Genomic DNA, 144,179 nt, shown 5'->3' with positions numbered 1-144,179 from the left:
AACCTTTCTAAACCCACCTACCTATCAAATAAAAACTAGATATGCTCGCGTTGAATTTCATTGCATTACCCTACATAATGGCGAGAAAGAAAATGTGGGAGTATGAACGATGCCTCCAGCGGCGATGAAGAAAATAGTGGAATATCTGCAGGTAAATAATTTATCTAAGAATATTAGCCATATTGGGGTTTAACTCGAATAGGTAGTTTATAAAAAAAATGTAATGTTTTTTAAAGTAATGGAAATATATTTTTAACCTCTTTAAATTTTTATCTTCAGCATATTATTGCATTGTATCTACTAACCGTCCTTTCCAGACACAACATGCAACGGAGGCGAAATCAAACAGTTACAGAAAGATGAGGAACAGGTGGACCGGATGTCTACCAACCGCAAATTGCAAAACCCGGTGTGGGCGGCCATTATTGCCGAGGCTGGGCAGATAGCTAGGTTGGTGGACTTCCAGCGTTTACAAGAGCTGGCACAGCAGCCGGAACAATCGGCGGCAAGTGAACATTTTAACGATGCGGTGAACTCAGAGTCGAATGTGCTTGAAGCACAGGCTAATCGTCAATTGGCAGGAAGTGATGATCAACATTTTAATGAACCTACCAACTCGGATCCCACTAGCTGTTCGTCCGAACCAACGCCAGCGGTGAAGGTTAAAAAACGGACGTGCAGCGGGCGTGGTTACGAAAAAATTATCTGAAGCTGAAAGAGAAGAAAAAGGCCAAGTGGCAATTGACTAACGAGCAGCAATGCCAGTTAACCATGCCGCTTGAACCAATTTTGGACCTGGGGACTTCGGCGGTGATGGACCTACTGGCCAATGAGCCAGTAAAAGCCAGCACCGAGGAAAATAAAACGTGTGAAGCGGTGGACACGGAGCCGAATGTACTTAAAGCACAGGCTAATCGCCAATATTTATTTACACGTGTTAAGTATACATTTTTGTAGAGACGAGAAGAAATCAAATTAATGAGATGGCTCGTTAAAGGCAAAATAGAAACATGGGACATAAGTGATTCTCTCGAAAACACCCCCGTTATACGCAATAGACTAGAGGTAGAGAGATTATTGGAATTAAACAAGAAGCCGGTAAGAAAATATTTGTCTTATTGTGTTACCTGTTATTTCCAAATTCTCACAAATTAAAAATTTCCAAATAGTATAAAAAACCTTATCAGCATCCATGTACAAAAAGACTTGAAAGACAGAATTTTAAGAATCTTACGCCGGAAGTTGAACGATGGGGTATAATATTCAGGGAAGTGAAATTCGGAGAAAGTTTTAATGTCGATCATTACCACCATGGTAGACTTTTAAAACGAAAAATAAAAGAACATAAGATAGAAACTGGACTATACTTGCGACGATCAAACTTCCAACTCAAATTAAAAGACGAAAACGCAGACGCAATGAAAAAGATTCCAGTAAGCTCCTTGTTGAATTAATAATAACTTTAATATATAATTTGTATAAAAATATGATCGAACGTGAACATAATACGTTTCATTAAGATAAACCTGAATTTTAACTTTTAAATTCTTATGTATATTGATAGACCCTAGATGATATTTTAAAATGTCTAGATTCTTTTTTTTTTCTAGTACTTATGGATACTTTTAGACTTGGATGTAAAATATGTTATTATAACTTATTTAAGTAAGAATATCCGATATTACTACATTCGCTTGATACGTCGTAAACCTTTCTAAACCCACCTACCTATCAAATAAAAACTAGATATGCTCGCGTTGAATTTCATTGCATTACCCTACATAATGGCGAGAAAGAAAATGTGGGAGTATGAACGATGCCTCCAGCGGCGATGAAGAAAATAGTGGAATATCTGCAGGTAAATAATTTATCTAAGAATATTAGCCATATTGGGGTTTAACTCGAATAGGTAGTTTATAAAAAAAATGTAATGTTTTTTAAAGTAATGGAAATATATTTTTAACCTCTTTAAATTTTTATCTTCAGCATATTATTGCATTGTATCTACTAACCGTCCTTTCCAGACACAACATGCAACGGAGGCGAAATCAAACAGTTACAGAAAGATGAGGAACAGGTGGACCGGATGTCTACCAACCGCAAATTGCAAAACCCGGTGTGGGCGGCCATTATTGCCGAGGCTGGGCAGATAGCTAGGTTGGTGGACTTCCAGCGTTTACAAGAGCTGGCACAGCAGCCGGAACAATCGGCGGCAAGTGAACATTTTAACGATGCGGTGAACTCAGAGTCGAATGTGCTTGAAGCACAGGCTAATCGTCAATTGGCAGGAAGTGATGATCAACATTTTAATGAACCTACCAACTCGGATCCCACTAGCTGTTCGTCCGAACCAACGCCAGCGGTGAAGGTTAAAAAACGGACGTGCAGCGGGCGTGGTTACGAAAAAATTATCTGAAGCTGAAAGAGAAGAAAAAGGCCAAGTGGCAATTGACTAACGAGCAGCAATGCCAGTTAACCATGCCGCTTGAACCAATTTTGGACCTGGGGACTTCGGCGGTGATGGACCTACTGGCCAATGAGCCAGTAAAAGCCAGCACCGAGGAAAATAAAACGTGTGAAGCGGTGGACACGGAGCCGAATGTACTTAAAGCACAGGCTAATCGCCAATATTTATTTACACGTGTTAAGTATACATTTTTGTAGAGACGAGAAGAAATCAAATTAATGAGATGGCTCGTTAAAGGCAAAATAGAAACATGGGACATAAGTGATTCTCTCGAAAACACCCCCGTTATACGCAATAGACTAGAGGTAGAGAGATTATTGGAATTAAACAAGAAGCCGGTAAGAAAATATTTGTCTTATTGTGTTACCTGTTATTTCCAAATTCTCACAAATTAAAAATTTCCAAATAGTATAAAAAACCTTATCAGCATCCATGTACAAAAAGACTTGAAAGACAGAATTTTAAGAATCTTACGCCGGAAGTTGAACGATGGGGTATAATATTCAGGGAAGTGAAATTCGGAGAAAGTTTTAATGTCGATCATTACCACCATGGTAGACTTTTAAAACGAAAAATAAAAGAACATAAGATAGAAACTGGACTATACTTGCGACGATCAAACTTCCAACTCAAATTAAAAGACGAAAACGCAGACGCAATGAAAAAGATTCCAGTAAGCTCCTTGTTGAATTAATAATAACTTTAATATATAATTTGTATAAAAATATGATCGAACGTGAACATAATACGTTTCATTAAGATAAACCTGAATTTTAACTTTTAAATTCTTATGTATATTGATAGACCCTAGATGATATTTTAAAATGTCTAGATTCTTTTTTTTTTCTAGTACTTATGGATACTTTTAGACTTGGATGTAAAATATGTTATTATAACTTATTTAAGTAAGAATATCCGATATTACTACATTCGCTTGATACGTCGTAAACCTTTCTAAACCCACCTACCTATCAAATAAAAACTAGATATGCTCGCGTTGAATTTCATTGCATTACCCTACATAATGGCGAGAAAGAAAATGTGGGAGTATGAACGATGCCTCCAGCGGCGATGAAGAAAATAGTGGAATATCTGCAGGTAAATAATTTATCTAAGAATATTAGCCATATTGGGGTTTAACTCGAATAGGTAGTTTATAAAAAAAATGTAATGTTTTTTAAAGTAATGGAAATATATTTTTAACCTCTTTAAATTTTTATCTTCAGCATATTATTGCATTGTATCTACTAACCGTCCTTTCCAGACACAACATGCAACGGAGGCGAAATCAAACAGTTACAGAAAGATGAGGAACAGGTGGACCGGATGTCTACCAACCGCAAATTGCAAAACCCGGTGTGGGCGGCCATTATTGCCGAGGCTGGGCAGATAGCTAGGTTGGTGGACTTCCAGCGTTTACAAGAGCTGGCACAGCAGCCGGAACAATCGGCGGCAAGTGAACATTTTAACGATGCGGTGAACTCAGAGTCGAATGTGCTTGAAGCACAGGCTAATCGTCAATTGGCAGGAAGTGATGATCAACATTTTAATGAACCTACCAACTCGGATCCCACTAGCTGTTCGTCCGAACCAACGCCAGCGGTGAAGGTTAAAAAACGGACGTGCAGCGGGCGTGGTTACGAAAAAATTATCTGAAGCTGAAAGAGAAGAAAAAGGCCAAGTGGCAATTGACTAACGAGCAGCAATGCCAGTTAACCATGCCGCTTGAACCAATTTTGGACCTGGGGACTTCGGCGGTGATGGACCTACTGGCCAATGAGCCAGTAAAAGCCAGCACCGAGGAAAATAAAACGTGTGAAGCGGTGGACACGGAGCCGAATGTACTTAAAGCACAGGCTAATCGCCAATATTTATTTACACGTGTTAAGTATACATTTTTGTAGAGACGAGAAGAAATCAAATTAATGAGATGGCTCGTTAAAGGCAAAATAGAAACATGGGACATAAGTGATTCTCTCGAAAACACCCCCGTTATACGCAATAGACTAGAGGTAGAGAGATTATTGGAATTAAACAAGAAGCCGGTAAGAAAATATTTGTCTTATTGTGTTACCTGTTATTTCCAAATTCTCACAAAATAAAAATTTCCAAATAGTATAAAAAACCTTATCAGCATCCATGTACAAAAAGACTTGAAAGACAGAATTTTAAGAATCTTACGCCGGAAGTTGAACGATGGGGTATAATATTCAGGGAAGTGAAATTCGGAGAAAGTTTTAATGTCGATCATTACCACCATGGTAGACTTTTAAAACGAAAAATAAAAGAACATAAGATAGAAACTGGACTATACTTGCGACGATCAAACTTCCAACTCAAATTAAAAGACGAAAACGCAGACGCAATGAAAAAGATTCCAGTAAGCTCCTTGTTGAATTAATAATAACTTTAATATATAATTTGTATAAAAATATGATCGAACGTGAACATAATACGTTTCATTAAGATAAATCTGAATTTTAACTTTTAAATTCTTATGTATATTGATAGACCCTAGATGATATTTTAAAATGTCTAGATTCTTTTTTTTTTCTAGTACTTATGGATACTTTTAGACTTGGATGTAAAATATGTTATTATAACTTATTTAAGTAATATCTATAATATTTATAATAATATCTACGTACATTAATTTTATGAATTATATGTTCAATGGTTCATATATTATGGTTTTGCTAATGATATCAGAAATAATTTGGCAGTATCTCCAAATAAAAATTTATACTTACTTACTACTTTTTGTCCTCCAGTTCATATAAACCAATATTCGATGAATCAAACCCATAAAAATCAGTCCACTATATGTAAGTACTCGTAATTGCAGTTAAGGATTGCAAAAATGCCGATATACCCGTTGGAAGTCTATCCATCCACTAATGGGTGAGAAGGAGGGCGGAGAGGGGTGATAAACTTTACTGACGTAGCGATGCCATTTATCCATTCATATTCCCATGCAAATTTTATGTTTGCATATCTACATACCTATACTGTAGTTACAGAGACAAACAAATAAAATACCTAGGAGAAGTGGGGGAAGGTTTAGGGCCCTGTTTCTATCATACGTCTGTTCTCTGTTCCTAAGCTTCTAATTTCTTCTAATATAGTTTCCTGATAGTTTCCTTCCATTTTCTTTACGGCCTTCCCCTTGGACTCTTTCTTTGTCATTATGTCTTTCAGTGGTGTCAGTACTACTTTCAACATATTCCCATCTCCCATCAGCCTACAATATATATAGCCCATATTCTTGTCTCTCTAATAATTTAATGTATCAAACCACATTTAATAATAATAAAAATAAATATATAATATATAAAATTATAAACATATAGTATATTATTATATGTATAAAATATGTTATTATGTTATTTTAAAAAAATTAGATCAATCTATCTAATAAAGTAATAACCAATATAAAATTAAATAACAAATACCTAATAACATGATGAAATATTTAAAAAATCCTTAGAAATAGAGCTGATTCACTGACCGCACTATGGTTTTTATATGCAATAATTTACCATTAAATTCAATTTAACATTATCATATTATTTATTTGTCATATGAATGACATAACCATATTTATTTTTGAAGTTAAAAATGTCTGTTTACTAAATATGAATATATCAATATTATTCCCCTCCCCTTACCAAATGAGTAGCCTTTTTTTTATTAATTTCACTTAATATGTAATAATTAGTTAGAAAAAAAATCAATAAGATTGACTATTGAATGAAAATTTACCATGTTGCACGAGTCAGAGAGTAAATAAATTGTGCTAAAATTTAATATATGGGAAAATATATAGTCATAAATGAGTCACGAGTCAATAAGCCATGACCTACTCATACATAAATTCTGGGATAAATTAAATTTTAAATGTATAATCTTATAAAATTTCACTTAAGTGTTTGAAATAAATTATTATCCCAAAACAAATTGTATGAAAGGTGTTTTCACAATATTAACAACAATATTTGTATATAATAATAAAATAAATATTTTTTTTAATAAATCACTTAAAATACTACAAACTCAACAATCAAATCAAATGAATCACATAATTAATTATTAAAATCCATCTGTAATAAGTATCACATACAAATAATTTATTACAATAAAATAAATTAATATTTCAATTTTTTTTTTTATAATTTGGACATTTCAATACGGGATAAAACATATTATTATAAAATAGTTTTTATCAAAGATTGTACACACGACTAATACCAAAACCCATTTATTAGTATAATAACTAAAATAGCTTAAAAATATTATTCTTGTTGTATAGATTGCATCCAGTACAACGCATTTTTTATTTCATGTAATTTTGCTCTATGCAAAAATGTAGTGATTAATTGATATTCTGTACATGTGCGTTGTTTAGTGTTTAAAGTTGACATCATTGTTCCTCCTTCACATAACACTTTTGTTGTTAAACACAACATCCATTGCAACACCTAATAAATAATTCAGATTTTTTACGGATATTTTAGACCATTATAGTTTTTTTTTTTTTTTTTTTCTAAAAACAAAATGTATTTTAATTTTAAAAAGAAGTACCTACTTTATATTATTTATGTTAGTTGGTAACCATTAAGATTAAAACTTATAAGCATTAGATAATTGTTATAACTTTAAAAGTAATTCTTTATGTGTTATTAATGTACATACTATATATTCCATTTAAGTTTAGAAGCGACCCAGGGAAACGACTTATACATATGAATGTGATATAGTTCTGTTTATATTACTGGTGGTTAATTAAGTAGGGGAAACAGTTGTGTGTGACCTGAGTCTACCGACAAAAACTGGTTGCCACGCCACCTGGGTTGCTTCTAACCGTGAATGGAGTATAACATATTTAAGTTTAACCTATAAATACAAGACCTAAGGAGACCAATTCAGGCCTGTCTTATTAACGTTTAGTTATCATATTATTAAATGAATCAGAGAAGAAATCAAAGTCAGGGTTATTATTGCAAAGGGATATAGTTCTAGATAGGAAAGAATTTTTTAATTATAATTATAAGATGAGGTGTAGAAAAGTGAGAGAGATATGTGACAGACATTTTCAAACAGAATTCTAAAGTATCGTTTTTTAAATGAGCCAATTAATTAGGAATTTTAAGAAACATAATAACTAATATTTTTTTTTTCAAACAGTTCAACCTAACTAATATATTTAAATGTTATATACCTCGTTACTAGTTGGCATCACATATTTTGTAATCCACGACGATGGCGCCCAAAGATATATCTGACAAACTGTAGCAGCAAATGAAGCATCTAATCTCTAGAAAATATAATTTATACATCAATTAAAACTTATAAGTTAAAACAATATTTGAATAAATCATAGAATGCTTATTAGGTAAAATACATTTGAAAGATCATTCAGTATTACCTTAGACGTTGATCTTTGCAGTAATGAGCGAATTAATGTTTGTATAACTAATGGTATGTCACTATTAAGTGCAGGAAGATCTTCTTCCTTGTATGTAGAATTGCGCAATAATGGAGGTTTACCTCTTTCATAACTATAAAATGGATTACTACCAGTAAATATTTCATATGCCATTGCACCAACTGCCCATACATCTGCTTTTGAATAATCGATATGTCCAAATGTTCCTGGTCGAGCAGTGACAACCTAAAAATGAAATAAGTATAAACAAGGTAAATTATTATTAGTACTGATTGTACTAATTTTATACTTCTGGTGCCATCAATGCTATATTTCCTCCACGATCAGTGTCAGAAGTTTTATATGGTAGATTAAGTCCATTATCTTTATCAGCAAGACAACAGCCAAAATCTGTAATGACTAATGCTGGACATACATCATTACCTTCAGAGACATCTAATAAGATATTATCAGTTTTCAAATCCCTAAAATTTCATTTATATGAAATATAAATATGTATATACATAGAGAATATTTTAAATATATTTATACCTATGTGCCACATTTTGATTTGACAAATGAGAAACAGCTTCCAATAATTGAGCAAGCAGAAGTATTTTATCTCTAATTTTCAGTGATGGCGATTTAGATAAATATTGCTTCAAACTCATGTCATATCTAATCCATAATAAAAGTGAGTTCAAAACTTAATAAATAATTAAATATAAATATTTTACTTTTTCATCACCAGAAATAGATTCATGTTTCGACCATAACCTTCTGGATTTATTCTAGTTGGTAGAGCTTGAGGATATAATGTATGTGAATCAATCAACTCTGGTATATAGTCCGCAAAGCACAAATGCATCATAACAATATTTGGATGTGGTGATAATTTAATCAAATTATGATCATAACTATAACAGGAAAATTAAAAAATTTTTATTATACGCAAAGTAAATAAGTATGGAATTGATTATTCTCATAACAAAATTGTACTTTTTCTTTTGCAATTATTGACTTTTTTTAACCAATAAATATATAAAATCTAAAAATAGACTTAACCCAATAAGCCATTGCTGATCTGTTTTAGAAAAATTATGTTGAACAGAACGAGATGGAACTGTTTCTCTGCTCATGGCACGTAATATTGACATGGCATTACTTTCAGCATCATAATTAAACATCATTTTCACAGCCAAAGGATACTTTTTATATGATGACTCTTGTTTCAGAAATACATTACTAGGATCTGTAAGTAAAATCAATATTTTAGAAAAATAATTCATTTACAAATTTGTTATAAACTAAAACTAGAATAGTATTTGTAATTTGAATTATTATTGTTTAAATATTCTAAGCAAAGAATATAGTCAAAATAAAAAATGTTTCAAATGTTTTATGTCAATTAAATAGTATTAATAAAATTAAATGTTAGAACTAGATACATGTATCCTCTTCAATTTTTCTTGCTTCGTATACAACAGCATTATTCCCCTTAGCAATAACAGATCCTAATTCAAACTGTTTCAAGCCCAAAGATGAATTTAAATTCAAGCGTTCAGCAACTGTTAGGTTCTTTTGCATGCGACCAACTGCTTCCTATTAAAAAGTAAAAAAACATAACGACTAACAAGTATATATTTTAAACAGTTCATACTCTATAAAAAAAGCACTTACTCGGATTTCCCAGCAAACGCCTTCCAACTGATTTTCATTTGTTATCAGACCATTACCAGAAGCTAAACTTATTCCAACAAGTGCGAAAAAAGGTCTTGAGTTACCATACATGAGGTGCCTGGCTGTACGCCTTCGTAAGTCGGCTGATAATGAGTTAGTTACCCGGCTCAGCAGGTTATCGACGAACGCTCTCCTGGCGAGGTTCCATCGATTCTGCCAACCAGAACTCGGTGAACTATTGTGATTGACGATTGGATTCAGCGCTTTGGTGTGAACTAACATTTCTTATTTAAATATATATTTAATATAAAGCTTAATACAACAGATGTCAGACTCCGTTTAAGTTGTTTTTAGCTGAAAAATAAACTTATAATTATACGATTAGTAAAATTTGCATATTAAGACGAATATTCCCATCCATGTGCCGCTCAATACAATAAGTATTAAAGATATAAAAACAATTTGTTTTATATAATTAAATAAATAAACAAATAAAATGGAACAACTCAAGACAACAAGAATATTTAAATATTCTCGGGAGTAATTTAGTAATAATTATATATGTTATATTCTTATATTGTTATTATATTAAACTCAATTTTATATATTTTTTTATTACCTATTATTTAGAACATTTATACCGTTATATAATGTAATATTTTTTTTCAGGAATTTACTAATTAATTTATGTTATAATTTCTTATACAGAGTGATTATTTTAACAAACAACACACATTATTTCAAAAAGTATTAAGTGTTTTCAATTTTTTTTTTCAAAATTTTTATTTTTTTCACTCTTATATTTAATAGTGAAAACACTATCGACTTTTGATTTTCAAATGGCAACCTATATTTAAAATTACATGAAATAGTAGGGATATTTTTTATGAATTCTAACGTTCAAATTATTATTTTTCGTTAATTCTTGAACGAGAAATAACTTTTCAAAGTTGGGCGGTTTTAGGTTTTTATATTACTTCTTATTTCTGAAGACCAGTAGTCACATGGGTAATAAATAATAATAATAGGTACATATATTTTCACATGTAATAAACTTGTTATCGACTATCATTCAACACAGTGATGATAATGAACTTTGTACCTGTAGGTTGAGTTGGAGGGCAATCGTCCAAAGGTCTACCACTCTTATCATTTTTCGGACAAGTGCTTATCACTCTAATGGGTACTTTTTGTTTGTAAAGACTGCGGTATAGGCACGGCTATAGACACTATAGCCGTGGGTATAGGTAAAAACCGTGGACTAAGATATACCTTATACCTTTATATGGTCCGTAGAAAAGCAGAGTATCTTATGGCATATAGAGAGATGACGAATATCAAAGACGGTAGAGAATAGAGATTGTGCACAGTTTTTTGAACAATATAATCCTTACATATTATGTCACAACTCGATCAATTACACAGCAGCATTCTATTTATATAATAAAATATTTAAATAGTTCAATCTACATCCATCGGCGTAATTAGGGGGGCTTAGCCCCCCTTTTATTTGTATTTAGCCCCCCTATAAGGTTTTACTTTTTAGCCTCAATTAGCCTCCAATTATTTTTAACTTTGGTTTCTTAAGACTCTAGCCCCTGTGACTATTAAAGTATTAAATCCTAGTTACGCCCATGTCTACAACCGTAGTCTAGGCCAGTGGTCTTCAACCTGTGGGTTGCGTAAGCTTTAAAATTGGGTCGCGATAAGTCTTCTTAAATACCTAATAAAATGTAATTTTTATTTAGTCAGTTTTAAATGTTTTTATAGTACTATTGCAAAGCATTAAGCAATTTTAGTTTTTTTATAAAGCTTACCTGGTCGCGAAAAATATAGGCCTAAAAAGTTGGTCATGAGTCCAAAACGGTTGAAGACCACTAGTCTAAAAATAAGTAATTAGACATGGGATTAGATTCAGCTAGCAGATGGTGCATAAATAATATTTATTAAATATCTACTAAATTCGCGCTTGCAGACCTTACTATGTAAGTGAGTATGTACTCTTTGTGTTATATTTTGTTTAGCAAAATTGTAAACTCTAATTTTTTTTTTTTTTTAATGGATATATTAGTAGCATAATAGCGTATAAGATACTCGTATACTTGTACTTGAAAAATATATTTTATTGATTTTTTCATGATTTAATACCACTTTTTCTTTAATAATTATTAATCTTGATTTTCTAAATAATTACAATCAGGATAATACTAAGTTCAATACAATATTGTAATATCATATCAATACTAAATTATTATTTTTATTTCCGTATAGTTATAATTATATCCTTTGTAAAATTATTTATTTTGTGGTAAACTTAAGTGTCAAACTATTTCGGCTTAGTTAGTTAACTAAGTCAAATAATATTATATAATTAATAATTAGGTATGTATCTAATTATTTGTTTAATATATGTAAAAAAAAAACATCAGTCTGTCATTTATAATATGTATAATATTTTAATTTACAAAACAACAATAATTTATAATAATAAACGATACTTTTAATTATTTATTAAATGCATCTAATAAGTAGTTAGTAGCGATGTATCAATACATCAATATTTTAAACAGAAAAAAAATTGTCATCGTTTTTTTTACAACCATAAATTCACAAATTCATAAAAGTAAACATTTTCACAACCAAAAAAATTTTAATATTATAACAAATAATACAATTATATCCATCGAATGATGCAATGAATTTTTTTCTATAATTCACATTGAAATCCAGAGTAACATAAATCAACCTAACCTCGTCTTTCGTAAATAATAAAAATAAATTAAATGAATTACGTAATTAATATATCGATATTTTATAATTTATACAGAAAAAAATGATCATCATTTTTTCATATTCATAAATTGATAACTGTATAAAAGGAAACATTTTCACGACCAAAAAATTTTAATATTATAGCAAATAATGCAATTATAACCATCGAATGATGCAATGCATTTTTGTCTATAATTCACATTGAAATCCAGAGTAACATAAATCAACCTAACCTCGTCTTTCGTAAATAATAAAAATAAATTCAATGAATTTGGGTTAGGTTACACTGGACTCAATAACGGTGACGCACTTTCATTTTGGACCACTGTGCGCCGCATACGAAACTCCTTATTGTGTATGGCGCGTGGCGCAGCCGCAAGTACATACCGCTCGGAAAATATCCGACAAGCGTTTTTTTGTTCTTCTCCAGAACCCGCGTGGTTTTTTCAAACCGTCGCCACACGTCTCGTGTAGATTTTCCAAATCGTCGTCACAAGTCTCGGGTGGTTTTTCCAAATCGTCGCCACACGTCTCGGGTGGTTTTTCCAAATCGTCGCCACACGTCTCGCGTTCTTCCCGACATCCTTGCAGGGCCATCGGCGTCTTCGAGGATTGGAGTGGTTTCCACAAAGAGCGATGCGCCCATGAAACGATGATCGGTGACGGTAGCCCGAACGCATTTATGATGTGGTTGACTTCCAAATCGAGGCTGTCGATAACTGATCGACACCATTTCTCGTGAGAGTTCATTGCTGAGCTGGACATTAGGACACAAGCTATAAAGACACTAGATATACGTAATAGGAACTGCTCGTATTGCAGGACGTTAATAAACTGTTAATGATTTGAGACGATAAATAAATTCTAAAACTATTGATTTTATTTTCTAGTTTATATTGGCCAGTATAGTTAAAATTAAATATTAACACATGCACTAATAACAACAATTTTTATTATAATAATAGTAATAATATAATATTATTATTTTATTTATTATTATTTTTTTTTATTTTTTATTATTATTTTTATTATTAATAAAAACTTACGAATGTTTTTCAAATTATTATACGATAAATTATCGAAATACTATTTTAAACCATTCTTAAGAATTTATGGTATATATAATAAGTGTTATTGCCTTCGAATAAAATAAAATCAAGGTAATAATTAAAAAACATATAATTACTGAACGAGAAAAAAATTGAATAATGCGATTATGCACCCTCACAAAATATTTAACTGGTCTACAGGATCAAACCTTACCCTTGTGATTGTGCATATGATCATATTTTTTACAAATGTTTAATAAAAAAGTTACAGACATTTTAATATAATTTATAAGCATTTAATATGTTTAGAGTAAAGTTATTGTTTTACTATCTAAATAAATATTTTTAAAATATAATTAATATAATAAAAATTTTTAAATAAAATGTTTGAATTCATTTTTATAACTCTATGTTTAATATTATTGTGTTCCCAGTACTATGTTGGCCATGATGGTCTAGTACCTATAGTTACGACACTGCAATACAAAACATAATATAAACGAAATTAATCAGATTTTATGTTCAGGATTTCTTAACTTGGAAAGATCAAAAATTGATCTAAATAAGTTTATCGTCAACTATATTAGTTATTAGTATAGAGAGTTATCGAATTATTCTTTTATATATGTTATTACTAATTTTTTTTTATTAAAAATTATTACATAATTACTAATTAGTCGTATTTGAAATTAATTGAAGAGCATAACGATGTAATAAATAATATTTTTGGCTCTATGTAAAAATATAACATAATATACATTATAAATGTACTTACACACAGTTAAAATTTATTATATTCATATAGGTAAATTTTTCCTAGTGAATCATAATATGATATTTTACTAAAATTGATATTTTTTAGTATTATTTACTATGCTCGTTTTACGTTTAGTTTGCGTGAAACTTCCAAAATCATGCAGATTTTTATACAAATATGGAAAGAAAGAAAATTGACAAGAGTGATCTGGATACCGATTTTTATATAACCTATACAATATAGTATATAGTATATACATATATTTTAATTTAACATTTTATGAATAAGACAATATTTTCAAAGATATATTATATATGTTCTTATGATATATGTTGAGATATTGTTCTACATAATTTATTTATGTTTTATACACATATTATGTAAAGAATAAAAATAATAATTTATATAAACCTTGATGCTGCTCTACATTTTTTATTATAATCAAGACCGAACAAGGCCGTAACTGGAATTTAGTTAATAAACACATTTATGCTTTAAGCAATAACACCTTATTTTAAGTCATAAGGGCCAGATTTTTATATAATGTATATTTTGTGCACTTAAATAATTCTGATAAAATATAATATGATTAACATTTTTTAATACATAGATTCTATTTGTATAGCTAATATAATCTTATTGCACTTTTTAGTAAAATGTTCGATAGACCAATAATTGCATTTAAAACATTTTACAATACCTAAGGGAAAATTATAAGTTAGTTATAATTATATAAATATAATATAATAACACTAACTGATTTTGTTGTGAGTATTAGGTAATATATTTATATATATACAACATATAATATAAATAAATAATAAATAAATAATTTTTTTTGTGTTTTAGAAGTTTGATCGTTAATTATTCAAAATTAAATAAAAACGTTTCATAAAATTCCCGATACATATATTTATAAAATATATTATACCTAGTTACTTTAACCAGTAATCAATTGTCAATAAATAAGTTTTAATTTTTAAGCATTTTAGTATGTGTTATACAAGCGCAATTATTGGTATAACTGACCCTAAACAAAAATTGTGTGTTAGGCACAATTGATCCATGCCCTCAGAATATAAGTAAGAGTTGGAAATATTATGTAAACTATTTATTTATTTATTTTTTGGCGGTGTGGTGTGAAGGAGGTTTTTAAATAATTACGTGGAGGCGCGGGCTCTAATTTTAAATTTCCGACAGTTCCAGATTCGCCACTGATTATCTATGAGTACCTATATATATATAAATTATTACACCATTCCTTGTGTATACCTACTTTATTTAGCGGATTTATTTAAGTGGTGAAAGCGGTTCTTCCTCGAGGTTTTTTACCTGATATTGTTTTATTTGGGCGAATGTAAGTTCCCACACCAAATATGGCAGGTAAAAATTACCCCTGGGTATACATACGTAAATTCCTATTACACGAAAAAAAATTATACCGAACACAAAGTTCCTTCCCACTTTATTCAGACTTAGGAGTTAGGACTGACAACTTAAACGTAGTTGGTGTGGTTAATGTTTGTTTTGTTTCCGTATAATATATAATAAAAATTGATAATATAATGTGTAGGTATGTTTTTTTATTATGTATCACGAAGTATGAAAAATTTTAATAGTGTGTCGCCATAATACAAAGGTGGAGAAATACTGCACTAGAAAACGCAATATTTACGTTTTTTTTAAATATATATTAACATATTAGTATATTACAGATAAACATTATTATTGATATACACTATAATACTATATTATAATTAATTTAAATATTATAATCATATTATATGTGCATCGCATTATTATTATTTGGTAAAATATAAATATTATTACAAAAGTAAAATTAAAACCACGATGGCGATAACCAGGAATGGACTGCAACCAATATTTTCATGGAATTAACCAGCGCCAAAATGTATTTTAGAAAAATTTACATGTGCTTGTATAAAAAAATGTGGACCAGCATACAAAACACCAGACTATAACCATTTATGTCTAAATTGTGAACAGCAAATATTTGAAGACGAGTCCGATGATAATTCAAATGATGACGATAATGAAATAATATATGGTCCATCGTTCAAACGTAAAAATTGAATTAGAATAATAATATTAATAATAAAAAAAAATGTAAATAAAGCAATTTACATTAAAAATATTGTGTTAATAACTTAATTCTGTAAAATATTCAATATAACCTATATGTGATATGTCCTATATAATAATATTATAAAATAATATTTATATTTTACTAAATAATATGCGATGCACATATAATATGATTATAATTTATAATATAGATTACTGTATATCAATAATAATGTTTATCTGTAACATACTAACATGCTAATATAATATATAAAAAAACGTAAATATTGAGTTTTGAGTGCGGCGCGTCGCGTCGCCAACTTACATCATCCTATATATAGTATTATAGCTCGTCGCGTCTAATATTATAAAACATGGATTAGAATTTTGTCAGCCACATTTTTGTATAGAGGTATTTTTTAGATAAAATTAGGATTTTCAAAGATAATTTAAAAAACTGAAAAATCGCACATACAATCCAAGATGGCGGACACTTTCAGACCTTAGAGGGATGGCGACTTTTTTTCGGTTAATCAGGAACCTATAACCAAACTTTTTGCAAAGTTTCATAACTTTCCTATTAAATTTCTCAAAACACCAGTTTTGGAGCTTAAATAATTGAACTAATACTATTTCATATTATCATAGCCAATAGGTAATTAAGATAATTCCATCTATTCTATTAAATTTTATCGCCATGTGGGAAAATACATATTGGTATATTTTTATTCGTCTAGCTTCAAATAAATTATTAAATGACAGATAATTTACCTTCGATTTTTTCCTTCATTAAACATAAAAATAATAACACAGCTATATTGTGACTATATATTGTGAAGTGTTTGATCAAATAAAATTTGATTTTTTCTATTATTATTATTTATTTTATACCTATACAAATAATGTGTGGACTATACCAATTAATATTATTATATGGACAAGATTCAATTAAAAGGAAGTTTGTGTTCGGTATAATTTTTTTGCGTGTGGGAACTTATGTAAGAGTGTCATTTTTTTCGTGTGGGAACTTACGTATGGGTGTATTTTTTTCGTGAGGGAACTTATATATGTATCCATTTACCTGCTGTGCTTCGTGTGGGAACTTACTAAACCCCTTTTTTTTAGGGATTGTATTTCTATTGTCGTACTCGTGCTATTTCGTAATTATTCCTGACGACTAAAAGCATGTCCCGAATTTTAATTCTTTCTAAGGTCTTAAGAATAATTTGTTTAATATAGGTATACACGCTTTTTTTTTAAGAAAAGTTTTACTAAATTTTGTATATATACTTAGCATTACAATAATTCAATTATTATTAAAGTCAATTCCAATGTCTACTAATAACAATTATTATTTAGGTATATATTATAATATTTATTTAATAAATCGAAATCTTCTATTTTTGATTTTGGTAAATTCATACACAATCTTTGTACGATATTGTAATAACTCCGAACTATATTTCCTTACGATTGATATCAACGATAAAGTATGAAAACGCTTAATTGTCAATTGTTATAGATGTCTGTAAAAGTGTAAATATGTTTTGATTCTTCTCGTTGTTGAAAAACTTCTTTCTGTAGATTTTTATCATATAATACTAATATGATTGTTGAGTATTCGCAGATGCGTTTTTTTCCTATAAGCACACGAGGATTGCCGATTAATTTTACGATTATTAATTTTATTTATAGATAGATATTTGTTCATGGTGCAAAATATAATCAATACACTGTGACATGGGTGCCTACTACTATAGGTTAGGTAGTAATATTAAGTATTATAAGTATTATTATTTATTTATAATAAATACTATTAGTTATTACTGTTATTAGGTACCAATGCAGTATATTAATATATAGGTACATTTTAAACTCAATGTTCGTGGTATTAAATATTAAAACATAAAAAATAATGTATTGTAATATATATTATAATTTATAATGATACTACTAAAAATGTTTTACAAATTAACTAAATATTTCGCAATAAAAATGTTTAATGGTGTTTCAATATCAATTGTGTTGTAATGTTTGAACTTCCCAATTTTATTAATTGACTCTGAAACATTGAAATATAACATAATAAAATAAAAAATATATTTGGTTATTTTATATGTATATTGAATTTTAATGTTATCTTACGAAATATTAAGGAATAATAAAGAACAATAAGTAGGTGACTAATAAGTGACTAAAATTCATAATAGATACTTTTTTCTTTTTTTGCCCTTTAAAACTAAATTATTTTTATGTCATAGTTAGGTAGCGGATTTTATTGATAAAATCCAAAATATGTAAATATTGGAAAAATAGTTATTCACTACCTACTCGTACATCAGAAGGAGTGTATATTCAATTTCCAGAGATCCTCGGTGAATTTTTCCTATTAAAATATCTCTATCAAAAATTACATATCTTGTTGTTTTAGACGAAGCAAATAATGTTAAAGGTTGTCGAAAATCAATAAAAAATCAAAAATTACTAAAATATGTACTTATTTATAAAACCAATAAAACTATTTATTTACAATAAAATTCGTTTTTTAGTCATAATGAAGTAAAAGAAATCTCGTCATTGTTCTAACTAGAGATTAAAATTCCGGAAAAAATCAGGAAAACAGTTTTTTCCCAGACCTTCGGAAAATATGGAAAAATTGAAGAATATTAAGATAATATATTTCTGAAATAAACCGAAGCTTTTGAAAAATTAAAAATGAAAACAGAATTTTTGGAAAATTAAAAAAATTGTATTTAGGCTTAAAATAATGGAAGTACAAAAAATAATCCAATTAAATTAATACGGATATTTCATTATTTTTTCTAAGAAGTAAAAATAATGTTACCCATCAAAGATTTAAGTTGTTATATTTTTATAATTAATACTTGTAAGTTGTAGATAAAATATATAGATAGTCTGATAGTACACGATTTACAATATATTTGTAAAATCTGAAAATACATAACAAAAAATATCATATGTGAGAGACGAGTCTAAAAAGACGATAATATTAATTAATAATAATTATTTTAGTTATTACAATCAATAGAAAACTGATTAGTAGATACTTTGGTACTTGATAAGAAATTTTTAATTATTATTTAATATTTATCATAATATTTATTAAGTATGCAAACGGTAGACGTATATGAATCGTATATAATATGTGTCATGTAGTATGTCGTATGTCGTATGTCATCGCGATATTCGTGTATCTTGATAATGGAATGTAAATGATTGCAATCATTTACAATTAATCATAGTAATATTTTTATTTAGGCACTATATATATAGACATTGTCGCATTGGGCATCACACCTTCTTAGTTCCTCTTGCGTACAATACGTACTTACTAAATTATTTTTTAAAAAGTTAAAATATTATAATTTATAACTTTATAAATTACCATAATACAGCTAATAGATATTCATATCCGGATTATTATTACAAATTATAAATATTTATAATTTATAAATAAAATATAGAGCCCGCAAGAGTCATTCACTATGCAGACTTTAAATAATAGTAATGATAATGTATACTTTATATACTTTATAGTATATTAATAATTTATGTATTATGATTATCATCTATCATTATTTATTGGTATAAATGGACATTTTAAATGAAACCAATGTTTCATAATTTTTCTGAAATCCATTTTTTTTTCGGAAATTTTGATCCTTAGTTCTGACTGTACCCGGCACTCGCTGTATTGTTGTGAGCTAGTCGTGACAGTTTTTCTACCTGTGAGCATATTTTAATTAATTTTGAAATCATTACCTGCAGCAGAATATAATTAAATTATTTATAAGTACAACTTACTGCATTGAATAAATTTAATAACTTTCCAAAAAATTATAAATGTGACCCATACAAAAAAAAAGCCATAATAATATGTACGTTGTATTATAAAGTTACTTTAACGTACCACTTGTTACCGCAGCTGTACGTCTGTAGTCTGTACCTGTTATTGATTGAAAACAAATTATGTGGGATGAAAAACGAGAGTTCGTGGCCTCCTAATCGATAAAGATAGAAACCACCCCACTTAGGGTGGTGGGTGAGTGTGCAGCTGCCCTCAATTTTGCCCGGGTGAAATGGAAAGTACGTATCTACGTAGTTATAATAAATAAGGGATTCCTGGTCTAAACGAGGCCAAGGACGCGCGAGTTGAATTTTAACGCAGCGCGTAGCGTTTATCCTTTGTAAATAATAATCTAAAAATAATTATCCAGGGTTCGTCCAGGGTTGAAAACACTAAAAACAGGCTGTGAGTTGGCCACGATGGTAGTTTTATAAGCTCGGTTCTAAAATCAATGTTTAGCATTATTTTCTATTTGCTTATCTTTATGTACGTAATATTATTATTTTACTAATATAATATTCAACAATCATTAAACAACAATATGTGTTACCGTGGTCCGTGGTCCTACATTAATTATTAATGCATTGTTTTATCCTGTTTCATAATTAAATTTTTATACAATTTAATATTTTTAATAATTTAAGTTAAAATATATAATTCTATGTGTTTATTTTCTTATTTATTTTTTATTTATAATTATATTACCCGAGTACCACCTATACTTGTTTACTATATAAAAGTTAATTACAAAATAAATAAACTCATTTATAAGGTACTTTAAGGTACTATCTATTTATAGATACTTATATTACATACAGAGTTCAACATTAATCACAATAACTAGGAATGTTGTAGCCTGTAGGTATATGGATATTATAGAATTTACTCGAGTAATTTTGATACAACCCATAACATTATATGCAAATTTTTTAACGTCAGTAAGTAATTTACAACACTGTCGTGTAGCTTATATGTTTTCAAAGAAGCAACATTTCAATTTTTTATTTTTTCATTTATTTTCAGTTTTATATAGTATATACCAAAATAATATTCAATATTAAAAAATTGTTTTCATCAATTGTAAATAAAAAAATTTAATATGAAGAAGTGTCCTCAAATAAATATCCTGTAAAATGTGTCACACGAGCATGAGTTCATGCCAAACTCCTCCTTAAAATCTTTTTAATTAAGCTTAAAGAGAAAAAATAAAGTCTTAAATAATATTATTTTTATCAACTATATATAGTATATCGATCGCTAATTATTCTAACTTATATAATATTAGTTATTACTATGGTAATACAATTTTTTTTCGGAAAGTAAATATACCTAATTAGGTATAGACAATTTTAAACTTAACTTATTAATAATATGATTTCATGTATTTTTTTTCTTCACAATTATATTTTATAGGTTTTTGGTATTTTTTTTTTATTATTATTTATTTAATAAGATTATTTATCTTATTATTTATTAATATTTTTCAATCTAAACAATACTTGTTCTACAGTCTTTAAAAGTATATAGTACCTATACACTATACAGGCAGTAGATACGCACCTAGTTCAAGATTTCTATATTTAATCAAATTTTAAATTCAATAGTTTTATAATAGAAAATTTGAATTTTTTTACCAAACAGTAGGTATTATACAACCCAAGTCCACGAAATTGACATACCTAACATAATAATATCGTATTATACCTATTAACCTATTATTATGCCGTAAAAAAACTGCAATTAGCCGGTTTTAATTTGAAATTATATATTATTTAATTCTCCATCGTATTACACCGCATATATTAAATTCTCACGTAGTTAAAGAGTCCTCTCCCCCTTCCCCTCTAACCCGTCACCGACACATGCAAACCCATCCGCAGTACAGCAACAATTTCACTCTCGTCGCCGACCACGCCGATTCCCAGGGTCTAAGGAGAGTGTTTCAGGTGGTGTCCGGTGGGTGACGACCCGTGAGTAGGCGGTGCGCACGCAGTCGAGGTCGCTGATCGGCGCCCGGGTATGAAATCTATACAGCCATCGCTCGTCATTCGATGAACGACCGTCAGACGGCTTGACGCGTACCGTTTCACGTATACTTACGACGACTTTGACACCCACCCACTCAACTCTTCGTCATCGATTGTGTCCGGCTGCCGCCAAACCGTGCAATATGCTCCGTTTTATCAAGAAGCCACTGATTTCCCTTTTTAAAATCATAAAAAGATGGTACGTATACTATTATACTTATACATATTTTATTCTAGTAATTAGTATTATGTACAATTATAATAAATTATAGTATTATTGGGTAGGTATAGGATATGACATAGGTGATTTATAATATAACAATATAAATAATATAATGTGTGTATTATATAGTTAATTTTTTTCATTAGTTATTATATATTAGGTACTTATTCATATTTTGTCGGTGGAAGTATAATATGTTAAGCATAGTTATTAAGAGAAGTTTGGTACTTGTACGTAGCGATTGTCTGTTATTGTACATTTGTTTATACCGTGATAAAATGTTTAAACTCAAAAGTAAATAATAATAATATATTTTTTGCAATTAATTTTTTAACGCCGACTGACGGATATATGGTACAGTTTATAATTATTTTATGTTTCATAATTGAGTAGGTAGGTATGTGAAGTAATTAAGTAAAATTTTGGTAGTAAACCTTACATTCAATACGCACCTATTATTACCATCGAGTTTATTAAATTGTATATGTGCATAGTTGTACAACGGATATAATCCCTTCCTCTCTTCCCAACACCCGCCGACACCGCTATCATAAGTCATGAACCGTTGTTATCACTTATCTTCCTAATACAATACGTACATTATATTAGATTAGGTCAGCGATTCCCAACCCATGGGCCGCAAGCCATAGGTATAATATTAAATATTATATATATTTAAAATAATATTATTATATATTTTTTGTTATATTTCTGATCATAATAATACTTTATTTCATAAACCATTCAGGTTAAATATTCGGAAAGACTATCCAACAACCGCTAAAATTGCACTAAGAAACTTGATAAGCTTGCTTTTCGACAACTTAACTATGTGAACGTGCTTTTTCTACTTTAATTTATTTAAAAAATAAATATAGAAATAAACTAAATGTTGAGAGTGATTTAAGACTAAAACTAACAAGTTTTAATCCAGTTATTAACTTTCTCGTGAAGAACAAGCAATGTCAAAAATCACATTAAATTGTTTTTCTTGTGATAAAGTTGAATTAAATTGTTTTTTTTTTAATTTTTTTATTCCTAATAACTATATATACATGTATATAATGACTATATATACATGTATATAATATATATATATATGTATATAATGTATATTATAAATAATAATTTTATGAAAACGTATATAGGTATGCTATGGGTGGGCCTCAAATATTTTTTACGAAATTAGTGGTCCGCTAAACTAAAAAGGTTGAGAACTGCTGGATTAGGTAATCAATTCAGTGGGCAGTGGCTGTGATTTTTATTCAATACTGACTACTCAGCGTACAAAATCAGACTATTGTCTTTTGTGATGTCGTTGTTGCGGTTCGTAATTAAATCTATTCCTTATTCAAAGTTAATCATTCCCACCTTTTTGTTGGACGAGTTGACTGTATGATAGCGGCGTACTTGAAATATAATAATTATGTTTAATGTATTATAATACTATTAATTACAAAAATCGTTAAGCAACCTATTATACGGTTTGGGAGTATAGAAATGGAAGCCATTATTACAAATCAACAAGTCAACTGTTGCAAAATATTAGAACAATGCAATGTTGACAAAAATAAAAAATAGTTAATAAATAGATATTTGCTACTTTAGTAGATTTAACTTTCCTAGTTAAGTACTTCATTAAAATAATCAGCAACTGTGAGTCTTATATTTTCTCACATTGCTGTTTTTCTTAATAGTATGACGAACTGACTGTATTTAACTATTTTTTTTTACTTTTCCTTAGGATTACTAGACAGTCTGCTAGTAATGACGATTTTTCCATCTCGTTTACCATCGGTTTTCTAGATAATGGTTTGTCCATCGATTCGCTCATGAAATTGCAAGATATTACACTTGATGAAATATTTCCAAACCCGATGGTTAAGAAATTGAAGATAGAATATGTTGAAATGCTGAACCATATCATTAACATAAAAGTAAATGTCATCTCGTTTTTCATTTCATTTTTATTTTTTGTTCAATGTCACTGTTTTTTGTTCTAAGGTGAGTGACCTTATAAATCGCATGAACAACAAGGTTGAACTTATCCCTTTGAATACGATTATAAAAAGTGCAAAACTGTTATTTCCACGCATACAGATGAAAGGTAAATAACTGATATTTATGACATTACAATAACTGTAAAATTGTATGCAATGATAATAATTTTTTTCTAGGGAGCAGTTTGATAATGTGGTTTGTAAACACAATGGACTTTAATCCGGGTAAGTTCATTTTGGCCATGGAAACATTTTTAGATGACTTATAGAAGAAAACATAATATAATGTTTTAATTTTAGATGAAGCACAGTACATGGCAAGTTTATTATCATCACACATCGTCGTGTTCACAATTGTTAATCATTATCTGACTTTGTTGAACGTTGGTTGCTTTTATCGTAAAAGAGTAAGTATTAAAAGACATCTAAACAAGTATCTCTACCTATTACGTCGAATTATACTACAGTTATAAATTATAATAAACAAACGAAACTCACTAATTATTTCTCAATAATAAATTAAATAGATAAATATGATAAATATATAATAAGATTTATAATACGATATATGTATTTGATGTTTATTTTTTAATCATTTTTTTAATACAATATAGAATATGAAATAGGTACCTATGTAATTCTATTTAACGAATTCCTCTATGTTACGAATATTTTTTGTTGTATGGAAGTTTCACTGTACCTACTACAATTATAATATTATTATAAGTCTTAATATTTTTAACATGTTGATAAGAGACTTTTTTATTTTAACGTATCTATAAACTCTTTTTTTTTATTATTCAATGTTCAAAGGAATACATTTGTATTTCATAATAAAATATATTTAAAAATATAATTAATGTAAAAATATACGGATGCCCTTAATTCTATTAAATTATTTAGAAACAATATGTCTAAATACATATAATATTGTAATACTATACACGATACAATATTATATCTTATATAAAATAAAAAACAAAATAAACAAATGAAAAATACTATATCTAGTCCATTTTTTTTCTCGTTACAAAAATGTATATTTACTATTGATTGCTATTTGATAGTAATAATCTTAGAAATGTTTAAAATAGTTAATAATAATAAAAAAAAACCATCTAATATTTTAAGCATTAGAATATAATATATATATATATATATATACATATTTGAATTTGACCCTCCAACTACTATCAGACAAACTAATATAATATAAAATAGTATCAACAATATTATTATTTTAGATTCTGAGCGGAATAATAAAATATGTATTAGTTTTACGATGATGTATGTTTTATTTTTTTCCCTGTCATTACCTCTTAGAGCAGCAAAAAAACTTTGATTTTCAACTTTTGGGCTCGTTTGAAGAAAAAATTGGATTTAATTGAATCATAAAAAAAAAACAAAAAAAAATTGAGAAAAACGGGAATTTCAGGTTAAACCAGTTAGTTTGTTTAAGTTAGAAAACACTGGTCTTTTCTGGTATAAAAAGAGTCCTAATTTTGATTCAAATGAATGAAAGACTTTTATTTTATATAAGGTGTCATATTTATTGACATATTTATTTATTTATAACACTGGTCTTTTTTGGTATAAAAAGAATCCTAATTTTGATTCAAATGAATGAAAGACTTTTATTTTATAAAAGGTGTCATATTTTTTTCATACATTTGTTCTTCATATAAACAGTACCACCTATTAGGTTGCCAAGTTTAAATTGGACGATAAGTATAACTTAGAAAAATCATGTCTACAGTACTACAGTAGTGTGATTCAACCTTTGGAATACTACTAATGTGACTTTTACGATATTTAAATCCTCTCGGGATGTGCAATTAGAAGGCTTATGGTATTTTATTTTGTCATCACCAATAAATAAATCATTTGACCCAATGCTTTCCATACAGGTTTAAACTACTCTATGGGTTATAGAAAATATTGTACAAAAGAATATTAAACATACTCTCGTTTTAATTCCTTCTGCATTAACTAATAAATACCTTCTTGAAACTTTTTTCAAATTTGTTAGTGTTGATTTTTCTGAGCATTACTTCACCATTCTCTATAAGACCTGACAAGTACATTTTTTGTTTGGTATAATCTGCAAGCTGCCAATATTCTTGGCAACAAATTTCACAAATATGATATTAGAAGTGGACATCATATTATATAAATTCAACAGTGTATACAATTATAAATTACATATTAGATAAAAAAATACATAATAACAAATAGTTATATTTTTACCTAAATTTGACTCATAGAAACTGATTTTGGTTCTTTTTTTCATAATGTCTGCCTGCCTTTTTAATTAATATATTCTTGTCCAGAAAATCTATTTTGTTTAGTTTCATTCCTCTTCCACAGATTAGGATTTGCTGTCCTTGTTCTTCTTTTCTCCCCTTGAACTGAAGGTTAGGTCATTAAATGACTTAAATAAATGACTAAATAAATGTATTAAATAAGTGTAAATATTTTTTTATGATTAAAATGAATAAATAATGAAGATAACTTCGTGTAATCTAAATTGTAATCATCACAGTATATCAATTAAAAAAAAAATTAATTTAATAAAATTAAGATTTATGATAAGTTTAATTTTGATTCTAACACTGAAAATAGTTGAACAAGTTATAGTAAAATTATAACTTACCAGTTAATGATTTTGAATTATTAGTGTCGGAAATTAGTAGTACTTGAACTGTCATTAAATAATCCAGGTGGTGCATAAGAATCTTCAGGATCTATATAATCTGTTAATAATGAATCCAACATTACATCTATAGAATTATAATAGTATTTTATTAATTTAATGTATTTGTTAAGTATTTTAAGTTCTTTCAATATGAAAACTTACAATTGTCTTATATAACAATATTAATAATATAATAAATGCAATGTTTTCTAAAATAATTAAATCAATGAACCATAATACAAAAATTAAAATGATTAATAGATATATTAAAAAACATATTATTATAAAATATAATTGGTACAATATAGGCTGATAAAACTGTATTGTCATTACATCAATATTTTTTTTTCTTATTTCTTAAATAAGTCAGAAAGGCACTATAAATCACAACAACTACAGTGAGTTCCACTTAATGTGAACACTGGTTTATAGAATCAACTGTTTATTGGAATCAAAAATGAAAATCCTAAATCAGTTCTTATGTTACTAATGTTAAATTACCCTTTTATTAGAATCATCAAGTACCGGATAATCGAATTATTTTTAGAGTTATAAGAACATTCTTATCGTTTTAATGGTATTTCAAACTTTCACTAAAAAGAAACAAGAATTGTTTTGAAAAAGTTAAAAGGAGCTACTCAAAAATATCTTGAAAACTATACTTTTCAGTTGTTCCAAAAGTTATAGGTTCAATATGTACATACATTATTATTTATTTATTTTTAAATAATTAAAAATCATGTATATATTACATTAACTAAATAGGGATTTTAATTTAAAGCTATATATTATAATTAAATTAGTAGATTCTCAAGTACAATAAAAAATAGATAGTTTCTTTACTTTATTTTAAATTTATTTTATTTTAATCCAATTTTAAACATACACATATATATATATAAACTCATTAATAAAAAAAAAATGTTTTATGGAATCAACTGGTGAATAGAATCAAAATAATCTGAACCAATGTGATCACATTAAGCCGAATTCAGTGCATACTTAACTTAATCTATAAAATGGGTTAAATAAATAACAAATTATAATGTTATATAATAAGGAATATGTTGTAACCCAATTTATTAAGTTTGTTATTTAATCATTAAAATGTCTATATTTATATTTTTTGTTACAGTCTTCAAGCTCACAAATAACTTATAAAACTCATTTGAATGATCATGATTATGGTGAGTATAAAATATAAATATGCCAGAATCTTATGTGTTCAGAATTAGATTTTTATAAGTCACTATCATTAATATTTAAAATTCTTTTTTGATTTCAATTCTGTATAATAGTATTATGTATTTATTAGTATGCTTTTATTTTATTTATTTTTTGTAGAAAATGTGTTTATATATACATTATTTTTAGCTATATACTTGTGTAAAAGAGAAATTGAAGACAATTTAAATGGAGATTTGCTTAACTTTAAAGTGAAAAAGTTCGCAAAAGCCAAAGTGGATTTTAAGAATTGGGAATTTGAGTTTCAACTAGCAGATGATCAGCCAAAAACATACAATAATAATGTAATGTTATAAAATTTGTTTTTTATTAGATTACTTTATAGTTATTCTTAATATGACTGAAATAAAATAAATATATATATTGTAATGTATTTGTATTTTTCAGCCAAATGACAAAACACAAAAAAGAGAATTACAAGAATTTCAACTACAATGAATTACTCCAGAATCAGGCTTTAAAAATACTCAAATAAAATACTTGCTATACAAATCTTACTTAAAACTACTATTTATGCTCTAAAATAAAATTACTCTTATTATGATTATTCTTGATTTCAGTAATTTAAAGGTGTTAATTTTTTCATTTATATTATTAGAATCGCTTTCTGCTTAAATTTAAACAGCATAAGAGTATATTTGATTTGCATACTCCATTTATTTTATAATTAAACCACCCGGCTGCCCAAAACTCACCAAGTAGTCATATCCCTACTTCTTGATAGCCACCAGTGCTATTTATGATTCTCCATATAAGTATGGGGTCTAGCACTGACACTAATGATCAACGACTGTTGCCAATGATTGTCATCCAATAAAAGTGTTAGCTTGAGTTGATCAGACGATGATCCACGTTATAGTCTTTGTGTACAAAAGTGGTTTAATATTAACCTGAATGGAGTATGCATATACAAAATTTCTAAAAATTAAACTAGATTATAAAAAAAAAAATGTATATTTACATTGAATAAAGTCAAAATAATAATCAATTTATCTATAGTATAATATTAGTTTATTAGTTTAGATTAGTCGATAATACATAAATTATATTAATTAGTATAGAATTTATAAATGTTTTCTTGTATTACTACCAACTATGAGCGCCCATAAATATTTCATTAGAAATTACAAACCCAACTTTAATGTAAGGTTTATTTAAAAGAAAAAATGTAAATTCCTAATTTCCTAATTAGGATACACAAACACATAGGCTTCAAAATTTATCTTATAGCTGATGTTAACTGTTTTATTAATTAGATTTATGTTTGCCACATTATGTTATGCTTTATGAGGTAGGTAAGGTTGGGAGTGTTGACAAATATTTAACAACTTCCAATCCTATGTACCTTGTATAGCTTAACAACAAGGTATACTAATTCAAAATTACACTGCATCATATGCTAAATTGTTTGAAATAATTTTTATTTTATACTACTCATATACTCACATGTATGTTAATTAATTATTATGTATTAATGTATTAATTTTATTTTCTACTTTTTGTGAAATCTTTAATTATTTTCTTGAACATAAATTTGCGTTTATCATAATGATTAATTAATTAAAAATGATCAATAAAATCTTGTAACATGATTGTAATAATTTATAATTTATAATTTACAATTGTTTCTTTTTATAAATAATTTTACTGAAGTATGGGTTTGGAATTTTTCATAGTTATTTCACTGTTTGATATTTATATTAGTGTAGTATTTTAAAATACATAGTATTAGAATATTAGAAATGTACAAGTTATTAGAATACAAAAATAACCATTTAACATTATATTGTTTATATAAATTTAAATCATTGCTGTTTTAAATTTTAAAATATATAACAATAGTAAGCCAAAAATCATTAAATGTTATTATTACTTTTTATTTTTTTAAATCTTCTATGAAACTACTGGGCCTCACTAAGACAAACTCGTGTCGAGGCCCAAGCTTATCTACATGTATTAATAATATTTACGTTATAAAGCTAATTGTATGCAATACAAATAAAAATACAATATGAATAGGTAGTATATAGGTAGGCACAAATTATTTGATGATGTTAGTAACATTAACTAATTAAATAAATCAAAAACAACAAATAATAAAAATACATGAAAATAACAATAATAAGATTCTAAATGACAATATATAGTAATAACAATATGGTAAAATTGTATTCACATAATGTTTGCAACGTCATATTCATGCATTCATGTTTCTTAAATAATGGCAATGGCATGTTAGCTATAAGTATGCCCATCATTGTTTTGTGGAAATTATGTTTTTGGAGCAATCTTTGATTTTTCTGATTGCTTTTACAAAAATAAAATATTTTGACTCCTGCGGATTAGAAAAATACACAGTGTATATAGTTTTACATGATAAAATTTACAAATTTTGCATTCATCGGTTAGATCATAAAAACAGTGAATACTAGTGAAATTTTACAAAGATTCAGGTTTATATGTAAGTTGCATTGCTCAACCATAACAATTAATTTGGTTTTTTTTTTCTGGGAAAATATATGTTTCATGACAAGACTATAGATGGAAAATGTAAATTTTTTATGGAAAATGTTATGATCAGATGCGTTATACAAAATACATTTTTATAAAACAATTTAAATGAAGTAACTGGAGCTCGGGGTACATTTTACACCAACTTTAATAACTTGAGAAAAAGTTGAAAATAAACGCCAAAATTAAAAACACAAACGGGTACAATTAATAGTAAAAACTATTTACAATTATTCATTTTTTAGTTACATCAAAAAACAATGTATTGCTTCAAAAACTGTTTTTAAATAAAAATTCCCACTTTTTCCTTAAATTCTAATATTCTTCTAAATTCTGTTGAAAAATGCTGATAGTTTTCAATATTGACCTCTAAAAAGTACCAACAGATTAAATCAAACAATCCTTAAAGATAAAAATCTAAAAGTAAGTATGAGTAATTACCAATTTTTAACTAAGTTATATTACTTTTAACTTAACTAACAATTTTGTATATTTAATTAACTTATAACGATTAAAAAAAATAATTAACATGCTTAACTCTTATAAAATATGTGCATCACTACCAATTATTAATAAATATAATATTTTTTACATTTAGTTGGTAATACGGTAAGTTTATTTAAATCGCTTATAGTAATGTAGTGACTAGTGAGCCGAATCAGGGCGACCATTGAGTAGTGATAAAAGTCGCGGTGAAAATAAAAAGATAATGAAAATATTTCAGTGTTTTTCAATTGAAATTATTTCTAAGTGTTTTACAATTTAAAATATTACTATAAGTCCATATGACAAAATCCTGAAAGACTGGCTTCAAGGTGCTCGTTTGCTCTAACTCTGGTAAATCACGTCTGTCAGAGTCCTATCCGAGGCTCTCTTGTATAGTCGGTTTTCCCCGCCCTACTTCTCATGTCAGAATAGGAATAATTATGTATATCTGTAGGACTATATAACTATATCAAAAATATCTGTAGTACAAAATAAAGGCCCAAGATCACCACGTCGCACCCTCTATAAATCCACCACTGGGTCTACTCATGATTGCAAGTAGTGTTATAAACCAAGCTTTTCCTTGTCATATTCTAGAATGTATTACCCATGATTAACTAACATGTTAGTTAATCATGGTATTACCTAGATCGTAGTTAAGCACGTAGCAGTAATAAATGTATCTTTTTAGTCAGCCACAATCATTGCTTAATCTTGATCAGAAGTAAAACGGACTTGGAAGTCAAATTACCCATTTTTGAAGGGATAATTTAAGTATATATAATATATATATATAGTATTACCATTGATTATAAATACTAATTTATAATCAATGGTATTACTTGTACTGATATAATTGTATCCTTAAATATACTTAAATTGCTTTATAACTTATCAGACCTTTGATAAACTTATTAAGTCAAATTAAAATTTTGATAAAATCATAAAGTATTTCAAGACAATCATTATTAAACATTATTCAAATAATTGTTTATTTTCATAAATTAAATTCTTCTCTTTCTTAGAGATAATTGTAATTTAAATAAGAGTATATTTTTATTATACAAATAAAACATTAGATAACAAAAAAAAAAAATCTTATCTAAGATGTGTAACTGTTTCTTTCATTGACTGTTAAAATGCATGAATATGTTCAATATAGATCATTTTCTTCGTCACTTGAGCTAGAATCCTAAAAATAAATAAAAATAATTTAAATAACATATAAAACCAATGGTAATTAGTTATACAACTATCAAAATGGAAAAATATACAAATGTTTTTCATACACAAGTATCATGTAACTAATACAAATAAATAATGTATTAGATAACTTTTAATGAAATGTGCTAATCATAGTTATCCAATTTATTTTTTTGAAATATTAACATCTGCTAAGTTTTTAAAACAATGACTAATAATAATAGTAATAATACAAAACCAATTATATTTTATTGAATAAAACATAGATACAGAAGATTAATATTAAATATAATAATCGAATAATTGAGCTGACATAAATTAATTTTAGAACATCTTTTAAGGAAGAATAACTTAAGTTTAGTTTTGAAGTGCATACTGCATGGATACCTAAATCAACTTATATTAACAGTAACTAAATATTATCAATTTTGTTTTTCATTAAATTTTCCATTTTGTGTCAGATATTGATTCTTTGTATGATTTTTTTTTTTTAAGCTGTCTAATCGAAATTAAAATTGGCCAGTTAGTGGTAAAATATTATGCTATTATAAACAATATAATACAATTTCAACCAGTACGTGAATAGGTTTCCCCACCTATAAAGTTATAACTACATCCCAACACACATTAAAACACACATTTACTATGCATACACTTCAACAACCAGCATAGAAGATATAATATTATATTAATGAAATTATTTTATAATATTACTTGTTGTGTTTGTGCAAGAATTGATGATTTGATACAGTTAGACAATATAATATCATCCTTTGAAGTATTTATATCTATTAATTTAAGATCTTGTTTGGTGAATGGTAAATTTGCATTTTCAATAATCTTAAATAAAAAATACAAGATAATAACAACTTATTTAGTGTTGATATATAGTGATGAATCAATACTCTATACTCTATTCGGAATGAGATTGTACCTCGGCGGCCAGTTTGTGCGCATGTGTGTGGCTTTACTACAAAGCAGGCCTGCAGATAGTTGACTCGGTAGGTGGACAAAGGTGTGTTGTCTAACTGCCGCTCGATGAAAACTGGTTGCCGCCGAGGTATGATCTCATTCCGAATAGAGTATATAATAGTTATACTATGTAAAAATGATGATATTTTGGTTTTGAATTACCATTTTTGAGCCATCTTTTAATTGAGCTGCTATGTGTCTGCCAGGTACAATCTGTAAACTAGTATATGTACTTATATGCTTGCAAATATTAGACATCCACTGAATAACACGGGCTTTGGAACATTTGAATGCAATATCTCTCATTTCATGGTACTAAATAATAAATCATAAACTTTAAAATAAAAAAAAATTATGTTATTTTATTATACAGTATATTTTAGTGTACCTCTTCATTGAGCAGTTCATTTAAATGAGTTATGAAATTGGATTTAATACTACTTAAAATTGCAAACAAAAACTGAATTAAAGAGGAAGAGGAAACTACTAAATTGACTAAAAATAGGACTATGAATACATTCATTACACAGTTACACACAATCACTTCATGACAAAATGATCCACCCATATGCAAAACGTGCGGATTGGACTACACAGAAAAACATATAATCACCGTATGCCAAAAATAAAAAAATGAGAAAAAAACGCCATATATTAAAACAGATAGGAGAAGTACTAGGACCAGACCCACAATCAATCACCAACATCATACAATTTATAAAAGAAATACAATTATATAACTTAATTTAAGCCAATTGACAGGAGGGGCATCTAAGCCTCCCTGGATGAATTTCAAAAAGACTGCTATTGATATGACAAAATGTATATTTGGTTAAAGTGTTTAAGTCAAAAGGTGCTTTTTTTTATCTAAATTAATCTTAATGGCAACAATTTCAACAATTAGGTATTTATTTCTTGTACAGAAGAAGTAAAATACATTTTAAAATAAATTACGGTAGATTAATAAACATTCATACCTCTTAATGAAATAATTGGAGAAATAACATACTGATATGACATCTTATATACAATTTTTATATTATTAAAATATTTTTAAGAAACTTATATCAGTAGGAAATTTGAAAGGTCTAATGAAGTCCTAATATTTAGTGATGGTAACAAATGGTAAATAGATAATATCATATATTAACTTAAAACTTAAACATGGTTTATAATTAGAAAGGAAATATGTTTTCTTTTAATATTTTAAAATATACTGTTTCTGTAGAAATTATTTGTAAAGTGAACTGCAAGTTTAAACTACATTTAATTGTAAATAGTTTAAAACTATGTTTACAAATTATTAATTAAAGTAAGATAAATCAAAAACATACACACTTATTAATATTATGTTATTAAAGTAAACATAATTTATTATTCAACCTACTTAAATAAAAATTGTATCATGACAATTAAAATGGGTACTTAATATAACATTACCATACAGCCGAGACCATGTCCAAACATATCAGATTCTAATATGTCTTGAACTGACATTCCTGGTCTTATATTTTGTGGATCCAAGTGTAAATTCATTTTTTTTTTGATTTCCAACAATAATTGATTAATACTTCCTATTTTGAATATAGGCTTATAATGTTTAGCATCATCTATAAAATTTATTAAATATTTGAGTATTATAATATAAGAGTAGGTATAGGTTATACTGAGTGATTCATTTATCAAACACTACTTATTATTTCAAAATGTATTTGTTTTTGAAAATATTAAATAGTAGAAATAAAACAACAACTGTTTTTTAAATAATATTTCTATCACTTAATGTTTTATTTTTTTTTATTCTTTTATCATTTAATTTCATATTCTGAAGCAGAATATTTTTTAGAGTATTTGGTACATATAAATATTTTATGAGATATAAGTATTTAAAAATTAGGTAAGCGGTATCTCTCTGTAACTCACAAATCTGCTCAAATCTGACTTTAAAATTAAATATTTATAAAATGTATCTTTTCTAGTAAAAAAAAAAACACTGAAATGTGTTAATGCTAAATAAATAAAATATTACATTATAATTAATTTACCTTTTGGAAAAACCGTAGAGTAAAGTCTTTCCAAACTACTTTTAGCTTTCATTATATCCATGCCGATTTCTGTCTCTGCAGTGAATAAATATGGTAAGTCCAATGTGCCTTCTTGAAAATCAGTAGGGTCGATTTGTCCATCCTAAAATAATGTAGTTAATAGTTAACAAATAACTATACAATTATTGCATTTACCTTTAAAAATGTTAAAAATTCCAATAATATATTTTGATAATCATCCGGATGGTCATGCCAACAACAAATTTGATGAAATAGATCAGAATATTCTCTCATACCTCCAGCAAAACCTCTTGGGTAAATTTTAGCTGTAAAAATAATTTGAGTTACTTTAAAAAAAAATTTATTTTATTTTCAAAAAAATTTACTATTTATTGGTTTATATAACTTATAGTATAAGAAGTTTAAATATTAAATACTTGCATTATCGTTTTCACTAACAAAATAGAAAAATTCCAAATTCCAAAAGGAAGGTAAGTAACCACTATGTATCAGATGAAAATATACATACAATTATCGCAAATAACTATAAAGTAGGATTCACTAAATTTTGTTTAAAAAATATTTACTACACATTTTTAAATTCTGAGCTACTGTGTTCAAAATACTTACCACTCCATAGCTATTGATAAAATGCTTAGATTTTTAACTTTGGTGTGGTTTTACTTCAATTCTAGTTAATTATTGAATGTAATTCAGTAAATAAATCAAGTATCATTAAAAAAAAATTTGCTATAAAAAAATCCGAGAATTTTTCACAAAAATGTTAGCCATAAAAATGATTTTAGCTATAATACTTATATAATACAATAAAAAAAAAATAATATAAAAAATATTTGATTTAGATAAATATAATACCATTGAAAAACTTAGTGAAATATTTAATTTTAACATTATACTATAATAGGGGACTTACAATACTACTATGATATTTTAAATACTTACAAATACCAATAATTTTATGATATGTACGAGAAACACCATTTATTAAATTAAATTCTACTGCTGCTATTTCAGCAGGAAAATAATATTGTTCTCCGTTATGGGTATGACAATTAATATGCAATAAAATAAATTTCTTTTCAAATAATTCTGAAAAATAAAATTCTTTAATATTATAATATTTAAACTTATTCCAACATAATTAGAGGCATGGTTTAGTAGCCTATGATTAGTATATTAAATGTTTATGAACCGTTAAATTAAACAGTTTTTTGCACAACACGGAAAAAATACATAAAATATTTAAAAAATAAGTTTTTCTTTTCATATCAAATGTATATTGAATAATTATTTTATTATTTTATTTTATTAACTTCATTCAATTTAATAAATTGTATACAAATCTTTCTAGATTCATAGTAAAAATAATTGAGAATATACTAGTACTATTAGTAAATAAAAATAATTGTATTAGTTATTTTTTTTTAACAATTAATGACATAAATATTAACCAAGAAAATAAACAAAATAATTGAAAACTGGATACTTGTGATTCACATAATATACATTTAAGAAATATGAATTGCATTCATATTATAATATTATATTGCATTTATAGTTATATATATTATATTATATCAAAACTATAATTTTAGTTTTATTGATCACATATTATTATAAAATACGGTGAAAAGCATATTTGCCTAAAAAATTGTGAAATATTATATCATTGATAAGTAAAAACAATTAAATCACTTAAAATTAAATTTTGTTTTTCTATTTAATAATTTTTCCCATGTTTTAAAATGAACATTGAATTTGTTGTATTAAAAGATGGAAAAAGTAGCATATTTTTCATCAACTCCTGTTAAAAGATTCATGTATCAACAAAAGATAATATAATATAATAATTAAATATCACTTAAGTGGATGCTTCTCTCGCATGAAATGTTTTCGTTTTACAAGCATCAACATAGCATATTTGTTTTTAGTAGGACCAAATTTATGTAGTTAAGTAATATACTAATATCAGAGTGAATTGACTTATTATTAAACATAAAAGTAAAAACATTATTTGTTATCTTTCATCGATTTTTTAAACGATATTTTAATTTTTAATCAAATAATGAGTATTTATAATACTATAATATAAAAATGCTCATAATTTTCTTAAAAACTAAAATATCCTAAAAAAATTGGCAAAAGATAACAAATTATGTTCTTATTTTTAAGTTTGATAATAGGTCAATTCATTGTAATATTAAAATTAACAAAATAAAATCAGTTCCACTGAAAGCAAACTTACTATGTTGTACATTTGTACGACGAAGACAATATATACGGATGTAAAAACCTTTTAATAACAATTTTCAAATGGTTGAAAGATATTCAAATTATTTAGAAACATTTTTAAGAACAATTGGGTCTACTTTATAATTTTAATATATTATACTTAGGTAATCTTGTCTTATATAACTTATATAATTTTCTCTTTAACTAATAATAATACTTTTATAAAATTAATTGATTATAATATTTGGTACTTGTTTGTTATCGCCCCGCCAGTACGCCGTATAAAATTTATCGCCCCGCCACTCTTGTTTGTTATCGCCCCTCCAGTACATCGCATACAATTTATCACTATTGCTAATCGTTTGTGAGCTATTTTAGAAAATGAGAAAACTACATTTTATCATTTTTATGATATAGGATATTCGTTCGTTGCTGGCATTCGTTTACCATTTCATTTACTTATTACCTACTACTGAGAAATTCGAAAAATTAAATTTAATACGTTAAAATGAATTTTACTGAATTACTTACAATTGTTTCAAACAGTGATACTGGAATTAGCTTTTTACAACAACATAGTATAATTAAAGTTAGTGAAATGTGTGAAAATGGCCATATAATGTTTATCAAGGGATCGCGATGGCGATGTCAGAAAAGAAGTTGCCGAAAGGAAAAAGGATTAAGAATTAATAATTGGCTAACTGGTTCTAGACTACCAATACACACAATTGTCCATTTCATATACTACTGGGCCCGAGAAATGTCTTCGGTAACATTTTGTAAACGTGAACTAAATATGGGACAAAATGCTATGGTTGATTGGAGTAATTATCTACGTGAGGTATGTGTATGGAAGCTTGAAAATAATCAAAATAAAGAAATTGGTGGTCCCGGTGTTTTTGTGGAAATAGATGAAAGTTTATTTGTGCGTAGAAAAAATAATGCTGGGCGTATTCTGCCACAACAATGGATTTTTGGTGGAATATGTCGGGAAACTAAAGCGTGTTTTATAATCAGTGTACCAGATCGATCGGAAAAAACATTATTACCTATAATACAAAGATATATAAGACCAGGCTCAATAATTTTGTCAGATTGTTGGAAAGCTTACAATAATTTGCAGCAAGTGGGATTCAAACATAATACGGTAAACCACACGTATAATTTTGTCGATCCGGACACAGGGGCTCACACCCAACATATTGAGAGGTTGTGGGGTTCTGCTAAATGGGGCAATAAAAAGCGTCGTGGAACTAACAGAAATTTTCTAGAATCATATTTGGCAGAGTTTATGTGGAGAACACGTCTCGGAGAACAAGACGCATTTGAAACTATCCTTAAAGATATTTCCGAATTCTGGCCTCCATTATAACTATAGATTCATAATATATTTTCTACATTTTTATACATATTTTATATTTTATACATTTTTGAATTTAAATTTTATACTATACATTTATATATTTAAAACTATTAAAATAAAATAATATTATACATTGAAATATTTTTTTTTATTTATAGAGGGGCGATAACAAACAAGAGTGGCGGGGCGATAAATTTTATACGGCGTACTGGCGGGGCGATAACAAACAAGTACCTAATATTTATTAATTTTACATGTTAATAAACTTAGCGTATCAAAACAAATCAGATTCATTTCTATTGAGAAACTGAGTGATCTCTATATCAATGAATATATTGTACATATATTTTAACTATAATTTATAGAACTTAATAGAACAGTTTTATATAATAATTCTTACCCTTATCATTTAGAATAAATTCAAACATCTTGGTCAAATACTTCTGCATATTCAAAAAATCATTGCTATTATTACGTAGATCACTCATTTTTGTAAGCGGCTTTTCATTATCTTGGTTTGAATTATTTTTACGAGCAAGAACTTTATATTTATTTTTTTCTTCATCAGTCATAGACTATAATATAATATAATAATTATTATAAAAATTGACTATAAAATCCTTTACCATATTAGGAGTGGCCAAACTATCATTAAATATTTAATCATACAATATTTATTTACAAAAGTTATAGTTATAGTTATTTGTTATTAGTGTTATTGAATTGATACAAACATTTAAAAAAAGATGATTATATTTTCAATAGTATATATTTATAAGTAAAAACTAGACCACTCCTAAACTACACAGTAGATACCATTTAGAGATTACTTACATTCCATATCGGTGCTAATTTATTACTTAATTGTTGAAAACTAGAAGGTTTATTTCCTTTATTAATTTCTTCATTTCTATAATCAGCCAAGAAAATAGAAAATGCATTTTTCTTGGTAGCCATATTTATCTATAGAAAAACAATAAGCATAATGCTGCATTAATTAGTAATACATTTAATTAGACAAACTTAAAACTAGTGTATAATCTACTAACTTACATTTCTTACCAATGAAATTAAATAAAATTATGTTTAAAATAACTAGTGTTTTCTATACATCCATTAAGATAGAGTATCTACACTTTTTAAAAGTAAACATTTGTAGTTTAAGATTGTATATATTTATGATAAAAATTAACACTATAAAGTTAAGATAACATGACATAAAAACATATTGATAGTTAGAAAGTTATTTTATTAGTTATATAAAATATGTTTCTAAATTTCTTAGTTGTCAAGTTTTACATTAATTTTTTGTCGGTGTAAAACTGAAAATTTGCTTATCAACAAATACTAATCATTTCTAAAGATAAATTAATGGAAAACTAAGATTACTGTACGAGTATGAATATATAATCAAAATGGAACCATTATTAAGCACTAAATCAGTATTGATAGATAAATCGGTTACAATATAAATCGAAAATTTACTGTCTTAATAGCATATTTTATTAATTTTTCTAGTAGTTGTTTTAATACCAAGTTTTGAGCATAAATACTTGTGCTTTAAGTAGGTTACCCATGGAGATAATATTAATTTTATAAGAATGTTCGTAGCACCCTGACGGATGTCGATATTTACGTTTTATATAATAAGATTCCCAATAAACGAAACATATGTATAATACTTATACAGCTACAATATATTTAAAATGTTGTAAGTGTACGTCAGTTTTTACATATCACGTATTGAAATGTTTAAAATCATTCTTATTTTGAATCATTCAACAGTAATATTTTAATGTTCATACTTTACCTTCACTTAATTCCAATAGTAGTAAAATAAAACAGTAAGCACGAAAGTACTATACAGTATACAATAGTAATAAGAGAAAAAATCAATAAATTGGAAAGCAGAAGTCGTGGGCATCAAACATAAAAATTACAAATTATTAATTAGGAACAATCTAAGAACGATCGACTTAAGATAATATATTGGCATTTGGCACGGTGGCGCTTATCAGTGAGTGTAGTACCACAGAATATAATATTATGTGTTAGCGTCACGCAACGGTTATCTACAATCAGGCCTACGACACGCCAATGTAATTCTGTGTGCCGGACATGGTGTAATATTAGTTGATATTAAATTTAATCTATTCTGTGGTAATATACTGTATAGTGCCGGTCGATTATTGTATCCACAGAAATCTAAACATATTATGTTTATATATCTGTGGTTGTAAACTTAAAGCAAGCGATGCAGTAACGCGAGTAAACAAATGAATATCGTATTATTGTCATAATATTTTGGTGCGTGGACTCGTAATCGACAAATGGTCTGATAACGAATATGTGATAAGAATTACGAAAGGTTCCAAACAAACCGTGATGGTTCACCCCGTTTAAAATAGGTGTACAGGGAAGACGTAATTTGAACTAGAATACTAGAATAGATATTCATTTTTAATAAATTTCTGTTCAATTTTTAGCCTAATGACCATTCATTATTTATAATACACGTGTTTTTACAAATTTTAATTCAAAAACCTTGAAGATTGGTGTATTTATCCGTGTGAAAATCGAATTTTCTAAAAGTAAATATTGATAAAGAACAATATTGCATATAAACTACCAGCTACTACTCCAATAAATAAAAGTTAAGTGTACCCATGTCCCATAATTATTTTAATAAATAGAGAAGACTGTAAGTTTTTTAGGTTCCTTGCAAATGAGGTATCTAGGTACAACGCAATAATTGGGTTAAAACAGTAAGGTACTTTGTTAACTTTATTTAAACTATTGTACTTTATCAAAAAAATATATTATGTTCTATTTATATTGGTAATATTTCTTATTATTACTATATGTAGAAGATCAGATGCTGTACCTACAAAAAACACAAAAATTTGCAGTTGCCATTTTAAGAAAGGATTGAGAATCAATGGTGCTACTATTTTTTCGTAGAAAAAAAATTAACATTTTAATTTTGTTTTTCCAGAAAAGTGCACAAAGTATACAATACTATAAAAATTAAATAATTTTTTCTTATATTATTGTAATAGACAATAGTATATAATTTCAAAAATGTCTAATAAAACATCGAAATATGCACTAAAAAAGTTTCATATTTTAAATTGTTATATCATGACGAATTTTGTGCTCACTTAGTTTATCATACGATAAACTAAAATAAATATGCAAATGCATACAAATCCGCCCTGTATTTATAATTTATTACGACCAAGTAGTATCCTCGGTGACTGCAAATAGCTGGAGAGTGGAAAAAAATGTCCCGGAAATAAGGGCAAAAATTTTGGTAAGGACGAGTTATAGTACTTGCAAACTAGTCGAAGACGTCTGAACTACTCCTGTGTCACTGGGCGTTAGCCCAGCGCACAATGGAGCAATGGTATTTATAAGAGATTCAGTTATAGACCTTTTAGGTATTATATTTTATCATTGATATACACTGTCGAAACAGGTCTGCCTTACGGCTGGGCTGACGTCGACTGCTGCGGGCGTCCTCACATTGCTTAGACATCGATTCGGTTGTATATATATGTAGCAGATTAGTCTTAGTAATAACAAGGTAGAGTACTGGCTGTTTTTCAGTTCGATAACCGCGCTCTGGCGTTTGTTCATAGTCGCCAATAGCTAACACTTGTCACAGAACACTCTCCGCATAGAGTGCACTGCTATTATCGAATACTCTGCGGCGGTTCACGACTATTATGTACCAACCAGGCGCCAAGGTTTGTTAAACCAATATTGTTGAAGTTTGAAATAGTAGTTTAAATTATTTTCTTTATGGATGGCCATGGTTTGATTTTTTTCTTGAGATTTACCAATATTTTTCAAAGCTTATATTAATTTCCATGCGAGAACAAGAAGTACTTAGAAATAAGGATCCATATATATAGCTAGAAAATATACAATTATAAATATTTAAATTAATCTATTATTTATTAATAATATAAATAGTTACTTAACATGTATTTTTTAATAAAAATTTATTTCAATGTTATTTAATAAAACTTAGACTATTTTATCTTTTACTAATTTTTAAAATAATTTACTAATAGGTAGTTATATTAATTATGAGCTTTATCTTTAAATCAATAACTACACAAATAATAATCGAATGACCTATTTAAATTCATAAGTAAAACAAAAATGTATTGCTACAAAAAAAAATGTATATATTTAAATCTTATAAGTCTTCTAGTAACATAATATGCCGTGTGTGGCCAAACTGTAAACTGTTGTCAATGTTGATCACAATTACTGTCCATTCTTTGATGTACCTTATTTGTACCTTTTACCAATAACCGATGGGAAACGGCCAGAACGGCCAGTGACTAATATTTCTATCAGTTCGACTCCCCACTCATCCCCATCGGATAGGTCGCGCGGGACCAGCGTGCACTCGATACCAGTCCAGTGACTACTATTACTATTGTCAATAGCCCCACTTAGACCGGCAATGGGCGGGGGTGGTTCACATGCGAATCGCACTGGTTTGGTGGTAAATCGTCACGCAGAGAGCGGTTGTCTTGTTCTGTCTTATTAACCGAACGCTTCTCGTACGCCAAAACTACTAACCCGCTGCCAACGTAAATACTAGTTTTCACTGTACCAGGCCTCCGTTTCAGCAAGTATGCTACTGAGTTCTGCCTTTGTTGTAATAAAATAAAATAAAATGATTTTTGTTCCAGGCGTGTTTAGTGTCTAGTGTCAGGAAATATGATGGCTAACTATTCATTTAACATGGGTAAGTTTAAATTTGTTTATTATTTATGAACAGTTACTAGGTAGGACAATAAAAAAAATGTAGGTAAACCACATGATATGTAATATATTATAACATTAACATATATATATATATATATATGTCAGGTGTTAGGGGACGAGAGAGAAGTATAGTTATGATCGCGCGGATTACAACAACAATAAATAACAATAGGACAACTGACTTACCCATTAACCTATTTAATGTACAATTTTTTGATTAACGCCAGAACATATAATAATATATAATATATACATCATATGTAGGTAATTATATAATAGATATGTGTGTGTGTGTGTGTGTGTGTGTGTGTGTGTGTGTGTGTGTGTGTGTGTGTGTTATATATATACCTACATATGATGTATATTATATTATTATAGGTATGTTTATATGTTCTGGCGTAGATGAATAAAATGTACATTAAATAGGTTATGGGTAAGTTAGTTGTCCTATTGTTATTCATTGTTGTCCGATTCATTGTCTTGATCCGCGCAAGATACATGCAGCTGTCTCATCCCCTATCACTTGACGTCATTGCCATCCGATCCGAATCGGTGAAATCGGAATCCGACGACTGTAACGAATGCTCGAAAACCACCGGCTTACTCATAGGCAATACAACGCACGACGGGGTGACGTGCACGAGGTGTATAAACAAAAAAAAACACATGTACGCTAATAAAAATTTGAATGGCGTACAGCAGTGATACACACGAACGGCGATGTCTCTCTTTGCACTTACACGATCGATATATTTCGTCGGTATGTAGAGACCGATATATTAGAATAGTTGCTGGCCAATAACGCCATCCTCGTTTGAATCAACTCGACAAAGAAAAAAAATTGAATTTCGAACACGGCGAGTGCTACATTATAAAAAACGTTGCGATTTACAACGAGAATGTTCCGAGCCCCGAGGGCATGGATCAATTGCGCCCGACATAAAATTTTTGTGTAGGGTCATTTATACCAATAATTTCGCTTGTATAACACTTACTAAAATGCTTGAAAATTAAAACTTATTTATTGACAATTGATTACTGATTAAAGTGACTAGGTATAATATATTTTATAACAGTATCGGAAATTTTATGAAACGTTTTTATTTTATTATGAATAATTAACAATCAAAAAATAACTTCTAAAACGCAAAAAAAATTATTTATTTATTTATTTATTTATATTATATGTTGCATAATATATATTAATACTCCCAACAAAATCAGTTAGTGTTTTCATTCATTATATTGTATAGGTAGTTAAAACTAACTTAACATTTTTCTTAGGTATTGTAAAATGTTTTAATTGTAATTATTGATCTATTGATCCTAAAATGTTTAGAGCGCAATTGATATATATATATACCCATACATAAAAGTAATTTTAGTCGTAATTGGTAAACTGCAGCCTGTTCCGGGCGTAAACGAGGGGAGTCCCGATGACATTTTATAACTTTCCTGTCGCGGACCGGTGACATATTAGGGGAATGATGTATTTTCAGAGTATTTATAATTTCGATAAATAAAAATAAAAATTATTTAGACGGCAATTTGGCAAGAGGTTAGAGGAGTGGAAAATCACAACATTTTGGTTTTCTACTCCGCTCACCTAAACTTTAAATATTTATGAGTGCATGTGAACTAATTGAATTTCGAATTTTATGTATCGAAATACTCTAAAAAATATTCAGCTTTAGAATATGAATTCAAAAATGTATGTTTTGGTCATTAAAAAAAGTAAAAACTTATAACGTCATTAACTCATGATGAAAAAATATTAGATATAATTTTTTTTTTAATTGTTTTATTTTGATTACAAATTATACAAAAAAAAATTTTGAAACGTTATAGATTTTTATATAATGAGAGCAGCGATAAATAATCATTAAAGATAGGATTTTAACGACTTGCATTATTTTTCTTTGATCCTTTAAAATGTTATCTTAGCTAAAATTCGTTCCATTGATTCAGAATATATTCATTTTATTTTGCATTTATTATGGAAATTTTTGGATAAGAATACATTTTGTACCATTTTTAACGTATTTTTTTAATTTTTATGACATTTTTTGATATTATAGGTCGTTTTCAGTAGATTTTGAACAATGTTGAACATTTTTCTCGAATTTTAGATTTTAAAGTAAATTTATTTTTACTCAGCAATGATTTAAATTATTATTTTACTGATTTTCAGTAAATTTATATTCAAAAAAAACAATGAAAACTGATATTTTTTTAATTTATACTTAACTTTTTAATTTAATTTTTTTTAACAGTAAATTAAACTAAAAATTTAAATGTTTACGAAGGTTTTTTTAAGTTATCAACATCCTATCTCTAATATTCTCCTTGAATATTATTTTCAAATTAACCATTTTTTACAAATAATTTTGATCTATAAACTTGTATTCTAAACCCAAAATTGGTAAATTTAGAATAAGGTATAATTTAAAAAATAAAATATAATTTTTATTTTTCTTAGTACGTATTTTTTAGTTCTAAACATCATATTACATTATACATTTATTGTTAAATCAATAAATTATTAACTATTGAGAAATGTTTAATATAATATTTGTAAATTAAATTATTTAAAAAATATAGAAATTTAGAATTTTATTTTTCTGAAAATAAATGTTTTTATAATAAATCATACAATTTGATAATGTGTAATAGTAATATTAAAATAAAATAATAATTCATAAATAATAATAAATGTATAATGTATTAGATGACATTTAGACACACAAAAAAAAATATAAAACTATAAAAAAAAGTCAAATTTAATAATTATTTTTTAAAATTATACCTAGATTAAATTTACTTGAAAAGAAAATTAATTTGAAAATTACATTAAAAACTCGATAATTTATTAATTATTAAAAAATTAATAACCTTATTGTACTTCAACGTTAACTGAATAAAATTAAAATATCTAATAGGTTTATTTGGATTTAATCTGTTATTACTTAGTTTTATCTAACGTTTTATCGTTTACGATAGTAACTTTATATATAAATACATATCGGTACGTACCTATAGGCTAATATAGCCAGATTACTGGGTGTATCGGATTATTGAACGGCCGGATTTCCGAGATTCTGTACTGTATATTCAAAATATAATAGGTAGCTAGGCTACTATGAAAAAAAATAATTAAATAGTGCTGTACATTTGAATAAAAATACACGAGTTAAAAAATTTTAAGTCATAGGAATTTATGATCCATTATACTCATTCATTAGTCTAGTTTAATGTCTTTCTACAGAATTGAAAATATTTATAGTATAATATATCAGTGGTCTTCAACCTTTTTGGAACCGCCACCCACTTTTTTAGGCCTACAATTTTCGCAACCCACGTAAGCTATGTAAAAAAACTAAAATTTCTGAATTCTTTGCAGTATAGTACTATTAAAACTGAATAAATAAAAATTACATTTTAGTAGATATTTTCATTTATTAATTTTCTATGTTTAATAATTTAAAAATTATTTTTTGCCTTTAATTTTATAAATTTAATTTTTATTTTAAAAAGAAGACTTATCGTGACCCAAAATTGGGTCGCGACCCACTGGTTAAAGACCGCTGGCCGTCCACTGGTATATATTAATATATTATATATTACGGATGGTAGAGGAAAATTGGTAAATTACGTCATTACCCGGTCTACAGTGCTCGAACTGGGAAAAAATAAGTAGCCTCTACTTAGCGCCTCGCTCAATCCAACGATTTAAAAACTACTTTCCAGGTGTATAATTACTTAACACAGACCCAGGTTAACACAGGTTTGTAAAATGTTGTAAAAAAACACGTTTTAAACTCAAATGTACATTATTCACCGGCCATTGACATCAATTACTAGAAAAGTTAAAATTTTCGCGCAAATACCTACCTATAACATAATAATAACAATACACATACATCTTAAATAAATTACTTTTTAAACGTTTTAAATAATATTATCGTTGTTTATGTGTTATTTCCAATGAAGTTTCTTCGAAGGAAACCACTGAAATCAAGACCACCGATGAATCATTTCTTCTGAACATACCATTACCTGCAGAATCATGTGCAGACGATGGCACTGACGGTAAGTCGGGTGCGGGTTGAATGAACTAATATATCATCTGAATTTTGAATTTTATATTTATCAAAATACTCTAAAATATATCCAGCTTTAGAATTTGAATTTAAAGATTCATGTTGTCATTCTAAAAAAGTAAATACTTATAACGTTATAACGAAAAAATATTAAGTTTAGAATTTTTTTTTAAAAATTTTATTTTATTTTGAATAGAAGTAATGTAAAAAAATATTTTCTAAAACGTTAATAGATTTTGAAATAATGAGAGTTCAATGATAAATAATTACTAAAGACAGGATGTTGATGACTTTTACAATTTTTTCCTTTAGTAAGTATGTACTACAAAATATTATAAATTTACTAAAAATATTTAATTATATAATATATACATATATTCATACATCATACATCTTATGTTGTTTTTACTTTTTACGCCAATCTTGTATAAATAAATTATCATTGTCTTGGTATAGATATTATTCCAGGTTTTAACGTTATTTATCTTAATGACTCAAGTCGCAGGTATTTTTTAGTTACATAATAAAATAAAAACATACAAGTAACATGTACTTATTCTAATAAAAACACAACAGATATGTCATATTTTCCGGTATAGATAGCAAACTACACTAGTGAATACCAAAAACATAATTATATTATCGTTATGTATATGTGTTATTACTTATTTCCAATGAAGGCTCTCGGATGGAAACCACTGAAATCAAGACTAGCGATGAATTATTTCTTCTGAACATACCATTACCTGCAGAATCATGTGCAGACGATAGCAATAACGGTAAGTCGGGTGCGGGTTGAATAAACAAATATCATCTGAATTTTGAATTTTATGTATATCAAAATTCAAAATAATCTAAAAAATATTTAGCTTTAGAATTTGAATTTTGTGATGCGTGTCGTCATTGTAAAAAGTAAATACTATTAGAACGTTTATAACGAAAAAATTTTTAAATTTATAATTTTATTTTATTTTAATTTCAGTAGAAGTTACGTAAAAAAAAATATTTTCAAAAACGTTAATTGATTTTAAAATACCGAGAGTTCAATGATAAAATAAATAATCACTAGAGATAGGATGTTGATGACTTTTACAATTTTTTCCTTTCGGCTTTGGTAGGGAGTAGGGACCTATATTGATTCCGCCACCTACCAATTTATACCTAACACCTAATATGTATTATAATTTAATTAATAATAAATAAAATTTTTTTTTACTTTTTTCTTAAATTACATCTTTAAAATAATACAAAAAAAAGGTGGGCAAGTGGATGGAAAGTAGGTCACTATAACAGTTGGAGGACACTTTGTACAGCCACCCAGAAAAAATAAAAACCGCGGACAGTTTGTACTATTTACTATTTGTACTATTTCAAGTAAAAAAAAATATTAAGACATGAAATGTTAGACATAATTTGTTAGTGCAAACCATAGGTAGTTAACAATGTTAACATACATAAAACATAAATAATAATAATCAGGGCTAGGATTTGTATGCAATAAAAAATTGTAAAATATGCATTTTATTTACCAAAATATACAAGAATATGTATTTAAATTGTTATAAGATAAACACAAAATTATAGTTACAAAAAAAATATTTATTTATTGAAAAACATTAGTGATTGGCTGTTTATCTTCATATAATATAATTGAGAACTAAAATAAAATAATTTAGAAATAAAATTTATAATTCACATTCATAAGTGGAAATATTTTTAATTTTATGTTTGAAAATAGTTGGAAAATTTATGTTTGACAAAAAAAACCAAGTTTTATACTTTAATCAGCTGCAGGCCTAGAATTAAATACGAAATATTAATATTAAATTATAAATATTAATTACAAAATATACTATAAAACATGCATTTTTCGCAATAATATTCATTTTATTCAATATATGCAATAATATGCATTTTATCCAAAATATGCAAAAACATGCAAAATTAAGATACCACCATTTACATACCGTACAAAACGTCCACGATCGAATTTTACCAATTCATTATCACCGTACAAACTACAACTAGTGTCCGCGATATGCAACTCAAACAATAAATAGTACAAACTGTCCGTTTATACCCACTATAACGGATGTGTTAAATTTGAATGCAATGACTGCAGGTATCATTGTATACGAAAAACGATTCTGAACGGAGATGATTTGTCAGTCAATGATAATTAGTAGGATATATTATATTATTATAATAGGTATATATATTATACATATAATATATAGGTATAACTTTATTTAAATTGTAATATATTATCATTATTTTACGCGATTCCGTAAAAAACTAAATTTCAAACGCTCATAAAATTTTTTCTATATTGGATTTTTTTTTACAGTTACTTCAAGGAAAAGTTATGGATAACTTTGTATTGAGTTTTTAACATTAGGTATAAATCACATAAAATTTATGAATTTTTAACTTAAAAATTCCTTGCAAATTTTCACGATTTTGATATATTTCGTAAACATTTGAACTTTAAATGCTTAGTATAAACAAAAATTGTGACTAACGATTTTTGATTTTTTTTTTAACTACGATAATTACAACTTATAATAAACCTTGTATTCAATTTTAAAGATTTTTTGGAATGCCAAATTATTTTTATCGGCATTTCAAGAAAAAATTTTTAGAAAAATCGAAAATTTCAATGGTTTATAAATAGTTTAAAAAAATTCTAAATATTTTGAAAATTTAATAGTAAATAGATAACGTTAATATTAACATTTTGTGAACATTTCAAGTAATTACAATGATTCGTTTTTTAGTTGCAGCAAAATAAAAAAATTGATTTTGTCAAAAAGTGGTTATGCGTAAAAATTCCCATATTTCCGTTATTTTTTCAGGGTTTTTCCTGACGCTTTTGAAAACTACTAAAAATTTTTTACTTTAGACCCCCTAAAATATCAACTAGATGAATTTTCCTTTTCTGAAGTCAAAAATCAAAGCATTATTATTTATTATTATTACTCCAAAACGTGATAACAGACACAAAAAAACACACATAATTGTAAAATCAATACATTCGCATTACTCCGTTCCGAGTCTAATACAATACAATATCTATATATATATAAAAAATAAAATAAATACAAAATAAATTTGATAACAATTTTTATCATGTAGGTATATTGTATTATTTTTATATAGGTACTTGGTTAAAAGTTGTAAAGTACCTAATAGGTATTTCTTATAATGTAATGATATCAAAATCAAACTAACATAACTTTTGCATTACAATTTGTATTAATACATTTCCACTTATAGGCACATAAATCATCACAAAGTTTGTTTTAAAAAACTTTTCATTTTGATAAATAACTAAGTTATTTTTCGTTAACCAGCTACAATTCCGAAATTCATTATTGTGAAGTATAATGATACGAGGAAAAATCAAGACTATAACCAGATTAGTATAGGACAATTACGCTTCTACACGTTAGATTATCATCAATTAGCGAGCAAGTTAAGTTATAATAATACTTTTATAACCATAAATTATAATCTATAAAACGATAATTTTTATTCGGGAAGATTATTGTATTCCCTGGCGGAATCGATATACCTTATCCCCTATAGTGGTCTAGTATAAAAAAAGTCTGGCGGAATCGATGAAACCCTTGGTAGGTATACTATAGAATGCTATAAATTTACTAAAAATTAGTTTCATGCTCCCTTGATTCATAATAATATACTTATTAAATATTTAATTACATAATATATATATATTCATACGACTTATGTTGTTTTTACGCCATTCCTGAATAAATAAGGTATCATCGTCTTGGTAGATATTATTGCAATTTTAACGTTATTTAACTTAACGACACAAGTCGTAGGTATAGGTACTTTCTAGTAACATAATAAAATAAAAATATACAAGTAACATGTATTCTAATAAAAACACGACAGGTGTGCCATATTTTCCGGTATAGGTAATAAACTACATACTAGCGTCACTAGCATAATTATACCAAAAACATAATAATATTATCGTATCCGTGTTATTTCCAATGAAGGCTCTCGGATGGAAACCACTGAAATCAAGACCAGCGAACCTCTTCAGACCACACCGTACAGTCCGTACCGTCCGTACCGTTCATACCGATCGTACATGTACCGTCCATACCGCCCGTACACTCTGTACCGTCCGTGCCCAGAATCGCGTGCAAACTATCACAACATTCGTAACAATGGTAAGCCCGGTACACGTAGAACTACACCAGTGAATACAAAAATCATAATAATATTATCGTTGTATCTGTGTTATTTCCAATGAAGGCTCTCGGATGGAAACCACTGAAATCAAGACCAGCAAACCTCTTCATACCACACCGTACCGACGGAACCGTCCATACCGTCCATACACTCTGTACCGTCATTACCCAAAATCGCGTGCAAACTATCGCAACATTCGCAAAAATGGTAAGCCCGCGGGTGCGGGTTTAATAAAGCGCCGCGGAAACCGCAAGTCGCAACTTGCACGCGTGAAACGTCGTGAGGCTAGAGCTGCGGCTAGAGCTGCGGCTAGAGCTGCGGCTAGAGCTGCGGCTAAACCTACTAGTGTTGCGGCTGTGGCTGAAACTGCGACCGGGTTTTCACCAAGCACCGTATCGACTACAGGCAAACTGGATAAAATTTGGAAGTACTGCAGGTACATCGCAACCAAACACCCCGGAAAATGATTCTGAAAAATGTAATAATTTTTTTGTTTTGTTTTTTTTTTGATTGGATCTTCAAATTATATCTGTTACGAGTTTGTCAAAAATAAAATCAACACGATACCATCAATCAATATATGTTTTGTTCTTGTTCACGACTTATGAATAACACTACTTATTAATAGGGCTCGGATTTTAAAGCATAATAAATAACAAAAAAAGCATAAAATTGTTTAAAAAAAAGCAAAAATGAAGCATATTTATTTTTAAAAAAATCAAAAAAAAAGCACGACTAAAAATTAACACGAATTAGGTTATAATTTTATAAAACTGAATAAAAACTAAAATCTACAAACTATATGCAATAGTCGATAAGCTATCGACCCATAAGCTATCTGTAGATCGATAATCTATACATTTCAATCATTACATTTAATGACGTTTCGCACTAATGGTACGGTCACGGTCATTATTGCGAGTTTTCACATTTCTTATTAAGTAAATAAACACTTTTATATAATAATTTATTACGGGTTTTGACATTTCTTATAAATTATATGAACATTTTTTTAATTACTATAGCGTAACAAACAAATAAAAATTACACAGCTAGAATAACTGAAGAAAGCAATAAAAAAGCAAAAAAAGCATTTATATTAAAAAAAGCAAAAATAAATTCGTTTATTTCGAATCAGATTAACGTGAAACGAATTATGTATAAAAATTAGATTTTTATCTTAAATATATAAAAAGAAGCATTTGCTTTAAAATCCGAGCCCTACTTATTAATATAACAATAAATTACATTATTTAACATATAAATATATCTTAATTCAGAGCATTACAAGATGGGTCAATCAAAAAGGGCCAGATAACGATTTTTGCCACATTTATTTATAAAATAAAGCTGTGTAAAATCGTCTATGCAGAAGTAAACCACTAAAATAACATAGGTATTTTAATTTCGGAGACAAGCTCATATCAGGTCATACATAAAAATAGTGTATAATAAAAAAGTTACATTGGAAACTTATTTTTTTTTATATATAAATAAAGCACTACTCTGTTTTACGTTAGGTGTTAATTGGGCCACAGTGAATGGATGTATATGTATTAAATTTGAATTTAATATCATTGTATAGGACTGCGGTGGCATCTTGGGGGGGGGTCATAAGGGTGTAGTTGCACGCACGACAATTTTTCTAGGAGGGCAAAAGTATCATTTTACACCCACAGACAAGAGTCAAAATATTATACTAATTTAAACATAGAATACAGTTTTACATTAAAATTTTTTTTATGACTTTTGTAATAGCAGCAGTTAAATATTAGGTGATGTTGGGAAACACCCCCACAGGTTTATAAATCACCATAAACGTTTGCACCCACATGAGTTTCTACCAAGTGCCACTTATGGTATAGAAAAAAATGATTATGAGCTAATTCGGTCTATTAACATAGGTATATTTCACAATTTGTATATGTTTTCTTATATCATAAATATAATTTATACCATATTTTATTATTGTTATTACCTTAAGTCAATACCACCTTGCCGTAAAATAATGTGAATAGGTTCAAATGGTTCAATGAATTAACTATAAACCTATAATATCTTAAAACTGATCAAAATAATATTTTGAAAATGTGATTTCGTAGGGTAAAATTCATAATATATTCTTGAAACTTTAAAATCTCTTCTAATAATACTTTTGTATTATAATATCATTATTCATCATTAAAATATTTATATTAAAGGAGAATATTGCATTCAATTATTAAACCTTAGTTATTACAATTGAGAATTTTATAAATTGTCGGGATTGTGACTAATTTTGTAACATTTAAACTTAAAATGCGTAAAAAAAAAATTTATTTATTAATGTATTATTTATCCTTTTATAGAAATATAACAACAACAATAATTTTTGCTCTACAATATACTTTTTAGACAATTGTAAATAAAATAATTAAAAAACAATGATTTATTTCATTTGTAAAAAAAATATTGGTAATATTTCTGTTTTTTTACACCCGTCACCCACCATAAAGCAATATATTTATTAAAACCTTTAAGTAGATATGAATGCATAGAGAAAAATTGTACACAAACATTTGCAAGTTTAAATAGTTTCTGAAAACATCTTATAAGAAAACATGAAGTTTTAAGTAGGTACAAGACAATATACTAATGGTAGTTTAAATAACTATGAAATAGATGGGTAATATACGATTGCGAATGGAACGATTGCGAACGTTTTTACCCGACTTTAATTTTGCGATGTTGTCAGATTTGGTGTTAATAACAAATTTTTAAATAATAATTTAAAAAAAAAATCAAATAGTAATAATATAAGGGTTTTTTGCTATTACACCACGCCGGGGCGATGCCGATAAGATAGATAGGTACAATGGTTAAAATGATTTTTCAGCTTACCGTTTTTAGTCAGTGACGAAATTTAAGATGCATTTTTAGCATTAATAGCCGAATGCCCCAACCTAGAAAAAGCTCATGTATTTACAGACTATAATTTAGTATCGACATATATTGCACCTGATTCATTATTTCCACCATATATTTGGGCACAAGAACCCTCAGTAAATCCAAGGTATGGTTTTAAAATTTTTTAAATTAAATTCTTGTTCCTTCCTATGTTAATTTTATTAGTAAATTCAAAATCTCTAAGTTTTTATAGTTATTTTTTAGAACTACTAATGGTCCAGAGAGCTTTCATAGGACGTACAATGGTCAGTTTTATAGCCTCCATCCTCCAACACACGTAGTTATATCAGTTTTAAAAGAAATACAAGCTCAAACTTTGACAATAATTAATTCAATTAAAAACAATGTACATAATCCTATGGCCAAATAAGATTAATCTAAAATTGAATTAACTCTACAAAATTATAATGATTATAAAAAAAACAAGGATTTAATTTTATATTTAAGAAAAACTGGAAATTGCTACCAAGGAAAAAATTTAAAAAAAAGTAAAAATGTAGAAAAATTTTTTAAAAACTATTATTTTGAATGTATTTTTATGTATTATTTTATTTTTTATTCAGAACTCAGATCTATGTATGTATGTATTATTTTATTTATTCTTCAGTTTCTAACGTAACACTAGCTAACATGTGTATTTTTACAACTAGTATTTTGAATGTATTATATTATTTTTTTATACAGTTTCTATAACGTAAAATTAACAAGTACATTTTGTAACAGTATTATTAATATTTATACAACGAAAATTGTTTTAATTAATCAACATTTTAAACGCTACATACCTATTTGTATAATTTTATTTTAGTTTGTAACGAAGAGTTGTTGTTTTAATTGTATGTATTATTAATACCAATAGTTTATATTTAAAAAAAAAATGTTTATAAAAAATGTTAAAAATAAATAAATGTTTAAAATATTCAGAAATTATAAACTTGGCAACGTTGTCTAAAAAAACGTTCGCAATCGTTCGATTTTCAGCTAAAAAAACAAATTCTCTAATAAGAGTTATTCGTTAGCAATCGTGTTATAAAAAAGGTAGAACGTTCGCAATCGTGTTGTACCCAAATAGATAATATTAGTTAGGTTCAATCACAAATAAATTAAACATCCATCATTTCACCTAACAATATTTCATTACCTTACCAAAGTTATTTTGATTTAAATGATTCTATTAACTCTTTTCACACTTCAGTTGTGAAAATCACAATATTACTAGGAAATAATAATTTTTATAGCAAAAACACTTATATTATTCAAAATTAGACATTTTTTTGATAAAACCAATAGGTAGTTAATTTACTGAATGACGAATGTATTCACATAAAATACAACTAAAGAACCCACATTATTATCGCTATTTTATAAAATTATATCAAATATATCTAATTCATTTGATTACAACTAATTAATAACACAATTTTATAATACAACATGTATTATGTTGAATATAATGTATTGATAAATAAAAAATCATCGCCACTCTGTTTAAATTGTTTTAAATTTTCTGTATGACTATACTACAATATTGTATTGTTATATTATATTAATCATTTTAATCAATAATCAAATTTTCCCTGAGGACTGAGACACGGACATTTTCGTCACGACTCACGATAATACTAGAGTCTATAATATAGACTCTATATCAAAGGCATAGCTGTGAGGGAGTGGGACTCGGGTGGGCTTTAGCCCCCTCCCCAGAATTTTTGGTTTAATGTATGTGTATATAAACATATTTGTATTAACTTTATTTTTGCCTTATAATATAAAATAACTTATTTTAAACAAAATGGTTTTGTTATTATTTTGATTATAATAATTATTAAATTAATACATAACATAAATATTAATTTAATCAAATTCTATACAACTTGAAGAATTAAATCAAAGAATTTCTTTCTTTAAACAACAAAATACATTGATAACATAACATGATAAATGCATTGAATCAGAAATTATATTTATTCAGATTAATATTTAATAACATGACTTATTTAACAAAACTAATTTTACTATTTTGATAATAAGCGTTATTAATGAAACTAAATACAAATATCCTACAACACAATTAGATAACTAAATTGAAGAATTTCTTTGTTAAAACTACAATATCATTCATTATTTGTGATATTAACAAAATACAAACTCTAAATTCAACAAAACATTTATAGACCATCATAGATTAATAATGATTTTGTTAAATCTACCAATATTTTTCGTTCAGTGGCAAATAAATAATAATGATATACGTATAGGTAACTATAAGTAACTTGTATAAGTATTCAGCAGGTAGTGTACCTATTATAGGCCTTTGCCTTTCATAATTCACAAATCATACAGAATAATTTATAATAGTGACCTACGTGCAGTGCACATATTATATGCATATATATATTGCATCTTAATAAACCATTACGTAAAAAAATACGTTATGATAGTAATCCAATGGGGTAGATAAGTATTTTTTCGTGTTTGAAAACGCTCTTATATGATTTCAGTTTAACCAGTTTAGTACCGACTACCTAAATGCTGTATTGCTGTATATATTGAAATTTGAAGTATTATTTTGGACAAACACTTAGGAATTTCTTTTGTTATATATACAATAATCATATTGTGTCCATAATATACTGCAGCCCTCCACCATACACACATCTGCGCGCGTTGTACGAGTTTTGTGAAACTGTTGGGCGATAATTCAAGGTCGGTAGAGTCGTATCCTGTACAAGTGTTCGATCGTACAATTCACTCATATTTTGAAATGAATATGAATCCTTATTTTTTAATACTACAAGACTACAACACTTTAGAATAACTATATAACACATTTAAATAAATGTCAAAGTATATTTCATGGTATAATTTATTTTTATACTGCTATAAAAGTATTTTATTTTACTGGTACCTAGGCGGAAAAAATATTGATTTACTAATATACTTTATCATATTATAATACATATGTATAACCATCGTTACATCAATTTTTATAACCTTTATATTTTGATGTTATAGTCTCCATTAAAAAAAAATAATTACAAATTATAAACTTAATTTCCTATACCTACACTTATATAGTTATACAATATAACGTTCAAAAAATTGCATATTCACTACTCATTACTCAAATGTATAATAAATGTAAATAGTTAACTACATATTTGTAATATAAATATCTACAATTTGAAATTTCATCAATTGTATAAACATGCATTTTATTTTTTATTTTATTATTTAAGTAGTTTAGTAAATAACTTTACTAATATTGAAAATATGTTTTTATTAAGACTATTTATTATTAGGTACCGATAATATATTTTGAGTTCAATGATTAACATCGCCAAACATCAGTTATTCACACATCAAGATCTTTCTTTATAATTTTTAATTAATTATTCGAATTTGATAGTAAAATTTTCATACAATTATGTAAGTATTTTATACAAAAATGTTAATAAATAATCATTAGTAGGTACATATTTATAAATGTTTTTTTTTTTAATATTGAAAATATTTTTTTGTTTATTTAACATTTCTATTTGCCAATTTTAGTCTATTTTGTATATTTTGTTGATATTTTACTTTCGTACACTAATATGACGCAACTATAGTCCTTTAAAAATCCTCAAATTATGCATTTATTACTCTAAGCCCTAAGGTAGGTATCACTAAATATTAATATAATTTGCCAATACAAGTTTAAGTTTTGGTAAAATTAATTTTACCGGATTTAAATTTATAATAATATAATATTAAGTTACGTTATGTCTGAACGACAGTAATACAATATTTATGGAGAAGCATTATGAGATTTATAAATATATTATTTTATTTTATTTTCTAAATTCTACAATCTGTAATGTTTTTTACAATTAATATAAGTAATAGTGAAGGTATTTAATAATATTTTATAATAATAAAAAAAAATATATATATTTAGCAATATCAATACAATAGTATCTATGCAGCATAAACTATGCTTGTGTGAAAGATGAGCCAACCAGTGTTGAGACTTAAGATAATGAATATGTTATATTTATATTTTAATTTTGTGCTTACCTATTTAAAATGTTTTCTTTTATTCGCTGCACGTTTTTATATGTGGCGCAAATTACATACGCCCGGACTCGAGTCTTGGTCCGCCTCATAATCCTATACATATATTTTCATTGAATTTATAGTACATATAGGTATGTGGTTTTTTTTCCTTTTCAAGTATCTTGCTGATCGCTCAATAAATATTCTGATAAAACAGCTTTGAATTTTCTATGTATTATTATAATATAATATATTTCTTTGTCTGCACACCCCCTTTTTTCATACATACCTTAATGGCGTATATATATTATGTACACACATGCACATGCACACACACACACACATTATATATAGTGTACTGCACTGTTCATATATACCATTATTTTTAACGACTGGTGATGGTAGATGCAGGAGAAAAAATAATATAATATATTATAAGTAAAGTATATAGGTCTCATCAGTGGTGTATCCCGGAGAGGGCCAAGGGTTGTAACTTCACTCCCCCCAAAAATTGTTGAATAACAAAAGTATTGATAAATATTCAAGTACATTATCATTAATATAAAATAGTTTTAAAAATTAAAATTAATAACATATTAATAATAATATCCATGTCTGATATTATCTTAAGTTATAAGTAATAAGTATAATAACTATAATAATTATATTCGATAAATAATGTCAATGGATTGGTGATAATTTTATCGGTATATTATAATGTATACTATTAGAATCCTTATAAATGATTGGATTTATTTTTAATAATCATAATATTAAGTATAATACATAGTATATATTTTTTTTGATTTACACAAACATAAAAACTTTTTGGAGATTGAGTATAGAAGCTATATCTATAAAATTTCTCTCTGAGTAAGTATAAATGGCTTTATTAAACTTATTTTATTAAAATATCTTTGCAAAAATATCCCTAAACCAAAATTATTAGAACCTCATTAGTTTTACATATTATTTAATATTTATTAATAATAATTTGTACGATTGACGATTATCATGGATTGTGACAATTTTAAACTTAATATTATAATAGTATTTCCATAAAATTTAAATCAACCCAGAATTCAGAATGAAGTTTTTCACTTATTTTAATACCTTTTCAATACATTTTTTTTTTAGTTGACTTATTAATTGAAGTTGAGTTAAGTAAACAAGATCTGTTAACTTAATTTTAAACTTAATTGATGTAATAAAAATTTAAACTTTGAATTTAATTGAAACAAAAAATATTTAACTTTTATTAATTTTAATCTTACTGGCTACTGGTGTTCGTCAATTGCGCCGAATTTGGGACACTACCTATATAATATACATCAATTGCACTTTTAAAAAATAATGGTTAACCCATTTTATTATAAAAATGTTTGTTGATTAAATTTTAACAATTTTAGTTTATATAAATAATATGGTTAGTATAGTTATAATATATAATTTGTTGATAGTTTGATATCGGAGTCAATACGTTACAAAAATTATCGAGTTGTATGGCCGTTGCAACTTATTGTACTAAATGTCATTGAAATGTCTTGAGTGTCAATTTTTAATAACTAAAAACTAGATTAATCTAGGTAATCCATCACATAAAAACAGATTCGTAGTTATCAAAATCGAAAGTTACCAAACATATATTTGTAAATTACTAATTTACCAAATGATCAACTCAGCTTATCTGTGACTATATAGTCATACATATTATGTAAGTTCTAAAATCAATGGTAATAGACATTAATATTATAAAATATACATATATATATTTTTTTAGGAATCCTTCCTAATATTTTTTGGTGAAATTGACAATATTTACATGCAATATTACAACAATGTATTACACACATCTAAATATTGACCGGCATAATCGATATATGCCCCTAGTCTAGCTACTACTAAATTAGTAATACTAATATAATATGCAAAAAAATTACATACAGCAATACAGGATGTTTTGTTAGGATTTTAATGAAGTACTACAACAAAGTAACAGCATAGAAAAACACATGAGGCGGTAAATTATATTTTGCTTGCCACCCACCACAGTGATGTAGCAAGAGGACACGTGCAATCAGAAAAAGCCCAGGAATGTTTAACAAAACTCACACACTGTCACATAGATATATTGATATTTATATAAATAATCTTAGCACTATTCAGTGTGTTTAGAAATTATGGCACAGACTTCAAACTCGTAAATAATTTAGGTGCATGCATTTTCAGTTACAAAATAAACCAATTAATAAATCAATAACTAGATTTGACCTTTATTTATGAATAAATATAATAGTTAGATAGGCAACCCAACTCCATTGTGGACTACTACTGTATCACCTTCTACCATATCCATATTTCTTGGTGTATCTGTATCACAAATTATATGTTCATCATATAGGAATCGTTTATTTATACCCTAAAACATTACAAATATAAATTATAAATGTTAAACTAACACATATTTTTTAGTTAATACTTGTTATATAGATGAATAAAATATTTATCAAAATATTTTAAATATAATTTTAATTACATATATTTCTTTGAAAAAATGATTCATCATTAACTAACATCTTACAGTATTTTTTTTGTTCACCATACTTATGTTTATTGTCTTCATCTCATAAATATGTCACTTTGACAATGAACATTAAAAAATTCACATACAAATTATTTATTCATCATCTATACTTAATATTATAAAAAGGAAAGATTTGATTGTTTGTATTGAATAGGCTCCAAAACTACACTGAAGACACTGAGAAAGGACATATGATTTTTAGTATCCTAACCAATCGCTTAGAAGACATAAACATTATTAAACAAATTAAAAAATACATAAACGTTTGTCGGGTCAGCTATTAATGTAAAAAAATTTCGGTGTTTATCTGAGGTGACTTTTGGCCGGGCAATGCCGGGTGGGACAGCTAATATTATGTATGGACATTGGACAATTATAAATTTCAGTAGGAACTATCAAGTAGTGGAAATGTGCCAATTAGAGTAAAATAAAACTAAATGCAAATTGCTAAATGTTAATTTGTCAAACATTTGATAGGTAACTGTTATAATGTTATATCATTGTAAAAACAATTGCAATAAATTACTTCTTAATAACTTATACTTACATATTGTTCACGATAATTTTTCATGAGCTCTTTAAAAGGAGCATCTTTTCTCATCTCGATTTCCAGATAACAATCATCATCTAGGCCATCAAGACGAAATGTAATCAGTTCACCGGCATTCTAAAATAAAAGATATTTTGAATAATGATTGATGTTTAAAAACTAACAAAATTAAAATTTGTAACTAATGTTCGAATTTTATAAAATTAAATAAATTAATAATTTAATAAAAACTTATTGTTATCGTAACGAAACACTTTTAACATACAATCCAAAATTGATTTTTAATAAATATTAACTTAAATAATCTGAGGTAAGTTAGTCGACTTATCATCCTAAATATAATCAATATTAACAATAATAATGGTCAACAGGTCAAGTTCTAGGTAAATAATTAAACTTATGAATGATACATTTAATAATGGTACCACCACTTCTAGGAGTAACCACATAACGACCTTCAATATGACAAAATTCAATGGTTGACCAGTATACACTATGCAGCACTGTCGAATTTTAGGAAAACTTGAGTGTTTAACGACACGTGTATGAAACAAATAAGCGTGTGTGGGAATGAAATAAGACGTCCACAAACCAGATTGGGAACCAATGTCTCGGAAGGGCGCGACAGAGTATAGGCATTTTACTCTTATATAAAAGCTAACATCACAAAATGTGTTCTGCTGAACGCAAATTTGTTGTTGTACGTTAGTAAGACAGAGACAACACATGCGGGTATGACGTACTTTTAAAGTACTAGACAGATATTAAGAAATAATATGCACGGGCGTCGGGCACGACGCCGAATTGAGCAGGAGGTGTCAACACGTACGGCGCGCACGTGCAAACATCGAAATGGGTGAGCAATAGACGCGATCGACAGTCGATTTTTCATCAACCGACGCTATTACAGACGCCGACTTGTATTTTCATTTTGCGCGCGTTTCGCTAACTTGTAAATACTTACTCCTTTGTTTTCAGCCATTTCTGATATGTTTTAAAATTGGTAAATAAGACGAACGGTGTTGAAGCCAAGAAAACGCGGTAGCAGTGAAATGTACTGGCAACAACAATGACCATCGAATAGTGTGGTTCGTGACAAATAAATTAGGTATGCTAGCAATACGTGATGCGTATGTCTGTAACGCAAGCATTTCTCCCACTTAAAAGCGGCGGAGTGGTGGTGGCAAACGGCGGCGTTGGCGGACCATTGATAAACGGAAAAATGCCAACATCACATTTATATGATTATTTATCCGGGATAGGTAGACATGTAAGTCGGTTGGTCACCATGTTTTAGGTGGCACTACCGCTCACCACGTCGGGCGGCGACCGGTCTTCCAACAAGTTCCCTTTTACCGAGATGTAGCGACTATCTGCACGAGACTCCCGATCAACCGCCATTTTGTCACACTTATCACACCGACTAAAACCTCGTGACATCTATTCTATTCTGTCATCGCATCCCGTCCGCGATTGTTGTTGTATTTATAAAATTGTTATATCCTCGCGTCGTCGTTCTTGTTATTTTGTTAAGTCAATAAGCGTAAACAAATATTCACGATATTACACTGTTGCCTCACTGTCGTCTCGTTCCTCCATACAGCTAGAACGTGGAAGTGTTGGAGGTAAATAGGACATCGGTAACCATTTGACCTCCATACGGCACTACCGAGCCGTTAGTAACAACGTTGAAGATAACGAGATGAATATTGAGATAGGCTCTTTGAGTTTATCATGCGTTCATATATTACTATCAATTTTAAGGTTTATGGTGTAAATATTTTTTGCGCGTAAACCTTTTTTATTCTAATTACAATACGACTTTTTTTGAAGTTTAAACATAATAGTACCCTACGTCAGAGAGAGAATATTCTTGAAGATATTAACTTTCCAACAAAAAAGAACGCGAACTCGTACAGTATTAATATAGCTATAGTCTATCCATATATCCGTTATCTATGTTTACGAATACGAAAGGCTCTTAGGGCTGCAGTATTTACCTTGAAAATTAAAAGTTACTACTTTCAATTACACCGAATTTGTATTATCATCAGTGGCGGCTCGTGTGTATGTGCACAAGTGCACGTGCACTACCTACCTAAACTCAAGAAAAATTGAAAACAAATCATAATAATACAACTAAGTACCTGTAATGTAATAAGAATTATTTTCAAAATATAAAAATATAAATTCAGAGTATTATGAAAATAATAATATTATAATATTATGTATTTATGTTTAATATTTGGATTGGGTTATTTCGACTGCTAAATGGCTGTCCGCGACGGAACGGTATCGGCGTGTATTATTATAGTAGTGCAGTTGTGCACACAATCATTGTGCACATTTGTACAGTGTAAAAATTGAAGCAAGTCGATACACGCAGCCCGCGTTGTAATGGAGTTGGTGTGCACATTTGTTTGTGTGCACATAACCAATTAAATTATTTTCAGCGAATTATTTTCGACGTCGCCGCGTCGCTGAGCGTCGGCATCGGCATTATTATGTTATTATAGTTTATTTTTACTCTCATTAATTTATTATATTATTTCGATTATCAACTGATAATATTAGCTAGTCGATCATTATCGGAAATTCAAAACATTATTAATCGTGACCATCGTGTTTCTGTTTATTATCGACGACCGACATTAACGTATATTAATATATTATTACTCGTGTATTTGTTTTCAATTTTTAAAATGAACTCAGTACAGCAATTAATACTGCAATGTAATTTTTCATCAATCTCGTTGGAGAAAAAGATGGAAATAAAAAATAAAGGTAGGCCTACTCCAGATTTAAATATTAAACAAATTACTAAATGTAAAACGAGAGATTATGTAAGACAATTTAAAAATGATATATATAAAACTAATGACTGGATTTGTGGTTGTTCAGAAACAAATCGTTTGTATTGTTTTCCCTGTCTACTTTTTGGTCAAAAATCTAATGATACAATTTATAATATATATATATATATATATTATATTGGTTATATTTTTTTTGGATGTGCACTACTTCATTAAAAACCCACGAGCCGCCACTGATTATCATGCAGTTACTACGAAAATAAGTTATTACCAATAAACACAATCCACAATAATTTTAAAGTTATTTCGAATTTATAAAATAATATTTATTTTTGACACGTATGCTTTGTAAGAATTATACCTTAGATTATCCAGTTCCCATTTTACTCGTCTTGTTAGTTAATTTAAACGTTTTTTGACTGCTGGTGATCGGTGTGATTGCCAAATTCTTCGTGCCTTATGTTTTTCTTTGATTAGGCTTTGTATGTGGAATGGTATTGGTGTGTTATAATTTTGAGATTTTTTGTAATTTTTTGAGTATTTTCTGCTTGGTTTTAATATTTTATCTATATTTTCTTTGAAGATTTCCCATTTTATTGGCCGATTTATTAGTTTTGGTACAGGAGGGTTAGTTTCTGCTTGCATTCTTAGGGTTGTTAAAACTGGGACATGATCGGAGTCGAGCTCGTTTAATACTTTGTGGTATAAGTTTGTAGGGAAGTTTGAGATTAGAGCAATATCTAGTATGCCCGGGGTAACTCCTGTTCGGTGGAAGGTTGGACATGGTGGAGGGGAGACCATGATGTTTAAATCTGACGTGTACTCGTACAATTTTTGACCGTTTGGGTTTGTTTTTTACAGCCCCAGATTTTGTTTTTGGAATTGAGATCTCCTAGGAGTATGGTGGGGGTATTGTTGAAGAGCTTGGGCAAGTCTGAGTTTTGAATTTTCTTGTTCGGTGGATTATATGCTGATATAATACATAAGTCATGTTTATTCGTTAAAAGATTTATTGCTACTGTTTCCATTTGGAGTGTGGGCGGCAGTATTATTACGTTGTGTTTTAGGTTTTTTTTAATCAGTATTGCTACTCCTTCTGAGGAGTGTTTATGTTTCCTGTCGTTTATATATATATCATAACCGGGTATTTTGAAGGTTTCAGAGTCCTTTAGGTGTGTTTCGGTGATACTAGTAATGTCGATTTTGTGTCGTGATAGAAATTCTACTAAGGTAGACCTTTTGGATTTTAGTCCATTAGCATTCCAGTTGACTAATATGATATCCTTGATATTAATTATGTATTCATTTGGGTTGTTAAAGGTTTGAATGGGTTAGTTGTCATTTTGCTCGTTATTGACGCGAAGATGTTCTGAATGATTGTTTGGACGCTTTGCAGTATATTCTCGATAAATTCTGAAATTGTAGTTTGGAGGTGACTGTTTAGAAAGTCTTGGAGTGTTTCTTTTTATTGTAATGTTTGGTATATCGGTTTTGGTTATTTCTGCATATGATTTTTTGTTTGGATTTGTTTGTATATTGACTGTGTCGGTTGCAATTGGTGGTTTGTTTATTGTATGAGGTTTCTTTGCGATTGTTGGTTTTATTTTTTTTGAAATATTTTTATAGTATGTACATTGTACATCCTCTATAGTTGGCCGGGTGGGGTTCGTTGCAGTTTACGAATTTGGGTGGGGTTGTTGATTCTTTGGGGCAATTTGAGTAGTGGTGATTTCCGTCGCATTTTACACATCGTGGGTTTAGGCTGCATGATTTGCTTATGTGCCCATATCTCTGACAGTTGGTACATTGTGGTGGGACGTTGGATTTGCGTCGTGGTTCTATGGTGATTATACAGTTTAAAAATCTATTGAGTTCAAATATTTTGTTTGCTTCTTCCGTCCTGGTTAGTTGTATGGCTGCTAGGGGAAGTGGGAGTTTATTTTTATTAGTTAGTTTTGTGACTGATTTTATAGGATAATTTAAGTTTTTGAGTTCATTGAAGATTTCCGATTCGGTGATTGACATTGGTAGGTTACAAATAACGGCAGAGATGTCCTTTTCGCTTTTGAGTCTATACGTATAATATTCGTATTTTTTTTCTTCAAAAAATTTTTTTATCGCTCGAAAGTCATCGATTGTCTTTACGTTGATTTTAATTTTGTTGTTTTTATTCATTGCTATGAAATTATTATGTAATAATGGCGAGATTTCCTCTCGGAGTTATTGTACTACATAACTTAAATGACTTGTACACCTTTAAAGCTATAGAACTACGACAAATAATGTTGTACACAGGACCATTTTTATTTAAAAATATAATTAGTTTACCAGTTTATAACAATTTTTTAATGTTCAATATTGTCATGAGAATTTTGAGTTATAGTAAAACTGTTTATAGCCAAAATAATTATACCAATGCTTTAGCTAAACATTTTGTAAAAACATTTTCTCATGTATTTGGTATTAGAAATATTTCATACAATGTACATTCATTAATTCATTTGCCAAAGGACTGCAAAAAAATATGTTATAGTAGATAATTTTTAAGCTTTTCCTTATGAAAATTATTTACAGCATTTGAAAAAAATATTACAACCAATAGTAATAGTATATTGAAATAGTCCCAAGTCACTGGATCATTGTTGATGATGAATTAAAAAAATTTATTTGTAGATGGCCTTGAAGTCTAATGTTTCCCGCTATAATAAAAAATGTATGGGACAAATACGAGTGCATTCCACAAAAGTTATTTAATTTTTTTAAAAAATTTTAAAAAAGTTATTCATTTAAAAACTTTCAGAATCATATGAGGTAGCAAAGAAAAAGTACAACCGAAGTGTAAAATGTAGATAAACCCAGAAAACGTAAAAAAAAACAGTTCTTTGATTCTCCTAACATAAATAGTGAAGATACAAGGGATATAGTAAGTCCAGAAATGTGTTATCAGTTGTGTTTTAATTTAATTATTAACAAAATCTATGTAAGTTATGTTAATACATGTATATATTTGACAATAAAAGACACAGATATATAATGCATGTTTATACATATATACAATATACAGAGTGATATTTTTATCACATAACAGTATAACACTATTTAATAATCAAAAGTTGTTACTTGTTTAGGGTAAAACCAAAAGGATGAAAATTATCATACTACTAATATAACTAAGATTTTACTATTTAAAAACATTTTCCAAAAAAAAAATTCCAAAAAAGTTAATACTTATTCAAAAAATGAGTCAAAAAATTAAAAAAATACCTTTTAGGTACATTTTTTTATTGTGTTTGCATAATAATAGATTATTAATTACTTACAGCACAACTTGTAGATTATAATAATACGTTTAATTGTATAATATAGGATTAAAAAAAAAAAAAATAATAAACTAATTAATTCAGATGGAAGTGAATCAATATTTGAACGCAATTACTATGGATCGTTCGTGGATTTAGAAAAAGCTTCTAAACCTTTTGGTATTTCTATTAATTAATGTTTTATTGAAAATTTTTTTTTAAACAACACTATAAAGGTAAGTGCTGGTAAGCACTAACCGGTAGAATTTAACCGGCAGAATTCTATCAGTTAGCTCTAACCGACACTATTCAATACATTATAAGAACGGCCTTAAGCATTTTAATGTCAAGTAATACTCTCATGAACCATGGCTAAGTCCAGAGGCTGTTTTACAATATTAAAACAAAAAAAACATAATGTTATAAAGCTTATTTAATTTGTCTAAATGTATTAATTTTGATGTGCTATTTATTTTAAAGCTACCTATTAATAATTACTACAGCTGAATTTCCTTTTTAGGCTTATTTGATATGTTTAACAGTAAAGAAAACTCACCTGATATAGTGGGACAATTGACAACAAATTATGATAAAGACAATTTTGAACTATATACTGGTTAACTTAATTATATATATATATATAAATAATTATTATAATAATTAAGAATATTCTTTATGCTCAACAATATTTACCTAAAACTTAACAAAATATATAAATCCAACACCTACATCCAGTGATAATAATATGATGAATACAATGCATAGTATCAGTCATACATTAATGAAAGGTAATACAAATTATTAAAATAATTGAATCAATTAAATCTCCTGAACCTTATTTATTTTTGTATAAAAATAAAACTCGTATATGCAATAAAAATAAATTCAATTGTTTCCCCTATATTTGAATTATACAGAATATTATACATAATAATATATACCTTCAATTTTAGTGTTTAATACAATATAATAATAATAAAATATATTAATACAATATAATAAAAATAAAATATATTAATATAATTTTATAATAATAAATAAAATATTGAAAATATCATACATATTATGATAATTACAAAATATTATACCTATTTAACATTAAATAACTTAATTTTAAGAAATGATGGCACTGCTTTCTTTTTAGTGTTTTGGGACAATTGCCAGGAATTAGTTGAGATGAATCATTTGCAAGGCTAATTGGGTGGTTACTTAAGGGCTTGTGGTTACAAATGTAAGATTTTGTAGTAGATTCTACAATTATTTTTATTTGTTTGTTTGTGTGTGAACACATATTTATATTCATTATAATTCTCATAACTACGAAAAAAAAATTGTTAAGTACTTTTTCCACTATGTTTAGAATTTAAAAAAAATGTAAATTATTGTATTTTTAGTGTTTAATCAAATGGTTTACCTTCAAAAGGATATAAATATTATAAAAATTGATGTGATGAAAAATCAAAATTAAAAATACCGTTAATTACATACCTAATATATATGTACTTACATATTTTTGGTTTTTTATTACATATAAATCCCAGCCTTAATTATATGTTATTAAAAATATTATAATTATATTTTTGTAAAGTAAATAAAAAGTATTCATTTTGTATGGCACATTCTCAATTTTATATTTTTTATTTGGCATAGTATAGCCATTGTATGGCATTGTAATAATAATACTAATACACATAATGATAATATTGAATACATACAGGAATATTGAAAAAGAGTATAATAACGTCTATTGTCTTGCTCATAAGAATATCACATATGTTCCTGATTGTGTTTTTCAAAGAAACGGGTCTTTTTGACACAAACTTCTTAATTCCCTGCATAATATTTATTACATTTTAAATTATAATATCATTAAAATTATTAAAATATTATATATATATACTTTTCAATTATGTATTACTATCAGAAATTAAATATAAAATATAATAAAAAGTATGTATGTATGACATATAACGGTACACCAATTATTGTAAACATTTTGTAAAAATTTTAATATATTATCATAGTTATTTTAATACTTATATGCTTAACAAAATTGTACCAAAATCTTAATTTAACAGTACAAATCATAGGAATATTTGAGTAATGTATTTTATGATTTTAGAAATTTAAATTAACATTACAAAGAATTAAATGTTTTGATACTATGCCTTTAGATCTTAAATGCGCGGCAGCATCTTTTATATGAGAATGAAATTTGAGATTAGGAAAAAAAAATAACCAAATATTTCTTACTATATACTATGTCAATTATTGAATTACTTATTAGATACTTGGGGTTAATAATAGATTTACTACTGGTGAGACATAGATTTTCATCTTCCTATTTTTATCTTAACTCTATAGAATTGTAATACATGGCAAAAACATCAAGAGGTTTTCAGATGGGTTTCTTGATTATCAGAAGCTGACTCAATTTTACAGAAAAGCATAAGGAATTATCAATACGAGTATAATAGATACTTTAAAAAAAATAAAAATGGATTTAAGTTTTTTGAATTTTTCATTTAGTGTTGTCATTATTGTAATTTCAAAGGACTTAAAAAGATTTTAAAAATAAATATATTTCTTTATATCACAAGATTCCCATATAATATCAAAATATACAGCTCTTAGTATGAAAAATGATGCTAATTAAGTAAAATTAGTTCCAGGGCCTTTTGATAATGAAAACTAACCATATTTGTCTAATAAGTATACTTTACTTATATAAATATATAATTAACAATACTTCTATATTTCATTACTTTTAAAAAAAGAAAGTCACTCCAAAAAAAAAATAATAATACCAAAATATAATCATCAGTTCAAAAGAGAATTTTTGGAACTTCCTAAGCCACCTTTTACACCAATATATAATAATTTATTGTATTATATAGGTAGTTATTTATTTGCCACTAAATTAATTTGTTTTATGTTACAATAACAAGATTTAGTATACGTTTTGGTTCTATTTTGTCAGATACAAACGGTGTTTTACAAGATTTAAACTCCAGCTCATTGGATGAATATAATAATATAATTAAATTTGTATGTAACTATGTTCAATGTTCATACTAATAAAATCAATTGAATTTGCATTTATTAACTATGTAAAACTTGTTAATTTTCTTCATAATTGTATAAATAAGACAATTCTATTGTCAGTAGTTCTGTTCAAGTAAACCTAACCACAACATTAAATAGTTCAATCATTAAAATTAGTTCGCACAATAGAAAAATCGGAAAAAATAAATATATGAACTACATTTGTAAAATTACATTAATTTCATAAAAGTCATCGATTGAAAATGTATTTTTATGTGTAATATTATAGCTTAACATTTGAGTATAAATTCTAGTCCATTTTAAATTATTATAATAACAAAATTGCAAAACCTAACCATTGTTCAATTGGTCATCTCAAACAGCCACAATAATTAAATAACTCTATTTTAAGTACAATAACTGGTGCTGAAAAATATATTATACTAAATTCTGACAAATGTTACAAGAGAAATAATGTTTATTTTGTAATAATAGATACTTTATAAGTAATCAAAAAGAAACGTTTTTCTATAAAACAGTATTTTTAACTCATATTATGCAATATGCTTATAGCTTGATTTAAGTTCTCCAAGTATTTTTATCAACATTATGCCACTGCTAGTTGGTAATCAATTAAATATAATAATCCACCTTGGTGATGCAATAAAATAACTACATAAATACATAATACATAGTTAAGAAAATATATAGGTACACATATAATTAAAATAACACGCCTCGTCAGCCGTTTTTCAACTCACCTTTTGAAGTTGCTGTCCATTAGTTGTAGTAGTTTTACACCTACACAACCGCTTTAGGGTGCACACATTTGTACAATAATATCTTAAAAGATCCCTTAATTGCGTGACTACTGAGCTAACCACCTAGGCGCACACTGTCAAACATATAACTTAAACGAAAGGCATTTTTGGCTCACAATACTGGTGTTGAGATGATCTTATACAATTATGATACTGACCAACCTATAATAAAAATACAATTATAACAAGAAATAAACGCAGTTTGTGGAACGATACTTACAATAACTAAAAGAAATGAAATTCACGTTCTCCAAAAAATCTGAATAATAAAAAACCTGGTACTGCATAACATTAAGGGACTTTAAGTTATAATAAAACAATTAAAACTGGATGAAAATTTTGAAACTTTGTAACACTAGTAAAACTAAATACTAAAAACATGACATGACAATAATTATTTACGAGCAACGACGACGTTAAGATAACGATGCATATATCAGCACCGCAATGGTGAAATGATAACACATACAAAACACAAACATTGATATGACAGTGGGCTAGTTGTTCACACTTCACACCAATAAATTATAATATTCATATTATCACTGCTGTCGACCGATCGGCAACACTATGACTGTAGTGGCCGTCATGACATACACAACACTGAACGAGGGGCCGGCGATTCAACACAAAGTGACCCGTTGGCACCAACGTAATTAAAATAAAATTCATCCAAACAGAAATAAACTGTACACTGTACACTATAACCGCCCTTTTTAGTATTACTGTCGATAGTTCGATACAATCTCTAATCTCTATCTTTTTTCAAATATTACTTCAATAATAATGGTATCGTCGTGAATTGAAGTAGAGGTCTCACACAGCGCGCCTAAACATCAAATTTTTCAAAAATGCTGTAACTCAATATTGTACTTTCGAAAATAGCCAAATCAAAATGATGAGTGCCTATAATAGTGAATCATCCACGGACATTTTCGATCATCGTAAATCTAGCACCCCCAACAATTTAATCTTCATTGGCTCATTGCACCTGTGTGGCATACAAAGAATTTAAACATTTTTAAGCACGATAATAACAAATCGTTGTAGGTCGCCACCCCGATAAATTCCCTCTCCGACGATCGAACTGAAGGCCATTGTACACTGCTGATTCAACACAGCACGTATAATCTACGTTTAAAATAAGGATAATGTTGGTGTATACTGTTTATATATATATATATTATATATTATATATATACATATACGTAATTAATAATTCTATATCTAATGTAGGTATCTATTTAATTTATTTTCTCAAGTCTAAATGTCAACTAATAAATGTGTATAATTCAATATAATTTATACCTAATGATACATCATGTATATCATATTATCATTACAGTAAGAGTACATTATAAAAAAAAATAAAATATACCTATTAATTATTTTCATGATCTTGAAAAAAATGTTCTCTTTTATTAGTTTTATTATCAAACATATAATATGGTAACCCTAGCAATGATGATGTCAACTGTCCAGCGCAAATCGCACCGTCATATCAATGTTTGTGTCTTTCAGTGTTATCGTTTCGTGGTCCCAGCGCGGCTGATCACCGCATCGTTATCTCAATTCGTCGTCGTCCTTTGGCTTCTCAGCTGTAGGACCATAGAACAATTTTAGTAATTTGCTTATACTTATCTATGGTAATTTAACTATATTGTCTATATTGCTCTATGTGTAGAACACGATCAGTCGTCAGTTGTATCGTCATTACGTTTTTCATTTTTTTCGTAAGTTTTCAGCACGCGAATAATTGCCTTATCAAAGTATGAATTGTCATAGACCATAGTCTTCCAGACTTCCAGTCGTAGTTGTTTTATTATCATAGTACTGACCGTTCATGTTATTTTTTTCCGTTTTGTATGTCCGTAATCGCCCATTATGTTTTTGTGTGAGGCTCTCTTCAGCTTCATTCTTCGCTTGCCAGCGCTCGAAATGATGGCTCCCATCTCCCGTCAAAAAGGCTGGAAACCAGATTTTCATTATCTGTTTTTTTGGATTTAATTTCTTTTGGTTATTGTAAGTATTGCTCCATAAACTGTTATTATTCCTTGTTACTATTTTATTTTTTCATTTTAGGTTGGTCAGTATCATACTAGTTTCATCGTACGTATTCAATGTCGGTGTTGTGACCCAAGAGTGCCTTTCTTTTGGTTATATGTTTGGCAGTGTGTTCCTGGGTTGTTGGCTTGTTAGTCGCACGTTCTCGGGATTGTTACATAGTTGATAGTTACAAATTAATATTAGTTTTTATTGTATTTTTTTATTGTACAAATTTGTATACCCTGAGACGGTAGCGTAGGTGTAAAACCAGCTAATGAACAGCAACTTTAAAAGGTAAACGGCTGACAAGTCGTGTTATTATTATCAATATGCATATAATTTTTTTACTTTATAAGTTATTATATTACATCATCAAGGTAAATTATTATTGTATTTAATTGATTCCCTACAGGTAGGTTAATTTTATATTAACTTATTTCGACTGTCACTGGTTTGGCTGTGCTTATATTTGTCAATTTGTCTTTGGTATGAATTATTATTTTGATTCTTAGTCCATGCATATTTCTAGCCTCTTATTCCACTATGTAAAAGCTAACACACATAATTGTTTTAACTTTGCTTCATTTGTATACATTTTTTTTTACAATCGTAATTTTATTTTGTTATTTTAATTTATTGCATTATTTATACTCATCATTGTATCTTTATTATAAAGTACAGATTACCATTTTTACAATATATTCATAATATGAAGATATAACGTAAAATTACAATATTAATATTCATGGACCCTGGTACAATATAAATGTTCCATAGATCTTCTTTTTTTTCAAATCACAAAACTTTACGGAAGCTAAATACTCTTTGAACAGCTTTTAAATTATTAAAGATGGGGTAATTTAAATTGTTTTATGTTTATTATTGCACTTACAATTTACATAAACATCAAAATAAGTATAAATATAATTTCAAAGTAAAGGCATAATTATTAAGGTAAATTACAAAGGTAATAATTAATTAATAACCTAATCTTCATAATCAATGATGAAGTAAAAAAAAAAAAAAAATATTTCATTAAATAAAAAAGTATTCAAATAATAAATTTTATATACTAGATTCAGAGCAATGCATGTGTATTGATATTATAATGGTATGATTTTTTTTCATTAGATGATACTGTAAAGTAAACAAATCCTCAGATCATTAATTTTAATAATGGAATTTTTGATAACAATTGGTTCTTGTTTGTACTTTAAGTGATCAAAGTAGATGTAATTTCTCATCATAATGATATGATAAAAAAATTTACTATATTTACACTAAACTAATTATTGATAAAATTTTATTTGTTTTTTTTTTTGTTGTAATTCAAAAACGATTAATCATTAAAACTTGAAATGTTAATCAAATATTCACGTAAATATTATAAAACATAAATTTAAAAATGTTAAAAATAATAATACCTTTTGATTATTTTTTTAGACATTATTATCAATTTATGTATGATAATATTTTTGTTTGCTAGTAAAAATGTTTGAAAATTTAATAAATTAAGAGTTTTGCATATATTTTTTTTACATAAATGAAAAATAATGATCTTTTCTTAAGAATTGAAAAATGCTTTCTAAAATTAGAAAAATTAGTTAACTTTTTTGCAATTTGAGTATAAGCTTTAAATCTCTATCATAATATTTATCTAATTATGAAAGATATTTTTACATGAAATATTTGTGATGATTTAGATGCATAATATGATAAATATATGCATATTTATATCTTTCAATATTTAACCACAACAATCAAACATTTTATATTTCTTATTGAATATAACTGTTCATGGATTTAAATTAGAAAACGATAGTTTTTTGTTTATTTTCCAATAAATTAATGTTTAACCCAAGATTACACGCATTAAAAATCTTCACTGGATTCTACGCACACAATTTTTTTGACTGTGTTTTGAAATATATCAATTAAAACTCAAAATTAAAATAATCATGATTTTATTGCTCTTAAATAAATAAAAATTGTCAAATGATTTTATTAATACTTATTATAAACAAATTAAACTTTCCTTGATATATTTTTATAAGAATTTCATTAAAATCAAACTTTAAGTAAAATACAGTGCATATATAATTTGTTTTCGACTTTAAACAATGAAATTTAAAATATTAATTAATTTAACTTATTTTTTTTATATTTAAGATGATGTAAATAATAACAAAATATACTTAAGGTTGGTTTTGTGTCTTCTAAATAAAAGTGATTATTGAATAATATATAATATTACATCTTAAAATTGAATTATATGGATTTAAATGTAAAGCTGTTAGAATAATTTTGTGAATTTATGTCATGTTGTCATAACTCATAAGTAGGGAATGGATTTTATTGTAAATACATTTTTTATTGGAATAAGATATTTTAAATCTGATAAAAAATTTGTACAATTTAGATCATTCTAATTGAAATAAACAAAAATTTATTTTACATATTTTAGTAATTTTTTCATTGATTTTCGCCGACGTTTAACATCATATATTTCATCTAAAACAACAATATATAATTTTTGACAGAGATATATAGGAAAAATTCAACAAGGTTTTTTGGAAATTGAATACACTCCTTCCCCTATCACATCTGTTAATGTAAAACGGTCTTTTAGTCAATACAAAAGTATTCTCCGACCAAACCGTTGTAATTTTTTATTTGCAAACCTACAGCATTATGGTGTTTCTCATTGCTTTGTTCCAATATAATATTCATAATTTTATATAAGGACCTACATAATTTTTATTACTTTTATTTAATATTTATTTTTTGTAATACATTTATTTATATTTTATAATATATAAAAAAATATTTATATATTTTGGATTTTTTATTCCATATTTTAAGAAAAATTGATACTAATATATGTATATAATATATATTGATTTTTTTATCATAATAAAATCCGTTCCCTACTCATAAGTAAAGTTAATTATGTGTCTCCTTAGGAAAAGTGATTATCTACTATGAAATAATATAATTTGATGTTATTACTAAATTATAAAGATTACAATAGAATAAACAATATTATAAAATTAGAATGATGTTAAAATAGTTTTATAAGTTTTATTAATTTGTCATAACTCTTATGTAAGGTTAGTTTTGTGGCTCCTAAGCATAAGTGTTTATTTAATTATAATACCCTGATTTAAAAACTTGTATAATATTTTGGTACACGCCGGTGCTGCCGCAACAACGTACGATATGATAAGTGCGGGCGGCCGTGCTATTTCGCTTATCGGTGAGTTGGCTGCGGCAGGCGATAACATGTCTTTGCATGATATTATATTATATTAACTCACATGGCAATAATAATTAAATATAAATAAGATATATAAACAATTATGATGTATGCATGTGTGTGTGTGTGGTCGGCCGGCGATGGCGGCGGTCTTACAATTGTCGCGTCATTGGGCCCCAACATTCTCCCCCCGTTAAGTTTTTTAACTACATTATGCTCTTCATAAGCTGATAAGTGGCACAACTTAACAATCTTTCGACGTATTTAAGCTTCTTTTGCTGTCCTTCTCCCGTCACACCATTGATACTAAGATGTGTTTCAGTCATTAAGTCTAATTTCCATCTGGTCGGTGAGAGGCAGTCATGCTTGATGATCACTACATCTCTTTTCTAGTCGGGTTCCTTTACTTGTCCACTTTCCACGAGCTTGTTCCTGCGGAAGGTAGTCTTTTTACCACCGATTCTAACAGGTTTGCATGAGATTCTGAACCAATTTCTAGCGCTTGAGGCCGCTTATCTATTCCCCGTAGATTTCAGGTTCACCGGGAATCATCATTGGTCCTCCAATTAAAGATTAGCCCGTGTTAAAGCTTCAATATCGGATGGGTCGTTGCTAAGTGTAGTGATCGGTCTGGAGTTTAATCAAGCTTCTATTTGGCAAAGGAGAGTGAGTAGTTCTGATCTGTTATGTTCTCCCATTACTCTTTTAAGATTATATTTAGTGCTCTTGACTGCACTCTCTCAAAGTCCACCAAAATGTGACACTGACAGAGGGTTGAAGTGCTATTCGATTCCTTCCTTTATTAGCTGGTCACTGGTCTTTTTCATCATTGAAGTCAGTTACTTCCGAGTTCCTACAAAATTTGTGCCATTGTCACTGTAGATTCTAGCATACCTACAGACGAGGCGTCTGGCCATGAAACACTTCAGGACAGCTAAACACGAAGAACTGGAGAGATCTTCAGCAAGCTCCAAATGCATAGCTCTTGTAGAAAAATAAACAAATATTGCAATCCACTCCTTTTTAGCCGGGATTTATCTTAAACCACTACTTATGTAAACAGGTCCAGAAAAATCAATGCCTGTTATTGAGAACGGCATCACACACTGAACACGATCCTTAGGAAGATCTACCATTTGTGGTTAATCGAGTCGCGGCGAAGCTCTTATGCATTTGACACATTGTCGCACTACTGCTCGTGCATTTGTTCTACCTAATAATGGCCAATATTGCCGTCTCACTTATGATAGATATGATTGAGGTCCAATGTGAAGAAATTCGCGATGATATGATTCAAAAATGATAATAGTAATCTTGTGTCACGAAGATAAAACGATGGGATGCTTGCGGTTTTCATTCATGTTTGAATTTTACAATCTTCGCCAACGAGTATCAATCCATTTTGTGTGAATGGACTTAGACCCCTCAACTAACTTTTTTTGGGGGGGCTTCCTGTCCTTTTTCCAGTGCTATGAACTCCTTGCGAAAGCATTCTTGTTGAACTATTTTTAATACTGTTGTCCTTGTCAATCTTAGCTCTGATATCTGGAGCTGCCGAGGATCTCTGGAGCCTTTGTCCCCTTTGGTGTCTTTGATACCTTCTTAACCAGCAGATTCCTCGGAGTACGCGATTCTATTCTGAATATTGCTTGACCATATGAACCACTGGGTTAGTTACGATTAACGCTAGTTTCATCTTGCGAATTTCAGGCAGTTCTTCTACCTCTACATTTAACGTAGATTGCGGCTACCAACTTGACTTGTCTTCCTCCAACCATCTAGGTCCGTTCCACCAGGTAATAGCTTTAATCAATTCTGCTGCACTTGTACCTCGAGATATGATTTCGGCAGGATTCTCATCTCATGCCGCCATTGATAAATTTCTGTTAGATCCAATATTTGTTTCACTGGATTCGTTTCAAATGTTTTTAATCTAAAACTATTGTAAAATCAGTTCATAAGCAAATGGTTACACAGCTCATGTCCCATGATTCTGCCATCATTTCCGCTAGTTGTGCTAAAAGAGGAACTCCAGTTAACTCAAGTCGTGGGATAGATGTTCCCTTCAACGGGGCTAACCTTGATTTTGAGCACAAAAGACGTATATTCCATTTATTCGCTTGATTTTGGCTTCGTATATACATGCATGTTTCATATGCCTCCATTGATGCGTCACAAAACTCGTGCACTTCGATTGTGCCATTTAGACGAGGGTTACATTTGTGGGGACTGGTAAGTTGTATTGGTAATTCCAGTCCAGAGTAGTAAGTTTTGCACTTTTCTTGAGTATCTACTTTGTTTTTCATCCCAGTTTATTTTTATTTGCCATAACTGTTGAAGGAAAATCTTTCTTATAATGAGTACGAGGTCCTAGGATCCTAATAGATCAAATACCTTGTTTAAATCTGATAAAAGTATATGTGATGCTGAATCTGAATTGATCAACACAGCCATAAGGTTAGGTTAGGTTATGATCTTTCTTCATTTTCATTCGCGCTACTGTATGGTAAAAGCATACTTATCGTTGCGCAGTGTTTGACAAGTTCCGTATAAAAAAGAATTCGTCCCTTTAAAAAATGAACGAGTTTCTTTTCTAGTTCAAAATAAAATAAAAATTCTTATTTAATCATCAATTTTTTTATATAATATATACATTTATACTTTATAGAAATAGCAATACTGGTTAAATGGAAAAATATATTTATACATAATAATTAATTAGCATTGTAAGTTACTTATTTTTGAGTTCACCTTTTAATTATAATATATATCTTATATCTACAGGTATATTATTTTATAATTTACTGTTTAATTATTTTAGTAAAAGGATATATAATATTGATTATTGACTATAGTTTTTTTCATTTATTCATTATTTTTAAACAATATATAATACATAATAATAGACTATAAAGTAATTTTGTTCTGTTTTAGAAGAACTAATTTCTCAAATAGTTCATCATCTAGTCTGTAACGTTTAACAGCCATTACATTAGAATCATTGGATTCAGTAAAAACATCTTTCGATAAGAACATTTAAGGCATTGGTGTATTGAACACTAAAATACTTTCATAACTTTTAAATGAAATTTTAACAATATTTTTTTATATTAATTATTTAAATACCTGTGTAAATTAAAACACATAAGGAACTAAAAATGTCGTTCTTTTTCCTTAGAAAAAAATAATTCGATCATTTCCTCGTTCTTTTTTTATAAAAAGGAATTCGTTCAACGAGCAGTTCTTTAAAAAGGAATCCATTACTTTATGAACTCATTCCTTCTAAACACTGTCGTTGCAGACGTAACTACCGCGTTATCAAATAAATCAAATATATTTCTATCATCATCATCAAGTTCTTTAATACCCCGTAAGTTTGCCAGCAACATTGGCGAGTTGTATAGGAGGACGTCCAGGTCATCTAGAGTTATCGTTGGTCACCTCAGCTTCCAGTATTATCGAACTTTCGTAGTGATTAAATTAGTATAGAAGAATCATTTTTCCATGTTATATTGCTCTCTATGGTCATTGCATCAAACCGACTTTGACCATAGAGAACCCCCTCCCTTCGATCATTAATCTGTATCATTCTAACTCCCGTGCATGATTAAAGATATACTGGTTACACAACTAGTCGAACAAAAATGGCACTTCCCGTGCAGTCATGAAAATGCATGTAGAACTAAGTTTAAGCGCTCCTGGTGGAAAAAAGTCGAAACAATTTACATGAATTCTGTATAATACCACTGAGATAGATAACAACTAAGGAGACGAGATGTAAAAATCAAGTCCTTAAAAAGTTTGATTGACAATATTAAAAAAGATGTTTCTTCATCTGATGAAATAACGGAACGACTTGAAGAACGTTTTGGGGGGTACTCTTTACATTTATTGGTACATGAACGTAAAAGTAGAACGCTTGGGAAGAATGCGGTGCGATATTCTACAGCAATGAAAGATTTTTCTAAGACATTGTTCTTTTATTCACCAAAAGCATATGCTTATGTAAGAAAAAAATTTACATTACCTCATCCTTCAACAATTCGGAGTTGGATGAGATCTATTCATTGTTAACCACGATTTTTAACTGAAGTCATAGCATTTTTAAAATTGGAAGTACAAAAAAAAAATTGGCTCCAAGACTGTTGTTTAATATTTAATTCCATGTCTATAAAAACACAGCTTGTTTTGGATCCAAGTAAGGGGCAATATTTAGGAAATGTTAATATTTATGATGGTTTAGAAAATTCAGATTTCACCACAGAGTTGCTTGTATTTTTAATTGGAAGCTTAACAAAACGCTTCAAATGCACAATTGCTTATTTTTTTGTAAATAAAATTAATGGTAGTGCTTTAAGTACTTTTGTAACTAATGCTATTCTAAAGCTTCATGAGATAGGGATTCGTATATGAAGCGTAACCTGCGATGGAGCTCGTACCAATGTTCAGTGTTTCAAAAACTTGGGTTGCAATTTTAATCCTGATGATCCGGATTTTAAATGTAACTTTAATGCTGGTAATTTAGAAGTCAATGTTATATTTGATGCATGCCATATGATCAAACTTGCAAGGAATTCTTTGGCTGATAAAGGTGCTTTTAAAATTAATAATAGTCTCATAGAATGGTAATATATAAAAGTATTAAGTAATTTACAAAGTAATATTGGTTTGAGATTAGCAAATAAATTGACATCACTACATTTAAATTACAGGAAAAATATTATGAAAGTTAGGTTGGCAGTTCAGACATTGAGCAGTGGTGTAGCTGATGCAATTGAATATTTAAAAAATAGAGGAAATATGCAATTTAAAGAAAGTGAATCAGCAGTTTACTTCATTAGACAAATTGATAGATTATTTGATATATTAAACTCTAGAATACCCTTTTCAAAAGGCTTTAAAAGCCCTATTAATAGTGGTAATATTAAGTCTATTGAAACTGTATTCGATAGTATTACTGAATATCTAAAAAAATTAATGGTAGAAGAAAGGCCAATTTACACTCATGCCAGAAAGATGTTTGTTATAGGATTTATCACTAGTATGAAAAGTACTTATAACTACTATACAAAATTCAGAGTCCTTTAAAGTTTGTTCTCACATATAAACTCTCACAAGACCACCTAGAACTATTTTTTGCTTGTGTTCGTTCAAAAGGAGGGTGTAATAATAATCCCAACTGTTATCAATTTAAAAATACTTTGAGACAACTATTATTTACAAAAGATATAACTGTGCAGAATGATAATTGTTGTGATTTTGAAGCATCTGACAGTGAAATTTTGGAATTTCGTTCAGAAAAAAGAAGTATAGAATTTGTACAAAATGAAACAACAGAATCTGATTCAGAAGATGAAAATGACATAAAAATATTTTTAGATCAACTGAATAATACACATTTTGGAGAATATGTTTAAAAATGAAATATTAAATTACATTTCTGATTATATTGTTATAAGTATTTTGTCTAAAGTGGTGTGTGACTTTTGTATAAATATGTTAATGGAAAATCAATTTGACCATATCAATAATTTAACATTTACAAAGTCAGTAAGTAGAGGTAAATTAATTAATGTATCAAAATCAGTCATATTAATTGTACAACATTTGGAAAAAGCGTTCCAGGTTATTGTTGTCAAAGAAAACAAATTTTTTAATAATGTAAAACTAAAAGTTATAGAATGTGCTAGAAGAAGTATACTAAGTAAAAATACACTATTTTTTTTTTCCTGGTAAATACCCTATAAATGTTGACTTAAGGACTCCTAGTCATGAATATATATTATTTAATTTAATTAGTAAACGTTTTGTTAATATTAGAATGCGCCATTTGAAAAAGAATTTAATATAATATAATACCATAATTTATGCGATTTCTTACTGCAGTCTAAACAAGGATACAGTAATATATTATTATACTGTACATTTTCAAAGCTGATTTCGATATATTATACACTATACAAATTTAATAAAATATGTCTCGATAGAAATCGATGATTCTGATAATAAACCATATTAACATATTATTATATTTATATTAATATAATGCATAAATTCATAATAAATAATAAATTTAATAATTTAAATTTAAGTGTTCATTTGGTAATTAAATAACTTAACATAACTTAATATTATAATTTATTTAAAAGAAAAAAAAGGAAAGTCTTTTCTAAACATATTATACTAAATATTCATACAGTTTTTCAATGAATTTATTTAATATATTTTTTGTATGTGTCACAATTCAATCAACAGTAATCAATGTTGTCGGTAAAATAGTAGCAGCAGTATTGTTCCTTTTATACGGAAGTATTAAATAGGTACATTCCACCATATCGTTCCTTTAGTATAAATAGGAATTCGTTCAGTTCCTCGTTAATTAAAAAACTAGAACTTTGGTAATTAATGTACTATACCGAATACGAAAATGTAGCGATTCTGACTCGGTAAAAAACAAAATATATGATTATAATGATATCTACAGCCCTTCTAGCGCAACAGATATAAATAATGATAATATAATATAAAATTGCTAACAATTTATAAGGAGCATATTATTATGCTAGCCAGCCATTATCTGTTCTATGTAAATAATGCATAATTTGACTATACAAAAATGAGCCAATACAATATAATATAAAAAAATCACATCAAAATGTACAACAATTAATACAATTAATACAATCAAAGTAGTAGTATATAACAGTAGCGATTAGCGCACATGATTATATAAATTAAAGTATAAAATAACAAAGCCTTATTGTATATAAATTAAATCCTTCAAGAGATCACTCAAAAAGGATGTAAAACAGAATAATTAAAATCACTTGTATCGTTCAACATTTATAACATTATACGTACTACTCACTACTACTGATTAGATTATAACAATAATGCAACGTATATATTATTATATATTTATATAATAATAATAACAAAATATTATAAAAATTAAACTAAAATAATTCACAAATATTTTGTAAAACTAATTTTTTTCCGATTTTATCGCATATACTTTATTTTTGACCAATATATAATTATTTTTAATTATTATAAAATGTTATATGATTATTAATTATGTATGAATACTAATACTAATAATAATAATGTATTGATTTTTATTTTTATTTTAATTTAACGTATAGGTACAAATTGTTTTATTAATTTAAATAAATATATTATATTAATAAAATATATATTTTCATTAACTAGTAAGAAAATTTAGTAGGGGCGTGATTTATATAATATTCAGTATGTGTTATTTATATTTGCGAATACCCTTCACTCTTAAAAAGCCATTGACTTTGTTTTTAAAAAAAACAATTCACAGATGGCTGTGACCCATCACCCATATAAGAAAAATAAAATTGACATGTTTAACGTTTTTATGATCGTATATATTGTTTTGGCACACACCTTATCGTGTATGTTTTCAATAAATTTCGTATTAATTTTTAAATTTTCAAAACTATTATTGTTTTAAAAGATTAAGCGACGGTCCATAGACTTCTACAAATATGCTAGAATGTATAACAAACACTCTACATTCTTAACAACTGGCTGATACTAAATTAGTTCCTGTTTTTGTTCCCGTCAAAAATTTAAAATTTAATTTTTAATTTTAATTAGCAAATTTTTGCAATATGAAATCATACGTATAAGTACCTATGTCCATAATTTGGACTGCGCTTTTATCACCCGAAAACGTCGAAGACTGTTTTTATAATAATTTGATGATCATAAAACCATGTTGTCCAAAATTAGATCAGTTCTTTGACAAGTTCGTGATACATTATAGGTTCATAATGACACACATTACCTTATCACCGAAAATTTGGGCAACATTTGATAAAAATATTATTAGGATAACAAATTATTAATCGTTCCATTTAAAACTAAATAAAGAATTTATACTAGCGTCAATCCTGCTAATAAATTTTATTTTATTGAGACTTATTAGAACAGTATTCAGACATTAAATTAAATTAAATTTCGCAGTAGTAATACGAGGAAACTTACCAAAAAAAAAAAATATATATATAACCAATGCTTGAAAAACTTTATCAATAACTACATTAATGGAAAACTTAAACGATTAAAATATTTGAAGAGAGTTTGATTCAAATTTGTAAGGTTAATTTAACCTAACCTTTCTCATATTAAATATTTATTGCAATTTCTGTAATTATAGATTACTATGTTTTAATAAGGCTCCCAAACTGGAACAGTTTAAGTTCATTAAATAAATTTTAATTTCAATAAACGATCGAAGATTGAAATTCTAAAAGTTGTTCTTGTTCAACTAATCCTATAGATGTAATATTACATCTGATGTAGTGATGTTTTCATATTTTATGTATAGATTAGGTTTCAGAAATATCAACTTTACATATCTATTTCGCGCAGCGTTACTGTGTCAAGTTTTTTTGACAATTTATTAAAAGTTGCATTTTTCAAAAATGTTCATATCTTTTATATATATCGTTACGTTCTTATTTTCTTTTATTTAAAAAATAAATAGGTAACTCCATTGTTAAGTAACTTATAAAATTATAAACAATTTTAAAACCTACGCCCGAATAACCCGAATTTATTCAGGAAAAATGAACACACGGTGTTACATTTACATAGTTGTATCCTGGTTTTAGTGTACTTAAATTATAATAGTTCACTAGAAAATCGTTAATTTTTTTTTAGATTATTTTAAAATTAACTGAAAAAATTTAAGTTAAAACAATATTGATGATTTTTCTAGTTGTATTAAACCCGACTTCGCTAGGGAAAAAGTTTTATCATATTTTGTATTAAATTTATTTTATTTTCCTGGGCAGATACCATCACTTGTGTATTGCCTACTGTTTTATCGCTTAATATTCGGTGGACGGAATTCTATAAAACTATACTTGTAATTTGCTCCGTGATTCCCAAGATCATTTACATCGAAAATATTTACACATATAAACATGTTATTTGGTTACACACGCACACACACACATACATGATACATACATACATACAGATAGATATATAAATATATTATATATACTATATATAATAGGAAATTGGAAAATTAGGCATTGATGAACTTTAATGAACCAAAGCATTAAAAGTATTATGTATAAAATGTTACTAATAATACTATTAAAAATAACTTCCGTTTCGTAAAAATATATCCACTTCATGGAATTTGTATTTATTTTACCAAGTAACCAAGTAAAAAGAAAACGCTTTCCATTTTAGAAAAAGGACAATTTCATCATGTGTATGTAGCATATATGTATATAATTCTATGATGTTTGGAGAAAAAAAATAATAAAAAATAATAAAAATAATCGATTGAATAAGTACTAAAAACTTAAAAATTTATTTTTTCGCTTTTCTAAAATTATCATATTTAAACATCAACAGTTTTATTTGAGTGCTACTATATTATACTCGTAGTATATACCCACAAGTGAATAGGGAGTTAATAAAAATTCCGACTACGCTACCACTGCTATTGCAACCACACACCCTCTCAGCTACTATCGATTTATACGAGGCTCGGTCCACCACCCTCGTACCGGAGTATAATAATATAATACTTTCTCATACGACACCGCCACCGCTATATACTCGCGCTTTCACTTTCAATATCGTCTGATCAGCCCAGCAGCCGACTGAAAGCGCCTGCGTAAGTGTACAAGCTGCACAACATCCGTCGGTCGATGCCTGTTCGACTATCAATCGTTCCTGTACCCATGAAAGCTGCAACAATTGTCCATCCACACAATCATCGCGCACGCTCCCATCAACATCATAACATTATCTTTCAATTAATCTTCAAACGGTTATTAACGATGGTCAACTTCTTATTGGAATGGTACGTAAATAAGTGTATCTTGTAGTATTATAGTAGATATATTTTAACAGCAATGGGTAGTAACTGCAGAGTGCAGAGTAACATGTTACTATAACGATGTTATATAATTTCGTTAAAATTTAATATCTTCATAATTATTTACTAGTACTTGAGCATCTCAAACTAGATTCACTGATAAATTGTAGGCGTGCTACAAAACTTAAATTCTTATCTAAATTATTAAATGGACAAATTGACTACCACACTTACTCTCTCTAATTCCTTTAAATGTCCCTCCTTGCTTCACTCATCAACATACTATTTTTAATTTACCTACCTTTTTCACTAATTATGTTTTAAATGAACCACTTCGGCACTGTTCGTTTATTACCAATTTTGATCCCTTCTTTTCTATCTCACAAACCTAACCAAGTACTTTTGACGATTATATTTTGCTGTTACATCACACCAGTAATTTTAGTGTATACTACCTATACAGAATTTTAGAATTGGTGATTTGTACTAAAATTCATACAAAGTGAACATTTTTTTAAACCTGTGGTATTAGATATTATGTTGAGTATATATAAAATACATAATACATATTTTTTAAGAACATATATTCTTATTACACCATAACACAATATCCTCTTCTAACTTGACAAGCCACAATAATAACACACACTAGTGTTGAGTAATATATATTATATAGGTATATACTATGTGCTCACAAATTGTACCCCGCCGTATCGTTCTAATATTTCCACGATGAATAGATATTTTTGAGTTTGATATTTTTGACAATTTAATCTTCATCGTACTAGTCATACGAAATAAAACTTAACTAATAACTATTGTTTTTTAGAAAAGTCTGATCTTTTAAATTAGCCACTACGTAGCTCTTATACCGTGTGCACAATTTTAAAGGTAATAGGAAATATATTGAACGCATGACCTATAATTTGATTCGAGTTTTTTTTCATTGCGTACAGGATATTAAAAAATACACATGTTTTTGATAAATTCCAATTGTTAACTATTTTTGTCCGTGTATGAGCAGTAAAATAAAAAATTATTAAATATAACCACTTTTTTTGAGACAGGATTTGAATTCCTATATTTTTTCTAAGCAACTTTTATCTTTACAGTTTTTTTGTTATCTTTGATATTTTTTGGACGGTCGAAAATTAATAAATTGTAATAATAATAGCATAATATTATAATACCTATAAATGTGTCATAGACCGTTGAAAAATGCGATAATTACGAATTACCTAATTCGAAACTTTCAACCATTGTATGTATGAACCGCTGGTACATGATGTTAGGAAATTATATTGAGATATAATTCCCTGTTATATTTTTTGCCGTTTAAAGTATTGCATGTTTTAATGTATTGTATTATACGATTATATAATAAATTAATAACTATTGATTGTCCATTGCAGGGTTTTGAATCTTATTTGCAGCATAAGAAAAAAATTACAAGATAATATGGATGAAGCCAATAGATACGTCAAACGTTGCGTCTCACTGCACTTTATATCTATAGATATGGATCAGACCAAGTGCATGATAGACGTGATGATTTTCAAAAATGTAATTTCCGTTACCGTCGCTTACCTATTTATCACTATAATTATAACGAAGGTTAACTTATAATTGGAAGTGGACTGGGTCAGATCATATTATAATATGCTTATTCCATCATCACTAACGAGAAGAATTGTTATGTGTGACGTTTTTCAGATGGAGAAGTTAGTGGATCGAATGCAAGACACGGTCCATGGCATCTCACTACGTCGAGATATCACGTTGGATTACATACATCCATCCGTTTTTACTGGTAAGCATAAGGAGTTTATCTCTATATTTTATGTTATACAACAGTATAACACGTAAATCAGATTTTTCCAAGCTAATGGTCATAAATAGTTTTAAAATATTTTTTCTAACAACTGAAAGTTCAAACCATAAGAAAATTACATAATCATAATACATTTAATAATATATTATATATTAGGTATTTTATATAATATTAAATATAAAGTTCATCGTATTTAATGACATGGATAGGTCACTAAATTTTCAATAAAAGATCGTAACTACTCACTAAGTATAGTTAGAGTAGTCTGATATACATTAATAAAATATATAATGTACGCGTTGCCGTTTTATTTTTTACAGGGGCTGATTTGGTAAACTGGATAATGTATTATACAGAAATTGTGACCACAGGTAATGGGCTAGAAAAATAAGTAGATAAATACTAATCACCAAAGAAGCCTTTTATATTATTATTTATTTTTCATATTTCAGAGAATGTGTTGTACCTGGCAAATCTTTTATTTTCATATGGTTTCTTTTTCTCGATCACTCGTCAACAGACGAAGGTGACAAATGACGAACAGCACTGTTACCGTTTTCAAGTGAGTTACAGGGGCGGATTGGGTAGGCGACAGGCTAGTCAGCGATTTTCAAACTTTGGGACATTGCAAAATACAGCGCTATCTTAGAACCGGTTACAAATATTTTACAAGGTGTATCAATGGAACTTTATAAAGTTCGGGAACATATAGAGTAGAGGAATTATTAAAAATGTTAGAAGACAATAGAATAAACGCTAATGAAATCTTTGATTTAGTATTTATTGACGCAAAGTCTATAGCAGATGATTTTGAATTCACTGTTACTTGTCCCGGAATTACTGGAAAACAATCACACAGAAACAATTATTCATGTGAATCTCCCGAAGATTATTATCGAGTATCAATTTTTGTACCTTACCTTGATTCCATGATTCAGTCTATCAAAGAAAGATTTGAAAAAGCTAACAGTGTTGCTTTTTCATTACAACACCTTCATCCAGCATTATTTAAAAAATGAAAAAACAAGAGTACACTAATAGCATAACTAATATTTATAATTTTTATAAAATTGAAAATCTGTTAGCTGAAAGTGAAAGTTGGTATAGTTTATGGCAAAAAAAAGACTGCCAAACTATGGACATTATAGATTTACTTGAACGTAGTAAAATATTTTTCCCTGGCATTAAATTTGCATAAGAAATTTTTCTTTCTTTGCCAGCTACAAGTTGTACAGCAGAAAGATCATTTAGTACTTTACGAAGGGTTAAAACCACGATTGACAACGAGTGAAGACCGATTAAATGGCTTATGCATGTTAAGTGTTCATCGTGAAAGAGTTAATAGAAGTAAAGAAAAATGAACAGTTAATAACAAGGTTTGCAATAGAACAACCGCGAAGACTTCAGTTTTTATTTAATAACGACTAAATAAGCATTAAGCATATAATTCTGACATATTTTGTAATTTGCAAAGAATACATTTTTTTAATGTACTTTTTGGTGTTAAATTTCATATCATTTTTATTAGTTCTAAAATATATTGTAGATTGCAAGGAATAAACATTTTTTAATATACTTTTTGGTGTTTGAACGTTGATTTAATTATGCCCTAGGATAAATTTTCTGCAGGCGCCCATGATATTCATATTATGGAAATCACATAGATACACTTTATTATTTAATAAAATACCTAATATAATATATATTAATATAAATTATATTGGATTAATGAAATTAGTGATCCAGGGCTGATCCATTCTGTGAGCTATAATTTTACAAAAAAATTAAAAATAAAAGGTTATATATGTTAATTTATTATCAATGCCGCTAGAAATTTTTTCAAGGAGAGGTCTTAAATAAACTTTTGTTACATAGACATTATTTCAACCAATAATACAAATGAATTAAACAGTTAAAATTAATATAGATATAAAAAAAATAACAAATACAAATTAAAAAGTCTACTTATAACATTTTTTTTCTAGATTTGCTTGATTCGAAAGTGTTAAGAATGTCCTCGAAGGAGAGTTGTTAACATATTTGATTTTCGATAGACATACATTATTTTTTTAAATTATATTTTTCGTTAAAAATGAAAACTAATTTGGATAATAACTAACATGTAGCTGGCAGCGGATTGATTAAAGTCGCATACCCTACATCAATTATTAATACTTATCTTTCTGTCTAATAGAGAGTTTTTAAAAGAAATAGAAGTGATATATACAAACTCAAACCTACTCACAATGAAGAATTTTTTCGTCAGCCAAGATATCCGATCGGACGAAACAGTTTTGAATTACTTGATCTAATTCCTACATATAGTCGAGAAACCAATCAACCCATTTTCAACATGACTAACACGTCGAACTGCGTGTTATTTGAAGACACTAGTATCCAAATGAATAACTGCAAAAACAAAAATAATAATATTGCTAATGTAAACACTAATTTTCAGTTAAGTAATGAACGCGAATCGTCTGTTAGTAATTCTCAAGACTTTGAAAAACCTCCTGAAATATTCATCCACTGTGTCAAAAGTGAGGAGTTTGAACAGCTAATAATCGACAAACTAAGACAAATAGATGATTCTAACAATTTAAATTTTATTGCTTCATTTAATCACCTAAAAATACAAATGACTCAACCAGAAACTTACAGGAAGACTATTCGTTACTTGGATGATAATAATATACTGTATTACACGTCATACAAATCACTCAAGAATACCCAAAAATCATTCAGGGTTATATTGAGAAATTTACCTCCTGTTACCAATGTCCTAAAGATTAAAAAAGAATTGGAGATATTAGGTTTTTCTGTTCGCCAAGTATTTAATATGAAACACAAGAAGACGAATGTTTCTCTACCATTGTTTACCATCGACCTTGAACCGTCTCATATAAACGAAGAAATATTTAGGATCGATACTCTTCTAAACATAGATGTTGAATTTGAAGAACCGTACAACAAAGGTGCAGTTGATCAATGTGAAAATTGTCAAGATTTTGGCCATGTGTGGCCCGACTGTGTTTTCCAATCCCGCTGTGTGCGTTGCGGAAAAAACCATGCTTCATCAGAATGTACTGAAGCCGAGAATACTCCAGCGACGTGTGCATTATGCGAAGGTGATCATCCGGCCAACTACAAGGGTTGTCGTGTCTATAAGATCTTTCGACACTTACGCCGACAAATTCCAGATGATATCGTTCGGTCCGCACGTCCAGTTCCCAAACCAAAAGTAAATCTTACTTACATTAAAATAACCAGACTCCCCCCCCCCCTATTTCTCAAATAAACATCATAAAAATATCTCATAAACCCCTCTAATTACTTCGGTGTTACATTCCAACTTTGATTAAGCGATTTCATTTTTTACTGTCGAATAAAAATACTATGTAAAACACATGAATCCCGATAAACACGATTAACGCTGAAATCTACAATATTCGGTTGATCATCAATTCTCATTTAGTAATGTCTATATTGCAAGCAATAAAAAGATTAGGTAGTGCTATTTATGATAAATAAAATAAAAATGAATCAGCAACTTCTAATTTGCACGGTGAGACAAATACATCGAATAGGTAATGATAGGAATGCAATTTTTAATTTTTGTTTTGAAATTGAAAAAACTTTCAAAAATCGTAAGGGTTGTTTGATTAGAAAATGGCGATCTTTTAAACTTATCTATATGTAATATCATATTTATATTTGTAAATAATTTTTATTAGAATTTTATTTGTACATTAGATATGTTATTATGACTGATTTGGTTCTGCATTTGATTATACTATTGTACCAAGTATTAAATATTTATTTACTTCAAAATATAACTAAATTATCTTGGTAGGAACATATTTCTATTATTTCTTAGTATTTTTTATATATGTGCATATGAAAATTATACTCTAATAAATAAATTTGAAAATTTTACCTCTTAACAAGATTGGGTTGCATGTAAACTAGTTAGATAGATTCGCCATAGAGAAACTAACAAATACCTACTCACTAAATATTTAGTATCTAATACTAACAATGCAAACCACAAAAACAATTACTGTAATAAAACAAATTTTAATAATAAATAAACTAACAATCAGGTACCAACTACCAAGTAGACTAACCTTTCTTGTATTAAAATTACATAAAAATTGTATTATTCACATTTTTATTTGTTACAGACTCCTGATTTTTGGATATCTAGCATACCCCAACCTGGAGATTATCAGTATGGTGAGTTGTAAAAATTTTAATAATAATATTTTATCCAATAAGTATCTATTTAATTATATTACTGGTGTTCACATGACAAAATAGATGTCATTGGTATACAGATGTACTACGTATACTGCGTGGTATCATAGTAACTTCCTCCCTTCCACTATTATTTTTAGTAATTTTTGATAAAATCACAAATATCCTGCTCAGTAGTTAAAGTAAATATGAATATTAAATAAATGTAAACTTGTAATAGTTGATAATAAACATATATTAATATAATAAAGTGGCTATGGCTATCACATTATCTCGATAAATAATCAATAAAGATTATTGGCTTAGTCTCTGTTCTCATTTATTTTATAAGTTTACAAAATAGTACAATATTATGCCATTTAAATAGTAAATATGATTTTAAAATATGCTATAAAAAATGTAAAATGTAAAAATATGCACTAATAAACTGTATAATAAATACCTGCCTCTAAAAATATTAATATTTTTAAGCAAACCTCCACGGAACATTATATTTTGACCTAATTTAGCATTCATTACCATCAAATGTCAACCAGTAAATAATGCAAACAATGTAATATAATTATATACAAATCCAAACTCAGCAATAAAATATTTCTGATTTTATTAAGAATATTATTAATATTAAATGTTTTTGTTACTTATGAATGTAGATAATATGGTTAAAAATTCAATTTTAACAAAGTTAAATAAGTATATATTATAATATAACTGTATTTATTTAAATTTTTGAGAATCTTGTTAATTTTAAATAGTATTTATTAGTTTAGGAATTTATAGTAACATTTCTTATATGGCAATATTCTTTTAAATATAAAATATAAAATAATTTTTAAAATAATAAAAGTTTTTTTTTGAATTTTAACAATGAACTTTAGTGTATTATTAATACATAATTAATATTAAATTACATTAAAACATCTTTATGACAAATTCCTATTGACAAATATATGGATACTAATTTATATGGGCTATAGGTTTTACGAGACTATTGGTTTTTTCCCTCGTAATAGTATTTTGTCTTTTAAGTGACGATGAAGTTTTTCTGTATAATATGTGATATTATATTTATATTATATTATATTGTGATATTATATCTGATAATATCTGATAAGTAATAATATAAGTAATAATTTGTTTTTAAATTATTAGTTAATTAATTTACTAACAATTATTTTAGTAATAAAAAATAATTGTTCATATTTTTGGTACATAACAATTAGTGTCAAACGTACCTACAAGAAACTAGTGCATGTGTATAACATGGTAAATTTACTTGTTTTAATCATTTGATTGAATTTATGTGTTCTAAATTTTTTTTACATTGATGCAACATTTCTTTGATTTTCTAATAATGTTAGTAATGGTAATTATTAGGGCTCGGAAGTTGATGCATTTTGCATTTTTTTAGACAATGCTCTCCTAGCCACAATTGTTTTTCATTAGAATGTGAATCTGAATAGCTGATTTTTATTTTGCATTTTTTTTTACATTTTTATAGGTCATTTTCCCACATTTTTAGTCATTTTTACTGATTTCACATTATTTTACTACTTATTGTTTCTTGTTGACCATTATATCGATAAATTACTTAAAACTTTGAAATTACCAAGGACTAAGATTAGTACCTATCTCACCGATTACAGTTGTCATTGTCGTGTTGTAGTGAATATTATTGTACCTAAATGTTATTATTTTTTCGTAATATTTTTGAAATGCCGAAAATTAAAACGTCGGTTTGTGCTCGTGTACGTATACTATATTTTCATTTAATTTTTAAGGATAATTTTTGTCATTTTTATGTCATATTTTGAGTAATTTGTAAGCTTTATAGAATTTTATAGTAAAATAGAGTAAAATTTTTAAAATAATTTAAAACAAATATTTGTAATTTTTAAGGTCATTTTTTAAAAACATTTTCTGTCATTTATATGTTATATTTGCATTTTTTTTTTTAGGTCATTTTTGAATGTTTTTAGGCTATTAAATTTCGGGCCCTAGTAATTATAAATAATATATATTGTATAGAGTGTATCTGAAAAGTAATTTATGAAAGTTAATATTTACCAAGTGAAACAAGTATTTTTTGGTTTTTTAAAAATAATAGTTAAGTTAACAGTGCATAAATCGCCTGTTTTAATCAATCTTGATTTCTATACAGATATTTTTATAACAATCTGAAACATTTAATTATTAGAGTAGCCTTCAGTAGAGATTAAATTTATTAATTATTGAGAATTCAAATTAATATTTTTTATTAACTTTAAAGTTAATTTAACTAAAAAATGGTTTTAATACATAAAAGAAATAATATGTTACATTTTATTTATAAATGATCTAAGTTACATCCAGTGTTTGTAATGCAGATTTGAACTTTTTAGAGCCAGCTAGTCATTCATAACATTTCCTTATGTTAAATTGTTAAATGATCTATACCATGGGTCACCAAATGGTGGCAGAACATTTTATCCGGCCCACAAACAAATAATAAATACCACATCTTACGACAACATTATAATTGTTATTATTGTAAATTATTATTATTATGAAATCTCACAGACAAATGAATAATCAACCAAATATTATTAAAAGAATCCTTTGCTTCTATAACTTCTATTTCTTCTTTGGTATCGTGAAAATTAATTATCTTACTATATATACATATTTTTTAAACTCAAAAAGCTTTTGGTTTTATTAATTTTACAAATCATTAGCCCAAGTATTATAATTACTCACGTACTTACTATTTTAAATTAAATTGTATAGTGTTTATGATTGTGCCATAGATATAGGTATAATTTAAGCTCTAAATTAATATACTACTTAAAACCTAAAATAATATCTCATGGCAACCTATTTTGTCATATATTATCTGAATTAATGGATAGATTATGGTAAAATAGTATCTAGTCCTAGATTTCTTACCCCTGCATGACTTCTTATAATAATTACAGTTCTTAATTGTTCTTATTAATAATTGTTACGATTGTTCTATTAATCTGATTATTGAAATAAACCAGTATAATCGTTTTTGATTCTATTTAGGTCCTTTATTTATGATAAGTAGGTATAACATTTATTTTATTTTAAATAGAAATATATTTATTGTTTAGCTGTATACTTGTGCAAAAAACAAATGGAAGTAAAAGACCTTTCAGACATGGCTGACTACGAATACGAGCGCTTGGAGTACCTCAAAAAAGTTTATTGCAGTGAATGGGGAAATATAAACATGCAAGCAGAGACAGAAATAAAAATAGCTCATCAAGAATATGATCGCTATGAAAAAGAAGTAATGGACACCCAAGAATGTGCGTTTTGGGACTTACATAGACCCAAGGTAATATAAACAATTTAATTTTGAAACAAATATCAATCATGTAAAATATAATGTTATATTTGTACAGTCACCTTGTAATAATCTGAAAGTTCCACTGGATTATGAAAAACTTTTGGAGTTCAAAGAATTAACAGATTGGGATGAAGACAAAATCATAGATGCATACATTGATGCTACATTAGCTACACGTAACACATAAGTTCTAATAAAATCTACAACTTAAAATAAAATTTTCCTTCATCACTTTTATACACTTAATCGTGGTTTGTAAATTGTAATGTTTATGATATATTAAAAGCTTGTCTATTAGGATAAGGTGTAGTATTGTTGATATTAGGTCATGCTAAAAAAATCCAAGAAACAAAACCGTACAGTTTTATTTTATTACCAATAACCAAGTTACGCACATACAATTTTTATGATAGCTAACTCTGTTAATTTGTTTATGGTAATGAATATTCATTTATTATAAAAAAAAAAAAAAAAATGAAGAGTATTAAACCAATACACCACAATGCTCGTTTGTTATCAAACAAACATACCCTAATTAAGTATATCTAAAAATTATGCTTTAATTTCAAACTTATAAATTTGAATAAATAATTAAGGGACCACCACAAATCTGTTTATTTCCCACATAATATATTTAAATTTTTTTTAAATATAAGCGTGTTTTAATTGAAAATAATTATGATTAATTTTAACCATTAATAACTTATTCAAAAATGTAAATATTAAAAATTTATCTAGTCAATGCACAGGAAATATTCTTCTTTAAAAATTAAATAATAGGCGCCTTTGCCCTAAACTGAACCAGAAAGTCATAATTGTGGAAATACAGAATATCTTTGTTCCTATATTATGTGAGACAGTATCGGCTATCCTTAAACACATTGACTGCCAAGAGGGTCATTTTTTGCCTTCATCAAAATTTCTAAGTGGGCAATGAGAGGTCAATTTGTCCCTCAAGACTATGTTGTCTCGACTCGTGGGATCAAATAGCCCCTCAGTGGCCGTCAAAATAATGCACTATCAGATTCTCTGTTATCTAGCTACAGAACAAAATGCTCCAATTAGCATTTAAATATTTGCATTTTTTATAAAGTTATAAATAATAGAAAAAATATAAAAAAATATCGTGGCCTCAGTCTATAACACACTGAAATAGGCATGGCAGTCAACGTGTTAAAAATATAAGTGTAACGAAACATAAGAAATAACCATCCACCCTCAATATTCATCTGTATAACATCCCATCTACTGAATAGTTTATTCAACTTGTTAAAAAAATAATATTTACTATTATAAGATTAAAATATTCCAATGTATAAGTATTCGCTAACAAAAATTACATAGACAACACACCCCACCCACTTCTAATTAAAAGTGTAGCAGGCGCTACAACTCTACTATAGGATAGCCGCCACTGATGTGAGAGATAGACAAAAACAACAAATATTGGTGTAGCAGCCCCTTAATAATAAAAAAAAATATTTAATATTCTAATCATTTATTTAAAGTTTTTAATGTGCTAAGCATTATATTAATAAAACATAATAATTGAAACTATTTACTAAGTTATTAAAAAGCTTAAAAAATATTTATATTTAGCAGTAATGGGTAATGGGCTATACATTTTATGCACTATTGAACTGTATTTGTTTAGTGTTTAGTTGTAATAATATTTAATTTAATATTTTTACAATATGTAGTTCCATATTGGATTTAATAACAATAAAAATAATTAATTTAACTATTATAATAAAATGTAAGTGAAAATAAATAAATTTAACAAAAAAATGTTTAACAACTAATGATTTCATTCTACAAAAAAAAAAAAAATCAGTTTTATCAATAAAACAATATAAATAGTATAATATTTAATTCTCATTTTATTTTATATTAAATATACCTTATTAATTAAATCAATTACAAAATATGTAATTTTAAATGACTATATTTTAATTAGTTTGAGATATTTTACTAAGTAAAGCAAGAAGTCAACCGCTTTAATATTCCTTTATTTATATTCACAAAATTCTATTGATATTGTTATTTTATTACATAATTATAATTTATACTTTATATGCCGATGCTTACATAATTATATATATTAAAAACATTGATATTATAATAAAATAAAAAGTTTAATACATAGAGGTGATAAATAATTTATACAGTAATACTATTATAGACATTATATATTTGAATGTGGATTGCATATTGGTATAATCGATTTATACACATTTAGAATGTAACTGTACTTCCTGTTTATAAAATCTATAGTATGTAATATGTACTTACCCTAATTTTTGAGAATGAATCAATAATTAATTAAATTCAACAAACTTAAACAGGACTTAAATTATCTAAACTTTAAAATATATATTATGTCTGTAAAATTTTAACGAAGAATACTAAACAAATTGATCCTTATAAAATGCAGTATTAACTATTAATGATGGTTTTATTGGTTTGATTTATGAAACAATCGATTTGGACATTTAGTATTTAGTTTGATCTATATATTTGTAATTTTCAATTTTTTTTCAAACTAAATAAAATTTGGTTTAAATATCAAATAGTTTGTAATATTACTAACAATTTATTAATATTAAACTATCCTAAGTTATATTATTCATTTATATTCTGAATAATTGTATTAAACATAGTTAGAAATAATAATCTATACATTTATAATTTTTATAATATAAGAAATAATGCTTTTACTTTATTATTTTTTATTAATTAATATTCCTGATTCTTTTACGTTACTTTAATTAATTTACTATCAAACTAGTTTTATTAGTGTATGAAAATTTTTCTAAAATTTTATTATTATGATAGACTTATAACAAATTAAAGAACTGCTTAAAAAGTAACTTAATTTGTGCATAAATTACTTTCAATAAATTTATCATCAAACAGATAAGCAATTTATAACTTTTATTCTCCAATACTATAGTAGTTATTATATTTAGCTAAGCTGTGTGAATTTAAACTAATAGAATTTAAATCCAATCACACTAATAAAATATAGAATTCATCGTCTAATAAACATACAACTCAATTTTGGTTAAAATCATTTAGTATAGAAATTAGTTTTACTATTAAGTTTATGATGTAAACCTATTTTGATTTTCTAGCTATTTAAAATAAATTCATACAAAAATTTTTTTTTTTTTTTATTGAGTATTAAGATGATACAGAACCACACAGTACGCACCACAATTATATTGATTACACAATATCAATCACTTTAAATACATGGATTTTCATGATGTAATGTAATAAGAGTCTAGTAGATCGAAATTGGCGTAAACCTTAGTTACAAACTAGAAGACTGTGGCTTGGCATGGCGCGTTGGCTGCTACCAGTCGTGGAATGCGACTGGGAGTAAGTAACGGCCACAGCTACTAGCACCCGGATGGGTGACCATTCGGGTTCTTAGTAGTTAAAAACCTTGCCACACATATACACGTGTTTGCTACCATACCGTGACAACCGTAACACAATCTACCGTACCACTTCATCCCCTCCACAATTCATAACCCCTACAACAGCTGATGGCCTTAGTTGCCGGGCTTAAGCTCAATAAAAAAAAAAAAAAAAAAAAAAACTAGAAGACTAACCTTACCATTTCGGATATAGATAAATAATAAATATAACCCTAAAATAAAGAAATGCAATAGGTACATAATTATTTTAATTTTATTGTAATTGAATGAGTTTAATTTTTAGTTTTTGTCTTTCTATTTATTTATTACATTAGTATTTAATAGTTTATAATCATAATCTCAGAGTGAAAAGTAATGGCAAATTATTGAGTTAAAAAAGTGTGAATATCACAATAAATCCATTTTTAAAAAATCCGAAAGTCGGTCGATATTAGTTCGTAGGTTAAAAATTAATGACAATTTAGTTTTTGAATAAAATAGTAAGGAATATGATTATAACTATTTTTTAAATAATTAATCATTAATCATTGTATAATTACAGTTTGATGTTTTGTGTGTTTGATAGTGTTTTTATATAAATTTCAAAGGAAGACATTTTTCTTCATTTGGTTTTAATTTCAGTTAAAAAATAGTTGGTAATTTCTGAAGGTAATAATTTATATTTTTATTTTATAAATTTTCATCAATGCCATTATGTATTACTTAATATAAATTATATCATATTGACATTGAAATATTATTTTTATTTAATTCTAATCTCAAAAATCAAATTTTATTTTATAAATTGAGTATAAAAATTTTCTGAAAGTGAAGTAGGAAGAAGGGATTAAAGATACTAACTTAATATTATATAAATACTTGAATGCTTTATTATGTATGTAAGATTGTATACAATATATACTTGTATATTATACAATAAAAATAAAATGACAAACATAAACATTTTAATTATAATAAGCTTATATTATTTATTTGAAATTTAAAAAAAAATTAAAAAGTTTTGTTTTCCGATATCAAACATAAAATTGCAAAAAGGTTCAAAACATGATTAATAATTATTGATAAAATAATGTATACATTAGTATTGGTTATCATTAAATATTTAATAAATATTTCCATGCCGTGTGTATTGTGCAATTACCATTTAATGATCTTCAGAACTGTAAAATATTGTATTTTGTTAATAAACTATAATACTTTTAACATTATTTAAAATTACCTGAATAAAGTTTAATGAAATCTCCTTTTAATGTTATATGGCATTCAATTTCAGTCAGAACGGAAAAGTTAGTAATCTCAATAAATGGTTTGAATTCCAATACTAAAATTAAAACGATACGTCATATAATTATATTATTACTAAGGTACAACTAAAAAATAATCAATACCTCGGTACATATATAATATACTCCAAATGCTGCACACAATATATAACATGAAATATCAAGTATTGTAAATTGTACTTGAAGCGTAAGAAATCTATCACCAAGGTTCATATTGTAAATTTGTGTAAAACATATATTGTTGATACGTATATTGTTCGATAATATGGCTCCCAATTTAATGCTAAATAAAGAAAATAATAAATAGTATGTTTTATATGTAAATAATTTTAATCTTCATTAATTATGCTCGTAAAATATAATGTAATAACTCTTTACCTTAAAAATTGACTGAAAAATTTCACACCAAAAGCAATTTGATATATTCTAAATAAGCGTATAGCCAAAAACAATACCTATGTTTAAAGCAATCAAAATAAATACACATCATAAAAATATAATTAATACATATATAAGTAAGTTTTTCAAAATTATAATAAATTATGGGTACATTTGTGAAGGGTACATTCCAAATGATGAAAATCTGAAAGTAAATTGCAATACTAATCAGTGGTATCATAATTCTCCAATATTTTGATGACATGGCCTTTTGCAATATTATTTTGATCTGAAATAGGAAAAAAGATTTTAGCATACTTGCTAATTAAACTATATTAATGAAAATACTTACTTTACTTAAAATGAGTTCTTTTATTGATCTATCTAAGGCAGGATACATTAGTGCTATAGCCAGGAGCGCCAAATTGGTGTATGAAATCGTTGTGCTTTCCATACTATTTGTCTCAATGACATTTGCCATTATTTAAAGTGTTTAGCTAAGTAATAAAAATAATTTTTACTTATCCTATAAACAATCGTGATTGCGTAGGTATGTTGTAAATTAATGAAGAATGAAGATTATTTTATTCTATTGATATTATGACTTACTTGTAGGTAGGCACTTGCAACGGTAAATTAGTAACAATACTACGGACGTAGACGGATATTGTGTCTGTGAATACAGAAAACTGAAGAATGAAATTATAAAATCCTGAATGACGGCGCAGTGCGTTAAAATTTCTCGCATTGACAGTAAACAGTGCCACCAAATTGGTTGCATGTATGTACCACACTGAGTAATAATTATGTACTACCGCTGCTAAGGTCTGAGACTTGGACGCTACTTTTTGGCGCATTCCATGAACGAGCTCCGCGGTTTCGTACCCACATTTTCCCCACTCTACGCCGTAATCACGTGTTAGTGGCGGCGGCGACGGTAGCGGCGTTATGGCCGGTTTAAGACGTGATGGGATTGCGCGAGAATGGACGAGTATCGGCGTATAGAGAAGCCGTTTTCCTATATCGCCTGTATTCTACGTTGAAGCGCAGTTTAACCATAGGACGTAATAAACTAATAAATGTAACCGTATCGTCAAATACTCTGTCTACAAATTCGCCAGATCAAATCGGTTTGCAATACCGTACCGTTTATTGTGATTCCGATATGCCATGACAATAGGTCTACCATAAGACACACCACACACGACATACGTATTCTCCCGGAATCGTAGTGGTTGCCTATACGGCTTAGATACTATTCTACCAGGTGCTTACAGAGTGTATCAAATACTTATTAATTGTAGTATTAATAAACACTCAATAACATCCGTGAAGTTGCTCCACTTTGCCCGATCCGCTCCAAACCTATGCCAATATTTTGCAACTTATTTGCAACACGCTTTTGGAAATTTGCAACTCCATACTTAAGCAGTTACGAACATTTGTGTGTCGGCGGAAAAATTTCCAAAATAAACACAATCCTTTTTAAATATGCATATAGGGTGATTCTTTTATCATAAAACACTCGTTATTTCTAAAAGTATTCATGTTTTTTAAAACAATTTTTTTTATAGTTTCAAGTTGCTAGAAAAAACGTTTTTATTAAAAAATTATATTTTCAAATATTTTTTATCCTCATATTTTTTAAGTTTTTTACTTTTTTGAATGACAACATTGAGTTTTAATTTCATATTTCAAAGCAGAATATTTTTTTGAGTATATTAATACATGAGTGGTACGGGGTTATCCCGCAAAATGTCTGTTTGGAATATGAAATTAAAACTCTTATGTTGTCATTCAAGAAAGTAAAAAACTTTAAAAAATACGATACAATTTTTTAATAAAAACGTTGTTTTTTAACAACTTGAAACTATGTAAAAAAAATCAGACATAACAGGTATTGCTCAATTTCATTTGATATGTGTTGTTGTAATTCGTCAGTGGATATCATTTAAGGTTTTGTTGATTCTGGAATCAAGACATTAGTGATCATATTCTTCTATTTAAGGTCAGAGGTATAAGAAAAAAATTTAAGCAACCCATAAGTTGTACTTTTTGTCAAGGAGCCACCAGCCACCCAATCAATTTGAACAAATGCGTCAATTTAAAAAAAAAAACTAAAAAGGTTATAAAATATACTTGTTACTTGTGTATGGTAGATATATTATAGTGTATATATTACATTGTGTAAAATAAATAATAAAACTAGTAGGTACTAGGTACATAATTTACAAGTTCATATATTGTTTTAATTTTTGGTTTTTAACCATTTTAAAAGAAGACACGTAATTACATTTTTTTATGAAAGAATAAATTTATACTTAGATTTAATATTTTACTGAGTATTTGATATCATCAACACAATATCTACTAACTTAAAAAACAATGAGTCTTGTAATGATAATTTAGAATCATAGATTATTAGAACAATGTATGTTAGTCAGAATCGTATCGATATATCTTTAATTAAATCTAGACATTTTTAAATAGCTTAAATCCGAGAAATCGTAAAAGTTCTAATGCATATCATTTTGTATATTTTTAAAATATATCGTAGTGCATTCCGTCGACATAACAAAAAGCATGCATTAATTGTAAAATGGCAATTTTGTTATAAATAAAATAATATAAAGTATTAGGTTACAGGCCCGTATATTATTATACAATTACAGCACTAGAATTTTTTTCCAGGGGAGGCAGAGTGAGGCAAATATTTTTTTTTACGTAGGCTAAGTTTTTTTCAACAATCAGTGAGGTTATTTAAATAAAATATAAATATTTTTGTATCATATAATATAATAATATAGCTATTAGCTATATAGTATAAAAGTTTTTATATTTTATGCTTTAAATAGATAATATGTACAAACTTTTGAATAGTTAAACATGTTTTAAGAATAATTTCAAATATTTTTTATGTACCTTATGTAAGAAAATGTTTAATTACAGACGATTCAACAACTGTATATTAATAATGAAGTAAAAAAATGATAATTTCTTTATTACTTTAATATTAAATACCTTTGTTTTTTTTTACTTACATTTCATAAATGCAAATTAAAGTAATTGTGTTTAGTAATGAACAGATGAATTTGTTTAACTCAACTTTAATGCAATGATTTGGGATACCTTTATTTATTTATTTTCATTCAGTAATTAGTACACAATAAAGGTAATAATAAATAAATAAAATATTTCTTCTTATTTTACAAATTTTAAAATATATATTTTTGAAAATGTAGTAAATTTTTTCCTTTTTAGACAATACTAGTAATAATAAAAAGATTAAAGATGTTATTTCATTATTTGTTCAAACATCATTAATTCAATTATTATAATTTATAATGGTTATAATCATTTTTGTGAACGTAACATTTGCTATGTTGCGCGTGGGTTAGAGAGAGATAACAAATACTACGCTGACATCCTCTTAAATTTTATTACACTTGAAACAAAGCATATTGTAATAAATTTAAAAAAAGAAATAATGTTTTTAATGAATAAATCCGTTGACATGTATTGTTTAAAAAAAATGATTTTTTTCAACCCTTAATTTAATTTAATATTACTATAGTAAAAGGTATTATGTTCGCCAAAATATTCAGTTTATTTGTGTTATTTGTATTAATATTTTTTTTTGCTTAACAATATTAAAATTCTTTAGGTATTTAATTTAATGGTAATAATAATATCATTGTTTCCTATTTTATTATATTTTGAATAATATTCGATGATTTTTTTTTTTGAAATTTTATAATTTGTTGCGTGTAAAATATTTATTTTATTTTTTGTTAATTAAATAAAATTAAATTTCATCACATGCTTGATAATACGTTGATGCACACACCATTATAAAACATTCTAAATCTATTATATTTTATTCAATCGGCGCAAGACTGCTTTAAAATATCAACTACATAATATGTGAACTGTATTATGCATAGTTTTAGCTATACTTTACTTACATTTTTTTTAAAACAAATTCAATATGTATACATATATATATTACAATCAATAGGTAATAATCACTAGTTAGTAGTTAGTATAAAAAAATAAAAATAAAATGAATACAAATATATATATTATTATTAATTATAATTATTAACATGTATAGTTTTAATAGTAAAATTATAATTACAGATATATACTATAGGTAAGTTTAACATTAATAATATTATAAGTTATAACAAAAAATATAATTATACACAAATTTAATCTTTCAAATTGTATAATTATATCACATTTTGGTTTAATCTTGAATCGTGGTATATATAGATATAGGTATAGTTTTGTTTATCCGTCGTGGTATATTATAAGTTATAATATAATAAACCTTTATAGTTCATTATAAAAATACAACTCTAATTTAGTACACTGCACTTACATTGTCAAAAAAATGTTGTGTTTTATTATATTTTATTTAATTTTAAACAAAAATGTTGTGTTCAGTGTTTAGTTGCACTTACAAAGACGATAGTTTAAAAAAAATAGTTTGAGGAAAATTCATTTTTTTTTAGATTTTCTCATAATGAGTTATTATAATCATAAAGATATTTATAAATTTAATACAACGATAAGACTATATTTTTATGAAAAACAAACATCTATATAAAATCTCTTATATGACAACAGTGTAGATATTAAAATGTATTATATAATTGTTATGATTTTATTAATATTAAACCAAAATATGTAATATAATTATACGAATAGAAAAATTATGTAGTACTTTTAAAAATATTTAATTAGGTTATAATTTTAAAAATAAACTCATTAGCAGTTACGTAAAGTAAAATCGGATAAGTATTGCTGTGTACTGTGTAGTATTATTAGTATTATTAGACTATTATATATAGGACTGCATTACTGCAGCCACGGCGAACAAATCCGTAACGTCACGCATAATATTAAAAATTATCGTAATTAACGAACGGATCGTCACATACGATTGTTAGTGGATCATTTTTTTTTCATCATAATATAAACTACAATTTAAGCCAAAGAAATATGTAATGAGTGTGATGGTCCTTTAAAGGATAAACATAAAACGATCGCAAGGAATAGCGTATAACACAGCTGCTATGGCCGAAAACACGTTTATTTCGTTTTAAACCAGACATAATGTGATACTGTATTGAGGTCCGTGTGCGACGCCCGCCCGTCCCGCACGTCCCTTGTATAGCTACGACTGTCACACCACCGGACCACCCACGCACACATTCCTGCCGAATTCTGTGACAATAGTAGGAACACACTTCACGAGCATACGGCAGTGATGGCGTTAAATAATGTATCTTTCCCCATACAATTACTTGCTTCTCGGACCCTATCAGCTATATCGGTGATTCACGATTCAACACAAAATGGATTTGAGACGTTGCCGATTGTATTTTAAAAAGAATTTGTGACGTTGCCGGTTATATTTTAAAAGGATGCTATATGGTGTTGCCTATTGTATTTTATAAACCATTTTAGACATCGAATGGTTTTACTCCATATTCAAGCATTTCTATCTGAATTATTTACAGTATTTTTATTAGAAGTAGGTCCAAGGTCCTATATATCAAGGAAACAGATTGTAATGGAATTTAATTTAATTCAGTTATTCAATTTTCACTAATTTTTACTAGTTTTTGTTACATTTATCTTATTTTATTTTAGCGTTAGAAAACTATCATTTCTAATATATTATTATTATTATTTACCTTTTGACCTTTATCATATATAAATTGAAAAAAATTGAAATCAACTGCTTATCACATTTTGTATATACTTTATTTTTAATTATTTATTTTATGAGATGTATTAACTAATTCGTTTATTTTTATTATAATAGTACAATACAATTTTACAAATATTAATATTATAATTATACATATTTATTATTATTTTTTTCTATAGCACAGTGGGCCGATGCCAGCTTATACGTTTTGGGCCACTAGCAAAGATATTATTTATAATTAATATTAATTATTAATAATGTATTATTACACTGGACGTTTTAAGCGGCGGCGGCCGTTTATTATTGAAAACTACACATAGACACATTGTAAAAAATATTAAAGTATTAACATAGATATCAAAATTAAAAACAATTGAAAATATTTTGTTTCTGCGAAGAGAGGTTCAGGTTCATCTGAATCTTTATATAATATTAACTGTGAAAATATTAACTACCTATATAATAGAGGAAACTTTTTAGAACTCTTAAAGTTTACAGCCAAGCGAGATACAATTTTAAACGATTATTAATTGACAGTTGCAATTGAAAGTAGCAAAAAGCGCAAAGAAAATATTTTTAATAGTTCTGAAGGAAGAGGATCTTTAGTAACAATGTTCTCTAAGAATACTGTTAATAAAGTTATATTAGCTATATTAGAGTATAAAACTGTTTTATAAAGGCTGAACATAAATAAACGATCGCAAGGAGTAGTGTATAACACACTGGCACAGCTGCTACGGCCGAAAACATGTTTATTACGTTTTATTTTTTTAACTAAACATAATGTACTGACGCCCGCATGTCCCCCGTATAGCTACGACTGTTACACCACCGGACCACCTGCCGAATTTTGTGACGATAGTAGAAACACTATTTACGAGCACGGCAGTGTTGGCGTTGAATATTGCCACATACTGTGTATTTGCTTCTCGGACCCTACCAGCTATATCGGTGATTCACGATTCAATACAAAATGGATTTGAGACGTTGCCGATTGTATCTTATTTTATTTTAGCGTTAGAAAACAAATAATCATTTCTAATATATTATTATTATTATTTACCTTTTGACCTTTATCATATTATATAAATTGAAAAATATTGAAATCAACTTCGTATCACATTTTGTATATACTTTATTTTTAATTATTTATTTTATGAGATGTATTAACTAATTCGTTTATTTTTATTACAATAGTACAATACAATTTTACAAATATTAATATTATAATTATACATGTTTATAAATTTTTTTTTTCATAACTGGCAACGTTACAGCTTTTTTCTATAGAATCGTGTTATAGTCTGGTCAAGTAAAAAAAAAAAAATCTTTTGTAATAGGAAAATGTGCGAAAATGGGTAGGCAAAAAATATATCGTACGGAATCGTGTGTCACTCCAGTATATATGTTAGTGAATTAAATGCTAAAACATATTATATTATATTATATTAGTATAATATACCTACATAATAATTCACATCTATACCTATAATAATATTGTGTTTCCATGCTATGTATTGCAATTCTGCAATGCCAATATTAAATGGATATTGGTTGTCCATAGATAAATTAATATTGTCAATTTAAGATTAAATAAACATTGTAGGTATCATTATTTTATTTTCAAATTGAAAATGTATATATTCCCGTAATATTGTCTTCATATTGATTATTTAATGTTGAATTAAAATGATGGATTCAATATTTATACATTGTTTAATATGTAATATAAGTCCAATGTTCTTTAAACAATATTTCATAGACATTTATTTTCATTGGAATTTAAATATTATATTTTTAATGACTATTTAATACTATCATAATGTTGGAAATACAATAACAATTCAATGTTGTTATATCGATATTGTATGTATATTTCTACTGATTGGAAATTAAACATTGAATTTCTAACAGCTATTCAATAATATTATAATATTGAACATACAATAATTATTTAATGTTGTTAAAGCAATATTGCGTTCGTATTTCTATAGTGATTGGAAATCAAACATTCAATTTCAAATTTGTGTTGGATAATTTAACTATATAATAATACGTATTAATAAAATTAACTAATTAGTTAATTATTCTAATAAAATCACGGTTATATTATACTTACAAAGATAAGTACCGATTTTAATAGACTTCTAATTAAATTAATAATAATTTTGCGTGAGTAGGTATATATTATTATAACGTAGAAAATATAATCATTATTATTATTATACATAATATGAGCCATGGGTATATTTAGGTTTTCTTTATGTTTATGTTTAACATATAATATACATAATTAATGAACTTTTTATTTTATAAAATTTTGTACAGCAAAAATAATATGATTTATATTGGTGCAACACTCTAATCTGACTAATCATTTTAAAATAATTTTTTTATCTATAGCCTTTTTAATATTATATGCATAGATTTCAGTAATTTAATAGTCACAATACTTTCGAATCACAATAATGCATGTCGCATGTAATATTTCAATGAAGAAATTTCTAGTTGTATTACTTCATAATTTCAATACTTGTTGATTTGTGAAAAGAGTCTTTCAATTTATTTGTGCGCTTGTTTCTAGTTAGGAAGGAACAAATTCGCACAATTTTTTAAGTTAGTAACTATGGAATAAGTTTTCCCTTCGCGAAACAAAAAAATTCTAGGTATCGATTTTCGGTCATTTTATTATTTTTATTCTAATCAAATATTTTTTCTATTGTTAAATTACAACTTTCACTGACCAATTTCATTAATTAGTTAATCTTTATTTATAATTTTATCATCCTAAGAAAAGTTTTAAATGTTTCAAATGAAGTTGTTATTTGGTTCAATGTAATTTGATCACTCAAGAAAATCCATGAAATTAACTTTAAATCATTCATATTTGTGGACCACTTGTTTAAATAATCAATACATAACTAGAAAATAATTTCTTAATTCTTATAGCTTTCAATAAAAATTAATCATAATAAGGTAATTCACATACTATTTGTACTTATGAGTTATAATCTGAAGTTTTGATAAATATATTATATAACTTTGCCGGTTAAAAATGATTCTTAATTTCTATGCATTATAATTTATAAGGTTTAGTAAGTAGTTTAAATATTTAAAATATTCTAAAGAAGCTTCAGTTGCACATATTTTATTACTTTCAATCTTTAATATTTCTTGATGAAATAATGATGCATTACAAAATGTTTAAACATTATTTTATTTGTAATCATTACATAATTTAAAATTAGCACTTTTTTATTAATTTATTATATACTTATTTTATTGATTTATAGTACATCTGATTATCGTACGTATAGGTATATGTACGTATAGGTACGTATATATAGCGTATAGAACTAGTACCTTTTGATATAATATATTATTTAATTTCAGAGAATAATACTTATAATAGTAATAGCCATTATACATTTTAGATACCTTTAACTCATTGGCATGATGTGGCTACAAATTAGATTAACTACCTACCTAATCTTTATAGAAAATAATTATTTACTTTAATAAATACAATTAACTTCATATCAAGTTCTATTTAGTATTACACCTATAATATTATTATAGTTTATAACCAACTACCATATTATAACGTATAATTAATATTTTAATATTATAATTATCCTTTTAAAATAGCTACAAACTAATATTGTCTTATTATCCATAGATATAGATAGCTTGCAACGGCTAGGAATGTCTTATTTTATTAATAAAATAAAAATAAATATTTTAATAAATAGTTAGCACAAAAAATATGATTTGTTTATCTACACATTTCTTTTTTTAATCGAAGATTATCTTTCGTGTGTATGTTTAATGTACGAAGTATAACAAAATAAATGTTTACATTTAAATACATTTTTAGTTACAAGATATACGAAAATACGGATTTTTTTTATTGTTGTTATTGTTGCGAGTGCGAGATATCACCCGGCCAAAGACGTCGCGTCGAAATACCCACCAGACATATAATTATTATCTTAAATCTATTATTAAAATATTAAGCTATATTAATATTAAATTATTATCATTCGTCCGTTCACCGTTGTCCGCGTCGTTAGTATCGATTATTGTTTATCCACATGCGTATATAGTGGTTATTTTTTGTTAAATATTGAAATTTGTCATTTGATTAATATCAAATAATTTTTAAATTCTTGTGATTCATAATTTAAAATGATATAATCAATTATAAATTTATTCGTATTCATGAATTTATTCAGTACTACAGAACTACAGAAGCAACGAGACAACAATTGCATTGAAGTAGAATGAAGAAAGTATACCTATCTAAAAGTAAGTGATTAAGTAATTTAATAAATTACATTTTATAATTTATATAATATCGTCTTATAGATACCATTAATAAGTGATTCACCTACCTAGGTATTGCATTTATCTGTCAAACAGTAAACATTTTTTTATTTTTAATATTATTTATGATGTAACTAAATACACTAAAGGTAATAACTAATAACTAATAATATAACTTTTATAGGTGATATTTTAAAATGCACTATTGACAAATTATTTAAACATATGCAAGTTGTATCATTGATTTATAAACTGGTTCATATAATCAATGGTTGTAACTTGTAAATACTTAACCTTAATATATTAAAAGTGGAAAGATTTTTACAATTTTATTTTTACAAACATTTTTTATTTCCTAAGTCAGTTTAAAAAATAAATACTCTGTATGTATAGTTAGGTTAGGAAGTAAAAATGTACTAGAAAAGTAGTATTAACATTTTTCATAGCAATATTTAAAAAATAATATAAAATAAATAATAACCTATATTACCAGGGTATTAGGTACCTAAATATTATAATTTTATAATTTGGTTAATAGTGAAGGTATTTAATAATTAATCGCTGTAATTATGCCTAAAATCAACAAAGGGTATAGAAGAAATAATTTGAATGCTTCTTCACGTACTCGTCGAAGAATAATTCAACTTCAGGATCAAGATATTCAATTTATGATAATAAATTCATATCAACCAGATAATTTTAATAATTTACTAATTTCTTCAAATAAAACTCCTGTTCCTGTACCAATTATAAGTTGTGTTAATGATACAATTTATAATAATAATTTGTCTCCTCAAATTAATTTTAACATAAATAATAATTTAACAATAAATGAATCACAGTTTTTACCTGTCCAAACAAATAAAACTATAGAAAATAATTGTTCAAACTCAATAAATGATATTGAAACTTTTAAAATTGAGATAATAAATTGGGCTGTTAATTGTAAAATACCTCAATGCCATTTAAGTACTTTATTAATTATCTTAAGAAAGTATGACGGTTTTAAAATGCTTCCTAAAGATTCAAGAACCCTTTTACAAACTCCTAATAAAGTTACCATTGATAAAATTCATCTTGTTAACCCAAATGGGAAATACTTTTATTTTGGATTAACCGAGTCGTTATTAAAGTATTATTCCTCTATTAATAATATTCCAAACATAGTTGAATTGGTAATTGGCATTGATAGGCTTCCAATAGCACGATGTAGCAATAGCCAACTTTGGCCAATTTTAGCATATGTGAAACCTAAGAATAGTTTTGAAAAAAACATGTATTCTCTGTTGGTTTATTTTGGGGTAAAAGTAAACCAATAGATAGTAATGAATTCCTTTATGATTTTGTTAATGTAACTAAAGCACTACTATATAATGGACTTAAAATAAATTATCAAAAAATTCCTGTAATAATATTTTTATTTTTTGTGATGCCCCATTGCCCCAATAAAATCATTCTTAACCAAAACCAAAGGGCACACAGGCTTATCTTTATGTTCAAGGTGTACGCAAGAAGGGGAATATTTGTGCAATCGAACTTCATTCCCATATAAAAATGTAATGTCACCTAAAAGAACACATGCTAGTTTTGTTGCTAAATCACATGATGATTATCATGTATCTAATGTAAACACAATTCTTCTAGATTTACCAAATTTCAATATAGTTGAACGATTTTCTTTAGATTACATGTATTTAACATGCTTAGGAGTTATGTGTAAGCTTATATTCTTATGGATGAACGGACCTTTATCTGTTTGTCTTCCTAATTCTAATATAAAACAGATTTCTGCTAATCTACGTTTAGTAAAAATTATCAATTGAGTTTTGTAGGAAACCCAGAGGCGGAACTTAGATTTTTTACGCCCGGGGAAAATATTAAAATTACGCCCAAACATAGACCAAGACTGAAATATCCTTCCCTACAATTGTTTTTTATACAACTATTTGCTAACTATTAAAATTGGTATAATAATAACAAACTTATTTAATTAAATATAAAATAACCTTTTTATTGAAAAAAAAAAATGTTAAAATAGAAATCTGATATTTAAAAATGCATGATAGTTGTACAGTTTACACACTTAAAAAAAATGTATATCAAAATAATATCATTTTTATATTTTTTATTCTATTGTGAAATTTGGATTTGGAATTTAATATAAAATAGAGTATTATATTGTTTAGACTAGGGCCTTTCGTCAGTTGTGGGCCCGTGGCGGTTGCTCATCTTACCTACCCGGTATTGACGCCACTGAGCATCAATACATGCCTAGTTTTACTTAGTATCTTAATTATTATAGTATTAGTATATACTTATACCAGTATACTATGTATACTTAAACGGATCTAATCATAATCTTACCGTTCACTAGAATAATGTCCAGATCGATAACCAAAATGGTGAATCCCGAATTTTATTACAAAAAGATGACAACCAGACAACGTAATACAATGACCATGACAAAATAAAATAATAATTTATTTTGCATGACAACGACATAACTATTAAGTAATATAAATGAGATTAATTTTGTACTATAATCAATTATAAAATATATTTTTTTATTATATTTATATTTCTTATTTATAACATATTTACGTTTGTTTTAATTTTTATTATTAGTCTCTCTGTACGTTAATATAATATATATCACCAAATCTTAAACAAATTATGTGAAATAAAAATAGTTTTTTTAACTTCTAACATCAAAAATTAAATAAAGGCCAACAAAAAAATTACGACCGTGGATCAATCCCCGGCTTTACCTCCCTAGTTCCGCCTCTGAGGAAACCAAGAGATATAGAAAAAGCTTGTCGTTGGAAAGCAACAGAATTTCACCAACTTTTAATTTATGCAGGTCCTATAATCTTGATAAATATTTTATCTAAAAAATGTTATACAAATTTTATGTGTCTGCATATTGCTATGGTTATATTAATTAGTCCTATAGAATTTGCACAACTTTTATTAAATTTTTTTGTTAAATATTTTCAAGACATTTATGGCAAACATTTAATTTCCCATAATATATACGAGCTATTGCATTTATGTGAGGATTATAAGTTATTTGGGCCATTAGATAATGTTAGTTGTTTCCCATTTGAAAATTATATGAAAATTTTTAAGTCTATGTTAAGAAAACACGAGAAGCCGCTGGAACAAATTGTGAAGCGTTACAAGGAAATTGAAATTAATACTTTTTTAAACATTCCTACTAAAGAGAACAGTCAGGACATAATATTAAACCGTCAATATTATAATGGTCCTTTACCAACAACACTTCAAGGGTCTCAATACAAAACATTGGTTTTAAGTCTTAAATTAATAACTATAAAAATTGACACTGTATCTGATTGTTTTTTTGGTACAATAAATAATTAAATTGTTAAAGTAGAGAATATTGTAAAAAATTTAAATACTGAACAAATTACAGTAGTTGAGAGAAAATTCACTAAAAAAGAACCACTTTATCAAAAACCAATTGAATCAAATAAATTTGGTACTTATGTTGTAAAGGAACTCTGATGATTATATACTTTACAATATAGATGATATCATTAAAAAGTACATTGTCTTTTGCTCATATAAAGAAGATAATAATAATATTGCTTGCCAGTTTTACATAATGTTACATAAAATATTTATTGAAAATTTCTTAATTGTTTATTTATTATTATAAGTACTTTCAAACTTGTTTTAAATTTAATATTTTTATTTGTTAATTTTTCTACATTTATAATTATTTTATTGTTTTGTATATAATATAAGTTAAATAATAATATTTGTCTGTTTGTATAAATAAAATATAAATTAATGTTATAGATTTATTTCTGGAATTATTTGTGTGTTATATCCAGAATAACATTTAAAATGTCTTATTCCATTGTGGTTTTTACTGAAGGAAACATAGTTTCTGCTGTACCATCATTTTGGTTTCGCGCATCAACCAAGAAGCGTGCTTGGCCAAAACCATCACATATGGCAGCTAGTGTGTCAAGATTAATAGCAAAAAGAACTCCCTACAATTCAATCGACTTTAATTTATTTGATAATATAGGTGAATTAAATAAATAAATAAATAAATAAATAGAAAATATCTAAAAATATTAATTATAAACAAAAAAAAATTTTATTTGCCTTCACTGTTTATATTATTTAGGATCATATTTGGATGCACAGAAATAGCTAAAACTGCTGTCTTAACATCAGATTTGTCTGAATGCGAAAAAAGTATAGAGAAAAAACAAAAAAATAAAGAGCAAGAACCAGCCTCTTACAAAAATCATGAAAAAAAAATGAAAAAAGTGAAAAATCAAATTGTTGTTCCACAATATCACTCTCAATCCAGTTCAAGCTCTTCAGAATTTGGTGTGTATAGTTTATTATAATAAATATATAATTATTTATTAATTTAACTAATAATTATTTTTAATTATTAGATGATTTAGATAAGGACATATCATATGCTGAACCGTTGAAGAAACCAATATTATCACCGTCTAATTCTAGTATTGGTTTTGAGATTGGAAATGTTGACACCAATATAAATATAAACCGAAATGAAACGAACTATGAAGGTAGTATATAATATTTTAATTATTAATTATTTTATAATAGTATATGCTGAATTTTAAAGTCAGCCTTGATATATTTTTTATAATTCTTAATTATGTAAAAACAAAAAAAAGTTCAAAAAGATACCGGATACCGGGGTATACCATAAAGAAAGAAATGTATGCCTACCTATAGGAAAAAACATATTATTATTATTATTATTTATTTACAAATTTAGGTTTAGTTATCTCAATACTCGTGTTATTTTGAATCAAATAACATATTTTTCTTTTTAACGATTTCGGGCTTAATTCTAAAGCTGTTGTAACATCAGACACTGGAGTAAAAAGTTCATTTGATTCATTATCTTTAGATTGATTAATCTTAATATCAGAGTAAGATTGAGTTAAATTATTTTGTTCAGTAATAGTTAAATCGGTTGGAATATCTTTAATCAAATCGGCCTTCACTGGTGTAGAAGATTTATTCGTTTTTATTTCTTCAGATTTACTTGTCATAATATCGGAATCAGATTCAGATAGGTATTTGTTTTTACTCTTTAAAGATTGTTGGCATAATTTTGAAGTTTTCAAATTGTCTGGTGTAATATCACTTTTTAATTCTGTGGAAACTGAAACAAAAAATTAAGATTAATTTATTTTTAGTTTTTTTTTAACCCTATGTAACTTTGAGTTATTGTTTGTGCAAGATAGTTTGATTAAGTATTAACCTTTTTTCTTTATATCAATATCATTTGCTTGCTTGTCAACTCCAATATTTGAACATAATGTTGTATCCTAAAACACAGTTAAAACATTTTAAGTATAACATTAAATTGAAAAGAATAATTAGCTAGTAAAAGTTTATAAACTTTAAATAGTACACTAAATTATTATAATAAAATAAAATAAAAATGATTATTAACTAAAATATAAATTGGCTTAGTAAAAAAAAAAGAGTAAGATCAAGTATGTGAAAAATTTAGAACTACAACATCAATTTTACAAAAAAAATATGGTAAATGGTTCTCATCATAAAAAATTACAATAATAAGAATAAGATCAGAGCAGAATCATATAAAACAAATAAAATAATATGTAATAATAAAGAAAAAATATACTGGCGGAAGAGCTATAATAATAATGCTGGTTAAGATATAATTATTTGTTTATTAAATATTAAAATAAAGAATATTCAAATTTACCTTTACATTTTTATCTTGAATATTTAAAAGTTTTGTATTTTTATCACTTTTTGTACTATTTACTAATGTCCTTATTTGATGTGACAAACATTTAAACTTTGTTTTCCAATGATTGATAGATATTCTAGATTGATATATTTTTTTTTTAGTTTTAGCATTTCCATGAACCATCCGAAATAATAATTTGTTTAATAAAATACTTTCAAATACCTACAAAATCAATTAATATAGTATTAACTAAATATTTTTTAAATGTAAAAACTATATTACCTTATTTCCTGTCAAAGGATCACTCATTTTTTTTAAAATTGTAGGCCAATTTTTTTTAAGATCTGTGAATATCATTGATTCATAATCCTTTAAATCAATTTTATTAATTTCATTAATTTCGTTATTAACCTCTTCATTATCAACTTCACAAAAATTAAAATTAGAATCATTATCTTCGTTGTCACTAATAATAATTATATCATCCTCATAATCAATACTCTTATTCATACATCTTTCAATTGTATGTGGCTTGTAATTGTAAGTTTTCAAATTGTCTGGTGTAATATCACTTTTTAATTCTGTGGAAACTGAAACAAAAAATTAAGATTAATTTATTTTTAGTTTTTTTTTAACCCTATGTAACTTTGAGTTATTGTTTGTGCAAGATAGTTTGATTAAGTATTAACCTTTTTTCTTTATATCAATATCATTTGCTTGCTTGTCAACTCCAATATTTGAACATAATGTTGTATCCTAAAACACAGTTAAAACATTTTAAGTATAAATTTAATTTGAAAAGAATAATTAGCTAGTAAAAGTTTATAAACTTTAAATAGTACACTAAATTATTATAATAAAATAAAATAAAAATGATTATTAACTAAAATATAAATTGGCTTAGTAAAAAAAAAAGAGTAAGATCAAGTATGTGAAAAATTTAGAACTACAATATCAATTTTACAAAAAAAATATGGTAAATCGTAAATGGTTCTCATCATAAAAAATTACAATAATAAGAATAAGATCAGAGCAGAATCATATAAAACAAATAAAATAATATGTAATAATAAAGAAAAAATATACTGGCGGAAGAGCTATAATAATAATGCTGGTTAAGATATAATTATTTGTTTATTAAATATTAAAATAAAGAATATTCAAATTTACCTTTACATTTTTATCTTGAATATTTAAAAGTTTTGTATTTTTATCACTTTTTGTACTATTTACTAATGTCCTTATTTGATGTGACAAACATTTAAACTTTGTTTTCCAATGATTGATTGATATTCTAGATTGATATATTTTTTTTTTAGTTTTAGCATTTCCATGAACCATCCGAAATAATAATTTGTTTAATAAAATACTTTCAAATACCTACAAAATCAATTAATATAGTATTAACTAAATATTTTTTAAATGTAAAAACTATATTACCTTACTTCCTGTCAAAGGATCACTCATTTTTTTTAAGATTGTAGGCCAATTTTTTTTAAGATCTGTGAATATCATTGATTCATAATCCTTTAAATCAATTTTATTAATTTCATTAATTTCGTTATTAACCTCTTCATTATCAACTTCACAAAAATTAAAATTAGAATCATTATCTTCGTTGTCACTAATAATAATTATATCATCCTCATAATCAATACTCTTATTCATACATCTTTCAATTGTATGTGGCTTGTAATTGTAAGTTTTCAAATTGTCTGGTGTAATATCACTTTTTAATTCTGTGGAAACTGAAACAAAAAATTAAGATTAATTTATTTTTAGTTTTTTTTTAACCCTATGTAACTTTGAGTTATTGTTTGTGCAAGATAGTTTGATTAAGTATTAACCTTTTTTCTTTATATCAATATCATTTGCTTGCTTGTCAACTCCAATATTTGAACATAATGTTGTATCCTAAAACACAGTTAAAACATTTTAAGTATAACATTAAATTGAAAAGAATAATTAGCTAGTAAAAGTTTATAAACTTTAAATAGTACACTAAATTATTATAATAAAATAAAATAAAAATGATTATTAACTAAAATATAAATTGGCTTAGTAAAAAAAAAAGAGTAAGATCAAGCATGTGAAAAATTTAGAACTACAATATCAATTTTACAAAAAAAATATGGTAAATCGTAAATGGTTCTCATCATAAAAAATTACAATAATAAGAATAAGATCAGAGCAGAATCATATAAAACAAATAAAATAATATGTAATAATAAAGAAAAAATATACTGGCGGAAGAGCTATAATAATAATGCTGGTTAAGATATAATTATTTGTTTATTAAATATTAAAATAAAGAATATTCAAATTTACCTTTACATTTTTATCTTGAATATTTAAAAGTTTTGTATTTTTATCACTTTTTGTACTATTTACTAATGTCCTTATTTGATGTGACAAACATTTAAACTTTGTTTTCCAATGATTGATAGATATTCTAGATTGATATATTTTTTTTTTTAGTTTTAGCATTTCCATGAACCATCCGAAATAATAATTTGTTTAATAAAATACTTTCAAATACCTACAAAATCAATTAATATAGTATTAACTAAATATTTTTTAAATGTAAAAACTATATTACCTTATTTCCTGTCAAAGGATCACTCATTTTTTTTAAAATTGTAGGCCAATTTTTTTTAAGATCTGTGAATATCATTGATTCATAATCCTTTAAATCAATTTTATTAATTTCATTAATTTCGTTATTAACCTCTTCATTATCAACTTCACAAAAATTAAAATTAGAATCATTATCTTCGTTGTCACTAATAATAATTATATCATCCTCATAATCAATACTCTTATTCATACATCTTTCAATTGTATGTGGCTTGTAATTGTAAGTTTTCAAATTGTCTGGTGTAATATCACTTTTTAATTCTGTGGAAACTGAAACAAAAAATTAAGATTAATTTATTTTTAGTTTTTTTTTAACCCTATGTAACTTTGAGTTATTGTTTGTGCAAGATAGTTTGATTAAGTATTAACCTTTTTTCTTTATATCAATATCATTTGCTTGCTTGTCAACTCCAATATTTGAACATAATGTTGTATCCTAAAACACAGTTAAAACATTTTAAGTATAAATTTAATTTGAAAAGAATAATTAGCTAGTAAAAGTTTATAAACTTTAAATAGTACACTAAATTATTATAATAAAATAAAATAAAAATGATTATTAACTAAAATATAAATTGGCTTAGTAAAAAAAAAAGAGTAAGATCAAGCATGTGAAAAATTTAGAACTACAATATCAATTTTACAAAAAAAATATGGTAAATCGTAAATGGTTCTCATCATAAAAAATTACAATAATAAGAATAAGATCAGAGCAGAATCATATAAAACAAATAAAATAATATGTAATAATAAAGAAAAAATATACTGGCGGAAGAGCTATAATAATAATGCTGGTTAAGATATAATTATTTGTTTATTAAATATTAAAATAAAGAATATTCAAATTTACCTTTACATTTTTATCTTGAATATTTAAAAGTTTTGTATTTTTATCACTTTTTGTACTATTTACTAATGTCCTTATTTGATGTGACAAACATTTAAACTTTGTTTTCCAATGATTGATAGATATTCTAGATTGATATATTTTTTTTTTAGTTTTAGCATTTCCATGAACCATCCGAAATAATAATTTGTTTAATAAAATACTTTCAAATACCTACAAAATCAATTAATATAGTATTAACTAAATATTTTTTAAATGTAAAAACTATATTACCTTATTTCCTGTCAAAGGATCACTCATTTTTTTTAAAATTGTAGGCCAATTTTTTTTAAGATCTGTGAATATCATTGATTCATAATCCTTTAAATCAATTTTATTAATTTCATTAATTTCGTTATTAACCTCTTCATTATCAACTTCACAAAAATTAAAATTAGAATCATTATCTTCGTTGTCACTAATAATAATTATATCATCCTCATAATCAATACTCTTATTCATACATCTTTCAATTGTATGTGGCTTGTAATTGTAAGTTTTCAAATTGTCTGGTGTAATATCACTTTTTAATTCTGTGGAAACTGAAACAAAAAATTAAGATTAATTTATTTTTAGTTTTTTTTTAACCCTATGTAACTTTGAGTTATTGTTTGTGCAAGATAGTTTGATTAAGTATTAACCTTTTTTCTTTATATCAATATCATTTGCTTGCTTGTCAACTCCAATATTTGAACATAATGTTGTATCCTAAAACACAGTTAAAACATTTTAAGTATAAATTTAATTTGAAAAGAATAATTAGCTAGTAAAAGTTTATAAACTTTAAATAGTACACTAAATTATTATAATAAAATAAAATAAAAATGATTATTAACTAAAATATAAATTGGCTTAGTAAAAAAAAAAAGAGTAAGATCAAGTATGTGAAAAATTTAGAACTACAATATCAATTTTACAAAAAAAATATGGTAAATCGTAAATGGTTCTCATCATAAAAAATTACAATAATAAGAATAAGATCAGAGCAGAATCATATAAAACAAATAAAATAATATGTAATAATAAAGAAAAAATATACTGGCGGAAGAGCTATAATAATAATGCTGGTTAAGATATAATTATTTGTTTATTAAATATTAAAATAAAGAATATTCAAATTTACCTTTACATTTTTATCTTGAATATTTAAAAGTTTTGTATTTTTATCACTTTTTGTACTATTTACTAATGTCCTTATTTGATGTGACAAACATTTAAACTTTGTTTTCCAATGATTGATTGATATTCTAGATTGATATATTTTTTTTTTAGTTTTAGCATTTCCATGAACCATCCGAAATAATAATTTGTTTAATAAAATACTTTCAAATACCTACAAAATCAATTAATATAGTATTAACTAAATATTTTTTAAATGTAAAAACTATATTACCTTATTTCCTGTCAAAGGATCACTCATTTTTTTTAAAATTGTAGGCCAATTTTTTTTAAGATCTGTGAATATCATTGATTCATAATCCTTTAAATCAATTTTATTAATTTCATTAATTTCGTTATTAACCTCTTCATTATCAACTTCACAAAAATTAAAATTAGAATCATTATCTTCGTTGTCACTAATAATAATTATATCATCCTCATAATCAATACTCTTATTCATACATCTTTCAATTGTATGTGGCTTGTAATTGTAAGTTTTCAAATTGTCTGGTGTAATATCACTTTTTAATTCTGTGGAAACTGAAACAAAAAATTAAGATTAATTTATTTTTAGTTTTTTTTTAACCCTATGTAACTTTGAGTTATTGTTTGTGCAAGATAGTTTGATTAAGTATTAACCTTTTTTCTTTATATCAATATCATTTGCTTGCTTGTCAACTCCAATATTTGAACATAATGTTGTATCCTAAAACACAGTTAAAACATTTTAAGTATAAATTTAATTTGAAAAGAATAATTAGCTAGTAAAAGTTTATAAACTTTAAATAGTACACTAAATTATTATAATAAAATAAAATAAAAATGATTATTAACTAAAATATAAATTGGCTTAGTAAAAAAAAAAGAGTAAGATCAAGTATGTGAAAAATTTAGAACTACAATATCAATTTTACAAAAAAAATATGGTAAATCGTAAATGGTTCTCATCATAAAAAATTACAATAATAAGAATAAGATCAGAGCAGAATCATATAAAACAAATAAAATAATATGTAATAATAAAGAAAAAATATACTGGCGGAAGAGCTATAATAATAATGCTGGTTAAGATATAATTATTTGTTTATTAAATATTAAAATAAAGAATATTCAAATTTACCTTTACATTTTTATCTTGAATATTTAAAAGTTTTGTATTTTTATCACTTTTTGTACTATTTACTAATGTCCTTATTTGATGTGACAAACATTTAAACTTTGTTTTCCAATGATTGATTGATATTCTAGATTGATATATTTTTTTTTTAGTTTTAGCATTTCCATGAACCATCCGAAATAATAATTTGTTTAATAAAATACTTTCAAATACCTACAAAATCAATTAATATAGTATTAACTAAATATTTTTTAAATGTAAAAACTATATTACCTTATTTCCTGTCAAAGGATCACTCATTTTTTTTAAAATTGTAGGCCAATTTTTTTTAAGATCTGTGAATATCATTGATTCATAATCCTTTAAATCAATTTTATTAATTTCATTAATTTCGTTATTAACCTCTTCATTATCAACTTCACAAAAATTAAAATTAGAATCATTATCTTCGTTGTCACTAATAATAATTATATCATCCTCATAATCAATACTCTTATTCATACATCTTTCAATTGTATGTGGCTTGTAATTGTAAGTTTTCAAATTGTCTGGTGTAATATCACTTTTTAATTCTGTGGAAACTGAAACAAAAAATTAAGATTAATTTATTTTTAGTTTTTTTTTAACCCTATGTAACTTTGAGTTATTGTTTGTGCAAGATAGTTTGATTAAGTATTAACCTTTTTTCTTTATATCAATATCATTTGCTTGCTTGTCAACTCCAATATTTGAACATAATGTTGTATCCTAAAACACAGTTAAAACATTTTAAGTATAAATTTAATTTGAAAAGAATAATTAGCTAGTAAAAGTTTATAAACTTTAAATAGTACACTAAATTATTATAATAAAATAAAATAAAAATGATTATTAACTAAAATATAAATTGGCTTAGTAAAAAAAAAAGAGTAAGATCAAGTATGTGAAAAATTTAGAACTACAATATCAATTTTACAAAAAAAATATGGTAAATCGTAAATGGTTCTCATCATAAAAAATTACAATAATAAGAATAAGATCAGAGCAGAATCATATAAAACAAATAAAATAATATGTAATAATAAAGAAAAAATATACTGGCGGAAGAGCTATAATAATAATGCTGGTTAAGATATAATTATTTGTTTATTAAATATTAAAATAAAGAATATTCAAATTTACCTTTACATTTTTATCTTGAATATTTAAAAGTTTTGTATTTTTATCACTTTTTGTACTATTTACTAATGTCCTTATTTGATGTGACAAACATTTAAACTTTGTTTTCCAATGATTGATTGATATTCTAGATTGATATATTTTTTTTTTAGTTTTAGCATTTCCATGAACCATCCGAAATAATAATTTGTTTAATAAAATACTTTCAAATACCTACAAAATCAATTAATATAGTATTAACTAAATATTTTTTAAATGTAAAAACTATATTACCTTACTTCCTGTCAAAGGATCACTCATTTTTTTTAAGATTGTAGGCCAATTTTTTTTAAGATCTGTGAATATCATTGATTCATAATCCTTTAAATCAATTTTATTAATTTCATTAATTTCGTTATTAACCTCTTCATTATCAACTTCACAAAAATTAAAATTAGAATCATTATCTTCGTTGTCACTAATAATAATTATATCATCCTCATAATCAATACTCTTATTCATACATCTTTCAATTGTATGTGGCATTTTTATTGAAGGTAAACTTTCAGTTATAGGAGTACTTGTAACTGTTGGTGTACTTTTAATTGTGGGAGTACATTCAATTAAAAATGTACTTTCAATATTAGGAGTACATATAATTGTTGTTGTTAAAGCTGTAGATGTACTTGTAATAGTAGATGTACTTATAATTATAGGTGCATTTTTAATTGTATTTGAATTTACTTTTGAAGAAATTTTTATTCCGTTAACATTTGGGATTAATGAATTTTTATTTTTTTGTTTATGAGTAGTTATAATATTCTTTTTTGTGTGTGTATTTGTAGTTAAAGATCTTTTGGATGTGTTACTGTTAGCAGTTGACATATTTTTTTTGTTTTTTATACCACTAACCAAAGATTTTTTTCCTTTGCTATTATTTTTAGTCAAAATACATGTATTGTTATTTTTGTGTACATTACTAATCAAAGAATTTTTGACTTTTTGAGTATTAGTAGTTAAATTATTTATTTCTTTGTGTGGGTCTGTAGTCAAAATATTTGTTTCCTTATGTGTATTTGTAAGTAAAGTAAATTCATTATTTTGTGTATCATTTTCCTTCTTCTCACTGACAATCATATTTTTTTCTTTTGGTGGTCTTCCCCGACGTTTTTTAATACATTTTTTTGGCGAAGAATTGTTTGTATGATTGCCCGTTATGCCATTTTCAATTATAATCTAAAAAACAGTTTTAATATATAATTTTAGTCAAGATCAATAATATATATACATAAATAAAGAAAAAACCATCCAATATCATCAATTGTTTTTTTTTAACAATTTAAATTGATAGTTTTAAATACATATTATATTTTCTAAAAGTAATCATGAATTATTAATAATAAATTGTATTTTGTAAAACTGTAAAGGCATCTCTAATTTGATTAAGTATGTTCAATATTTTTTTACCATGACTTAATTAAATTTAATTTGTTAATTTAAGTTTTATTTAATATATTATTTGTAATTGTTGGTAAAATGCATGTCAAGATTTACAAAGGAATTTATTTAACTTACTAAATAAGTCATAATAGGCTCTTACTTCTTTATTATTAAATACTTTAGGGTTGAATTTAATAAGATTGTACTGATTTTATGAGGTTGAAAATAAATATTTTCAAACAATTTCTCTAGATTAATTAACTTTATAAATACTTATATTATGTATACTTGCAGTTAATTATTTTATATTTTGTATACATGAAAAAAATCAGATACACTTGAATAATCATAATGAATGTATGCATGTAACAGTTTTATATATTACTTGGAGAAATAAATACTTTGTGGAATTGTGGTAAAATGAATAAATTTATCAATAGTGATAGATTACAATGTTATTACCTATGTAGTTCTAAATTTTGTAATGGAGTCTTTTTATACTTAAATAAATAATGTCGATTGCCACATTTTTATTTTACAATAACAATATATTACATAATATTATTTACATTTTAATATTTTAATAAATAAATATTTGAGAAATTAAAGAATATAAAACCATGGCATAATGATTTACTATAAATTATGTAATTTTTACTTGTTCTAATTTCAGGTCTACTAAACCACACAATAGTGCATCACATAATCTATATCAGAAGAAACTACATGCAATTTCAGCAAAGTTGGACAATCATGTGTAAAAATTATAAAATAAAAATCTTCCTAACATACACATAGGCAGTCCTATGCTGATATTATATAAAGTTGTGAAACAAATAAAATATTAATTTATTAAATTCTTTGATTCAAAATACAAGCAATTTAATGAAATTGTTAAAATTTAATCACTTTTATAATGAAACTAGGAGCTGGTGAAACTCGATTTCGGTGTATAGAAGCCACCTTCGAGGTGGTTGAATGAAAATCGTTTCACCGAAAAATCGATAGGGAATGGTGATCGGGTGTCTAGAAGAAATTGGTCACTAAAAATGTGATAAAGTCGATTGCCGTATTTGTGAGTTAACAGTTTTTCTATAACTAATGTAATGATGTGCGCATAAGCCATCATATCTTTTTTTAATTTAAACTATATAATAAGATAATTATAACAACTATTAGCCATTAACGATAAGATATTGCACACACACACACACAACATTATATTATATAAGGACTCCAGTCTGCTGGTCAAGGAACAGACGCGTTATTATTGTCTTATTGTACGGACGGTCAAGGGCGAGTGTAAGAGACTACGCAGATCGTTCATGCAATATAAGACATAATAATAAACTATTAGTTATAAACGTTTATAATAAATCAAAGTACGTTAAAAAACGTGTATTAAATTGTGTTAAAAAAAAATAGTTAAATAAAATTATAATAGTTAATCAAAGAAAAAAGGTCTAATTATTTTAATATATAAATCAATCACCTCACGTTACATCTTGAATGCGAACTGTGATTTAAACAAGCAAGTCGATACAGGAATCAGAGAGGTAATATCACCAAGTTATAATTATTTAATAAGTAATGGATTTAAAAGCATATAATCGTCCCCGATTAACTTAGTGTCTTTTTCATTCATTACATTAATCAGTTATTATTCGGTGTAAAAGTTTGTGTCATCGCATGCTTGGTTCTTTCTTGAATTCAAAAATAATAAAAACATGCCAAAAATTGTAATTGAGTGTCTAGCTATTAGTCATCAATCGGTGTAATACTGTGTCCCGTCGCATGGCCGGTTTTTTTTTTTTAATGAATAAAAAAAATATAAATATGAAATATGGTAATTAGGGATCTAGCTATCAGCCCTCAACCGATGCAAATCGATACCTAATCCAGTGTTTCCTAACTTCTTTTACTCGCAGAACCTTTGCAGGAGCTTGGACGTTTTGTGGAACCCCCATATAATTGTTGAAGCTATTCTATGATAGAATCATAATTCAAATCAAAAATACTATTAATTTATTTATATTTTCTCAAATTTCTCACGGAACCCTTGGCACCGGCTGACGGAACGCTTAGGTTCCACGGAACACCAGTTGGGAAACACTGAGTCCTAAGCTGTTTTGTAGAAGAAAATGTTAAAGTCGATTGCCATGTTTGAGTATTAAGTAATCCATAATCATCGGGGAAGTTAAATTTACACGTATGTGTCGACACCTGTGCTGGGCAATCCACCTAAGGCGGATTGTTATACCTCCTGACGTCGAAAGTCTGCGGTGCTGTTTGTAGAAGAAAAAGTTAGTTGAATTACATGTTAAAACTTAAATTAAGTTGTCAGATATCATTAGGGAAAATCCATTTAAACGAAACTAAACCTCACAGATAGGCAATTCGACTATGTTGGATCGCGGATGATGTACGTGTAGCAAGTGAAAACAAAATTTGTGTAAACTCGAACTTCGAATAGTATAAAGTTCCTATACAAAGACCTGTTAGATTATTTAATATATCGTACATATTATAATATTATGATATTTGATAGTTGAGTGTGAATGCATTTACAGTGCCGAATCTCGAGCACTTAAACCGTTTCTGAGCAATGACGAATTTTGCGTCCAAAACTGTATCACTTATGTGATTCGTATAATTGTGTGTAATGAAACTCGGATATTCTTATTAATTGTCTTTTTAATGTATATGTCAACAATAACCGATTTATGTGCATTATTACATACATATTTCATAATATGACTAATATATTATATTTATATACTATTTAAATGTACCAAATTCATTCGAAGATTTAAATATTAATTCTCAAACATCTGTATAATTTAAATATTAATACATATATTGTGTTTCATTAGGTAGGTACCTATTTTTTCAACAATATAAGAATATAATTATTTAAATTTAATAAACCTGTAGAATTATACTCAAATATTAAATATAATATATTATAAACAATTCAGGCCATAAATTAAAACTTATTGATGATTATTAATTATTAAATAATTTAATTACTCTTGAGTCTTGAGCAAAGTTTTACAAACACGTGGTAGCTAATGAATACTATTAATTGTTTAATACTACATACCTATTATTAACAAAAATACATTATAACGTTTATATATTGATTTTTATTAGTTGAGTGTTGGATAACTATTAGGTACACTCCAAAGGCCTAATTAATTTACCTAATATTATAAATCTTACATCAGGAAAATGTTACATATTATTTAATGTAGGTATTTGTCTGCACTTATTGTCTATTTCTATATTATAAATTAATACTATGATTGAAATAAACAATCTAATATATATATCTCCTTCCACGATGTTAAATGTTGCAAAAAGAAAAGTATCCCAATGTTGACAGTAGTATCAATGTTTTAATAACATTTGTATTATTTGGTGTACAAAAACATAAAATATTAGTGTCATACATCCAAGTACACGAATAGATACAGTACTTTGCGACACAAACGTCGTCGAGAAGCACTTTTATATGATATACAGCACAACCCGTTAAAGCTAGTAGAGTAGTAGCTACCGAGAATAACAAAACAATATAAATACGATATAATATTATAATGGATAAATGGGCTTCGAATCAAACATCAGTGCTTTACATAATATAATATACGTGTAAATTTAAGCAAAAAAATAGAATAAATATCTTGTACATCGATCGGCGTTTGTGATCCTACGTGAGAAAATAAAAAGCGAAGTAAAACGTCCGGAGGACCGGTCGGCAGTTGTAGGTACTCGTTACAACGATCGCTACAAAAGCAAACGGCGAAAAAACTGCATGTACACGTGCGGCTTTCAAAAGACGCACATTACGTGAATATGAAAAGAACGGACTGGAAAAACTCTGGAAAAGTCCAGTTAAAATCCTGTGAAAAGTGGAAAATATTCGAAAAATCACGCTAGTAGAAATAATAATAATTAATAATTAATATAATCGACCGCACGGCGCACAATGCACATAGACCTTACGAAATAGAGCTTTTTTCTATGCAACCGCTATGCATTCTTTGTATAGTAAACGAACTATTTTTCACGTTTTATTATATATATATATAAGAAGAAGAAGATAAGAAATCATAATAAGAAGAAGATACAATAGATGTAGGTAATTATTTAGATATATACAATAAACAACAATAATAGTAACAATGCAAGAATAAGTTTTTAAAATTTTTGTTTACATATTTAAAAATTAAAAATACATTTATTACATGCAATTTAAAAAGTAAATGATTAAATTTAGATTTAAATATCTTACTAGTTTTTGGTTATTTTGTTGTTGTAATTCAGTGTATGGACAATTTTCAAAATTAAAACTTGTATCTTTTGAATTATTAATTTTGATTATTTCTTCACATTTAGCATCTCCATTTTCATGATTGGGATCAAGTGGATCAATAAAATACATTTGATTCATAGAAGAACTACAACTGGCTAGCTTATTATCTAACATATTATCAGGTGAGTGAATTTCTTCATCAAATTTTTCCAAATCTTGTGATTTAAAACAGGTATTTTTCCTAAAAAAAAAAAAAAAAAAATTAATAATTAATACAATTATTAAACATGATACAATCTTTTAAAATAATTTCCAACATATTTCACAAAAAAAATAAATATTTTATTTCTATAAATATCTACAATTTAATTTATCTAAATATTTTCGAATCTAGATTGAACTATAAATGTATTAATTTTACAATGTGTTTTTTTAATTTTTTTTTTATGTCTACTAAATTATTAACTTTTTATGTTTACTGTTTTTATTGAAAACTTCCTTACATTTATACCTAATATTTACGAAAAAAGGGTGGGCAAGTAGGTATCGCTCTGCTGTATAGTAGAGATGGAGAGTAGGTCACTATAATGAATGTGTTAAATTTGAATGCAATGACAGGTATCATTGTTTACGAAAAACGATTCTGAACAAAGATGATTTGTCAGTCTAGGATAATTAGTAGCAGGCACGTAAATAGGAAGAGGTGGTTTGGAAGTTCAATATATATATAAACAGATAATATCTAAAAATAAATTAAAATGTCATTGTGTATAGTATAGTAATATAAAATACGTAAAAGTTGTAAGTTACCGCGAATAATTTTTTTAAATCATAACCAAAATTATTAACATTGCAACATTGTATAAACAATTTACAATTTTTAAATACTCATAACTCGCTTTAACATAAAAATATAATGAAACGCTTATGAGGTGCCCTAGAATGTTCTCAACTTTAAATTCTGGAATAGGTCATTTCACTCTAATTTGAGAAATTAATATGGTTATATTCATTTTTGTGAATGTAAAATTTGCTATGTTGCGTGTGGGTTAGAGAGAGATAACAAATACTACGCTGGCATCCTCCTAATATAAAAATAACATATTCCTAACAATATAAATATAATGAAATATATAATATACAATATAACGGGAGCGCGTAAAATTTCCGAAAATATTTCGTCCGAACAGTATTTTTGCCGAAAAATATATTTTGAGAAAAGTATTTTGTCAGAACTATATTTGATACGAAAAATATAATTCCAGAAGCATATTTTAGCCGAAAAATATTTCATCCGAACCGTATTTTATCTGAAAAATATAGTTTACGAAAATATAAATGGAGAAAAATATTTTACCAAATTAACCATTAAAATTATAATTATTATAGTATAGTAACTTTTATTACAATTTTTTATAAGCAATGAACTAATAGATATTTTGTAAATATTGTGTTAAGTTAATAATAATACACGATTATTTAAAATACCTTTAAATAATTATTAACATTTTGAAAATTCCACTGTTTAAATTATAGTTGAATTTTATTATATATTATAATAAAAAATATAAAATATATATAATAAATTATAAATATATTTTGTGTTTCTAAAATTTTTTAAACATAACATAATAATAAAAAAAAATGTATAAACGATAAACGATCAAATTTTAGTTTTAATTCCAGTAATAATAACTTATGATAACTAAGGAACCTTGTAATACGTTTTCAAAATGTATTGAAAATGTATTGGCCGGGACCTTATATTATATATTATTAGCTGACCCGGCAAACGTTATTTTGCCCCCCCCCCCCAAAAAAATACTCTTAAAAAAAAAACTGCAAAAAAGTTTTGATATCTTATAAGTTCACCACTCTTTAACACACCTTAACCCATTCGGCCACCACTATTGTTAGAATTATGGGAGCGTAATAAGGTTATTAAGCCCATGTAGTAAACCCACGTTAAAATCGTTTTCTCCATGTTGATCCATTTTTTTAGTATTGGCCAGGGGTCCCATTTTAACGATTAATTATGTCGTATGGACAATTGTATAAGCTAAAGCTTGCTGTAGCTTTTTCAATTTGAAAAAACATTCCGGAACTCAAAAAATAAATCATCAAAAAAATGTTTAAAAAAAAATTTAAAAAAAGGGTTTTTCCAACATTTTTTTCCTAAAAACCTTCTCCTGCCATTACGAACAATTAAAAAAAAATTTGAGCCAAATCGGCCCAACCATTCTCAATTGATGAATTGTTATACATTTTATATATATATATAGAAGATATATAAACAGATAATATCTAAAAATAAATTAAAATGTCATTCTGTATAGTATAGTAATATAAAATACGTTGTAAGTTACCGCGAATAATTTTTTAAAATCATAACCAAAATAATTAACATTGCTAGTTATTGATTAATTACTTAAGTAATTTCGTCCAAATTTGAAAGTAGTTTCAGCAGAATCAAATTAATTTGTCTTACAACAAATATCAATAATCTTTAGAGAAAGAATATTAATTTTACAGGCGAATAGCCAATATCGTGAAAATTTGAAACAAATTAATGTGAGTTACAAAAAGATTATAATGTGAAGTAAATGCTAACAAATATCTTTGGTGAAAATTTCGATTGCCTATCTGTGGCTATTCGTTTTTGAGTCTCTTATAACAAAAAAAAAAAAATCGTTTTATTAGAAGTTTTTATTTTACGCGTGAAAAATTTCGTAAAATTTTTAACTTCAGATGCACACCAGCTCACCAAAAATTAATTTAACTTTACAGTAGATATTTTTATTAATACCTATAGGTTGAAAACACAAAGAAACTTGTATTACATTTTTAAACCTTAGTTATAAATATTAAACATTTCATGAATTTTTAACTGTAAAATAATTTATAAATTATTGTAAAAAAATTGAAATTAGAATTTTTTTTTTGTTCTTCAAAGAATAAATTGGTCAATATTTATATTTCAGACGCTATTTGAGAAATATGCTCAACTTTTTTAATTTTCCTAATAAAAACTTATAAGAAACGTTGTAGTTCAAGTTTTTTTGACAAAACGAAAACATTATTAACGATAATAATTGAAAATACAATAGAATGCATTATCCATACGTAAATAAACTCCAGATAATCAGCGTTCTAATGTAAAACTATAAAATAAAAAATTGATCATTGACTTCCTCAATGCGCCAACTAGATTTACTTTAATGCTGAGTGTCGGAAAACATACTGAAATAGAAAATCGAAGGAATGTTTTGACTAATTATCGTGTACACAGAGCCGTAACAAACTCATTTGACGCCTGAGGCAAGTTTGAGTATATGCGCCCCCCTCCGTTAAAAAAATCTAATTTTGAAAGTGTTAAACTATTATATATTTGTTTATTAGAGAAGTATTTATTTTAAAATTAATTTTAATTGATACATAAAAAATAAATCTCAAAATAATTTATACTCTTTTTGTGCAAACGTCGTTTGAAATTTATTTTTTTACTTATCTAGTATGCCTCTTCAGCAGTCTTGTAAAAAAGTATTAAAATACTGCTGCAATACTAATGTATTCACATGAAAAGTATTAAAAATACTTTTAAAATACTTATAAAATAATGTATTTTACGAATACTCACAAAGTATTTTTTTTAATTTTTACAAATCTATATATATACCTAAACCGTACATACCTAATACTGTACATTTTAAACAATTTACAATTAATTCTCTGAAGATTTTTAAAGATAATAGCATGTTGGCCCAAAGTTAAAATATGTTCTTTTATAAAGTCAATTTTTTTCGAAATTTTTAATCTGAACTTTTTTTTTTAATATTTAACATTTTACTATTTATTTTTATAAGAAATTGATAAAACTGATTTCTTTATAATATTTAAATATAAGTATTAAGTATAAAAATATTTCTAAAATGTATTCAGAATACTTAAAAATACTTCAAAAAATTGTATTTGGAATACCATCAAAATATTTCAAAATGTATTTAAATACTAGTTTCCAAATACCTGTATTTGAATACTTTACAAGACTGCTCTTAAGTGTTTTGTGCCTGGATGTAACTCTGGGTTACCCAAACAAAACAAAATAAATAAACAGCAGGGAATAAAGCTGCAGAAGACGTGAGTTTAAAGTAAGAATAAATGCTAAAATGCATTATGTGCCATACAAACTTTAGTATGTTATTTGAGCCCTCATCGCGTAGTTAGCGGCTTAGCTCTCCCGGTGACAGTTACAAGTAATGTAATTGAATAGTTAAATATTTATTTTACGTAAAACATTTTTAAATGCTCCTTAAATACTATATATTGGTAGAATAATATTTTAATTTAAAAAATGTAACAATTGCAAATGCCTCAGTCGCCTCACCCTTGCTACGGCCCTGGTGTACACAGACATAAATAAAATGTAAAATTAAAATTAAAAAAAACTATCATCATATAAACGCTCCGCTCAGAACCTAAAATAAAATATGAGTTACTTATGTAAAATTAAAACATAATAACATTTTGAACTTAAGGTTATAAATACAATAAAATAATAACCATGTGTCCATGTTTAATGAAATTTACATTTTATCCATTGATTGTATACATGTGATCATGTTAATAAAATATTATCATTATTTTGATCATACATATTGTGGCGACACCGATTATCACCACTTTACTGGTCGACCCGCCCGACCGACGTTACCACTTTTGATACGTGAATTACACCTTTTCTATGTTATATTCGTATTTATACTTTTACATGTAAGCGACCATTGTGAATTTTATATATGTTTTTATCTACGCGACGCAGCGATCGCGCCCCTACTCCGCGCCAAACCGTTCCGCGAAGGCTACGACGCCGATCGCGACGTAAAGCTCGACCTCTTTGCTCACGACGTTCGACCGAGCCACATCCGCGACAGTCCGACCGAACTTTTAATCGCGACCCGAATCCGACGTTCCGCGCTTCTATACACGTGGGTATGTTACCACGACCACGCGCATCGACGATCGCACTTACGAGATGTAATGACCAACGACACGACATGTCCGGTACGCGTTACGACATGCACGGTCCCGTTACATCTCTCGATCCCGCGACGAACGAGCACTTTCAAACCGAATCTGGTTTCGGCACACTCTCGTCCGGTCGACCAACACGTCCCCGACGTTCTCGGTCTCGCGACCCGAACTCGACGGCTTTCGCGCCCACGCGCAACCGCTCACGAATCCCACTACGAACTCGCGTGCGCCCCGACGGCCCGACGCTATCACCGCACGCCCGAGCATCGAGCACCCGACGAAACGGCATATATTGTAATCCTAGTCACTCACACGTGTACTTCTGTCAACGACAGTATTTCGTCAATAATAAACGACTTTCGACGCACACGCGTCCGACACAAAATGCGTGTTTATTTATTTACCTCCATGCCTGTCTAGCCTCCATAACCTTCTACTCACGAAGTCAGATCAACGACGATATTTAGGCGGCAAGTGTATTGGTCCGGTTGGCAAAACTTACACCGCAATCGCGGTAAACCATACACTTGTGCGCCAAAATATAAACAATATAATGATTATTATTTATTATCATAAATTATTTGGCGGTTTTAATCGTTGTAAACTACCTCCAAAATATCCAGCTGTTCTATAATTATTATGATCAAATTGAACTAACCTACAAATCGTCATCATTTACCGCATTTTTTTTCTTATTTTTTAGATACCGCTCATTTGTTTACATAACAAATATGCTGTAGGCGACAAATTAAACTGTTATAAGCGACAAAATGGCGTGTACATCATTCTTAAAAAAAAATTGGGCACTTAACACAAAATTATTGTCGTTTACTGCTCACTAAATTAATAATAATGTCACCTAAATCAAATGTTGTCGTTTACACAACACTTTTTTCATACCTGTCGCTTACAGCAAAAGTATCGCTTACAGAAAATAGCCTTTTAACCGACGAATTACAACGATTATCATACACAATTTTATATTTGACTTGTTCAAATAATATTGAATACAACTTGTAGTGACGTCCATCTCTACTATAGTGAGTAGGTATTCCACATATAAACTGTAGTTGAAAATGATAACATATCATTTTATTACAATTTACAATATGTAACTATAATACACAATTATTTTTAAAATAATTAAATCCAATAATCAAAGGCAACTAAATTAGAACCAATAGTTGAGCTAAGATCATGAAATGAATTATTTATGGAGTAAAAATAAAGTCATTGTCAGTTAATCATTTAACAATCATCGAATAAATAATACAAATGAAAAAAAATAAATTAATATAAAAATACAGGATAACTAATAATATTATATTGATACTGCATTGTGTGAAATACTTTTAATGTTGGAAACAGTACATTAAATTACTATAACATAGCACGTTATTATCAATATTTTTAATTGATAACTTATAAAAATATAAACCAAGATTATGGAGAAATTAATGGTCTTAAGGAACCTCCAACGCACTACTATGGAAGTACAATAATTAAATTAAATATACATATACGTATCCTAGTTTGTGCGTAGGTATGTGTGCATTTTGTTTTTAGAATATCTTACTTGAATAAGGTCGAAATTTGGTTTATGCGTAATTTTAATTTTAATTCTTCGACTGCGATCAAGTCGTTTCCGTGAACGTGTTCGTGATCGATGGCGATACACTTTAGATTTAGCATATCCAGGTTCGTCTTGAGCACCGCCGGGCACTTAAACGAATAAACACGACTGCATTTCCATCGGAGGTGATGATTGCATTTTTTGTGAAAATAGTATAGGTACCCTTCGTGCACAAGTCTTGGGTTTTTAAACGGATTTAATGGCTCGGTATCGATGAGTTCTAAAGGTTCCGGAGTCATGATAGTGGTGACGGAGAAGTAAACAACTACTGTTGAATCCGCACGAGTGACGAGTAACGACTGTCGACTGAGCAGCGACGAACGTTGAACTGTCGGCAACCGGATAGCAGAGGGGCGGACGAAGACGACAAACCACGAGCGGCACGAGCGAACCAGGCCATTGGTGGGCTGCAACTACCGTGATGGCGTGGTCTGTAGTAATTGTATATCAAAATTCGGTGGTGGCAGAAACCATGGCCTTGTTAAGTGTAGCCGTGTACTGGTTTGCTTATGATAGCGTCCACGTCAGTCAGCCGTTATCAAATTGCGCATTATCACCAGGACGGTAGTCATACAAAAGGAAGTATTAATCCTTAATCCTTTATAATAATAATTATTATTTTTATTATCATTCGAGATAGTGTATTAAAATTACTATATTTACACTATCACAACAATTAATGTTATTAACATTATGGCCGTCAATATTGATAGTACGTTTTGTTAACAATGTTTTGCCAAGTCATTGTGAATCTATTTTCAAAAAAAAAAACTTCCACTAAAATTTGCTACACTAAAAAATGACTGCTCAGGGCAATTGCCCCTCCCTAAATACGCCGCTGAGTAGTATTGTTTATGAAAAAAAGATTCTGAGCAGAGACGATTCTGTCAGCGTATATCACTATACTACTTATTTGTATACAAATAACTCAGATTGAGGATGTTAGGAACCCTTGCACACACTTAAGATTAGTAAGCATATTAAACAATAGTATAGCAGTATAAGAAATATGTTTTATTTTTGTTGTAAGCGACTGCGTCGCCAATACAGGGATGTAGAATAAGCAGGAGTCAGTTGTGAAAAAGTAACCGATTCGTATAATACTGTGTTGTTAGAATATTCTTATAATAAATTAAGTAATAAAATATTTCTTTAAAGTTTAACAGATTTTGTGTAGTGTTTTGAATTACAACCCGTAAGATAACGAACTCTTATTACAACAAATATACTTTTCGGCCTTAACTGAAAGAGTATATAACAACTGGTGGTAGCGGTACCCTTTCGGAGTATTGTACACAACGAAGTCTGTCTTTTACTCAGGTGACACAGTTGTCAATTTATATAAATTTTATTATTACATACGTAAAAATACGTATCTATACAATATACGTATAATTATATACGTCATTATATACATCATTCATATTATGGGGTCTTTATACATTGTGTATAGTGTATTACGCAACGTCAACAAAATTCCGGAGTACGACATTGCAATCATCAACATTGATGTAAAACTCGATATACGATAATATCGATACATAACATACATAACATCTATATTAAAATCGTTTTGATTGTGACGTTCACTTATCATCCGTCACGAGTCGCTGTCGTTATTTCCTTGACCATGATAGACAATCCAAATGAGTCAAACCAACGGAGTGGGAGCGCTGAGCGTCCAGGAACGTCACGAGAGCACCTACGGTGTTTACATTGTGACAAGCTATCACTGATAATCAGCCATATCAGTCAACATCAACAACAACAAACAGTTTAAGCATAAGAACTATACTAGTATTACTGTAAGTTATTAATTTATTATGAAACTTTAACGTAACACTAACAAAATATTATTATTATCGCTTTTTTTTATATGCATATAAATACATAAGAATATTAATGCATGTCAACTCATACGAGTGATAGTGAGGGTAGCAATTCTGATTCAACTGAATTAGTTCCTGATTTTGATTTCGTCCCCCACCGAACGGTTGTACCTGACAACCCATCTAATAAACCATTAACTAGGTTACAAAAAAATAAAACAAATACAAATACAAATCTAAATCTTCTTGATAAAATATCATTAATAGACTTAAACGATAAAAACACTATTTTAAAACCAACAAACATAATGGCGAATAATAAGCAAACATTACTTTCTTTAGAAACAGCTATAAGACTCGTACCTCAGTTTAATGGAGAAAATCCACACGATGTATATCCATTCTTTAGTGCATGTGACTTTGTGATTAAGACTGTAGATGAGGAATGCCGCCCTATTCTTTTGCAGGCAATTTTAACAAAGTTAGCTGATAAAGCTTTTGCGATAACACAACATCGAGAGATCAAATCATGTGACTCACTTAGGGAGTTATTAACAGTTACATTTTGCGCTAAACGAACTCCGGGTTACCTTCAACTAGAATTGTCCACAACTCCATTTAAATCAGGAGAGACTATTCAAGAATATTCTTCAAGAGTCGAGAAATTACTACATGAGCTGTGTAATGTCAATACAAGCAAAAGAACAATAGCAGAAGCTAAAACAGTACACGACTATATCAAAGAAACTACTTTAACTACTTACATTGAACGATTACCAGATGGCTTCCGAAATATCATAAAATCTAGAAACCCTTCCACTTTGGAAGACGCTATGGAAGTAAGCTTAGAAGAAGAAAAAATATTTTTATCAAATAAAGAAATATGACGTTTGTTTCAAAATAAATCTAACGCTAATAGCACAAATAAATATTGCAAAAACTGCCAAAAAAGTAATCATAATACGAATGAGTGTAGATATGAAAATCGTAGCATAGACACAGGGCAAAACGGCAAACCAAAAACCTCAAATACAAAGCAAGAGACATGTGCATATTGTAAAAAAGCTGGTCATTCCATAGAAAAATGCCATAAAAAAAAGGAGCGGATGAAAGAAAAAATAATCAACAAGAAGGCGATAAAGGAAATCAACAAAATTATTCGGGAAACGGATCGAGACCGAATGCCTCGGGCAGTCGTCTGGTCAAAGATTTAAAAATAATAGCCCAAACACAATAAGAACCTTACCATTTACAATAAAATTACATGACGACTATGCAATATTTCAAGCCCCTCAATGTACGTCAGGAAGTGCAAAACTCCTAATAGATACCGGTGCAAAACTAAACCTTATCCGGCTTGACGTATTGTACGATGAAATTCTAGTTTCGGATACTAATATTTATCAGTTACAAGGAATAAACGACCGCTTAGTCAACACTATGGGTAGTGTTGTACTTACGACTTCAGATAAAAACCAAACTTTTGAAACCGAATTTCATGTGGTACCATCGTCATTTCCAATTGACGGGGATAGAATTTTGGGGTAAACTTTTTCTAAAGGAAATCAAAATCATCATCAATGTAGATCAAGAGGAAATAACTTATCCTGACAATGCCACAACAACCATACCAGCCAGAAGCGAAGCGATAATTTCTATACGAATATTAAACGAACCTAAAACTGATTCACAAAATATTCTAATTCATGCCCAAAATATTAATGAACATATAATCTGTGAATATGTCTTAAACGAAATAAAACAAAATCAAATACTCTTTGCTGTAATAAATCCAACAGAAAATCCACAAACTGTGAAAATTCCAAGTCTAAACGAATTAACTCATGAAACTTTTGAAATAAAACCTATAAAATTCACACAAAGTAAGAAAGTTCCAAAAAATACAAATAATCGTATTCAACTATTAAAAGAAAATCTTAGATACGATCACATGAACAATGAAGAAAAAGAATCCATCAAAAGATTATGTAGCGAATATTCAGACATTTTTTTCTTGGAGGAGATACATGATCTTGCACGGAAACAAAACGCGTTTGAAATAGAAAATTTACTAAATATAATAAATATGGCCCTACAAGGTTTCGTTCAATCCAGTATATTAGATACAAATACCCTTAAAAACCAGTTAAAAGATATTAAAACACAATTACCTATAGGAGAGGGCATACCTATAGACTTAGATAATTCAGGAATATCAAAATTGTTACGATTAATTACAACTAATATAGTATATAGGTATAGAAAATGTATTAATTTTCGTCATAGAAATACCTTTAGTTAACAATTATGAATTTATATTATATAAAAACATACCTTTACCTGTTAACACATACGATAACAACTATATAATGATAGCTCCAAAATCTGATTATATAGCTATAAATAAATCTAGATTATATTACTTAGAATTAAGCGAAATGCAAGTATCAAAATGTAAACAAATGATGAATATGTTATTATGTACATATGATCAACAGTTACATAATTTGGATGAATCTTGTGAACTAACAATATTTAGAAAGCCAGGTATATTGCCTAATTTGTGTAATCTAAAAAATTTTAATTTTAATTTTAGTATATGGCATAGATTAGACAATACAAATTCTTGGATATATGTTACGATTAGGGATATTATCATTAAATGTAAAAATAATTTAGAAACAATAGTAGTAAGTATAAACGGCACAGGTATATTAGATTTAGACAGTCAATGTGAAGCCAATACTGATGATGGGACATTATTAATAGCAAAAAGGAAAATAACCACAACAATTTACAAAGACTTTATTCCACGATTAGACGTGTCAATTAACTGAAAAACTCAATTAAAAATTACAAATACAATTTTAAATAATTCAATTATTCAAGATAAAGGTAATTCTATAGTAAAAAAAAAAAAAAATTATTCAAACTAATAGAATATTCCAAATCACTAGAAGAATTAAAATACACAAAAACAAGTAGTAACATTATGGACACAATAGGTAATGGATTATATATAATTATAACAGTAATTGTCATCAGTATAGGTTTAGTAATAACAACAATTTTATATTTAATAATAAAAAAAAAGATATATGACACTGTAAACACTTCGAATCATGAAAATCCATTGCCTAGGATAATATAGCTTGCAATAGGCAATGAACTTTCATTTAACCCCGGGGGTGTTAGGAACCCTTGCACACACTTTAGATTAGTAAGCATATTAAACAATAGTATAGCAGTATAAGCAATATGTTTTATTTTTGTTGTAAGCGACTGCGTCGCCAAGACAGGGACGTAGAATAAGCAGGAGTCAGTTGTGAAAAAGTAACCGATTCGTATAATACTGTGTTGTTAAAATATTCTTATAATAAATTAAGTAATAAAATATTTCTTTAAAGTTTAACAGATTTTGTGTAGTGTTTTGAATTACAACCCGTAAGATAACGAACTCTTATTACAACAAATATACTTTTCGGCCTTAACTGAAAGAGTATATAACAAGGACCAGCATGCCAAGACTTGATTATATTCTTAGTATGGCCTACCTGTGTTATTAAAATATTAAATAATTACAAATATATCGGAGATCGGATGATAAAATAGGTAATGAGATCATCAATCAGGAATTCTATAAAACTATACTTGTAATTTGCTCCGTGATTCCCAAGATCATTTACATCAAAAATATTTACACATATAAACATGTTATTTGGGTACACACACACACACACACACATACGACATACATGATACATACATACAGATAGATAGATATATAAATATATTATATACTATATATAATAGGAAATTGGAAAATTAGACATTGATGAACTTTAATGAACCAAAGCATTAAAAGTATTATGTATAAAATGTTACTAATAATACTATTAAAAATAACTTCCGTTTCGTAAAAATATATCCACTTTATGAAATTTGTATTTATTCTACTAAGTAACCAAGTAAAAAGAATACGCTTTCCATTTTAGAAAAAGGACAATTTCATCATGTGTATGTAGCATATATGTATATAATTCTATGATGTTTGGAGAAAAAAATAATAAAAAATAATAAAAATAATCGAATGAATAATACTAAAAACTTAAAAATTTATTTTTTCATAAAATTATCATATTTAAACATCAACAGTTTTATTTGAGTGCTACTATATTATACTCGTAGTATATACCCACAAGTGAATAGGGAGTTAATAAAAATTCCGACTACGCTACCACTGCTATTGCAACCACACACCCTCTCAGCTATTATCGATTTATACGAGACTCGGTCCACCACCCTCGTACCGGAGTATAATAATATAATACTTTCTCTTACGACACCGCCACCGCTATATACTCGCGCTTTCACTTTCAATATCGTCTGATCAGCCCAGCAGCCGACTGAAAGCGCCTGCGTAAGTGTACAAGCTGCACAACATCCGTCGGTCGACGCCTGTTCGACTATCAATCGTTCCTGTACCCATGAAAGCTACAACAATTGTCCATCCATACAATCATCGCGCACGCTCCCATCAACATCATAATATTATCTTTTAATTAATCTTCAAACGGTTATTAACGATGGTCAACTTCTTATTGGAATGGTACGTAAATAAGTGTATCTTGTAGTATTATAGTAGATATATTTTAACAGCAATGGGTAGTAACTGCAGAGTGCAGAGTAACATGTTACTATAACAATGTTATATAATTTCGTTAAAATTTATTTACTAGTATTTGAGCATCTCAAATTATATTCACTGACAAATCGTAGGCGTGCTGCAAACCTTAAATTTTTATCTAAATTATTAAATGGACAGATTGACTAACCACACCTACTCTAATTCCTTTAAATGTCCCCACAGTGTTGCTTCTCTCATCAACATACTATTTTTAATTTACCTACATTCTTCACTAATTATGGTTTAAATGAACCACCACTTCGACGCTATTTGTTTATTGCCAATTTTGACCCTTTCTTTTCTATTTCACAAACTTAACCAAGTACTTTTAACGATTATATTTTACTGTTACATCACACTATTAGTTTTCTAATAAATTTGAAAAAATTAACGTGATCGATTTTTTTTTGGTGGGGGGAGAGGATGTATTTTAGTACCTAATT

General features: G+C 27.1%; 9 protein-coding genes across 10 annotated transcripts; 3 read left to right on the top strand and 6 right to left on the bottom strand.

Annotated features, from left to right (window-relative positions):
* Positions 1 to 6,461: 6,461 nt before the first annotated feature.
* On the bottom strand, positions 6,462 to 9,854 carry LOC132926330 (serine/threonine-protein kinase Pink1, mitochondrial-like). Its single transcript, XM_060990714.1, has 9 exons — positions 9,573 to 9,854; positions 9,341 to 9,494; positions 8,958 to 9,144; positions 8,630 to 8,809; positions 8,445 to 8,570; positions 8,203 to 8,377; positions 7,893 to 8,138; positions 7,686 to 7,781; positions 6,462 to 6,945 (listed from the first exon to the last, which is right to left on the bottom strand). The coding sequence occupies exons 1-9, from the start codon at positions 9,852 to 9,854 to the stop codon at positions 6,760 to 6,762; spliced, it is 1,632 nt and encodes a 543-aa protein (XP_060846697.1). The 3' UTR covers positions 6,462 to 6,759.
* Positions 9,855 to 22,181: 12,327 nt separating this feature from the next.
* LOC132922378 (regulator of G-protein signaling 7-like) lies at positions 22,182 to 28,810 on the top strand. Its single transcript, XM_060985904.1, has 8 exons — positions 22,182 to 22,329; positions 24,098 to 24,290; positions 24,358 to 24,460; positions 24,531 to 24,578; positions 24,654 to 24,760; positions 28,184 to 28,235; positions 28,423 to 28,577; positions 28,681 to 28,810. Exons 1-8 carry the CDS (start codon positions 22,274 to 22,276, stop codon positions 28,729 to 28,731), a joined length of 765 nt encoding a protein of 254 aa, XP_060841887.1. The 5' UTR covers positions 22,182 to 22,273; the 3' UTR covers positions 28,732 to 28,810.
* Positions 28,811 to 32,255: 3,445 nt separating this feature from the next.
* LOC132931736 (protein maelstrom 1-like) lies at positions 32,256 to 41,418 on the bottom strand. The gene is made up of 10 exons (XM_060997698.1): positions 40,937 to 41,418; positions 39,961 to 40,089; positions 39,527 to 39,701; positions 36,474 to 36,620; positions 35,706 to 35,836; positions 35,511 to 35,652; positions 34,906 to 35,075; positions 33,628 to 33,780; positions 33,208 to 33,333; positions 32,256 to 32,482 (listed from the first exon to the last, which is right to left on the bottom strand). The coding sequence occupies exons 2-10, from the start codon at positions 40,081 to 40,083 to the stop codon at positions 32,444 to 32,446; spliced, it is 1,206 nt and encodes a 401-aa protein (XP_060853681.1). The 5' UTR covers positions 40,084 to 40,089; positions 40,937 to 41,418; the 3' UTR covers positions 32,256 to 32,443.
* Positions 41,419 to 43,626: 2,208 nt separating this feature from the next.
* Positions 43,627 to 52,708, top strand: LOC132926249 (uncharacterized). The gene is made up of 6 exons (XM_060990612.1): positions 43,627 to 43,778; positions 43,839 to 43,894; positions 47,905 to 48,003; positions 48,695 to 48,793; positions 52,043 to 52,219; positions 52,305 to 52,708. Exons 2-6 carry the CDS (start codon positions 43,867 to 43,869, stop codon positions 52,706 to 52,708), a joined length of 807 nt encoding a protein of 268 aa, XP_060846595.1. The 5' UTR covers positions 43,627 to 43,778; positions 43,839 to 43,866.
* Positions 52,709 to 86,209: 33,501 nt separating this feature from the next.
* LOC132918398 (uncharacterized) lies at positions 86,210 to 97,548 on the top strand. The gene is made up of 9 exons (XM_060979604.1): positions 86,210 to 87,501; positions 88,929 to 89,079; positions 89,230 to 89,326; positions 89,668 to 89,718; positions 89,800 to 89,909; positions 91,542 to 92,588; positions 93,532 to 93,583; positions 96,718 to 96,944; positions 97,012 to 97,548. Exons 1-9 carry the CDS (start codon positions 87,347 to 87,349, stop codon positions 97,141 to 97,143), a joined length of 2,022 nt encoding a protein of 673 aa, XP_060835587.1. The 5' UTR covers positions 86,210 to 87,346; the 3' UTR covers positions 97,144 to 97,548.
* Positions 97,549 to 101,469: 3,921 nt separating this feature from the next.
* On the bottom strand, positions 101,470 to 102,976 carry LOC132916963 (uncharacterized). 2 transcript variants are annotated; one of them, XM_060977441.1, is made up of 7 exons: positions 102,673 to 102,976; positions 102,416 to 102,589; positions 102,236 to 102,352; positions 102,064 to 102,140; positions 101,791 to 101,968; positions 101,622 to 101,723; positions 101,470 to 101,562 (listed from the first exon to the last, which is right to left on the bottom strand). In XM_060977441.1, the coding sequence occupies exons 2-6, from the start codon at positions 102,542 to 102,544 to the stop codon at positions 101,676 to 101,678; spliced, it is 549 nt and encodes a 182-aa protein (XP_060833424.1). In that variant the 5' UTR covers positions 102,545 to 102,589; positions 102,673 to 102,976; the 3' UTR covers positions 101,470 to 101,562; positions 101,622 to 101,675. The 2 variants fall into 2 exon arrangements, with proteins under 2 accessions (XP_060833424.1, XP_060833423.1); XM_060977440.1 differs by having other exon boundaries at positions 102,416 to 102,560.
* A 13,587-nt stretch (positions 102,977 to 116,563) lies between these two features.
* On the bottom strand, positions 116,564 to 119,201 carry LOC132925482 (putative leucine-rich repeat-containing protein DDB_G0290503). Its single transcript, XM_060989907.1, has 6 exons — positions 119,031 to 119,201; positions 118,550 to 118,616; positions 118,143 to 118,450; positions 117,873 to 118,082; positions 117,399 to 117,465; positions 116,564 to 117,299 (listed from the first exon to the last, which is right to left on the bottom strand). The coding sequence occupies exons 1-6, from the start codon at positions 119,199 to 119,201 to the stop codon at positions 116,887 to 116,889; spliced, it is 1,236 nt and encodes a 411-aa protein (XP_060845890.1). The 3' UTR covers positions 116,564 to 116,886.
* Positions 119,202 to 120,312: 1,111 nt separating this feature from the next.
* On the bottom strand, positions 120,313 to 124,993 carry LOC132924618 (uncharacterized). The gene is made up of 13 exons (XM_060989067.1): positions 124,823 to 124,993; positions 124,342 to 124,408; positions 123,935 to 124,242; positions 123,665 to 123,874; positions 123,184 to 123,250; positions 122,777 to 123,084; positions 122,507 to 122,716; positions 122,025 to 122,091; positions 121,618 to 121,925; positions 121,348 to 121,557; positions 120,867 to 120,933; positions 120,460 to 120,767; positions 120,313 to 120,399 (listed from the first exon to the last, which is right to left on the bottom strand). The coding sequence occupies exons 1-13, from the start codon at positions 124,991 to 124,993 to the stop codon at positions 120,313 to 120,315; spliced, it is 2,388 nt and encodes a 795-aa protein (XP_060845050.1).
* A 90-nt stretch (positions 124,994 to 125,083) lies between these two features.
* LOC132924542 (uncharacterized) lies at positions 125,084 to 137,609 on the bottom strand. The gene is made up of 3 exons (XM_060988949.1): positions 137,164 to 137,609; positions 130,536 to 130,797; positions 125,084 to 126,034 (listed from the first exon to the last, which is right to left on the bottom strand). The coding sequence occupies exons 1-3, from the start codon at positions 137,457 to 137,459 to the stop codon at positions 125,084 to 125,086; spliced, it is 1,509 nt and encodes a 502-aa protein (XP_060844932.1). The 5' UTR covers positions 137,460 to 137,609.
* Positions 137,610 to 144,179: the final 6,570 nt, after the last annotated feature.

Source organism: Rhopalosiphum padi, chromosome 1, assembly GCF_020882245.1.
Source record: "Rhopalosiphum padi isolate XX-2018 chromosome 1, ASM2088224v1, whole genome shotgun sequence".
In the NCBI taxonomy this organism is placed as follows: Eukaryota; Metazoa; Arthropoda; class Insecta; order Hemiptera; family Aphididae; genus Rhopalosiphum; species Rhopalosiphum padi.
The sequence above is the reverse complement of the archived record's forward strand: the minus strand, read 5'-3'. Positions and strand labels throughout refer to the sequence as shown.

Bases quoted from the DNA above. Each gene is read 5' to 3' on its own strand.
- LOC132926330 (XM_060990714.1), bottom strand. From the start codon at position 9,854: ATGTTAGTTCACACCAAAGCGCTGAATCCAATCGTCAATCACAATAGT. The intron at 9,145-9,340 runs GTATCTAGTTCT...TTTTACTTACAG, and splicing joins AAAAATTGAAGAGGATACAT to ATCCTAGTAATGTATTTCTG. The intron at 8,810-8,957 runs GTTAAGTCTATT...TTCCTGTTATAG, and splicing joins GATCAGCAATGGCTTATTGG to TTATGATCATAATTTGATTA.
- LOC132922378 (XM_060985904.1), top strand. From the start codon at position 22,274: ATGCTCCGTTTTATCAAGAAGCCACTGATTTCCCTTTTTAAAATCATA. The intron at 22,330-24,097 runs GTACGTATACTA...ACTTTTCCTTAG, and splicing joins TTTAAAATCATAAAAAGATG to GATTACTAGACAGTCTGCTA. The intron at 24,291-24,357 runs GTAAATGTCATC...TTTTGTTCTAAG, and splicing joins ACCATATCATTAACATAAAA to GTGAGTGACCTTATAAATCG.
- LOC132931736 (XM_060997698.1), bottom strand. From the start codon at position 40,083: ATGGCTACCAAGAAAAATGCATTTTCTATTTTCTTGGCTGATTATAGA. The intron at 36,621-39,526 runs GTAAGAATTATT...TTTATTTTTCAG, and splicing joins ATTTATTCTAAATGATAAGG to AATTATTTGAAAAGAAATTT. The intron at 33,781-34,905 runs GTAATGTTATAT...TTTATTATTTAG, and splicing joins GACATGGTCTCGGCTGTATG to TACCATGAAATGAGAGATAT.
- LOC132926249 (XM_060990612.1), top strand. From the start codon at position 43,867: ATGATGGCTAACTATTCATTTAACATGG. The intron at 48,004-48,694 runs GTAAGTCGGGTG...TTTCCAATGAAG, and splicing joins TGCAGACGATGGCACTGACG to GCTCTCGGATGGAAACCACT. The intron at 52,220-52,304 runs GTAAGCCCGGTA...TTTCCAATGAAG, and splicing joins TCACAACATTCGTAACAATG to GCTCTCGGATGGAAACCACT.
- LOC132918398 (XM_060979604.1), top strand. From the start codon at position 87,347: ATGCCTGTTCGACTATCAATCGTTCCTGTACCCATGAAAGCTGCAACA. The intron at 89,910-91,541 runs GTGAGTTACAGG...TCTGTCTAATAG, and splicing joins AGCACTGTTACCGTTTTCAA to AGAGTTTTTAAAAGAAATAG. The intron at 96,945-97,011 runs GTAATATAAACA...ATATTTGTACAG, and splicing joins GGGACTTACATAGACCCAAG to TCACCTTGTAATAATCTGAA.
- LOC132916963 (XM_060977441.1), bottom strand. From the start codon at position 102,544: ATGGCAAATGTCATTGAGACAAATAGTATGGAAAGCACAACGATTTCA. The intron at 102,141-102,235 runs GTACCCATAATT...CTTTAAACATAG, and splicing joins GGAATGTACCCTTCACAAAT to GTATTGTTTTTGGCTATACG. The intron at 101,969-102,063 runs GTAAAGAGTTAT...TTCTTTATTTAG, and splicing joins TTTTTCAGTCAATTTTTAAG to CATTAAATTGGGAGCCATAT.
- LOC132925482 (XM_060989907.1), bottom strand. From the start codon at position 119,201: ATGGTTCATGGAAATGCTAAAACTAAAAAAAAAATATATCAATCTAGA. The intron at 118,617-119,030 runs GTAAATTTGAAT...ACTGTGTTTTAG, and splicing joins TTCAAGATAAAAATGTAAAG to GATACAACATTATGTTCAAA. The intron at 118,451-118,549 runs GTTAATACTTAA...TTTTTGTTTCAG, and splicing joins TATTGATATAAAGAAAAAAG to TTTCCACAGAATTAAAAAGT.
- LOC132924618 (XM_060989067.1), bottom strand. From the start codon at position 124,993: ATGGTTCATGGAAATGCTAAAACTAAAAAAAAAATATATCAATCTAGA. The intron at 123,251-123,664 runs GTAAATTTGAAT...ACTGTGTTTTAG, and splicing joins TTCAAGATAAAAATGTAAAG to GATACAACATTATGTTCAAA. The intron at 121,926-122,024 runs GTTAATACTTAA...TTTTTGTTTCAG, and splicing joins TATTGATATAAAGAAAAAAG to TTTCCACAGAATTAAAAAGT.
- LOC132924542 (XM_060988949.1), bottom strand. From the start codon at position 137,459: ATGACTCCGGAACCTTTAGAACTCATCGATACCGAGCCATTAAATCCG. The intron at 130,798-137,163 runs GTAAGATATTCT...TTTTTTTTTTAG, and splicing joins CAAATTTCGACCTTATTCAA to GAAAAATACCTGTTTTAAAT. The intron at 126,035-130,535 runs GTAAGATATTTA...ACTGTTTTTTAG, and splicing joins AACAAAATAACCAAAAACTA to ATTATAATTGAAAATGGCAT.